The sequence below is a fragment of the Salvia miltiorrhiza genome, chromosome 2, assembly GCF_028751815.1.
Source record: "Salvia miltiorrhiza cultivar Shanhuang (shh) chromosome 2, IMPLAD_Smil_shh, whole genome shotgun sequence".
NCBI lineage: Eukaryota > Viridiplantae > Streptophyta > Magnoliopsida > Lamiales > Lamiaceae > Salvia > Salvia miltiorrhiza.
Genome location: NC_080388.1, coordinates 42147823 through 42292001, shown reverse-complemented (window position 1 = coordinate 42292001; position 144179 = coordinate 42147823). Strand labels below are relative to the sequence as shown.

Below are 144179 nucleotides of genomic sequence, written 5' to 3'. Positions count from 1 at the left end.
ATCGCGACAAGGAACAACTGCTCTGAAGAACTCGTAAGACATCTCTACTCCTGAAATCGTGGCGAAATCACGTCGGCGTCTTGAATCGCGGCTGCAGTCTGGAAGCGTGGCATCTGAAATTGCGGCCACATCTGCAATCGAAGCCCTAACCTTTCTGGTAGATTGTTATAGTTTTTTTTGAAATTGTTGCTTTATTTACAAAGAATGAGATTTTCAAACCTTGTACATTGATGATTTTAATCAATTCCACCTCATAATTTGTAACATTCAACAACAACTTGGGGGGTCTGAATTCACGTTTCCAGTATAATAAAATACTCCCAAATATTTTTTTTGCAGATATAATATCATGGATTCACTTATGATTAATCTTAGATCGTGACATGGAGGGTCTTTTATCAGTGATAGGGAGTATGTAGGGAAGAATTTTTTTGAAAAACGACGCCGTGCTATTTTTTGTCCAGATAGATTTATAATTACACGTCGATACACCATGACTCTGGCTATCCACGTCAATTTCCAATAGTCGAAAAATTTTAATAGAACACGGACGATATTTTTGTGATAGGTTGGGTATCGTTTTGATACTATCGTTAGGTTATGACATTTTTGAGAATTCGCTAAAACGATAGAATAGAAAGTGACCTTTACTCCTTTTTTTTCAATAAATTATATTTTATATAAAGAAATGTAAAGAATGTTAGTTGAGTGTGTTGCGGGCAAAAAATTGAACCTTTATGTATAGTATTGAATGGAGAAAGAGGTCCATAATTGATACTATTTATTATAAATAAATTGTGACATTGAGGCTAAAATTAAGATAAAGAATAGTGTCTAAAAATATAAATTGCACAATTTTGTAGAACAAATCAAAATAACAATGTGTATATTTTTGTGGGACGAAGGAGCATTAAATAATTTACTATAATATTTAATACGATAAAAATATATTTAATTATGAGAAAATTCAATCAGTAGAGTATAAAATCGTAACTCCCCACATATATTCTCCAAACCCACAAAATACATTATAGGATATTTTTTTATTATTTCTGAATTGATTCAAATTTATCAATCATGTTCAATTTATAAAGTAAGCTCTGGTAATGCCCGAGTTTCTTATGACCATTCTTCTTGGAAGTATTCAATGCAGTGGAATATTATCTGAAATATATTCTTTTGACGAGCATTATAGACTAGATATATTAATTAGTTTACCAAAGCAAAGTCAAATCAACTGAAAATAATAAATCACGTATAGGTGCTGTAAAAATAAAATAATACTACTAGAAAGGAATTACATGTATTCGAGAACAAAAACGAATTGTTATTTGTCAGAAAAATTCTTGAACAAAGACACGAATTTGATCAAATGTGATCGAACAAAACCTTCAATTAACCTCGACCTCGAGAGGCAGAAAAGTGAATGATTCTCTGCATTTCTAAAAGATATGTGAAATGATTGATGGAGAATATTGTGACATTTTTTTCCTCTAAATTTTGTTTCGTTAGAATAAAAAAACGATTGATACGCGCATAACAAAATTCAGGAAAGATTTTTCTAAAAAAAAAAAAAAAAAAAAATCAGGAAAGATGGAGCAAATTTCAGTCCTCATGACCAGGGCCAAAAATTTCAGCTCTCTAATGCATTGAGTTATACGCCTTCTCTCCCCTATTTATTGAATTTTGTGCTAAACGAGGGATTTCCTCGAATTGAAGGATTAGGATTGAGCTTACTAATGGCCTTTAATTCTACTAAGTTAGTCCAACTTAATTAAATTCATTAATATTAACTCAGTCCATTACATAATTAATATTACACAATGTTTAGGATATCGCATGTCCATTAATTAATTTAAGCTTGCCTATAACTTTAATTAATTAAGTTACTATCCAATTGTATAATTTCTCTATCATAATTAGTGCACTTGCGCTTAAAAATAAATCTTATGAGATTGAGCGCCTCAAGGGGACACCATTAAGTCGAGAGCATCGAGACACAATTTTATATAATAATGTAACACTATTTCTCAAGACTAATTATCTCTACCCAAGTTATCGTGAATATTGGATTATACTAATCTTCACCCATTCATAAATCAAAGCAATGCATAATAAGCCACATATGTACAATACTACTAATATAAATTAAGAAATAACAATTTTCTGAGATTTCGTTCTTAATGTTGTAGTCATAAAAAACTTATCTTACTGTAAATCCAATTCCAATGCAACAAATGCAAAAGTATCATTACTTAGTCAAGACAAGCTAACTTCACAAATAAATGCTTTAGTCATTTACCAATAGATGCACATATCTATTTAGACTGTGAACTTACTTATTCTACAACAGATAAAATTGTTATCTTTTATGATCATTGATCTATAATTTAGAATACTAGAGTATTTGCAATATAATTTAACGAATAAATTATTTAGCAAAATATGTGACGAAACAATAAGTCTCATGAAATAAGGTTTTATAATATACTAAGCATCTCTAAAACATGCTTTGCAATATACAAGCCCTAACAATCTCCTACTTATATTTAAAACATGCTTTGGAATATACCCTTAGTCTAACAAATTCTCCCATGTATACTCAAAGTAAGGCCCCAATGCATTTCACCTCATTTCTTCGACATAATGGCTTAACGTCGGGCCTGGTGAGGCTTTTGTAAAAGGATCTACTAGGATGTGCTCAAATGCAATCTTGGTTACCACTATGTCATTTCTTTTCATTATCTCTATGATGATATGATAGTTTCTTTTCTATGTGTTAGCCTTATGGGCTTGTGGTTGCTTCGAATTTACCATTGCACCAGAGTTATCACAATAGATTGTAATACTTTTTTTTTAATCAGAAAAATAGCAAATTGTATTAGTAAAACTGGTACCAGAGGTACCACAATCAAAGGTTACAGAAAGCGGCCAAAGGACCGGTGATGTACCAAGAAGAGAAATTGGTTTCCCACTCGCAGTAGTTAAAAAGCTTATTCCAACTCCACATTCTAGCAATGATCTCCAAGATTAAACTGAGTGAATCCCCCCCCTTACCTTCGAATCTGCTTGCGTTTCTTTGTCTCCAAAGGATCCAAATTGTGCACACCCAAAGGGACTTCAAAAACTTGCTACACTTCTTCCCATTGCCAAGCTGTGAGAACGAAAGAAAATGTGCTTCCAATCTTTGTGGGCGAACCGACTGAAAACCGATCCATCTCATGAGACCATCCCAAACAGCGGAGGCCTTGGGACAGCCTAAGAGTGTATGGTCGACAGTTTCAACTGGTGTAAAACATGCGTTGCAGTTCATTTCCACATCATCAATCGCAATGTTTCTCCTTCTCAAGTTATCACACGTGGGAAGTCTCTTCCGGAGCGCTCGCCAAGCTGTCACTCTAGCTTTTTGTAAGGCTGGGACATCCCACACCAGCGCCGCTGTCTTCAAGCTATCGTTTGCTTCCGTACCGTCTTTCCTTTCTGCCTGTAAGCAAGAGTAAGCAGATTTTGTTGTATAGATGCCATCTTTATTCTCCTTCCATGTCCATCCATCAGTTTCTCCTGCATGAAGTACACAACCAGAAATACAAAGCAGTAAAGAATTAGCGGCCACCTCCTCCCTCTCAAAAAGTTCCCGTCTCCACCGCAACTCCCATTCCCACTTCCCATTCTCCCACCTCCCCAAATCGCTAACCAGCGCCTCCTTGTTTTCACTAAGATGATACAATCTTGGAAACCTATGAGAGAGAGGTCTTTCCCCCACCCATTTATGTGACCAAAATCGTGTGTTCCCCCCATCCCCTACCCTTCGACATAAGTTTTTCTCAAACCAAGAACCCACCATCCCTTTCCCAGCTGCCACGATCTTCTCCCACCACCCTGTCCCTGCCCTCATCCTCCTTTCACACCTGAAACCATCCTCCCCCCACACCAACTCCCCATACAATTATTTAACAACTCTAACCCACAGACCTTCTTTTCCACTCAAAAACCTCCACATCCATTTCATAACCAACGCGAGATTAAACCATTCAACGTTCAAAAACCCCAGACCCCCTTCACTTTTATTCAGACACAAGTCGTTCCATTTAACCCATGGAATCGAGACAGAAGAAACACACCCCCCCCAAAGGAACCGACCAAAGATAGAATGAAGAGATTTTACCGTTGATTTCGGGATAAAGGTGAAGAAGAGTTGGTAAGTTGGAATAGCTTGGAGAACAGCCTTTACTAACGTGATCCGCCCGGCCAAGGACAGTTTTCTGTTCTTCCACCCCTCTACTTTCTTCTTCACTTTTTCCACTACATAATTCCAGTTCACCACGCTTTTACAATGCCCCCCCCACTTTGACACCGAGATAAGTAAAAGGAGTGCTTCCGGTTTTACATTTCAGAAATTCTGCCATGCTAGCCACACTTCTATCATCCACCCCAATACCCATCAAGCTGCTTTTAAAGAAATTCACCGCCAAACCCGACATCCACTGAAAGAGTCTCAAGATGTATTTAATCGCAGCCACATTCCGCTCCTCATTGTTCATGATAAAAATAGTGTCGTCTGCAAATTGAAGGTGGGAAAGCTTGACTTTTCCTCTACCGATCTCAGCCGGCTTAAAAAGTGAGTTTCCAACAGCCCTATCAATTAAGGATTGAAGTCCTTCAGCCACGATCAGGAATAAGAACGGGGATAAAGGATCTCCCTGTCTCAATCCTCTTTCCATCGAAAATTCTCCCGACGGTGCCCCGTTGACCAAGACATTTGCCGACCCCGAAGAAAGGCATCCTCTGATCCAATTCCTCCACTTATGATCAAAATTGAATCTTTCCATCATGGTGTCGAGAAAATCCCATTCCACGCAATCATAAGCTTTTGTGAAGTCAATTTTGAAGATGAGCCTCCATTTTCCACTTTTCTTTGCCTCACTGATTGCCTCGTTCAGAATCACCACCCCATCAAGAATATTCCGACCCCCAATAAAAGCACAATAGATTGTAATACTCTTAGATATATTCAACACCACATCAAGGTTCACTAAGAAGTTCCTGAGCCAAACAACTTCCTTAGCAGCCTTTGAAACGACCACATATTCAGCCTCCATGGTGGAGTCCGCTATGCATTTCTACTTCACACTCCTCCATGTCATAGCTAGCTCCACCTCCAATGGTAAACACATAGCAACAGAATGATTTTCTTGAGTCTCGGTCAGTGTGGAAATTAGAGTCTGTGTAACCTAACAGACAAAGGTTGTCTGATTGGTAAACTAATATGTACTCCTTTATCTTCTTAGGGTAGATGAGTATATTTTTACGGTAGTCAAATGTCCTTATCTAGGTTTAGTTTCATATATTGCTACCATGCCAATAACAAAGTAAATATCAGATTTTGTGCACAACATAGCATATATAAGACTTCCAACTGTTGATGCCTAAGGAATCCGTCTCATTTTCTCTATCACGTTTTATGTTTTGGGACACATATCCTCGGATGAAGTGATTCTATGTCTAAATGGAAGAAATCATTTTATTGGAATCATGGATGTTAAAACATTTAAGCATGATTTCAATGTAAGATTGTTGGGATAGGTAAAGCTTTCTCAACCGCGGTCTTCAATAACCTTTATCCCAAGTATCTGGCCAGCTTATCAAAAATCCTTTATCTCAAATTGTTTGGATAACCATACCTTAATGTCTGACAATACTCTCTTGTTTTGATCGAACTAGGGAATATCATTGACATACACTACCAAGAACACCACCCTATTCTTGTCAACTTTCTTGTACACACAACTTTCATTAAGAAATTGCACAAATTCATAAGACTTGACAGCTTGATCAAAATAAAGATTCCATGACCATTAGGCTTGCTTAAGTCCATAAATGGACTTCTTAAGCTTCCCACCATCTCTTCTTTTCCCTTAACAACATATCCTTCAGTTAATAATATTTTGGTAATTGGCGTAATTCATTAGGTCTGTTTAACTTAATTTGCACCAAAAATTCCTTTTCGAAGTTTCAAATTAGACCCAAACTATTAGTTTATGCAATAGTGACACAAAATTCTAATTTATGTAACATCTCCAATTCTTTTAGTGATCAAAATTTGACATCACAAATTTGTTAGTTTTGTGATGTTGAAATAATTGTACTGGATAATATCGCTTTAGAAAAAAAAATACTACTCCCTCCGTCCCAATAAAAGTGGCCACTTTTTTTTGGGCACGGAGATTAAGAAGGGGATTGTTATGTTTTAATTGAGTGTGACCCACCAAAATTAGTGAGTAATTTTTAGAAAGTGGCCTACAATTGTTGACCAAATTAGTGAGTAATTTTGACATTTTTAGAAAGTGGCCTACAATTGTTGACCAAATTAGTGAGTAATTGTTGACTTAATTAAAGTAAACTTTTGCCATTTTTAGAAAGTAGCCACTTTTAATGGGACACCCAAAAAGGAAATGTGGCCACTTTTATTGGGACGGAGGGAGTAATAGATAATACATAAACTGAAGCCACATCACAAATATATTGCTAAAATTTAAAACAAAACAAAAAAACACTAAAAGTAACTTTAATTTGTTCGCATATACTCTCTTTGTCCCAATAAAAGTGGCCCCTTTTCTTTTAGGCGCGGAGATTAAGAAATTAATTACTATGTTTTAATTGAGTGTGGCCTACCAAAATTTATGAATTAATTAACATTCTTCAACCTATCGTAACTTCAGTGGTCTGACGCAGCTACCTCACCTTTAATTTCCTTATCCTTCTTGAAAATACAGAACCAAGGGAAGAATTGGCAATGATGCCGGTAAATAATTTCACCTGCAGACTGAGGGACGAGCGGTGAGTGGAGCCGAAGAATGTTCGACGACGATGAGAGACAGCAGCGACGAAAAAAAAATTCACCACGCGAGGCGAGATGTAAGTCGAAGCATCGAAACTCTCTGCCAGTGATGAAGAGGCCACTCAGATCAAAACTCACCTTCTTCTCCGTCGACGGCGACGCCGTTGGTCGCCCCTCGCTCCTCGCGGCCCCATGCCTCGATTTCCAGCGACCATACGGGGAAGGCTTCTGCTGTTGATTCCAACCCTCAAATTTTGCTCAAAGAGGCGACGGACTCTGGATATGCCGTAGTGTCGGAGGTGAGGTCTTGCTTCATCATCGCGGACGATGGATCGATGGAGGCAGCAACGGTTTGCACAGACAGGGGGTTGCACCCCTCGTGAAACGGAGAACACAGAGGCTTCGCGTCGACAATGAGGCCCGCGAGAGAGAAATCGGAGGCCACAGATTCAAGAATCGACGGCGAAGAGCCGAAAGATTCTCGATCTCCCATGGTGTGGTGCAGCAGATAAAGATAGAGATTAAATGAAAATCCTTGAGTGCGACTAGGGTTAGGTGACATAGAGGAGGCATGTTTAAATTTGGAGATTAATTAAACTTAACCTAATGGGTTTAATTAATCCCAAATCTTTAGAATTTTGGGAATTGACCACTTTTGGTGGGACAAGCCAAAATAGAAAGGTGGCCAATATTATTGGGACGGAGGGAGTAATAATTAGACACGAAGTAAATATTTAGGAAAATAGTACTTCATCCGTCCACGAAATGAGTATCCATATTTCTTTTTTGACCCGTCCACTAAGCCCATGTTTGGTTGAGTGTTTTTGGAGGTTGGTAAGGGATTCAATTAATTGAATTCATTACTTGTTGTTTGATTTTGATAGTGAGTTAACCATTATCCTTACTTGAGGGTAATCCAATCACTCAAATTGTTACCCCTCAAAATAGAGTGAAAACAAAAGAAAGGGAATCTCTTACTAATGAATCATTTCCATTGTTAAACCTTACATTTAATAAAAGTAATTGTTATTGTTACCATTCCACTCATTTATTTGATTCCATTCAATTTTCATTCCTCTACTTGAACCAAACGAGCACTAAATGAGTATTTATTTCCTTTTATAGTAAGTGTACCTCACACATTCAACTCACAATAAAAGTGAGTCCCTTATTCCACTCACCCATATTGAATTAATTTGTTAAAACTCGTGTCAGTCGTAAATGGATACTTATTTATTTTGCGGACGGAGAGAGTATTATTTTTGTTCTAATTGGTCGGAATTGAAAAAAACTTTGTTGCTAAAATTGCACTGTGATGGTGAAAATCTACACCAATTTTTTTTTTATCAATTGGAGATGCCCTTACACCAAATTTAGTGCAATTTGTGCAAGATTCAGTGCATGCTTAGAGGGAAATTAATTATGGGACAATGGCACCAAATTTAATGTTTTAATGCAGCACCGCAGTTAACGATGTCTTATTCTTTGTACTTGCGAGGAAAATAATTATGAGGCACAACGTTGAGCTCAATCTAAATGCAAAGTTTCAAATGAAAAAATAGCGCGTTACATTTTTTATTCCAACTGTAACATAACATTGAGTTGGGTTTTCCAACAACAACAAAAGGCTGTTGTGTTCAATTAAAGTTGAAACCCAAAATAAATTGAAGATAAAAATACTACAGTACTCGACATTCTTATCAGATAAAAATGTTATGATCTAACCACAAATAGAAAAATTTAGAATTTCTAATCCAGGCATCCACTGAAGTTCCATTAATTGCTATTTGCTTCCCACTAGTATCTCACAAAACTAAGCCGGGTCCTTTGTCGCATCATGTTGCCATATATTATTATTCGTTTATCACACATATCAAGTTAATCTAAAACTATACCAAATGTTTCTTATGAAATTTAAAAAAACAATAAGTTTTTGTATGTATTGAAAATTTTCATATTAAAATTGTATATACTCTTTAGGGTGCGTTCTCTTTGGTTGTAAATTTATCATGGAAAAATAAGAGATAAACAAAATTTTACCATTTAAATCCTTCCTTTATTTTCCCTCATTTTCTATTTGATCCTTACTCATTCCTTCTTTTTATTACAAAGGAGGGCTATTAATATTATCCCTCCAAAAATAGTGTGATAATATTATTCCTCTTTTGTAGTGAAAATAATGAATGAGTAAAGGTCAAGTAGGAAATGAGAAAAAAGAAAGAAAGAATTTAAAGGGTGAAATTTTGATTATTCCTCATTTTTCTATGATAAATTTACAAAAAAAAAAAATGCAGCTTATACTTTTCTTCACATCATGATGAGCTGATCATGAGTAGATGTAATAGGAAATATATATAGCACAATGATGATCCGATTTTTCCAAAAACCGTTGTTTTATTATGAATATTAACCCTCCCTCTACAATTCTAAGTCACAATTTTTTTTTTAATCATTTCATCGTACAGATATAAGGTAAAGACAATTTGAAATTTCATTTTCAATAAAGAAAACAAATATAGCGTCGAAAGAGAACAAAAAGAAAAATGATGGAAGGTTTGACGAGATACATCTCTCATCCCTTTAATAATAGAATATATATTGAGACTTGAGAGAGAGGGAGGCATGCTTGAAAATGGCAGAAGCGTAGGGTACAAAACAGAAAAGCAGAGAAAATCAAATTGGAATTTAGTAGCTACACACAGGGGCGGAGCCAGGGGGGGGCAGTGGGGTCACTGGACCCCCCTGGAATTTCCAAAAATCCCAGGGGTATTTTAGTAATTTTACAAATATATTTAAAAAAAATAAAAAATATTAATTTGAGAGAGAGAAGAGAGTCCAAGGAGGCAGTGGTCGGTGGTTATTTTGGAAGAGAGAGAGAGTTGCTAAATGGGCTGCTGAGTGGGCTTATTCTTTTAATTAGAATGGAATTGTTTCCTTCTTTTAATATGCGAATTCAGAATGATATAGTTTCATATTTGAGATGAGAATTGGGATGAGAGTATATATAATAAATATATATTAATTATAATTTAATCGGTTAATTAATCGGTTATTCACATAAATTTATTCCAGTGTCCTTCCAAAAAATAAAACAATAAATTATCGTACTAGTTTAGTGATGCTAGACGATTAATGTGGTGGTTATCTCATCTGCTATAATAATAATTCAAATGCATTTACAGACAATATTTATGGTATGATGTATTATGTATATTGTGACAGAACAAAGGTAATGTTGCTAAATGGTAAGGTATGTCTTTTCTAAAGAAAATATATGCTATAATTTGAGACTTTTCTAGTTTTCTGCCCCGTTTCTGTAGAGCTTGCAAATGATGATTTTGGGTATTGACTTTACAATATAACTTGTGCTTGGTTATTAATATGCTTGCTAATTGTTATATTGGACTTTTTTTAAAAAAATAATTATGTTTATTTTTTTTAACTTGCTATATAATTTAAATAACATTATAATTATATTAATTATTATTATTTATTTTTTAATTTTTTTTATTTAATTATTATTTTTTTGAAAAAAAAAAATTTTGGACCCCCCTGAGTCGAAAGTCTGGCTCCGCCCCTGGCTACACACCTCCTTAAATCACTCTTTCAAGATTTTGGCCCCATTTTTTGAGGTGGGGTTTTAGTTCTGTCTACTCATTCTTCTCATATTTCAATGTTTTATGCTGCAACTCTCTCTCTCTCTCTCTGTGGGGTATTTTTATAGACAGCATGCTCAGTGTACAAATGGATTTGACTGTTGTCGTGTTTTGAGCATTTAACTTTAGATTAGTTATAACTTAAAAAGAATAGTTTAGATTATAGATATCTCTCAACATGCATGTTGATGATATGAGGTGATTGAAGGAACCACATTTTGACATATGATTCACGTGCCCGTGATCCATTTCGGATATCAAACGAATACATACAAAAACCATGTGCCTATAGCAAGAGGATGGAATCTTACTTGCAAATCCGGCAATGATCGACTCCAGTGTTGATCTTCCAACTTGTTCCCACGGCAAGACTTGACGTTGGGTGGCAACGATCTTCAAGTCCTCTCCTTTTCCTAGGGAAACGCGCCGCCTCACTTTTCTGTGTTCTCACAGATTTCTCTCTATTTTACCTCACGTAATGTCACAAGTGAAGTAGAATTAGGGCTGTACCTATTATTTATACTGGGTATTAAAACCCTAAATAATAAGCCCATAATCTAATTAAACTAAAACAAAGCCCAAAGGCTTAAGTGAGAAATAGATGGACGGACGCCCCATATGGAGTTAAGCCTTTATTGGGCCAAGCGGGGATCTACTAGCTTGAATAAAGTTTGGCCTCCCAGTGCTCGATTTTCCTATTCAGCCCAGAATAAAATCGAGACACAAGTATTAATTTATTCCACTAGAAAATTAATACTGAATTACCTCTTTATTCTTTAGGTGAGTCGGGGCTAGTATTAGACTTAATTAATCCCCGTGTTTAAGATATCCAATATCCATTAATTAATTAATTCATCTGACGATCAATTAATTAATTAATTAGTCGTTTAATTATAAACGACATCTCGAGTGCTACCACTTAAACTTATTATCGTATCGGAACTAATTCCACCTGCAGGGTTTAATACGATAAACTTATTAAGTTCCTCGAGAGGATATTATCATCCTGTTATTAGCAGGACACGGTTCCTTATTGCAATATAATCGCATGTCGAATAATAATTGCTATCACCCAAAATATCGAGTATATTGAGCTTCAAGAGAACTCTCACCCATGATAAATCAAAGCAATAGTCAATATATTATTTACACCGATTAATCCAACTAAGGTTAAGATTATTTAAGTCGCCGAGATCTTGATTCTTAATTAGTCAGAATATAAGAATTCATCTCACTGTGATCCTGTTCAATACACGAAGGTACTAGCATAAATAAATAGCCAAGACAAACTATTTATCCATTTATGCTACAATCTAAACCAGCAACTCGTCCATAGTTGCCTCGATTGTGAACTCAATTTATATCTCAACTTTTTTCGATTATATGATCTTCTGTGATCTACAACACACCATATAATCTATAGTATGAGATAAATTGGACTATAATAGGATTATGCAATAACAATATTTCAGATAGAAGAATCACAGTGAACTAAGGAATCAATGTATACAAGCATAAAGTCTTGCTTTCAGTATACAACCCTTCAATTCTCCCACTTATACTAAAGCAAACTTTTAGTATACAATGTGACTGAAAAACTGATAATATCCTCTAGCTATTACAAAATCTCCCACTTATACTAAAGTTTAATTTAGTATAGGGAGGCCACGAACTCCAAGGCCTTCAACATGCTTGTTGAACACCGCACCAGGAAGACTCTTCGTGAAGGGATCAGCCAGATTATCAACTCCCGCAATATGCATCAAAGCTACATCACCATGCTTGACCACAGACCGAATGTAATGATACTTGCCATCAATGTGTTTCATGGATTGATGACATCTTGAATCCTTGCTATTCGCAATAGCCGCCTCGTTATCACAATAAATTGTGATGCACTTCGGCAAACTAGGAATCACATCAATCTCAGTTAGGAAGTTCCTGAGCCATACAGCCTCTTTAGCAGCTTCACAAGCAGCTACATACTCGGCTTCCATGGTAGATAGTGAATTGCATTTCTGCTTTACACTTCTCCACACAATGGCTCCACCCCCAAACTTAAACACATAGCCAGTAGTAGACCGCCTCTTATCCTTATCACCTTGATAATCGGCGTCTACATACCCTACCGGTGTCAGATCATCAGACTGGTAAACTAGCGCATACTCCTTAGTCCGTTTAAGGTACTTGAGTATGTGCTTTACAGCAGTCCAATGAGCTTGACCTGGATTCGCCTGATATCTTGCTGCAATGCCTACGGCAAAACAAATATCAGGCCTGGTACACTGCATCGCATACATGAGACTTCCCACAGCCGAGGCATAGGGAATTATCTTCATGCTCGCTATCTCCTCAGGCGTTGTGGGACACATTGCCTTAGATAGTGGAACACCATGTCTGAAAGGTAGAAAACCTTTCTTGGCATTCTGCATGCTGAACCGCGCCAAAACAGTGTCAATGTAGGATGTTTGAGACAAACTCAACATTCTCTTAGATCGGTCACGACCAATCTTTATTCCGAGAATATATGCTGCCTCTCCCAAATCCTTCATTTGAAACTGTTGGGATAACCACTCCTTAATGCCAGACAATACATTCACATTATCGCTAATGAGAAGTATGTCGTCCACATAGAGTATAAGGAATACCAGACTCCCATCGATACAGACCCTATAAACGCAACTATCGTTGACACACTGCTCAAAACCATAAGTTTTGACCACGTCATCGAAACGTTTGTTCCAGGATCGTGAAGCTTGCTTAAGTCCATAAATGGACTTCTTGAGCTTCCACACTAGATGCTCCTCACCTTCCTTGATGAACCCCTCTGGTTGTAGCATATAGATGTCTCTATCTTCCTCAAGATACCCATTCAAGAATGCGGTCTTGACATCCATTTGCCACACCTCTAGGTTCATATGGGCAGCCATGGCCAAGAGAGCTCGAATAGACTTAAGCATGGCTACTGGCGAAAAAGTTTCCTCATAATCGATACCAGGTCGTTGAGTATAACCCTTCGCCACTAGTCTCGCTTTGAAGGCCGTAACCTTCCCGTCTGGTCCTCTCTTGCGTTTGTATACCCATTTGCAGCCAATGGCCTCACGACCAACAGGTAGCAAACATTTCTCGTATACATCCATGGCAGTTATGGATTCATATTCAGAAACCATACATGCTTCCCATTCAAGAGCATCTGGATCTGCTAGTGCTTCTGAGTAAGTCCAGGGATCTTCTTCGACAAGCCCATCATCAACTGAATCCGTAGATTCATTGACAAACGCATATCGATTGGGCAGTTTGCCCTTTGATGCCCTCTCACTGCGACGTGGCACTATTGCAGATTCAGTATCGACAGCTTGTGCATTTTCTGATGAGACTTGAGGTACTACATCTTGCACAATTGGCTGAGTTGGTTGACTTGTCGTGCCAATGTCTTTGACCTCACCGAGGATGATTTCGCTCCTACTTTTGTGGTTATTTACATAGTCCTCTTCCAAGAATCTTGCGTTAGTGCTAATAACGACTTTCTGATCCTTAGGACAATAAAAATAACCACCTTTCGTTCCTCTAGGATATCCTATGAACAGCTTTACTTCAGTTCTAGGGCTCAACTTATCGGCATCCTTGTTCAGCACGTGTGCTGGACTGCCCCAAACCCGGATGTGGTTAAGAGAAGGCTTGCGCCCTGACCACAGCTCGGACGGGGTCTTTGCAACCGACTTAGAAGGCACTAAGTTTAGAATGTAACCAGCTGTTTCTAAGGCATATCCCCAGAACGAAACAGGTAAAGTAGCGAAACTCATCATCGAACGAACCATTTCTAGAAGAGTCCTATTTCTTCTCTCTGCTACACCATTCTGTTGGGGTGTACCCGGTGTAGTCAACTGAGATGTAATCCCAGATTCTAACAAGTATGCTCTAAACTCGTTACTGAGGTATTCGCCACCGCGGTCAGATCGCAATGACTTGATACTTTTACCATGTCGCTTCTCTACTTCCGCCTTGAATGTTTGAAACTTGTCAAAACATTCAGACTTGTAGCGCAACAAGTAAATGTATCCGTACCTTGAGTAATCGTCAATGAAAGTGACAAAATACTCGTACCCTCCACGAGCTTGAGTGGACATAGGTCCGCACAAGTCAGAATGAACCAATTCCAACACTTCTTTGGCCCTATACCCCTTTGCCTTGAAAGGCCGAGTCGTCATCTTTCCCTCTATGCAGGATTCGCAGACTGGGATTGGTTCTACTTGGAGAGACTCCAAGATACCATCGGAAACCAGTCTTTGGATCCTCCTTAGATTGATGTGACCCAATCTTAGGTGCCAAAGAAGAGTTTGGTTCTCCAGAGAAGAAGCCTTTCTCTTCTTTTGGTTTGTAGTCAAAGTATAAGCAGATGAAGAATAATCGAATGGACATGAAAAAGTATAAAGAGAATCAGCCGCACTTCTAAATAAAACTTGACCATCTTTGATGAATACTGCACTGTCTTCTAAAAGAACAGAATATCCATACTTTCGTAATTGAATGGTAGAAATCAAGTTTTTCCGAAAACCCGGAACATAGAGTACATCTCTCAAAACTAAAACATGTCCATCAATAAATAAATTCACATCTCCAATTGAAACAACAGGTAAGCTTGCTTCATTTCCCATGGAGAGTGCCAGCTCGCCTCCACTAAGCTCCCTTGTCCGCAGGAACCCCTGCAAGGTGTAACAAACATGGTCAGTTGCACCCGAGTCAACAACCCATTGATGGGAAGATCTCGAAACTGAATATGTTTCTGTTACAAGAGCAGTAGAAATACCTTGAGCTTTCTTCATCATGGGACAGTCAGACTTCCAATGTCCTACTTGTTGACACTTGAAGCATTTCCCTTTCCCCTTTGGCTTGCCAACGCCTCCGGTCGGGCCTAGCTTCTTCTTGCTCCCACCTTTTGCTTGGCCTTTCTTGCCATTGGGCCCTTTCTTCTTCCTACCTTTCGGTGGAAAACTGGGTCCTGTGGCAGTGGCCAAAGCCTGTGGACTCTTTCCCATGACCCCCTCGGCCGCAACCAACTCATTAAGCAGTTCATTTAGAGTGAACTTTTTCTTGCCCATTACGGCATTGAGTCGGAAGTTTTCGTAGGATTTGGGCAGAGTGTGGAGAACCATGTCTACCTTAGTAGCATCCTCGATTCCTCCACCGAGCACGTCCAGCTCATTGAAATGATTAATCATTCCAAGCACGTGCTCGCGCACAGACGATCCTTCCGTCATCTTTGAAGACATGAGTTTCCTCATGAGTTCAAAACGGACTGATCGGTCCGATTCCCCAAAGAGCTCCTCGAGGTTCCTCATAATTGCAGTCGCAGTCTCCAACGACTGATGTTGCAGCTGCAACGCAGAAGACATAGTGGTCATAATATAAGCTTTCGCCATATTATTCGCCCTATGCCACCGCTTATGGGCCTCCCTTTGCTCTTCGGAAGACCGAGTATGAAGGTTCGCGGGAGCGGGAGTAGTAAGCACAAACTTATACTCCTCCGCGTCTAGGACAAATCCCAGATTGCGCTTCCATTCCAAAAAATTCGGACCAGTAAGCGGCTTAGCAGATAAAACATTCAAAAGCGGGGTAACAGTCATATCTGAAATATAAACAAACAAGCGCACATTAGAAAAAACACGTTATTGCATAAAGATTCGTAGCAATAATATTGTAACCTTTTGATAAAACAATATTATTGAAACCTCCGTTAGCCCAATCGAATTACACGCAAGCCACGTTCGTGTGGACGTTTACGTGCTCTTCGTTTGACCAGACACCCAGTCTTTAGTCTCATTCCATTGCCAACTTATCCTTATGACAAAATGGGACCAATAAACGGACCTTGACTAGACCACGCAATTTCAAGAAGGGACTCCGTTGGGGAGTTGTACTTGAAATAAACGCCTAAGCTATGACCACAGTTTAGTCAACTTTATGACTATCTTTTATTTTAACCCCTCCTAGAATAATCCATGAAAAACTAACCCGTGCAAGCCACGTTCGTGTGGACGTTTACACGAGAAGCTCCCACTATTCTCAAGGTTAAAATAATTAATTTTAATCCTTTCCAGAATAACACGCAGAAATTAATACATGCAAGTCACGATAGTGTGAACGTTTACATGCAAAACTCCCACTTATTCACAAGATTAAAATATTTTTAATTTAGAAGTTTAACCGACAAAAGCTGCAAATTAATAACGAGTGCAAGCCACGTTCGTGTGGACGTTTACACCAATTATTAATTTACTTTGTCTTAAACCAACTGTGGAGGTCTATATCAATTTTATTTAAAAAATTGAATTTTCCGCTTAGTCTTTTACTTCAAAAGGTTTACAGGTTAAATCACGTTGACACGGAAAACCTAAGCATGCATTTCTAGAACACATGTAATAAAACATGCTCGCTTGAAATTAAAACGTGCTTAGTGAAAACGTGATAGAACCTAGCATGATATTCTATGCGCATTTACATTCACATAAAGCAAATAAAATCATGCTCAAAACACCTTAACGGTGATAAAAACCCACGACATGCTAAGAATAAAAAAATTCTTCGCGGCCCATTCGTGGAATCCCATTTCTAATCTATTACATTAAAACAATAGAAAAGAAATAAAAAAAAAACTTAAACAGGCTGAAAAAAAAAACGTTCCAGCCCCTATTTTGGCCCAAAACGCGCGGCCCAGCCGCCCAGGCCCATTCAGCAGCCCAAACCCGGATCCGCTGACCCACTGACCCGCGTTTGACCCGGTCAAAAATAGGGTTTTTTAGCCCCAATTGACTTTTCTCGGGAAACGCGCCGCATACCAGCTTTTGCGCCTAGGGTTTCGCGCTGTGCAGAAACGCGGCGCCGCCGATAGCCTCGTCTCCGATCCGTTCGCCGGCGCCACTCCAGACCGCAGCCACCAGCCCCGACGCCTCCTGCCGCGACCTCCTCCGACGAGCTCCTACGCAGCATGCCGGAGCAACTGCTGCTGTAACACGCCGTTGCACTCCATCAAAACTCAATCCGCGCCGCCCGTCAAGCCAGTCGCCACCACCACCGCGATTCATGGCTCCTCCATCTGCCCTGCCATCTACCCTCGTTGCACGGTCGTCGAGCAGGTAGGAGTTGCCGGAGCAACCCCAACCCTCGACGCCGTAGAGCGGATCTGGCAGCGGCTGAAATTCAGCCAAAACAGAAGGAGATGCGATTCAGACGGCCTAGTGCGCGTCAGAAACGGCGACGCCCGCCAGAGGCGCGGCAGCGACAGCCTGATTCCGGCGCCGGGCTCCCGCTGGTCGCCCGGAAAGTTTGGATCAGCATCCGTTCTCCTTCGGGCAGAGGCTCGCCGGAATCTGGACAGATAGCTCCAGCAATCTTCGTTCTTCGTGCACAGTACCATTGTCCGTGTTGAATTTCCAGATTACAGATTACAACAGAAAACGAATACAATTCGAAAAACTAATCTAACCACGGATTTTCTCGTGGTGGAAAAACAATTACAACGTCAAATCGACGTATCCCACGAATCAACAAGCCACGAAGAACAACAGCAGGAAAAACAAAAAAAACTTAATGGTTTTACTATTCGTTTATCCGACAGAGCCGAAATTCTGGAACCACGGCTTTGATACCAATTGAAGGAACCACATTTTGACATATGATTCACGTGCCTGTGATCCATTTCGGATATCAAACGAATACATACAAAAACCATGTGCCTATAGCAAGAGGATGGAATCTTACTTGCAAATCCGGCAATGATCGACTCCAGTGTTGATCTTCCAACTTGTTCCCACGGCAAGACTTGACGTTGGGTGGCAACGATCTTCAAGTCCTCTCCTTTTCCTAGGGAAACGCGCCGCCTCACTTTTCTGTGTTCTCACAGATTTCTCTCTATTTTACCTCACGTAATGTCACAAGTGAAGTAGAATTAGGGCTGTACCTATTATTTATACTGGGTATTAAAACCCTAAATAATAAGCCCATAATCTAATTAAACTAAAACAAAGCCCAAAGGCTTAAGTGAGAAATAGATGGACGGACGCCCCATATGGAGTTAAGCCTTTATTGGGCCAAGCGGGGATCTACTAGCTTGAATAAAGTTTGGCCTCCCAGTGCTCGATTTTCCTATTCAGCCCAGAATAAAATCGAGACACAAGTATTAATTTATTCCACTAGAAAATTAATACTGAATTACCTCTTTATTCTTTAGGTGAGTCGGGGCTAGTATTAGACTTAATTAATCCCCGTGTTTAAGATATCCAATATCCATTAATTAATTAATTCCTCTGACGATCAATTAATTAATTAATTAGTCGTTTAATTATAAACGACATCTCGAGTGCTACCACTTAAACTTATTATCGTATCGGAACTAATTCCACCTGCAGGGTTTAATACGATAAACTTATTAAGTTCCTCGAGAGGATATTATCATCCTGTTATTAGCAGGACACGGTTCCTTATTGCAATATAATCGCATGTCGAATAATAATTGCTATCACCCAAAATATCGAGTATATTGAGCTTCAAGAGAACTCTCACCCATGATAAATCAAAGCAATAGTCAATATATTATTTACACCGATTAATCCAACTAAGGTTAAGATTATTTAAGTCGCCGAGATCTTGATTCTTAATTAGTCAGAATATAAGAATTCATCTCACTGTGATCCTGTTCAATACACGAAGGTACTAGCATAAATAAATAGCCAAGACAAACTATTTATCCATTTATGCTACAATCTAAACCAGCAACTCGTCCATAGTTGCCTCGATTGTGAACTCAATTTATATCTCAACTTTTTTCGATTATATGATCTTCTGTGATCTACAACACACCATATAATCTATAGTATGAGATAAATTGGACTATAATAGGATTATGCAATAACAATATTTCAGATAGAAGAATCACAGTGAACTAAGGAATCAATGTATACAAGCATAAAGTCTTGCTTTCAGTATACAACCCTTCAGTGATATGATAGTGATTGATTTCCTCCTTATGTAATAAGCCGAGTTAATTTATTTAATATTTTGAATGATCTTATTCCAGCTGAAAGTGTTAGTATTTATTTTTGTGTTCATGGAGAACCCGCAATAATTGTATTTGGTTAAATTTAGGTTCTTGTGTAATAGTCTGCGAATCATACATAAATTACATTCAAAAAATCAGGGTAATAATTTTGGGTTCAAGAGTAATTTTTGTTTCTTGGGTAATAATTTAAAATGAATTAAGATTAACAGACTGGGTTATTAAAGAATGGGCTCAGCATCATGTTGAATTAGAATTCGTATAACCAAAATTATTGGGCTTAATTACATCTTATAGTTAGCCCATCATCTTATTTTGACTCTTCAAATATGCAATTGGGTTACCTAAAAAAATGAACTTACTATTGGGTCTGACCATGGCTATATAAAAGAATCTAGAGAAACTTATATCTACTTTTTTTTTGAAAAAAAACTTATATCTACTTTAAACAAAGTACTAGTTTTTTATTTTTTTACTCGTCTTCTTTATTTATTTTTTCCTACCTTTTTACTTTATCCTGGTAGACAAACAGTTTATTCCTCAGAACTATCTGAGCATTAGAATATGCGAGAAATATCCAAGTAAATTGAGGGGAAAATGCTCATTTTTTCTGAATTCACCTATAAATAGACTCAACAACTGCACACTGCTGATCAAAAGCAGTTAAAAAATCACAAGCATGGATGAATTATAGGGTATTTACTCCTTTGGCAGTAGCATAGTAAATTGTGAATAAATTTATCCTTCTTCGCATAGCTCACTGCCAAAGGAGATTTGCCCGGTAATTCTGCCCTTGCTATTAAATTTTACAACTACCTGTGTCAGCTAAATTTAATCTTGTTTTATCTAGCTATCTCCCTTTTTATTTCATTATTATTCATTTCCTTTTTCATTCAACTCCTAGTCTTTTTAGGTTTTGATAGTTTTTCTATAATGTCATGTTTTTCAAGTTTTGGTATTATGATTCAATATTGTGGGCATCGGAAAATCGACGTGACATGTAAGATTTGGCGCCCAAGGGTTGGTGCTGCATCAGTTAGTGTGTGTTGTTGATTTTTTTGATGTCGGAAATTAAATCTGGTATCATTATTAAAAAAAAAAAATGAAATAATGTGTATCAATCGGACAAAAATTTAAAAACGCCATTTTTTTGAGTTCCACCACTTGGTGTCCCCTTGAGGACAAAAGCGCCAAATTATTGGAGGAAAAAAAGGCAAACATTGTCACAAGATATGGTACTTTAAGAAAAAAAAAAAAAAACGTAAATTCAAAAGGAATTGAAGAAACGGCATTCGTTAGATTACTTTAATCGTAACAAAAGTAACACCAATGTTCTTGAAATAACTGAATTAGTTTGTAAAGATTACATTCAACAGACTAAAAATCAAGCTCATGCAGATTAATTTTTCTATGTATTTTGTGCACTCAAATGCTGTACTTATTTTTCTCCATAATTTGAGAATACGCGCTAATTAATCTAGCTAGTTCTTCCACAATTATTGGTACATTATTCTTTTTTTTTTAATGTACGTAAAGTGAAGGGTAATTATCGTAAGAATCAACATCTTTAGTTAGGAAAAAAAGTTTGATAAGTTTTGATCATGATATTAAACAATATCCAGTTGAGATGACTACGAAATAGCTACGCATAATCTTTTGAGATGAATATAAAATAGTTACGACTATTTGAGATTAATTTTCCTATACTTTTGTTACATATTTTTTTTTTAATTTTTTTTTTTTTGAGAATTACAAGTAGAACTACTACTCATTATTAATTTTCCTATGATATAAATACAGAAAAAATAATCGCACGCAAGCGGAACCACCAGTGGCGGATCCGGGGGGTGGCTAGGGGGGGGGGGGGCTTCAGCCCCCTTCCAATTTTTGAGTTTTTTTAAAATATATATATATATATATATATATTATTTTGTTTTATATCTATATATATGTGTATATAAATAAAAAAAATACAAGAAAAAATATAGTAATACATTATTTATAGTATCCAAATATCCATATTAATTGCTCAACACATTGAGTTGTTACATTTATATTATTTTTATCATTTTTTCTTTCTTAGTTAATTTTTAATGTTAAATTTGAGTCAATTCTAAAGGTAAAAGTAAAATTACTAATTACTAACAATGAAAATTAGTTTATTTGTTTAGAAGATGAAACAATTTTTTTTAAGAAAAATGAATAAAAGTACGTCTTTATATGCTTTCAATCTACTTCATGTTGAATTAATTGAATTGTGAACAATTATCTAATTATATTAAGTGATTGATGAAAAAATGCATGAAAATGAAGTGTACGGAATGCTCAAAAAAAATTGCTTCGGGGGCTCCCGCCCCCAAACCCCCGTGTAAATATTTTCAAACACCGTAGTCCAATAAATTCAGCCCCCCCTAACATTGAATCTTGAAAATCCGCCCCTGGGAACCACTACTCACAAATGTGAGAAAATCAACCGCACACAAACGGAATTGAACCCAAGACCTCTCACAAATTAGAGTGTTTAGGTGCCCCAACTTTATCACTTGAGCTTAGGGCTGTAAACGAGGCAAGCTACTCGTGAGCTATTCGACTTTTGACTCGATAAAAGCTCGATCGGCAATTTAATGAGCAGCTCATTTAGCTAAACGAGTCGAGCTTGATCATGACAATACTCGGTTCGTTAGCTCGTGAGCAAGCTCGTTAAGTAATTTATCTTAAAAACATAAGATTATTAATTAAATGTCTTATATTTTATACTATAATTAGTAATATTTGGATTAAATATATAATTAACATTATTTATTTACAAGAAAATAGTAAATATATTACATTGTTGTGAATAAAATAACTTATATATATATTTGAAAATAACTTATGTATTAGAAAAATAACTAAAATTTTAAATAAAAATTTAAATTTAAAAAGCTCGATTAGGTTCGGCACTGTATTCAACTCGATTAAAGCTCGATTGATAATTAAACGAGCAGCTCGATTATCTAAACGAGTCAATCTTGAGGAAGACACTATTCGACTCGACTCGACTCGATTACACCCCTACTTGAGCTAAGCTCCATTGTCATTTTGTAACATTATTTTGGTTAGCTAAATGATAGAGGTGGCAAATTTTTTTGGAAACTATGTTTCTAAATGAATATATATATATATATATATATATATATATATATATATATATAGGAAGAGGTTCTAATAAAAACCTCTGTTAAAATGAGAACTAGGAACCTAATCTTGACCTTTTAAATATTAGATCTAATGGTTAGGATTTAGTCAACAAAAGAAACTGTGCATCTATTATATTTTACTGTGCACTTAAAAAATATGCAATTTATGCAATTGAAACCAACAATGTAAAATACTCAAGCAAATCGAAATTGTGCATCTATGCAATTGAAACTGTGCATCTATGCAATCGAAATTGTGCATCTGTAGTTTAATCTCAGCCCTATATTTTATTTAAATCAATGGCTTTAAATTGGTTCCTAGTTTTCATCTTAAGAGGGGTTTTTATATTAACCCTACCCTATATATATATATATATATATATATATATATATATATATTGAATGAATTATATACATGCATGGTCACCACTTGCTCATTATTAATTTTGAGTTGGTCACTAACTCACTGTGAGGTCATTTCCAAATAAATAAATATCACAATTTTAAGGGACATAATAAGGTCATAATTTTTAGGGTGAGAGTATTCGCTAGGAAAAAAAAGGTTATGAGATAATGAAGGCGTGATAATAATATTTTTTTTTAATTCTGAATTTGTGATAATGAAGGCGTGACCAACACTAATTATAAACCTAAAATAATCCGTATTAAATCGATTTATACTTTGATTGCTCAATCATCAAGTTTTTAGCTACTTAAGACGCCTAATTGAAGCTAGTATCTATCAAATCGTATTTAATCTGTTAATTCACGTATAATAATACGTTTTGGTTGCATTCATCTTTTGTTTCATCTAGAAGAAAAAAAAAATGAAAAAGAAGGAATAAACAACGAAAGAACAGAACGTAGAGAACATATTACTACTATCAAAAATACTACTATAAAAGAACATCATTCCGTTGCCGGGACTTGAACACGGGTCTCTCGGGTGAGAGCCGAGTATCCTAACCAACTAGACTACAACGGATGATATGCTATTATGTTTTAATATTATATATTATCTTTATCGCTTTGCTGTGTTAAATACCATTCTTGCTCTTGATTTTGTATTAAGATATCAGATAAGATGTGGTTAGGGGTGAAACGCCACTCGAACTGAGTTAGCTGGTTCTCCCCGAAATGTGTCGAGGTGCAATAGACAGTAGTTGGCTGGACATGTAGGGCGAGAGCGGTACCAAATCAAGGCAAACTCTGAATATTGGATATGACCTCAAAATAACAGGGGTCAAGGTCTGCTAGTAAGACGATGAGGGATAAGCTTCATCTTCGAGAGAGAAATAGCTAGGATCACGTGATAATTGTAGTTTATGGCCTGAACTTTGGAGTCATTTGTAAATATAATTCAAATACGATTTTATTAAAAAGAAAAATAAAAAACCAATAAACTCATAAAAGCAAGAAGACGCTAGCATGAGCCGAGCCTCGTTAAAACCTCTTCAGAGAAAACCCAATTAGAAAAACTCCGTAAGAAGAAAAAAGAGTGCTCGTCTATTACAACGAAAGAAAAGAAACCAAAAAGGAGCAAAAAATCATCAAGCAAAAACAACATGCTTAGAGACTAAACAATCATGAAAACTAAGAAAATCTATAATCTGATAATTTATTTGGTACGTGAAAGTTTAGTAGGATCGTCAAGAATTGGGTGCGGCATAACATGAAAATACACATGCACGTAAACATGAATAATGCTATGTAAGTTCGATTGTTTACTGTTTGAAAATTTTCTAAAGAGATTGAAAATTGAGCTTACGTAGCATTACAAAACTCAATTTTACACATATTTTTGTGTCAAATTTGGCATGATTCTACTTCGCTTTTAAGTGTCGAAAAATCTATCTGGGAATAGAAAATTTTTTGTAATTTGGGTACTAATCGATCAAAGTCAATAGTTTAAAATAAATATAGAAGAATAATGATACTCATTCTGTCCCATTACAAATGCCACATTACTTTTAGGCACGGAGATTAAGAAATGTGTAGAAAGAATATAAAGTGGGTTGGTGAAAATTATTTAAATATTAGATTTAGAGAGAGAATCTATATATTATATAAAAGAGCAGTATAACGGCTATATTTTCCCGCCATTTGCTCCCTCCAATTTTCAAAATTTTAAAATATGTTTTTAAATGCAATTATGGATACTTTCGTTGGCAACTGCTACTTTCCAAAAAACTTATGTCGATTTTGAAACCCACGATTTTAATCATTCTTTTACAGTTATTTTTAATAAATTTTCACCACCCACAATTTTGATAACTGCCAATTGAAATGTACTTTTAACACCAATTGTCATAGAATTAAATAATAAACAATATTTTTAACAGCCACGCGGCGCCCACGACTGTGTTTTATCACATGCTTCAATTAAATAAATATTTTATAACAAATTTCGCACCACACAACTTTTAATTCCACCGCTGCATCAATTTTTAATAATTATTTAAATTATATTTTTGCACACACAACTTTTGATTCCACCACTGCATCAATTTTAAAAATAAACTCCCACCCATGATTGCATCAATTAATGCACAATAAAATAAATCAAAATTAATAATTTGCAGTCTATAAATTCATCCTCATTTATTTATATTTTTTGTTGAGATGGCCATCAGTTCGATGTTATCGAGAAGATGCAGCTGAGTAGAAGAAAGATCCGAGTAGGAAAAAATCGCAATTGCAACTGATTTGAGAAGAAGCTATGATATCTTGAAGTCCAACAATAGAAATAACGCATTTTCTTATATTAAATAAACTAATTAAAGATGCAGTCCAAATTATTTATAAAAAAGAAAGAAAAAAGAAGTGCATAATAGTATACAAAGGCAATGCAATGTCGAAATAATTACAAAATTAGAAAAAGAGGTGACAATTAGTTTCAGAATTCTAAATTAACACGTCAGAACCTTATCCATGTATTATGCTATCGAACATGATGATTAACATGTTGGGATGATACATTAAAGGATCACAAAATACATAAATAAAAATAGAGGCACACAAATTCGAAATAGAATTTAACAAAATTATTTAATCATATTACAAAAGTAAATTATATGTCTAAAAAATAATTATCCATACATATTTTGCAATAAAAAAATAAGCAAACTTAAAATAGTCATCTATATCTATACTATATTAAAACAGCAGTTTTCAATTAGAAATTGATTTCAAATCAATTTGAAAATTGAATGGCGATTTTGTAGTTAAGACAAAATTGAAGATTTATTTATAAACTCTATTTATTCTTTTCATTTTCTTTTCTTTAACTTCTTATTTTTGTGTTTTATTTATTTCTAAAATTATGAAATTCGATTAATTATAAAATATTCAATATGCCTATCAAATTAAAGATCACGATAAGAGCTTTAATTTGATATAGTTTATGTAAATATAAGATTTAAAATGTAAAAATTATATTAGTTTAAATATTAAAATTTTAAAAATTTCTCTCTCCTCTCTCATCTTTTTTTTACTAAATCTATTCTTTAATTCATTTTTCATTATTTTTTAATTTTGTAAACTTTCTTTTTACGATTCATAATTTAAAATAAAATATTAAAATATTTAAGTCAACTAACTCACATTTCTAACAAACGTTTATTTACAGTTCTAGAATCTATAAAAAGGGTTTTATTTTCTTTTTCTTTATCTTTTTATTTCTTTGTTTGTTCCTTTCAAAAATTTTGAAATTCGTTTAATTATAAAATATTTAATATGCATATTAAATTAAAGATTGTGATAAGAACTTTAATTTGATATATTTTATTTATAATATAAAATTTATATTTATTTAAAAATTAAAATTTTTAAAAATTATCTCTCCTCTCATTTTTTTTTGAATAATTTTTTTAATTGTTTAAATTTTTAATTTTTTAACTTATTTTTTTTATTTACATAATATCAATTTTTTTTATTATTGTGGATTCTTTTTTTTTTCAATATTCAATAAAATATATTTAATTAGTTAAAGTTAATTTTTTTTATTATATGTATAAATGTGATATTGAGTTGTTATCAATTTTATATAAATTTAGAAATATAAAAATATTTCCCGTGCATTGCACGGGGTGCAAATGCTAGTAATATATAAAAGAGGAGTTTTGTCCTCCATTTTTCCCCTCTATTTTTTCTCTCTCTTCTTCCACCAAATTTTTCAATATTTTCTCTTTTTTTTATAATTTTAATTATTTTCTAAACATCACAAAATTTTATTTATGAAAAAAAAATATTCAATATGCATCTTAAATTTAATTTTGTGACAAGTTTTTTAATATGGTAAAAAACAATCATCAAAAATGAATTTAAAACGAATAAGTTATGAAAATTTTAAGATATTTTATTTTCTCTCTCTTCCCTAAAATTTTATAATTTGTTTTTATTGATGTTAGGCCATGAGAATATTTATTCACTTAATATGTCGTGTAATACTCTATAATAATAATGTGTAATGTTAATTTTTATTATAAAAAATTTGAAATTATTTAATAATTATGATTATCATTACACCTTATACAAAGTTAAAATTTGTAATTGATGAGGTTTATCTTTAATTTATTTTTAAAATATATTTTGTAATTTATCTAATATTTATATATTTTTATTTTAAATATGTGGTTGATTTCAATGTTTGTCGTGCATGGCACGAATGGTCATACTAGTATATTACCAAAAAATGAATGAGACATTTGTAATGAGACATTCCATTATGGAAAGTGAGATATTTGTAATGGGAGTTTGAGATATATTTGAATTCGGCCTAAACAAATCCATAATCAAGATGCAAAGAACAATCACGCCAAGAAGGCAAGAAATCCTTGAAGCTCACACAAATATGCAAAGTAAAAGGTTAACAGTAACAGAAATTCCTTTTTCCCTTGTTTTCCTTCTTTTTTTCCTCTTCTACACAGTTTATTCTTGCGCAGAATTCTCAAAATAAGAATATGCTACAAATATCCTTATACATCAAGGGGGGGAAAGGCTCATTTTTCGATTGAATTCAGCTATAAATAAGAGTAAGAATTGTGCACTATTCATCAGAAAATGTATGAAGGCTGAGTGTGGATGCATTATAGGGCGAATACTCTTTTGGCAGCAGAGCCGTATAATATTTGAAATTATTTACTGTTGTTACTGCCAAAGGAGATTTGCCCAGTAATTCTGCCCATACTTCATTCAGTCAATTACTTCCTACTTTTACCATTACGAGCGAGGTAAATATTAAAGTTATATACTCTATTCACTATTCTATACTTTCACTATATATGAGATTTTCTCTTGCATTGTTCGGTCAGATTGTATTTTATGTTCGACTATTATTATTGCACGTCGTGTTTGTTGTATGCTCACACACACACACACACACACACACACATATATATTATATATATATATATATATATATATTATAAAATAAGAAAGGCTATGTATATATATATTGATAATGTTAAATTTATGGAGAATTGAGAAATGTATTTTTATGCGAATAAGTTGCTTCTAATGCATCAATAATCATATTCATCAATTAATGTGGTGAAAGTTTTGCTCTTGCAGATTCAAACAAAAGTGAAATTTTCGCCCCTCCAAGTAAATATCAATCATATAATTTGAATATCTCGCGTTCCAAATTCATTCTTATTTCTCACCGCATTTAACGTTAACCATTTTAATTGAATCATATATATATATATATATATATATATATACTCCTTCCGTCAGGCTACTTATTTCTTTGTTTTTGGGTTAAGAAAATAATATTTTTTTGGGTTAAGAAACGAAGTTTCTTGTAGTACTAGAAAATAGAAATACATATATTTGGGTCGGTCTATTTGTGTGTGTGCAATTATTGATCACGCGCGAGCACAATTATTATAACAGTATTTTGTTAATTTTATTTAATGGCGTATGTCTTTTAAATTTTAATGGCTTTTTTCAGGAGAAACAAGCCTTACTGCGTGAGCAATATTGGTTGGGAGATAGACTTGAAATGCAGTGGATTTGTTTATCAGTAAATTAATAAGGCTACATGCTCTACAACAATAAAGTGTATAAGAAACACAATGATTTTCTCTGAGACAAGATTAAATGTTAATCAGATTATACTATTATTGTCGATTAAATAGTTCATCGTTATAAAAGACAAGAGTTTTCTAGTTCCTCATTATAACAAATATGCAGAAGAATTAATCACGCTAATCAAGAGTTTTCTATTAAACTTAAGGTCAATGAATTTATTTTAAATAGTGATGCTAAACAACCACATATATTGTGGCCACCCAAATTAGTTTAATAGGAAAAAATGATTTATTTAAATTATTTTTTAAAAATAAAAGTAAGATTTAGTTATTTTACTATATTGTCCACATTATGGTTATTTTTGGTAACTTTTTTATTTATTTAAAAAATAAAATAAAAATAAAAATAAAAAAATGCAATATTTTTTAAAAATGGTATAATATACACAATACAATAATTAAATTTTATTTTTATTTAAAAAATAAATTAAATAAATCAAACATATTAAACTAGTTTGTGGGTGGCTACAATATGAATGCATAAATTTATTGTTATTTAAAAGGAGTCAACATTCACTCATGCCGTACGTCAAGCGTCTTTGATCTTGTTCGTAAAAGTTGCAGTTTCAAACTTTCATGCCACCAAATAGAAGAGAAAAATAATTAATTAAAATATGATTTTTATTAAATTAAGAAAAGAAAAAATCTAAGGGAACCCTTGACAACACAAAGGAAGCGAATTAAGGGTCGAGCCTCATTAAAACTCCTTTAAAAAAAACCCAGCGAAAAAACCTTAAAGGAGAAAAAAAAAAGTACTCGTCTAAGACGAAAAAAATGCAACGAAAACCACAGCAGACAAAGACCATAAAGGCGTGGGGAAGATTTAGGAACTCCGGCTTAACCATTGGCTTCCTTATAAAGAAAGAAAAAGATGTTAAAAGTATCTTATAAAAAAAAATACAATAAGCAATGTACTTAAATTTTGACGAATTCATTAAATTAATATCTAAAAAGATGTTTGTTTACATATAATACATCGTTTGGTTTGCTTACAAATTTTGGTTTGTTAGTTATACTGTATTATATTTGTCTATTATATCCCTCTTAATTATTTTTTAAAATAAACATAATTATATATATACAATTTTCATATAAATTTATAATGTGAACGCTAGATTGCACGTGCAACACACTTGCTATTAATTTGTTAATTTGTAAAGTAAAAAACTCGAAGCCACCAAATAAGCGTTAACATAAAATAATTAATCATTAGTTAACGTTACATGAGATAACTCTTTTAATCTCAATTTATGGATATGCATGTATATCTTAATTAATTCAATCATAATAATTAATCCTTCAGTATGATGCATGTACGTACCAATATAAGTGCATCCATAGGGTGTGTTTAGTTTAAGGGGTAATTGTCCTTAAATACATCAACTTTCACAAATTTCTGGAATTGCATACCACCTTTAATTTCAGCTCCACAATACATAACCTTTGATATCTTTCTGATTTTTCCCATGGTATATGAAACCCCCAAATTGAGTGATGATGTGGACGCCGGATTATCTGCGTGGACTCGTCGGACGCTCACTTAAAACGACGTCGTCCCAATTTAATAGGAAACGACGTTGTTTTCAACTTAAACCCCAAATTGAAGCTTAATTTTTGTCTCCATCTCCAGCCCTAATTTTCGTCTGCCTTTGAAAGGAGATTCAAGAACCAGATTCACAAGCTTCTGAAATCATCTCCATCACCACATTCGCGAGCCCTAATTGCTCCCTTTGTGCTCGCGTCGACCAGGGAGCATTGTGTTGCGCGCGTCGAAGACCAAATTCGTGAGCTTCCGAAATCGTGTCTGTCTTTGAGCGTCACGAGCAGAACTTGAGAATAGAAGAGAGCGTCTGTCTTCGAGCGTCGCAGGTCTTCTTCAAGGTAGAAGGGAGCAGGAAACTATTTGAATGGAGCAGGAATCTAACTGATTTAATTGGTTTTGATTTCTAAGTGGGCTTTAATTGGTTTTGATTTCTAATATTTTTATGTTTGATGGATTGCTGCATCTAGTGGTTGTCTTGTTGAGTCATTTTGAGCAACTAATTGAGTGTACTGAGTCATCTAGTGGATTGCTGCAGAAACTGACCCGAAACTGGAAGGTAGTGCTACTTTTTTTGATCAAGAAAAAGGAACTTTCATTAATAAGGTACCATAGATACCTAAAAAACTTACACAAGAGCAGTGAGCAAGTTATTTTCACACCAGGAGGAAAGATTCAACTCCTTGTTTACAATCTCGAAAATCTTGTTCCAGCACCACAAACGTACCTTAATCTCTGAAACGGTACTCCGGGAATCCCAAACTTTTCCTTCGAATCTACTTTCATTCCTTCTTTTCCACATTGTCCAGATGGAGCAAACCCACAGGGACTTCATCAACTTATCCAACCTCTTCCCGGAACCAAGACCCACAAACGTACAGAAAAATTCACCAATCGAATTAGTTCTAGCTGTGCTGATTCCCATCCACAGCTGTATCTCATTCCAAACCTCCTCTGCCTTCGGACATCGCAGGAAAAAGTGGTTTGCCGATTCTGTATGTAGCTTGCATGCATTGCATTTGGAGTCCTCTTCTCCAGTGGCTACTTTCCTCTTTCTCAAGTTGTCACAGGTCGGTATCCTGTTCCTAATCACCCTCCACGCCGTCATAATTGCCTTGTGGGGCGCTTTGCTGTTCCATACCATTGCTAACTGCTTCAGATTTGATGGTGGCGCAAGAGTTGCATTTTTACTCTCTTTAAGAGTATCATAGGCAGATTTTGTAGTGTATTAGCCCGAAGCCGCTGCACTCCAACTCCATCTATCTTTGTTACCTGCACTTGGAGCGCAAACAACTAACATGGAAAGGAGATTAGTGACAGCCTCCCCCTCTCTCTCCCGAAGCTCCCTTCTCCATTTTAGGTCCCATTCCCAATTTCCATGAACCCAATTCCCCGACTCTCTTATACTAACTTCCTTATCCACACTGAGATGAAAGAGTCTTGGGAAGGCATCCTTGAGTGGTTTTCTCCCAACCCAAATATGAGACCATAATTTAGTCTCCTGGTGATGTGTGTATTTTAGCTACTTAGTTTGGTGTGTGTTTCGCCATGATTTTATATTGTTTTGTGACATTTTGGCACATGAATTAGATGGAATGGAGATGGATGCTAGTAGATATCAAGAGATAGTGGAAGTCGAGTCTTTGATGAAGAAAGCGTTGATTTATGAAGGAGTTTAGAGATTGAGCTTGGAAATAATTGTTCTAATTTTTATTAAGCTCAAAACTCATGTTTTAATTTATTTTGGGTTTTATTATGTGTAAGGGCCGAAGCCCATATTTTGGATTGGGGCGGCACCTTAGGGATTAATTCCCTCAACCTTTAGTTGGATCATACACATAGCCGCCATTTTTTGGGGAGTATAATTAGTTGATTAGGTTTGACTTTTAATTTTAACTCATTCCTTAGGCATTAGACGAAGGCAGATCTTTTTGGTTTTGAGAATTTGTTAGTTTGAATTTCTTTGTGCTTTGTTACTTTTGATGATTGGCGGCTATTATTGAATCAAGCAGACGGTTTATTTTAAATTCAAGTGGTGACTTTTATTTTACTTGCAATTTATTTTCCTGTTCTATGATTGCTTTAATTTATTTGCTTGTTCTTAGTTTAATTATGAGTAGCTAAATTTTTAATTCAGCGAGAATAAAGAAGCACTAATTTATCAATATGTGAGACCTAATTGGTTTTAAAATTGGTTCCTATTGATTTTGATTTATTCCTTGGGTTTAAAGATAATTCTGATTTTATTTAAGTCTGGCCAACTTAGGTTTAATTGGATTACAGTCAATTAGCATTTCCAATCCGTAATTGTTGGAATAGGGTTGATTAGTGATAAAACTACCGTGTTCGTAGTAGGAATAAATTGGTAGATTAATTATTACTAGCGTATCTAGGATAATTGGTCTAAATTGGGTTCCTTCATCTTAATGCTATTAGAATATTAAATCTATGACTGGCGTATCCAGCTAAGTTATATTTTAATAAGGGAAATAGGCAGGACTGGCGTATCCAGCCGTCTATCGACACAGTAAGTAGGAATTGGGGTATGTCAGTGCGTATCACGGTATCCTATAACTAGTTGGTTGATAGGGATTAATTAATCTTTGCGTCGATGATCAGAGCTTTGAATTAGTGTGGATATATTTGAGCTGAGTTACCTTTTTATTGATTTAATTCAAGAGTTATTTTATTTGATTTAAATTGCTTTCTTAGTTAATTAATATTTTCTCAAATTTAAGGCGTGGTGGCAACACCAATTTTATAGATTTTTTGGGAATTGAATGATTTTACCTGCTCTCTGTGGGATCGACCCCGCTTATCATTATACTAATTAGTTTTGATAATTCTGCAGGAATTATTTGGTGGAAAACGACGTCCACCAAATTGGCGCCGTTGCCGGGGAGCGGTGTTAATTTAATTCTTTTCCCTTTGATCTATTTTTCTTTTTATTTTCTTTTTGTTTATGAGCAGATCTTCTAACCCGAAACTCCTATACGATTGTAAGATCAAGAAAACTACAAAGAAATTGAGAAAGGAGGCGAAGGTACGAAAACTTCTGGAACTGCTGGATTCACAACTTGGACTGTCTGCCCAAACAGACCAGTTCATCAAGGCGGAACCCAGTGCTGCCGCTGCTGACGAGGTTGTGTTTGCCCAAACAAACACGGACTCGGAGGTAGAAACAGATTGTGAGGAGGAAATTGAGTCAATTTCTGACGAAAGCACCAGAGATGACATGGTTGACGATCCTAGACTGTGTGATCTCTCCAGCCACGAAGCTGATGACCCCCAACTCTGATCCGGATGCCGGCGGCTGCTACCGGTATTGAGATTAAGCTTGGACTGCTTAATGTTCTCCCTAAGTACTACAGCAAGAAGGGAGAGGATCCGTACAATTTCCTAAGCGAATTCATAAAAATTTGCAAAGTTCAGAAACGCCCCACTGGAGTTACAGAGGAACACTTTAGATTGGCGGCTTTCCCCTTCACCATGACAACAGAGGCGAACTCTTGGTTCGCGAGTCTTCCACCCAATTCTATCACTTCATGGGCAGAGATGAAAAAGCTATTCCTGGAACATTTTTTCCCTCCCACCAAGACAAATGCGCTGAAAAAGAAAATTAGTAGAGAGTGCTCTACTCTAATAAGCTCAATTCTCACTTATATGTGGCTTTTTTACTTATTGTTGCTCTTATTTGTCATTCCAAATTTCATCTAACAAAAACACAAAATTTTCAATCACCAAATCCTAATTCTCAAGTATCCAATCTCAAGTTCATCACACAAATCAATCCGGCAGCATGCTTATCACTAATATTTCAACAATCCCAAGGCTCAAAACACACAAAACATAACATAAAAAACGAACTCAACAGAACACAAACTCAAAGACGCCCCCCTCACACTTAGATTTTGCTTGCCCTCAAGCAAACAAAATAAAGCATAAGCAAAGGAGCAACCAAGACACACAACTAAACGAAAAACACAAAGACAACACAAAAAACATGCGAAACAAAACAAGAAAATGAGGGAAGTCACCGTGTGCGCTGCCGCCTCATCTCCTGTCGAATGGTGGCGCTCAAATTCGCGATGCTCGCTTGTACGGCTGTCACGATCTCGTCCATCCACATCAGGTGCTATGTAATCTCGGTCCGGAACTGCACAAACTCATCCCTCAATCCCTGTACATCCAATGCCAGAGCCTCTAGAGAGGTTGGACCTGTAGAGACACCAATGCTCGAGGGGTTCTCCCCCGGCTCATAAAAACGAGGCTCACCATCCGAGTTAAAGTAGAAAACTCGGGCGGCAGCCAAAATGTTAAGGTCGAACGGGGTGGGTCTCTTGCATAGGGTCATGCACGAATGAGCAGTAAAATCAAAGTTCCGTGCAATGAAGGCCCCGAGAAAATGGCAAAGTGTAATATGACGGGCTGGGTGTGTGCTAATGTGATGCATGCTAGACGCTATCCAATATCCCAAATTGACTTTTACTCCCTCATGCATACACCTTAGAAAGAACAAATCCACATTACTGACTTTAGAAAAATTTGTCGATCGACCAATCAAGTTATAGCAAAGATAAAGATGGCATATCCTCAACACTGGGTCCTTGGCCTCATACACAGATGACCGGGAAGCATCAAACTGCCTCGCTCCCGGTCGAGCAAGTAAAAACCATGACTGCCCAGCGTTTGCCAAATCCGACTCAATCGACCCCAATTTGACAGACCATTCAAGCAAGGACAGCTCATGATGCATATTAAAGAGACGAAAAGAAATGCATTTCACGTCAAAGTCACATGTATCAACAAACTTGAAAGTTGAGAAAAACTCTAGAGCTAATTCTTTATACACAGGATAAGATGACTCACACAGTAACCACGACTAGCCAATACGTTCAAAGCACTCTACAAAGCGATCTTTAATGCCCAAGCGCTCAATGGATGCAAGGTGCAAGGGTTTACCTGTGAGGAAATTTTTCTGTCGCCTTATTTTGACAGCTTTGCGCAGCGCGTCGTCTGCAAAATTTAGGAACTCCTTGACTTCGGTAGGATCAGATAATTCCACATGGATGTTGTGAGGAGCGACATCATCTCCCGGTTGGGCTGAGGAGGCGGCCGAGTTGGCGAACGATTCGGTGGCAGAATCGAAACTCGCCTCTAACTCATAATCAAGGTCGAGAGTTTCTAAGTCATCGGAGCTTTGTGGCTGAGCCTGAGCCGTGCTCGGGCCGGCAGCGGTCGGCGCCGACCGTGTCCTGGTTTTGCAGCTCTGGCGTGCAGCTCTGTCGTGCAGCTCTAATGTTCAGCTCTGGCATGCAGCTCTGACGTTCAGCTCTGTCGTGCAGCTCTGACGTTCCGCTATGGCGAGCAGCTCTACCGGGCAGCTCTGGCGGGCAGCTCTGGTGGCCAGCTCTGAAGCCTCCGCTCTGGGGGCTATTTTGCAGATAATAGAAGATTGGGATAAGGAGAAATGGGGGCCAAACTGCAATTTTCAAACATAGGGTTTTTTTACTCTAGTCAAGGCTTCCCCTACAAGCTTTCCCCCCATTTCCCAACACCACCTTTCGACTCCCACCTCTTTTCCAACCTCGACCCCTCTCCTTCCAACACCACACCTGCCACTGCACTACCCACCTCCGACCGCCATCCCTCCACTGGACCACCATCGATCTCTGCCACCTCCCAACGACATGGCACCTAGGAAGAAGGGCGGTTCAACAGCGAAGAAACGCCGCACTGAAGAGGCGACGAGCTCCACAGTCGCGGACATTCCGGCCACCACCGCCGCATCCATTCCGCACCAGAGCCCCAGACCCGCTACTCCACCAACTGAAACCCTAGCCACCACTCCACCGCCGCGCCGCAGCACCAGGACACAGCCGGCGCCAACCGCTGCCGGTCCGAGCACGGCTCAGGCTCAGCCACAAAGCTCCGATGACTCAGAAACTCCCAACCTTGATTATGAGTTGGAGGCGAGTTCCGATTCTGCCACCGAATTGTTCGCCAACTCGGCCGCCTCCTCAGCCCAATCGGAAGATGATGTCGCTCCTCACAACATTCCTGTGAAATTTTTTGATCCTACCGAAGTAGAGGAGCTCCTAAATTTTGCAGACGACGCGCTGCGCAAAGCTGTCAAAATAAGGCGACAGAAAAATTTCCTCACAGGTAAACCCTTGCACCTTGCATCCATTGAGCGCTTGGGCATTAAAAATCGCTTTGTAGAGTGCTTTGAATGTATTGGCTGGTCGTGGTTACTGTGTGAGTCATCTTATCCTGTTTATCAAGAATTAGCTCTAGAGTTTTTCTCAACTTTCAAGTTTGTTGATACATGTGACTTTGACATGAAATGCATTTCTTTTCGTCTCTTTAATATAGATCATGAGCTGTCCTTGCTTGAATGGTCTGTCAAATTGGGTATTTGTTCGTTGGAGGAGGCAGTTGAGCTTGAATTTCGGTCCGCTTTTTGTGGTTTGGGGTCGATTGAGTCGAATTTGGCAAACGCTGGGCAGTCGTGGTTTTTACTTGCTCGACCGGGAGCGAGGCAGTTTGATGCTTTTCGGTCATCTGTGTATGTGGTCAAGGACCCAGTGTTGAGGATATGCCATCTTTATCTTTGTTATAATTTGATTGGTCGATCGACAAATTTTTCATCCTCGATCCCAATTCCCATCAAACAACATTTATCATAATTAACTATAAGCCCCGAGATCAAATGGAACAGTTCCAAGATGCACTTTACCGCTCCTGCATTGCTTTCATGATCCGACAAAATAAATATTGTATCATCTGCATATTGAAGGTGTGAGATCGTAACTTTTTCACTCCCCACGACGGCTGGCTGTAGGATATTTTTATTGACTGCTCTTGTAACTAGTGACTGAAGGCCTTCCACCGCAATGAGAAACAAAAAAGGGGAAAGAGGGTCTCTCTGTCGCAGACCTCTCTCCAGATTGAACTCTCCAGAAGGGGAACCGTTTACCAGCACATTTGTTGTTGCTGACGAGAGGCATCCCCTCCATTTCCTCCATGTTTGGTCAAAATACATTCTTTCTAACATCAGGTCCATGTAGTCCCATTCAACCGAATCATAAGCTTTAGCGAAGTCAATCTTAAAGAATAATCTTTCCACCCCTCTTTTCTTAGCTTCGGCAATGACCTCGTTTAAAATAACGACTCCATCCAGAATAAATCTCCCTCCAACAAACGCACTCTGATTTTCTGAGATAATTGAGTCAATCACAGCACTAAGTCTGCCAGCCAAAACCTTTGCTATAACTTTATACAAACTGCCAACCAAAGAAATTGGCCGAAAATCCCCTAACGAACTGCATTCCTCCTTTTTTCGAATAAGAACGATAAAGGAGGAATTACACCCCTTGAGAATTATGCCGTTCACATGAAACTCCTTCATGACCTGGAGAAAATCTTCTTTAATCGTCTCCCAAGACAATTTCCAAAAGTTCAGATTGAACCCATCCGGACCCGGGCTCTTATTTCCATCGCAGCTCCATATCGCTTCTTTGATTTCTTCCTCCGAGAAGGGTCTTGAGATCCACGTTTTATCTTCGGGAGACAACCGACGTGCTACAAAGTCTGGAGGAATGACCGGTAGCACCCTCTTCCTCTTTCTGAAGAACTTCCCAAAGAAATGCAACACTTCAGCCTTGACTTCTAAAGGGTCTTCAGACCACTGATCTCCAATCATCAAACCGGCGATCTCATTCTTCTTCCTCCTCCCAACGATGGCTTTATGATAAAATTTCGAGTTCAAGTCCCCTTCTTTGATCCATCTAACTTTTGCTTTTTGTTGTAGGAGGCTATGCTTGTTCTTTGACTGAAGCATAATATTGGCTCTGATATCATTCCTCTTGGAGATTTCCTGCTCTTCAAGACCGAAAGCATCATCAAAGATGTCCAGCTTTTGAAGTTCCTCTTTTAGTGTTTTGATATTGTTCTCATTATTCCCAAACGAATTTTTTTTCCAATCCTTCAAAGCTAACTTCACCGCTTTGAGTTTTTCCTTGAACACATAGCAACCCCAACCTGAGACCTTCGTCTCCTTCCAAACCTTCTGTACCACTTGGTTAAAATCCGGGTGTGGAAGGTAGTGCTACTGCTGCTCCATGATCTTGAGCTTGTAAAGGGAAGAGGGAAATTAAAAATTAATTTGGGCTTTAAGTTGGAAACAACGTCGTTTCCTATTAAATTAGGATGACGTCGTTTCCATGTGTATTTTTCGGCGTTCATGTCATCTCTCAATTTGGGGGTTTCAGGTGCCATGGGAAAAATCAGAAAATTATCAAAGATTATGTATTGTGGGGTTGAATTTAAAGGTGGTGTGCAATTCCAGAAATTTGTGAAAATTTATGTATTTAGGGGCAATTACCCCTTAGTTTAATGGAAAAGGATAAAAAAAAAATATCTTCACATTTTTTCCACTACACATGTTTATTACTAGAAAAAAAAAAAATTCTTGACGGAGTGAAATATTATTTCGAGTAGCTCTTTTTCACGCATTTTCTTTCCAATGTTGAATAATATTATCTTTGGGTAATCGTGTGAAAATATTTTCTAACATTTTCTCATATTTTCATTTCTAGTAAACATATGATAAAAAAATAAAAATATTTATCTATCATTTTTCAATGAAAATTTTACAACCAAAGTAAATGCATCTGTAGGTTAATTGCATATAAACTATTATACTTTCAGTAAATACCCTTTTTGCATGTAAATTTTGAAATTTATATTAAAATTATTCAAGTATTATTTTTTCTCATTTTCATACTCATCAATTTTCCAGCTAAACTTTGTATCGGAAATAGCGTCGTTTACATCCAACTATATAGTACGTCGTTGGTTCTATTTTTTCACATGAGCATATTTATGTCAAACGAGCATATTTACATCATGTCATCATATCGAAAAATGGGGGAATATGAAAAATAAGAAAAACTAATAGTTGAGTACTTTTAATATAGGGTTTAAATTTGTGTGCAAAATGAGAATTTGTTGAAAATTCAGTATTTATATACAATTAATCCTCTATATATTATATGTATATAAAAGGAGATCCATTTTAAGAAATAGTAAATTATGTTTCCTGCCAATATCACCTCACTATTTGATACTCCCTCCGACCCGTCAGAGAGGAGTAATTTATTTCTTTTAATATATTTTATTGATTTTTTCTATTGTCCAACTAAAAAATATGTTATACTCCCTCCGACCCGTCGCAGATGAGGCGTTTCTTTTCGACATGGGATTTAAGGAGTTAGTGTTTAGTAGTTAAGTATGTTTTGTAGATTTGTGATTAAGTCTTTATCTATATAATTAATAACTTGCATTGTTTTTTAGTCGCCTCGTCCTCTCTGAAAGCTCGCTCTATCGCCCGCTCCGATTCAGTCGCCTTCTCGACCTCCTTCTCCACATCTTCATCACCCTCCTCCGCCCCTCATCTTTCTTCCTCTTTACCCAATTACTCGAATCGGAACCACCATCACTCCGCCTCTCCTCTTCCTTCCTCTTCCACCAATTACTCGAATCGCCAGCCCTAGAACGCCCTGATCCCCGATTGAAGCTCCCCTGACAGCGCGGCTGCTCGTCTTTGGAACCGCCGTCGTAAGATCTAAACTACCGCCGAGCTTATTCCGGTGGAGCTCACGAATTCGCCGATCAAATATCAGATCAGAGAGAATTATGGTTCCCTTAAGCCGCTCCTCCAATCGCCGCGGCTTCTTCAACCCCTTGACTAACAATCACCACCGCCTGACCCTCCCCGAAGCCTCCCACAACCGACGCTGCGCCGGATCGTCGCTCGGCTGGCTGGTTCTCACTCGTCAAGAAGAAAGAGAGTGGAGAGAGAGATGAGAGAGAGAAGAGAATGAGAAAGCAGAGAGAGAGAATGCACAGACCTAGAGAGAGAAAAAGGGGAGAGAGAGAGAGAATTGGAGAAAAAATGGCTAATTTTTATGTTTTTAATATTAGGGGTATTTTTTATATTTTGCACAAAAATTGGCCATTTTTTAGTGTTTTTATTTCATAGGCCAAATTTTAATTTTACTATATGAAAATGACCATATCTATATATTAACTCAATAATTTAATTAATTAATCTGATTTTTTTTTATTCTTTTAATTTTTTGGATACGGAATTAGATTCAAGAGCATGCCCTATAATCCAGAACATGCACTATAATTTGGGAACGGAATCCATCGCCTGCATCAAATAGGGGTGTAAATGAGCCGAGTCGAGTCGAGTATTGCCATGCTCAGACTCGAGCTCGACTATTTTGATGAAGCTCGAGCTCGAGCTCGACTCGGCCGAGCTTGATTTTTTTGAGCTCGAGCTCGGCTCGATGTCATATTTGTGAGCTCGAGCTCGACTCGGTTAAGCTCGATTGTGGAGTCTTGCTCGAGTTTGAGCTCGAGCTCGAGCTCATTTAAGCTCGTTGAGCTCGAGCTCGTTCAAACTCGATGAACTCGAGCTCGTTTGGGCCATTTTGTAGGTTTTAAATAAAATTAATTTTGGGCTAATATATAATATATTATATACTAATTACTTGAGCTCGATTAGGCTCGCGAGCCTAACGAGTCGAGTATCACGAAACTCGAACTCGGGCTCGGTACCAACTCGAGTAGCTCGAGCTCGAGCTCGACTCGACTAACATCGAGTCGATTTCGAGTAATCTTCGAGTCGATCCCGAGTAGCTCGCGAGCTAGCTCGACTCACTTACACCCCTAGCATCAAACGATCCAAACAAGAAGACAAGTTTAAAACAAAAAGAAGATTGAGCTAGAAATCGGCATTGGGTTCACACAGAATTAAACAAAAATGAATCGAATTGAGAGATAATCTGACGCGTTCCCCCTGGTGGGCTTTCTGGAAATCACCGCTGCCGGTCTTCCTGGAAATCGCCGCGGCCGACGTGGCTTTGATCGGAGGAGCCGAAGAAGAGGACCTCTCGTCTCTGTCAAGCAACCTGAAGGCCAAATTTTCAGAAAAGCTTCAAACCCCCCAAATCTAGGAAAACTTAAAAGAAAAACCATTAAAATCCCTCGATTCACATCTCAATCCACCTTGATTACGACCCCATATTTCTGCCATGGAGCTCAAGCGCAAGAAATTGAGAAAAATCGGGGATCCCTCATCCCTCAAATCGACATATCTCTGGCCTCTCTCTGCGCTTCCCTCAAGCAACAGTCGTTGCTCTCTTCCCTCCGTCAAACAACTGGCGAAGAATCGATGAAGAAGACGAAGAGAGGTGAAGAAGACAAAGAGAGAATGGGTTGAGGGAGAAGACGAAGATACATGGATTGGGTGAAAGTTTCACTTTTAAGAAGAAATAGGGAGAAAACGATTAATTAATTAAGGAAAATAAGGGGTGCAATTAGTTTTTTAGTTAGCGCTTAAAATTATCTAATTTTTGACAAAAAAAATAAAATAAACGTATCAACTTCGTTGGAACGGAGGGAGTAGGTGTTAGTACGGATATATATAATATTCAATAAACGTAAATAAAAATTATTAGAATATTAATATTGATAAGATTTATGATTATACATGAACTTTTAACATATTTATTTATTCTTTTATAAACATTTAGTTAGCAAGTGTAAGAGAAATTTTGAACAATTATGATTAATTAAAAGCTAAAATTGTGTATCAATTATAATCCGATCCCATCAAATTGATTATAACATAATCATAACACTATAATTTATTGTATTAGTTAAATTTTTTTATCACTTAAATATTTTTGTCTAAAGTGATCACATGTGTTTAGTAAATATAAACAAAATATTCAGTAAACGTAAACAAATTACTAAAATATCGATATCGATAAAATTTTATGATTATACATGGACTTATTGTATATTTTCTTTATTTATTCTTTCTTGAACATTTAGTCAACATATTTATGGCTCAATTGCACAGTGTTGCGGTTGACTAAGAACATGAAACTTCAAAATATGAGTTCGATGATCATCAATTTTTTATATTAATCGATATTTCATTCAAAATATGAGTTCGATGAGTTGTAGGAATTTTCATGTTGGATTGTAAGATAAAAATAATTATGCATCTATCGATCCCTTTCAAAATGCATTGTTTAAATCATTTGAAGATCTAATAAAAGATATTCCCTCCATCCGAGTAAGTATGACTCCTTACTTTTGAACACGATTATTATGAATAAAAGTAATTAAAGGATAAAAATGATCTATATAATGGTGGAGCCCATAACTTTTTGTGGGAGTGAATGGTTCCCTTTTTTGAAATGAGCATTATTAATGTGACAGACAAAATAAGGAAAGTGACTCATTGTTAATGTGACGAAGATAATATTATTTTAGAGTAGTGCTATTTGGGCAAAATTTGTTCGGACAAGAAAAGGTTAAATATTTTAAAAAATCAATTGATTTAAAAGTTTTGGTTCAAATTTAAAAAGAATTTAGTTAATTTTATTGTTTTATCCACATTGTAAAAAAAAAAATTAAAAATTAACAATTTTTTAAAATTTACTCCCTCTGTCCCTCAAATAACTTCCTATCTTTTCTTTTTGGGTTGTCCCCTAAATAACTTTCTATCAATTTTGAGACACTGCCCCACCACTAATATCATCTCATCTACTCTTACGTTTCACAATTTCATCATTCTCATTACTAATTATAACACTTTTTCATTACTTTCAATACTGATTATAAAACCTTTTCACCACTTCTAATACACTCAACAAACTTTTTCCTAGGAGGTTATTTAGGGGAAGGAGGGAATATTATTTTTTTGTAGTTTTTGTACTTTGAAAATAATAAAAATTAAAAGATTATTAAAAAAATTACAAAAAAAAAACTACCATATGGAGAAAATAATAAAACTAACTAAATTCCTTTTTACTTTGAACCAAAAATTTTAAATATAATTATTTTGTAAAGTATTTAACCATATTTTGTCCGGACATATTTTGTCCAAATAACATTATTGACTATTTTAAGTACATACTCATCCTATTCCAACAATGTCTATGATAATTTTTATTTCACACGATGAACAATCGTTGCTCTAATTCATATATTGTACAATCTAAATTTTTTATACTCATATATTATTTATAAATAATTAAATTTTAAATATAAAACTTATTTTATTTAATAATCTTTTTAAAATAATATTTTATAATCGTGCATTGCAGGAGCACAAAACTAGTTAATAATAATACCATACTATCCTAATCAGTAATCACTAGTCCCCCCATACTTTTTGCTTTGATTTTCAATGTTCAATTTAATTTGGACAATTATGTTCGAGTTGCCACATATATGAACAGCACTTTATTGAAAAATATTGGCACCAAATTTCGGGATATGCCTTAGGAATTTGAAGATTGTGCCGTATATCCTGAGACTATTCTTGCAGATAAATTGTCACTATAAACTTAATTAGGAGGTTGGAATTGATACAGTATATATGTAGAAGATGGTTATAAATTTATAATAGAAATTTTATTGTTGTAGAAATTGTGAATCGTGTTTTTTCATACATACTGTACATCATGAATATTTATGTATTAATGTTTTTTTGCTGATGCATTTTATATATTTCAATAATTAATGGTTCAAATTGAATTTTCTTATTATCTGATCATCTCCTAATAGATGTATTGTATATGGATGGTCAACATTGAATGTCAGCATTGTTTGTTCTTATTGACGTCCCTAAGTCCCTTTGAGTGAGAAAAATGATGATATAATCCAGGATTTATGACAAACATATATGCCAAAATATGACATTACAAGATTCCGTTCACAGGATTTAAACCCGGGTCTCTCGGGTGAGAGCCGAGTATTCTAAGTTCCTATCCACAGACCGGTGCTTTAAGCACCGGATGGGGGGGGACACGGGCGAGGTCGACACCGTGTCTTCCTAGCGCCTCGGGTCAAAGGGCGATGGTGTGAGGCACGTCCGACGGACGGACGCGCCATTAAACAAAAAACAAAATGAAAAATCAGATTTTAATTCGAATTCTGACCGTTTGCAATTTTTTTTTTTTTAAATCCGACCGTTTGCAAACAAACGGCTAGTTTTGGTGTTTTTTGCTTTTCTTTTCTTTTTTCTTTCTTTCTCTTCTTCTATAAATATCATACTCCCCTTGCAATTTATTCACTCATCTTCTTCTCTCAACTACCATTTTCTTGTTCTTAAAATTTTCTTGCAATGGATTGCGAGTTCGACAAATATCTTGAGCAACACGCCGGAGGTTCGAGCGTCCTTCCTAATATCTCGATGATGGGGTTTGCTCCGTTCTCGCAAGCCTCAAATATCTTGGTCACGAAAAATCTTCCAACGCCGGCGGCGCTCCCAAACGTCCAAGAAGATCCAGAGGAGAAGCCAAAATCGAAGGTGACCTGTGCCCAATACTCCAGCGAAGAGACCGAGCTTGTAGCAATATTGTGGGCGGAGGGTACCCACAATCCTATTTTGGGAACGTCCCAAAGGTTGCTCCAATATTGGGGATCAATCACCAAGAAGTACAACAACCTCAAACCAGAGGGAGCGCCGACGCGTAAGCCTGATCATCTCAAATCCCACTTCGCACGCGTCCAAAAGGACACGAAAATTTGGGAGGGCTTCTACAACACTTGCAAGGACAGTTGGGGCAGCGGTATGAGCGACAACCAAATCATTGAACAAGCCCTGCCCAGACGATGTATGAGGCCAATTACAGGAAGAGATTCGGCTACATCAAAGCTTGGATAGTCCTGCGCGAGTGTGAAAGGTTCTCGTCGCAAGCCACGGATGTTCACTCCGTGAAGAAGTCGAAGGGCTTCGATGGCCAGGCAACCACCACTTCTTCGGAGCCGAGTATCACGACGAGGCCCCAAGGTCAAAAAGCGGCGAAGCGAGACAAGGGCAATGGGAAGAAGGGGAAAGAATCTTTGGGAAAGTCGTCGTACTCCGAAGCCCTTGAGAAGGTCGCCGAAAGCATGAAGGAGCATGCCCTCCAAACGAGCCACATCACCGAAGCTAAAAAAATGCAAGTCGAGTTGAAAAGGGAGGAGCTCGATTTGAAGCTCCTCAACACCGATACTCCGAACATGACGAATGCACAATTGACATTGCACAACCACATGGTGCTAGAAGTGCTCAAGCGTCTAGGAGTTATTTAGATTAGGATTTTAATTTATGTAATTTTTTTTCTTAAGTTTAAATTATGTAATTTTTTTTAGTTTAAATTATGTAATTTTTATTTTTATTGCAATGTTTGAATTTTAATTTTATAGAAATTTGGAATTTTAAAATAGAAGTGTAGAATTGGGGATTTTGTGGAAATGAGAACCTAAGACACAAGGGTTGTAGAGGGTTGGTGCTTAGGTGAGGACCACCATCTAAGCCCCTCTAAGCACCAAGGGTTGTGGATGCTCTAACCAATAAGACTACAACGGACTTGTTGACTTACTAATTCCAGTAGCAACAATCACATTCAGATCCAATACTAGGGATGAGAACGGGTCGGATCTGGACCGAATCTAATCAATACCAAATCTAGATCCATTTTAATTTATGGGATCCAGATCCGCCCCAAATCCAACGGATCTGAAAATTTGGGATTCAGATCCAGATTCGTCAGATCCGCGGGACCATGGATCCAGATCCATAGATCTACTGTTTTTAATGCTCATCTCCCAATTCCTCCCTGCCTCTCCTGACCGCCCCCCTCCGACCAGCCTTTCCCAGCGCCGGCGTCCCTCTCTGACCACAGCGTCGTCGTCGTCACCCAAACAAATTCTAAAATCAGCAAACAAATTAAGATGGATTTGTTTGTTGAGCTCGCAAATCAACAAACCAAATTTATGAATCAACAAATGCTAAAGCGGAATCCCCTCTCCCAATCGATGCACCCCCATCCCAAAAAAATTCAAAAATCAGCAAATAAATTTGGATTTAAGCAACTGCCGACGCCCCCCACCCCATGGACGCCTTCCACTGAAACACCCCCTCCCCCGCTGCACCGATGCCCCTCCGACGCTAAACTCACGAACGCCGGACGGTGGAGTTGGCGTCTGGCGGTGGCGGCGAAGTTGGCTAAAGAAGATATGGGATTTATCGGAGATGGTCAGATGGGATTTGGCGTTGAAGTTGGCTGAAGAAGAGATGTGAGATGGTCAAAAGAGATGGCTGGAGTCCGGAGTTGGCGCCGGACGGTGGCGCCGCACGATGGATATGGAGAATCGGAGATGGTTCATGGTGGCGCCAGATGGGATTTGGGAGGGAGACGGCTCACTGTAGCCTGTAGGAAAAACTACGGTTTCTTAGTTCTAAATGAATTTTTCAAGACATAGTCTATTGTTTTTAATTTTTAATATTATTAATAAAATAAATATAAAATATAAAAAAGATATACTCCATCCGTCCCAGTCAAGATGATACATTTATTTTCTGCACATGATTTAAGTAGTTGTAGATTAGTGTTTTAAGTGTGTAGTATAAAAATGATAAAGTAGGATAGAGAATATAATAAAATGATAAAGTAGGAGAGAGAAGGCAATAAGAGAGTGATTAATTAGCTGTAATTATGCAATTAAAATCCCTTTATTTTTTTCATATTTGGAAATGTAGCATCTTCGTTGGGACGACCTAAAAAGGAATACGTAACATCTTCGTTGAGACGGAGGGAGTATTAAATAAAACGGATCCACGGGTCGGATCCGGATCTAAAATTTCAAAATCCAGATCCATATCCGTTTTAAAAATTAAGATCCAAATCCGTCGGATCCAAAGAATTGAGATCCAGACCCTGAAAAACGGATCTGGATTCACGGATTTGGGCCGGGTCCAAGATGCACTGCCATCCCTATCCAATACTTGCACATTTTTTTCGACATTCATATACTCCCTCCGTCCACGAAATTTATGTCACTTTACCTTTGACACATATTTTAATAAAATGTAAGTGAAGTAGATAGTGGAGTAAGGCTTCCACTTTAAATGTGAGTGGAGTGGTGTGAACTCTACTACTAAAAATGGATGTAACATATTTTTTATGAACGGACGAAAAAGAAAATTAATTGTGGCATAAATTTCGTGGACGAATGGAGTACTTTATTTGGTTAAAGTAAATTGTTCCGAGGTGCAATTGAATTGGTGTATAGGGGGGTGAATACACCAGTAGGCTTTTTAAAACGTTTTCAACTGAAGGAGTCAAAGAACAGACTGAAATAGAAGATCAGATGCTAAAAGAGATTTCAGTCAAGTAAAGATGAACACAGAGTATGGTGAGAATTTTTTTTTGATAGTCTGAAGAATTATCAGTTGGAATTCTCACGCAGGTGCGGAAGCAAAATGAACAAAAAATAGCCTTTAGTGCGACAAGTTACGGATTTTAAAGTTTCTCTTTTTAAGTTACCAGTTTCAGTATAGAATGATTGAAAATAGAAATCAAAAGAAAATATTGAAAGCTGTAAACGACACAAGATTTTTACGTAGTTCGGAAACATGTTCCCACATCCCCGGTCAGTCGATCAGGCTGATGAGTACTCACTTGTGCTTACGGGCGCACAGCAAACCTTACGACTGAAACAACCGTTTCAGTGCCAACTCATTGGGTTGGACTTCTCGTCTCTTTTCTCAATCTCACAGAAACGCTAAAACTTCACTCGTCTTGCTTGCGGGGGCTAAGAACTCTTCGAGTTTAGACAACTGTCAATAACTTTATCACTCAAACTCTCTTTTCGCTCGGTTGAAAAGGGTTTGATCTTCCAACTAAATTACAAAGAACAGGCTCTTTGTAATATGAGCTTAGGCTACAGATTTACAATGGATTGCCTAAGTATTCTAAGAGAATGTAGGTAATCAGGAATTTGATTTGAGCTTTGTATATTCTCTTCTTTAATTCAAACTTTGGGTGGTTGTGAGTAGGTTAAGTTGCAAATTCGGCAGAGGTTCAGCTTGTGTGTTTGAATCGGTGAAGAATGAATTTGAATGTTGAGTCTATTTATAGGCAAAGTCTTGAATAGATCCATTGGAGGAGATGTTCTTCAGAAATTACCATTGTGAGACAAACTTGAATTTGGGCTCAAGTCTTCAATCTTCTGATCTCCAAAGGCTAAAAGAGGTAACATCTTCTTTCTCTTGGAGAGGGGTTGCAGGCCGATGTGACACGGTGAGAGAAGCCTTGTGTCAGGAAGGACGATCTCCTATCTTCGGCATTTAATGCTTCTGTCATTTGCATTAATTGGACCATGTACGATGGTTGACTACTTCAGCTTCTTGAGGAATGGACTGATGCATTCTTAAGTATTAGTCTGAGTATTGTCAACTAGTCTTCAGTGTCATTTCTTCAATCGGATCTGCTGATCAAGTATCTTCAATCTTATGCTTCAGTCAACGGTCTTCATTCTTCAGTCTGGTGTCTTCAGACACAGGTCTTCAGTCTTTGCTGCTTCAGTCTAAACTAATGAGGACTAAAACACTTAAGTCCAAAAAGAGTATTAGTCTAGAGAGACTTTCTATTAGTTTTGGTATCATCAAAACCAGGAGGTTGGATATATCTTTTTGTGTCTCAACAATTTCTCTCTTTTTGATGATGCCAAAACCTTACAAAGGAGTAACTAAGGCAAGAAGAAAACGACTAGGATTTTGGATTGCAAAACAAAACAGAGGAAACGCATGTTCCCCCTAAATTAGTCACCTTGTTAGATTCTTAGATGGTACAACGTTATTTTATCTAGTGAAGCGGAAAAAAATAATCTAATCTAAAAATCTAATGAGATATCTTATATTCATATCAAATTTTGTATAGTGAGATAATTTTTTAATAAATTGTTGAAATTTAGAGTTTTCCTCAATACTATTAAATAATGATTTCCCTTTATTAATGTGTCTAATAATTTTATAATATTATAAAATAATAAATTTCTACGATTTTCAACGAACTAAAAAACTAGTATATTAGTATTAAACAATCAACACTAATTCAAGGGCTGGCAAATCGTGCGGGTCGGGTTGTTATCGGGTCGACCTGATATCGATCCGACCTGATAAGGCCAAACCCGAACCCGACCTGATAAGGGAATGCTCGAACCCAACCCGAACCCGACCTGATACACTTAAATCCGAACCCGACACGAACTCGATATCAACACGATTTGAACCGGGTTGACACAACACGATAGCGACACGACCTGATAACGACCTGATAACAACACGATTTGAATCGGGTTGACACGATCCGATTACGACCTGATAACAACACGAATTTGATTTGATTCATTCACAACAACAACAACAACAACAACAATAATAATAATAATAATAATAATAATAATAATAATAATAATAATAATAATAATAATAATAATAATAATAATAATAATAATACAAGATTCGTCACATATGCTCAACATATCCAATCGACATAGGAGGAATTTAGAATGAAGCATAAAAGTATAATAAAAGAAACAATAGTTAAAAAATGGAAGATACTGAAACCCTAAACTAAACTAGAGTGAAGATAAACTTGGGTGTGCGGCGAAAGTTGGAAGAATGGAAGATATTGAAACCCTAAACTGAAGTGAAGATAAAAAATTAGAAATCAAAAATTAAAAAATTAAAATAAATATTTAATAAAAATAATAATATCACTATCGGGTTACCTGAATCCAACCCGAACCCAACCCAACCCAATCCGACCCGAAATTATCAGGTCCTTATCATGTCGACCCAATAAGGACCCAAACCTTATCGTGCGTGTTAGTAACCCATTAATTTCGTGCGATTTCGTGTCGTGTCGAAAATTGACAGCCCTAACTAATTCATCTAGCCAAATCTAAAAGTAGTTAAATTCACTTGATGACAAAAGTTGTTAAATTCACGAGTTTATATAAACTTGTCCAAAATAAACAAAGACAAAAATCTAAATGTTCCGGAAATCACAAATTAAGATCTTGACAAAAAAAACATTTATCAATAAAATCTGAATAAAAATAAAATATTCCGTTGCCGGGACTTGAACCCGGGTCTCTCGGGTGAGAGCCGAGTATCCTAACCAACTAGACTACAACGGATTTATGTTTCGTTTCCTTTGTGTCATGCTTAAATATATACTTTTATATCATTTGCTTTTTCCTAAAAATATAATATTCCTAAACTGCCACTTTTGAGTTGTTTAAAAGAACAAAACAAAGTACAATATATATATGTAAACAGAAGATTAAATTAACTCGTGAAACTATTTTCATTTTGGTAAGGTTCTTATCTGGATATTGACATTCTAAATATTTACTTAAGAAATGGCAATTAATATGTGAAAAGAAACTTAAACTAATCACCAGCCTCGTTGAAAAAATAGGTCGTCACAATATTCTAGTCTAGTCGTCTAGAGATGTTTTACTCAAAAAATTATGCTCACCTAGCATCATTGAACGTGATGCATATAAAATGGAGTAGTCATTATATTTAGTAGTAGTTGGTGAACAAAAATCCGAAATTGAAAAATACCTAAATAAGGGCTTACAACATGATCCGATTTTTGTACATCAAAGGTGTGTAAGATTAAAATTCTTGGGTCCACTTGAAGAGAGATATCAAATAATGTCATCATTGTTTTAAGATATTGTTTGTTCTTGGTCGAGCAAGAGGCGATAGGCACAAGTGTTCCACAAAAAAGAAAAGAATGTCATCCGCGTCTATACGTATGACACCATGAAACACTCGTTCTTGAAAATAAATTACAAAAAACTACTCAAAACAATTAAGAGAAGACTATGCAAACCACGCGAAAGAACTTAATTTGTATAACAGAGTGGGAAAATGGTGGCCTATAACTCCAAAAACAGTCGGAAAAAACGACCAAGAAGCAGAGCTACGTTCAATTTTCGCGTTCAATGGGTCTCGTCTATAACATATTTACACGGAAAAACCATGGGAGGACGAATGCTATTACCAGACACGCCATCAAGAAGTTACATAACGGCTGCCCACTCAAGCATCTTCTGGTTTCGCCTGATGGGCTAGAACCCGTTTCCCCGGTTTGAGACTCGCTCCATTCTTCCATGAATCGGATGTCCCCCACACCAGTAATGTTCTTTGCAGTCTCACTGCATATCTCACACATTCTGCAACCAAGAGTCGAAGGTTATATTTTTTATATATTTTAGGTTGAGGGTTCGTACATAACAGGATGAACCACCGTAAGTTAAGCAACGAACTATCAAAGAAATATAAGCATGGACAAAATCTACCTCAGAGCACAATGATGAAAAAACAATGTGCATGAAACTAAGCATTACGACTTCCAAATGCGTGCATATAGACATATAGTAACATGATACCGACACCCTACATCATCAGTTATCAGGAGTGAGAAGTTTAGATCTCGAATTCGCAAATCTTCTGCAGTGATTATTTTGGAATTTAATTGAGAAACTAAGGCGACATAAGTAACTATCATGTAATACTAGTCATGATATAATGAAAGGCAGCAGAATTTTAGCCAAGATGAAAATAAAACCCATGAACTATGCAGAAGATCTTTTTCAAGGCAGAGCCATGCTTATGATGTATTATAGGCTTCTCCTCTGATAAACAATTAGGGCCTCGTAGATTCAATGCACATAGACATTATAATGGGGAGATCACAATGTCGGCTGACTTAAGTACTCAGAAGGCCAGAACAAAGAAAACTAGCATACCAGTAGAGTACCACAAATCAACTGAAACGAATACATTATCGAGAATTACGAGCCTCATACCCCCTATAGTCAAGAATAAGCTTTTATACTCTCATAGAAAGTTCACATAAGAGATTGTATACTCAAGGATCAAATGGTAAGACTTTTAAGATCAAGAAACTTACTTGATCAACTCACGGTCAATCCCATGTAAAGATTTCAAATTTACACAATCCAAACCAAAAGTTTCATGACTGCAAAATGTTTTGCATTCCACCTCTCATTTCAAACAAGGGAAACCTCTATCCATTCCAAGCAAACAACACTTCCTCTCTCTCTCTCTCTCTCTCTCTAAGCTCAATCATAATTCACAAACTGCAGAACTTTTGAGTTTATACAAACTAATTCGAATTTCACAAGAAATTTGCATTGCACCTCTCTTTCCAATCAAGTCAAACCTCTATCAGTTCCATCCAAACCTCTCTCTCTCTCTCTCTCACACACACACACACACATACATATTATAAGTTCAACCACAAAGTGCATAACTTTTTGAGTTTAAACAGCCATGGATCAACACGATTCAAGAAAACAGAACACTTCCCCAACAGTTAATCAATCAAATAACTTAATAGTACTATATAGCATCAAGTATATGAAAAAATTTCAATAAACTCAGACTTACCTATTTCCTCTGACTCTAAACCAGGCCTCGGCGCAATGCAAATGAGCAACTCCCAGCTCCCCTTTGCATCCACAGCCAAGCTCAATCAACTCCATCGAATTCTTGCCACATTCCTTCGCATTCAAATGGCATATTCTACACACCCTCTGATTTTCGCCCACAAATCCATCACATTTCACGTCGATTACATGCGACGGACATTTGTTTTCCCCCTCTATTTTTGACTTCACATTTGAATCAGCAATTTCATCAGTCTCGGAATTGCTTGAATTTGATTTGTCATCGGATCCAAATTGCTGAGGTCTCTGATTGATCTCTCGCAGCTCTTCCATCAAACACAATTGTCTACTTTTACTCAAAAATCACGATATATCTACGAAAATAGAGAGCTAATGAGTGCAGGAAGTGATTTCATTGAAGCGATATAATAGCAGCCGTGATAAAAGGGATGGAAAAACATATGCGTCCGGTTAGGGGTCTCGGAATTTCTGTGACGAAATCGCCAGCATTTACAGCTCCATCAACACCTTCAGTTGACAGTTGACTCAACCCGTTACTCTCTCTCTCTAGACAAAGTGTTTGATAGTTAATTATAGTAAAGGCGTGTGTAGAAATCAAAGAGTGCGTTTGCAAATACAAAGGAGGATTCTGGCTTTTTCATCAACGGTACGGCCACGGCTTGTCTGCTTGTGGAAGAAATTATCTCTCTCTCTCCCTCCAAAATCCCGCCTGCAAGGGCCTGCTCCTCTCTTCCTCTCTCTCTCTTCTCTACTGGCATGTGTTGTCCGGCTTTACTACCGTTAAAATAATGTATAGTATGATCATTGATTACACTATTAACCTTTTTTTTTTAGGAATAGACAAACTTTTGTTCCGCAAATTATAATCTTAAAATTAGAATTTAGGGTAATATTGAATTTAAGAGATTTTCTTTTATTTTTCTTTATTCCGACGGACGAATAAATTCTTGCTTATTACTCATTTCGTCCCACGAATCTTGACATATTTCCAAATAAGATAATAATTAGTCCAAAAATAAGGGGTCTTAATTACATTTTCTCTCCTACTTTATCACTTTATTACCTTATCTCCGACTTTATGACTTTTATACTTTATTACCTACACACTTAAAATATTAATCTACAACTCCTTAATTCTCGTGTCGAAACCAGACATGTCAAGATTCGTGGGTCGGATGGATGGAGTATATGGATAAACTTGAATAATTAATAGGTGTATAATCTCATTTTAATAGTTTCATTGTATAAACATTTTTAATGAATTGTTATGACAAATGCATTTGTAATATTATTTGGGATTTTTAAGTTTCTCTTTTTTTTTTTTATTAGGAATGCGTGATCTCCTATATGATATGCAAGTGGGAGTAACTCAATATTTTTTTTTTACGAGAATGTAAAGATATGGTATTTATTCAATAAGATCATCTCTTACAAGTTATAATATCCTTCAATCAACTAGAAAAATATGGAAAAGTCGGGTAATCATACCTTATTGCATACTGAGCCAAACTATGAACCACTCAATTCGTTGAACGATATATAAAAAATATAAACAACCACTTGTCCTTTAATATAAAAATATAAAAAATATAAGCAACCACTCAACTAAAAGCTCATCTCCAATTTCTTCCTCGCAATGTCATCTATTGTTCCAAACTAAGCATAGTACCACCGCATAATATCACCGATAAGTGGCGGAGCCAAGAATTAATTTGGGATAGGGCTGAATTCTTTGAGAATTTTTTTTTGGACATTCCGTATATTTAAGGTATTTTTTTTATTAAAAGACGAGCATAATAGTAATAATAAAGAACAATATTTTCATAGATTATATAATTTTAATATATAACAAATTAGTTTTAATACATTACAAATTTTTGGGGGGCATTCTGTATTTTTAAAGCATTTTTTATTAAAAGACGAGCACAATAGTAAGTAATAAATAACAACATTTTCATAGATTATATAGTTTCAATATATTACAAATTAATTTCAATACATTACAAACTTTTTTTTTGTCATTTCGTACATTTTTGGTATTTTTTTATTAAAAGACAATAATAATAGCAATAATGTATAATATTTTTATAGATTATATAGTTTAAAATAACATAATTATCTTTAAATTAATTATATATGGAAGAATATAACAAGCAAATCAACTTTTGTAAAACAAATTTCTTTTATAATATAGACCTATATATATATATATATATATATATATATATATATATATATATAGGGTGCGGTTATAATGAGAACCACACTTATCGTGAGAACATAAGAACCATTAAAATCAATGCATCTACTATATAAATTAATGCATTCGCTATTAAATTTAATGCATTTGAAAATAATAAATTTTTTGCTCCCTTCAGGATTCGAACCCAGGATCTGCATTCATCCACCAAGATGATGCATCCACCGTAGATCTTGATGATCGAATGGCTTAAAATGGTTCTCTGTTCTAATTTTATTTAGTGGTTCTTATTTGAACCTCTCCATATATATATATATATATATATATATATATATATATATATATATATATGAATGGGATCATGTAGATCCCAATGCTTATAATAGATCCGTAGATCCAAATCTAGACCACACATTTATGACATGTGGTGCATCAAGATGCATAAAGACATTTCAAGGCAAAATCTGGAGAGGGGTAAAATTGGAATGTAATTTTTGAAATTAAAAAAAAATTAGATTTTCTCAAAATAGGTATATTTTAGATGCATAAAGTTTCATACGAGAATGCATGAACTTTCATATAAAAATGCATAAAGTTTCATATAAAAATGCATAAGATTTCACCCCACCCCCCACACCCCTGAACCCCACCCCACCCCACCCCACCCAGAACCCAACCCCCACCCACCCCCTACCCCCACCCCCCCACCCACCCCCCACCCCCCCTCCCAAAATTTTTTTTTTTTTTAAAAACTGATTTTCTGACCACTGACCCACCCCTACCCCCACCCCCCACCAAAAAAACAATTTTTTTTTATTTTTTTATTTCCTCAAAAACTGATTTTCTGACCACTGAACCCCCCACCCCATCCCCAAAAAAAAAATTTTTTTTTTTTTGGAAAAATTGATTTTTACATGCATAAAAAAATTACACGTTTTACATGCATATACTTTCGCACAGAAATGCATATACTTTCACACAAAAATGCATATATTTTCACATAAAAATGCATTACATTTTTTGAAAAAATATAATTTTTTTTGGGCTGGAGGGTGGGTGGGGGGTTAGCGGTCAGAAAATCAGTTTTTTTTTTTTTTTTTAATTTGGGGGGGGGGGGGGTGGGTGGGTCAGCGACTCAACAATCAAAAAATCAATTTTGAAAAAAAAAATTGGGGGGGGGGGTGGGGAAAATACCAGATTTATTAAAATGAAATGCATTTTTTGTATAATTTAATGCATTTTTATGTAAAATCTTTATGCACTTTTGTTTGATTTTATATGCATGTGAAACATGACTATTTTGGGGGGTGGTAATGGGGAGGGTTGGGGGGTGGTGTGGGGTGGGTTGGGGGGTGGTGCGGGGTGGGGTGGTGAAAATACCAAAACTGTAAAAATCAAATGCATTTTTCTGTTCAAAGTTATGCATTAATTTCATGTGAAAACTTTATGCATATTCGTGTGAAACTATATGCATCTAAAATATATCTATTTTGAAAAAATCTAAAAAAAATATATATTTTTTTAATTATTAAATCCAAAAATTACATTCCAATTTTACCCCTCTCCAGATTTTGCCTTGAAATACCTTGCCACGTGTCACCATCTTGATGCGCCACATGTCATAAATGTGTGGTCTAGATTTGGATCTACGGATCTATTATAAGCATAGGGATCCACATGAACCCAACCCTATATATATATATATTTAAAAATCTTAAAATTTGCTCTTCAAAAAAAAAATCTTAAAGTTTGGGAGGGGGTTTCAGCACCCCCCCCGCTCCAATCACAACCATTATCACAGTAACAAGAAAGGAGAATGTGGAACGACAGAATTTGAAACCTAATTAAATCTCTTTATTAACAAAAAGGATTTTATCAAGATATTCAAAAGATGATAAATTAAAAAACATACTGAATTTAAAATTTCAATAAATCTTTTAGAGGTTGTCAACTTTTTAGCCTTCATCAGGACATAGGTAAAATGGTGGACCTTCTATCCTTTCTACTTAAAACATCCAAAAAATGATTTCAATAATTAATTATTCTTTGTCCCTTAATTTAGTATTCATTTGAGAATGAAACGAGTTTTAATAAAGTGATTGAGTGTATTATGAGTGATTTCACTTTTATAAGAATATTTTAATAAGAGTCTCATAAGGAATCTTTATGGGAGTGTTAAAATGATTAAAGTTGAGTAAGAGATCCACATTTTATAAAATTATGTAGAGTATTTTTATTAGAAATAGAAAATAATATTAAATTATGGGACAGACTACAATAAAAACATGTATATAACTATTACCAATTTATTAACCAGGGGGCTTAGCCCACTGGCCACCGGGTCCTCACTTAAGTGAAGTGACCCGGGTTCGATTCCTCTTGGGAGCGAATTGGAGATTGGAGATATAAGGTGGATTTTGGTGAATGGACAGATAAGGGGTTCTTGGAGTGGATGGGGAACTAATTACTAACATCTAACATGACTTTGCCCGATCAAAAAAAAAAAAAAAAACTATTACCAATTTATTAAGTTGAATTAAAATTGAGTGACTTAGTAAACTCTACTCATAAGGATTTGCTTTATTATAGGAATAGTCTAATTTAGCTAAAATTGGATTAAATTAATATAATAATGGCTAAAATAACTTTGACGAGTCAAATAATCTAAACCTGTATTTAGTAAATAAAATTTTGGCTAAAGAAATATACTTTTTAAGGAAATAATCAAAATATAGTAAATTCATTTTGAATTCTTTTTACTATTAGACCATGAATGTTCAAATAATAAATTCTTTCTTTATGATCAACGTCTAAGTTTTTTCCTCGACCTTGTATATAAATGGAACTTGACCGAGAAATTCCCAAGGTCAACGAACATATGAAATAATTATAATGTTCTAAATTCTATGTGTATAAATAAATAAGGTGAAATTGTAGTTAAAGAATCTTATCCTCGAAACACGGAATTCATTATGGAAAGCTCAAATAAACAAACAGTACGTAAATAAAAACAAAGCCTAGTACAAAAAAGAAGCTACGCTATGTAATCATCTTCCTTTATTTTTTCATGTTGTAGTCAACTAGTCATACATCTAACTTTTCAACACATGCACACAGTAATAATTTGCGTTCACTTATATTATATATGAATAAGTATATAGAATCAAATAAGACATAAATTAGGTCGAACGAATTACAAAAACTTATCGAATACGAGAATCATCTTTCAAATTATAATTGCTAATAAACACAAAGAAAATTAATATGTACTCCTAAGTATATACGAGTAAGGATGTGACATAACTATCGTGAAAACAACATAATTTCTGTTTTCTTGCTTAATTTGTTCATTTATTGGTAAAACAAATTTTGATGCAAGGGGAAAAACAAAAAGGGTGAAGTTGAATTTGAAATGAGGTCGGTCATCATCATCACACATGTCTTGCTCAATGCTCAATTTCATATGGTAAAGTGATAAAGTCAAGATTAGTTTGTCTACTTCACAAAATAGCTTTTTAAAATAATTACTCATTCCGTTCCGAATAAGCATTCCGGACTCCCAGCCATTGAAATTCGAGTATTGGAAAAGTGTATATTTTTTTACTATATTTATTTTTAGTTATTACGTGAAAAATGAAAAAGTTAAACTTTTGCATTGAGGACAACGCAAATGAAAATTTAAAATTATATCTTTATAAAATATGCAATGCACGAGAAATATTTTTATATCATTAAATTTATATAAATTAGTATCAACTTAATTATCATATTTATAAATATAATAAAAAATAATTTAAACTGAATATATCTGAGTTGAATATTGAAAAAAAATTAAAAAGATAAAGGAGAAATCACAATAAAAAAATTGATATTAAGGCAAAAAATAGTTAAAAAATTGAAAATTAATAAAGATAAAAATAAAAAAGAATTGAAAAACAGATTTATTCAAAAAAAATATGAGAGAGGAGAGAATTTTTTTTTTTAATTTTAATCTTTAAATAAATATAACTTTTAAGTTTTGAGTGAATCCGAATCCGAAGTAACATGTTCAATTAGACTCACGTGATGCACTCGAAATACCAATATATGCTTTCTTATTTTTTCTTTTTTCTTCTTATTTTTTCTGTTGATAGGCGCCTTAAATATATAAATGCAACTAGTAATATTATTATGGGCAAATTGCATAAAAATACCTCACTTTATACAAATTCCGGTTTTTTGACAAACTTTTTAATTGTAACAATAATTTGAACGACCTTTCAATTTATTAAAATTGGCATCCCCGGTGTTTTTCCGGCCAAATTAAATCCGAGTTGGCAGCCGGACCACCAACGTGAAAGCCGGAATGCCAACGTGGCATAAAAATGTCAAATCACACCCACCCACCCACTCTTCACTCCCTCTCTTTCACACACACACACTCTCTCTTAACTCCATTCTCTCTCTCATCAAAAATCCCACCTCACCCCTCCGCCGACCTCCCCCTTCGTCGCCCTCCCCCACCAACAGAATTGACACACCAATAGCCTCAAACACAACTCTTGAGTCCTAAAAATTTCAGATACGAAATTGTAGCGGCGGTTGTGGCGGCGGATCTTCCGGGAGGTATCCAGGCGATTGTGACTGGGGACGAACCCGAAGCCCGACGGCGAATCGAGAAACCACCCAGGCGTGTCGACTCTTGCTGGGCTCCCAAAGGCGGCAGCAATGGATCTGTTGAGATTGAGGAAGAGAGGAAATTTAGGGCTCAACCGGGGTTCGACTTTTCTCCCCCAATTGTGTGTTTCCATTGAGATTGAGGAAGAGAGGAAATTTAGGGCTCAACCGCAAATTGTGAAGTAAGAGGACATTTAGGGCTTATGAAATTGAGGCAGAGGAAGTCGGCGTTCGCCGGATTTGCAGAGCCGCAGCGGCTGTGGAAAAACTTGGCAGAGAGATTGGGCCTTCCCTTCGTTCCTTTGCAATTTCCTTCGTTCGTTCCTTTCATTCCTCGAGCATATGAAATTGAGGCAGATGAAGGAAGCGGTTAATTGGGCTGAAATCAGCCGCTTACGGAAGGAGCAGGAAGATTGGGCCTCCCCTTCGTTCCTTTGCAATTTCCTGCTTGAATCTGTTGGGAATCGAGTGGAAGAGAGAGAGAAAGAGAGAGAGAGAGAGAGAGGGGGGGGGAGGAAGTGGCGGCAGTGGAGAAAGGGGGACAACCGACGGGGAGAAGGGGAGGGGGAAGAGGGAAGAGTGACGTGGGAGGAGGATAGGGAGGGTGACGTGGTAGGGAGAGGGTGACATACCAGATACTAATGATACGCAAGCAAAACCCCTAATTTAATTTGGCTGGAAAAACACCGGGGATGCCAATTGCAATAAATTGAAAGGTCGTTCAATTTCTTGCTACAATTAAAAAGTTTGTCGAATTTGGTATAAAGTGAGGTATTTTCATGCAATTTGCCCTATTATTATTAAAGTTATTGACTCTTAAAATACAGGAATTTTAAGCTTATTTTAAATTTTTTTCACAAAATTTTGAAAATTATCAGACATATACAAATTTTATGACTCTAACAATTTTACAATTATTTCAAGTTACACCCAAATTGAAACTGACAACTCATTTAATTTTTGCCACTCAGAATACCATGCCAGTATCAATGTGAGCATAATTATAAAATTGCTAGAGTAATAAAGTTTGTGTTTTTTTTATAGCTTTTAAAGTTTGTAGGAAAAATGAAAATAAGGTTGAAATTTGTGTATTTAAACGCCAATAACTCTTATTATTATTATTTTAAAAAATGATAACTAATTAGTTATTTTCATTATTAACAATTGTAATTTTTGAACTGGGCTTGAATTTCACTCCATTTGTCCCATTTATAATGACACATTTTTTTGTAGTTTGTCTCATTTATAATGACACTTTCTAAAAATAGTACACCTACCCACCATACACAAAAAATAATTGGTTCCTACCCATATCACACCCACCCTATTCTTAATCTCCGTGTCCATTTCTATTATGCCATTATAAATTGAATGGAAGGAGTATAATTTGTCTTGTATAAATGATACTTCCTCTGTCTCACAAAAATTAAGTTCATATTGCCATTTTAGATCGTCTCATAAAAATACGTACTTTTCATTTTTGCACACTACCCTACCACAATTCATTTACTTTTTATCCTTATTTTTCATAAAATAACACTTATTTTTCACTCATAGTCATAATACATTTTCATCTAATATTTATTAAAACACATGCCACCCGCACCTCATTGTGAGCCGAAGGGAGTATCACATATATTTTGTTACATACATAAAGATATTATATATATTTTGAATATCTTGTACAAATAATTTTTAATAAGGGAAATCTTGTGAGACACATAGTTCTGTGGGTCAGTATCTGCAAGATGATACTCATAGTTGGACCCCAAATATAAGTAAACGCCCCAAAAAAATTACAAATATATCAATTGATATCATATGAGTACGAATTCAAATATTAGCCGACAAATTCTAAGAGCATCCGCAATGGGGTTACATGATAGCTTACATGATAGCCTACTTTATGATGGGGGACCACATGGTGTAAAGATGCTGCAGTGGGGTTACACGATAGCTTACACGATAACTTACATGATAATGACGCGTGTGAAACACGCAATGAACAAATGGGCTACACGATAGAACGTGTAGCCCTCGTGTAAACCTCTCCCGCAACGGTTACACGATAGCTCATTTACACGATAGCCCTATCGTGTAATGGCTATCGTGTAACCATTGTGGATGCTCTAATTAGTGAGAAAGTCTTGTTCGAGAGTTTATAATTAAATAAGAAAGGTCTTCCATGAAAATCAAGAGGATATTTCCACGATTTCAAGTGGGGTGGGACATGACGTCTGGTTGAATCAAATGTTCATTTGAAAAAAAGAAAAAGAAAAACATCGAAACAAGATTAATAAATATAATTGTCTCACTGTCGTGCCTAAAACGCGAACATAGTTCATTGGATGAAGCATGAAACTTCACATGATCCAAACTCAACTGAAAAAAAAAGTCTACTATATCCAACCCCACGAAGCAATACAATTTATGAACAATAAATCCAAAATAAATAAATCAAATTTTAAAAAATAGGGCACTTGTTGAAATGTCCAATCTATTAAATAGTGGATTATTGTTCAAGTAGGCCACCGCCATGGAGGCATGTGAGTAGGTGAAATCCACTTGTCTAAGATATACTCATAATTATCACAAAATTATTTGTTACGAAATAAAGTTGAGGCCAAGTCAAGTCAATCCCTCGTCGGCATACCTATAACTTGGTCTTCCTTAACAATATATTTATCCAAACTCCGACTTTTCTATTTTATTTATATAAAGAGAGATATATGAATGTTTATGGGAGCTAATTTTACTCCTATGTTCCACGAAGCATGAGTAGTTTTTTTTATTTAATTTATACCGCAAAACTTTAGCACTTTTTTTATAGGGTTAATTGCATGAAAATACACGAACTTTAGTCGCAATTTCATTTTGCACATGACTTTTGAAACTTACATTTTTAATCATGAACTTTGCATTTGTTCCAAATTTTTCTTAAACTTGAGCTCCGGCAGCCGGAAAGATGACGTGTCTTCAAACATGCCATGCGTATGTGACACGTCATTAATTCAAACGACGTGGCACAAAACGACGTCGTTTTAATACCGCATTTCTCAATCCCCAAATCGAAAACCCTAGCTCCTTCAATCTCAGCCATTAGCGGCAGCGCTCTCCGCCGTCCGCCGTCAAAGGAGGAGAAAAGGGAAATCGACGGCGTGAACTGTGCGTCATATTAGTGTGGGCGTGTGAGTTTAATTTCGAAGAGAAGTATTGCCGATTTTGATTCCGAAAATTAGTGGAGAAAATGGGGGATTGGCTGCGTGAAGCCTTGCCGAAAATTAGAAGGAATAGGCAACGGCTCTTCTCCGACAGTGTAGGCTTTCCCCTTCTCCTCCTTAATCTGGAATTCGCCGCCGCCGTTGTAGAACCGGTGAGTGGATTCCGCTCCACTATTTCTTCAATTCGTGTTTCTCTCCCTCTTTGAAATCCCTCTGTTTCTTTCTCACTTCTAAAATTTCTCCTCAAATTTTAGGAAGCTAAACCCCTAGCTCCATTTCGGCGTCTTTCCTCTCTTTCTAGATGCAAAGCCGAAGCCGCTGCCTATCTTTCCCTTTTTCAAAAGTTGCAGTTCCAGCGTCGACGAGGCCGCCGTTTGAGGTTTGAGAAGAGAAAAACTTCCGGCTGTTTAAATGGTGTCGTTTTACAAAATGACGTCGTTTCCATGTCTGCAAACTTCCGGCTGTTTAAATGGCACATGCCCGGCTGCCACATAGGCGCCACATCAGCACTCCGGTGACTGGAGCTCAATTTTAAGGAAAATTTGGAACAAATGTAAAGTTCATGATTTAAAATGTAAGTTTCAAAAGTCATGTGCAAAATGAAATTGTGACTAAAGTTCGTGTATTTTCATGCAATTAACCCTTTTTTATATTTTAATTTGTTTTCTATATTCACCTTTTATTTTTTTCACCTACCATATTTAACACACAAAATACTAACTTCTTAAAATCCGTGCCGAGAAAAAATTACTCAAACTTCGCAGGACGGAGGAGTAAAAGTTATTTTTAACCCTGATTATATTTAATTTAGTTTTGCCTTCTTCATTCAAATGTAAGTAATTATATCTTTCTTATATACTAAGTACTTTTATATTTTTCTGTCTATAAATATTTTTTTCATAATTTTTTTTTCGGTCCGTCCACAAAAAATTTAACACTTTCATTTATAATAGTAGAGTCTACATAACTTCACTCACATTAAAAAGTGAGACCCCAACTCCACAATGTGATAATTTTTATTAAAATTCGTGTCATCCACAATGTGATATTTTTTTTGTAGACGGAGGAAGTATAACATATACTCTCTTTGTCCCTGAAACATCTTCCTTTATTTTTATTTCCTTTTCGTCCGTCCTCAAAATATCTTCCTAATCTATTTTTGGAACAACTCCACTAACTATTACTATTATAATTCCACTAACTTGTGGGACTCATATTCTCCACTCATCAAATACACAACTAAGTTTTATTAAAACTCGTATCATTTACCATCAAGAAGATATTTTAGGAACAAAGGGAATAGTACAAATTGGATAGGAGCATTAGATCATGTACAGTAAGGCTCGACCAAGAGGCTCGAGCGCGCCCTCGATGAGCCCCTTCGCATTGTCGCACCACCGAGCTTGAATGACAAAAAAATATTAAAAAATATATAATTTAAATTTTAATTAAATGCAGCTTCTCTTTCTATAGTGCACTCTACATTTTAGAGAAGCATACACTCTTTGATGTGGAACTCAATACAAAATCAAATTAATGTAGCTTCTCTTTTTAAAGTGCACTACACATTGTAGAGAAGTCTATCATCTTCGACGTGGGACTCAGAGTGTATGTTTCTAATTGTTTTAATTGAAATTTTCATTTCTAATACTTTTCTATTTTTATTATTGTAAGTTTTAATTTTTTTTCTATTTTAATTATTGTAATTTTCAATTTCTAATTTAATTAAATTTTCGTTTTTAAAATTTGATATTTATTTTATTTAGAATTCGATTTTTAAAAAACATTAAAATCTATAAACCCCTTATAACGGTGACTCTAAGAAGAGCCCCACCTCTATAGAGCTCCAAATGAGCTCTCTATTATAGATGCTCTTACAAATTCGTGTGATCAAGTCAAGTAGGAAGTTGTTGTGAACTTTCTTCAAGTTTGGGCAGTCTTTGGGCTCAAGTTAAAAAAAGGCATAACTTCCTCAGCTGAAGCAGTCTTGCCACATTCAAATTAACCCACTTTATTTTCGGATTAGTCTTATTAAATTTAGGCTATTTTCAGGTTAATTTTATCGAGATGTTGGGCTATATACTTGATTACCTTAGCCCTATTTTTTGTTCGATTTATTTGGGTTAATTCATGAGTTTTAAATTGAATTGGCATCCCTATACATAAGTTGCCATAAATTGAATATCGATTATACTTAATGATTAATTAATAAATTTCAAAGAATCTAAATAGTAAAATCACTTAAAATAGATAGTCTTTTTTTTTTTTTTTACCTACTTGGCTTTATAAGTACTCCCAAAATCTATCTATTCAAATCAAGAGACCGTCCAAATTTGCACATGAATATACCGACACAATATTTGTCATATTATCCTCTTGGACAAGTTCCACTCATCGTTTAAAACAAAATTTCTACCCGTACTTTCTAAGATCATTTCTATCAATGTCTGCCCAACCTTTTTTTTTTAATCAAACAAGGAAAAAAAATTCACTCATACTCTAATTCCTGAGGTGACTTCAACCCCCAACCTATTGGTTAGAGGAAAAGCGTCTTACCAACAGACTGCGCTTCATCGTCTCTGCCCAACTACTATTAATAAATATTACATGAAACAATAAAGTAAAACATTGTAGGGCATAAACAAGTTGTTTATTTGCTTAAAACCGTATTAAATGGATAATATTTCTGAAAATAATAGAGGAAATGTATTCATAAACGACGGATAACCCCAAGGTATTATGATACATTCACATTGTACTCCCTCCGTCCCACGAAGCAAGACCAAGTTTTCTTTTTAGTCTGTCCCACGAAGCAAGATCAGTTTCTAAAAGTAGCAAAAAATTTACTCTTTATTCACGAAGCAAGATCAGTTTCTAAAAGTAGCAAAAAATTTACTCTTTATTCACCTTTTCACTTTTTCACCTACCACACTTAACACACAAAATACCAATTTTTTAATTCTCGTGCCGAAAAAAACTTGGTCTTGCTTCATGGGACGGAGGGAGTAATATTCAATGGTTTTTTCTTTATATTCATGTGAGTACGGGAAATAATTATTTATAAATAAATACACACACACACACACACACATATATATATATATAGGAGGGCTAGAATAAAAACATATTTTTTTTGTATAAAATATGAACAATTTTCAGCCCTTAGATCATCAAGATCTACGATTGATTCATTACTTTGTTGGATGAATTCATGTCCTGAGTTCGAATCCCAAAGGTAGCGAAAAATTTATTTTTCGCAATTCATATAGTTACACAGTCAATTTATACGTGTTCTACATAGAATTCATACATTTTAATTTATTTTTAGTTTATACAAAATAATGTGTTTTTATTCTAACTCACCCATATAAAAATGTGTGTATATATATATATATATATATATATATATATATATATATAGGGTGTGGTTCTAGAGAGAACTACATTATTTGTGAGAACGGGAGAACCATCAAGTCTAATGCATCCACTGTAAAAATTAATGCATTCGCTGTTAAAATTAATGCACTAAAATTTTTTTAAAAAAATGCTCCCTTCAGGATTCGAACCCAGGATCTGCATTCATCCAACAAGATGATGCATCCACCGTAGATCTTGATGATTGAATGTCTGAAAATGGTTCTCCGGTCTTCTTTTATTTATGGTTCTTTCTTGAACCTCTCCCTATATATATATATATGGGCGTGCTCCAGTGAGACCCCCTATTTTTCGTGTAACATGAGGACAATGAATAATACATATAATACTAATGAACAAGACGTATATTTAACGAACTATATGTATATACTGATGAAAAATAAAATTTTAAAAATTGGTAATGAATAAGACATATATACTGATGAACAAGGCAGTATATACTGATGAATAACAAAATTTAAAATATTCTGCTCTCTCTAGGATTCGAACCCGCGAAAAAAAAATCTCCCTCTAGATACAATATCAGCCATAGGATTGATAAAATAAACGCACTAGATCGTGCCCTAGATCTCACTAAAATTAGGGGGTCTCATTGGAGCGGCATCCTATATATATATATATATATATATATATATATATATAGGGTTAGCTTCCATGGCAACCACTTACTTAGATGGAGAATAGAGACCACATCATATCCGTTGGATGAATCTGTATCAAGGGATCATAAAATTCCATGATATTAAATTAATTTGGTATGTTTATGAAATCCCGTGAAATACTCCATTCATTTTCTGATGTGATACCATTCGTCAATGAACGTAATAGCTGAACATTAGTATGTTCATTTATTTTCCTACGAACATATCGCTGTTCATTTGTTTTTCTACGCATATATCATCGAACATTAGTATGTTCATTCATTTTTCTACGAACATAGCAACGAACATTAGTACGTTCATTAGTATTTTCTATGTGAACATTAGTATGTTCGTTTGTTTTTCTACGAACATATCAACGAACATTAGTATGTTCATTAGTAATAAATTTTATTTTTATAAAAAAATAATTTTTAAATAATAGATATAAGTATGAGGCACAATGGTACGCATAAAATTGTGGGACACTGGATCTCATCCCAACATTTAGGGTTGAAAATTTTAACTCGGAATTTTTTAACTCGATTAGCCCATATTCAAATAATCCAACAAGGCTGACCCAAAACTCGATAAGTTAACCCGATTGATGGAATAAACCTTAGTTAATAATCACAAAACTAAATTAAAGCATATAAAGTTTTTTTTGCTGAAGTGAAATTTTATTGAAAATTGAAAAACGAAAAAAAAACAAGACAAAAGACGAAGAAAAACCAGTTGAAGGCACATTAGCGCAAACTAACATGCTTCGAAAAATAAAACAGAAAATCAACAGTCTAGAGCATAATCTTCAGAAAGATCATAATCCATGATGTCCCCCCAACATTGAGAAGAGACCGCCGTCATCGCAAGACCGACAGCATCCCCGGGAATGGAGATTGTAAAATCATGGAGAAGAAGACTTTTGGCTGTGGCGTCTTGGATCTTACTCTGGAAAATCGATATATTCAAAGGCAAACTAACAGAGGAGCTCTGAATAGTAGGGTATCGTAGCCGTGCTTTATAGAGGTAACAGAAACTCCTCCCTTCTTTTTGGTAGTGCCCTTAGGACGCCCTCGGCCGTGCATGACATCAGTCGAAGTAATCGGCGTATCAAACACAGTAGATGCCGAATCCGAAGCTAGACGAGCCTGATCAATCTCCGAAGTATGAGGCGTCCCATCCGATGACTCTTGCTGCCCAATGATAGAATGCGTATCAATCCCGGATTCAAGAACGATCACCCCATCAATCGGAGACTGACGGAAAGAGACATATCGCAGACGATCAGCCTTTTTCCTGTCTCCGACAATCGAATCGAAGGCGGAGGGCAGAACATCAAGCGGCTTTACTACCAGAGGTTGGCCCGCAACATCCACGGAAAGGGCGAAAGCAGAGCCGCTAGAACTTGCGAGAGCAGACGGAGCTGAAGGCTGGGCTGGCCGGGCTGCCATGAAAGCCACGGCCTTGCCAGAGGAGGCCACCAAAGCACGAGAGTCATCAGCAGCAAGGGGAGGAGATTTAGGATAAGCCTTTTCATGTATAATCTCCACATCTCTAGCACCAAAACTCATCTCCTCATCAACATCAATTTGATCGAGAGTAGCCAAGGCAGAGAAAGAATTGTGAGTATCCATACCCGCCTCTATGGAACGAGAGGCAGTAGCAATCGTAGGTGTGCTGGATTCGGGATCATGTTTTCCTGGGGGATGAACAATTTCATCAGCCGCTTTGGGAGGGACTTTCCGCCAAACAATCGAATGGCCCCTTGGCTTCCTCCCCTTTCTGTTTTCCCAGTTATTTTGTTTACCCTTAAGCTGATCGGCAGTCGAAGAATAAGGTTCCGCCTCAGAATGATTCGTTCTGCAATCATCAGTAGAATGGCCAACAACAGAGCAAATCCAACAGAAACATGGAAGATTCTCATAGCCAAATTCAATCTAAAAAATATCATCGCCATATTTCACATCCAAAAACTCAGGAATATCGACAGCAACATTCATTTCAACAAGAACTCTAGCAAAATAACCAACAGAGGCTCTAGGAGAACATCCATCAATAATAATAGGAGTGCCAACGTGTCTGGCAATGCAAGTAAGAACTTCAGGATGCCAAAAATCATGCAGAAGATTGAAAATATGAAGCCAAACCTGAGCCATAGAAGACACGGCTTTGTTGAGATTAAACTTGGGAACCCAAGCTTGAAGATGAAGAATTCCGGTACTCAGGCGCCATGAAGCTTTAGAAAAAGCAATCGCATAGTCAGCTTGAGAATAGAACTTCAAGGTGAAATAACATTTGCCAAGAGGAATGACCTCCCAGAGAAGCGATGGTTTCCATAACCCGGTGAGTTCGGAGTAGAGATCGGCAGCAAATCTCGGAGTATCGCCCCTGCGCAGAAAGAGACGGCCATGAATGGCATGTTGGAAGAAGCGGACCTGTCGCTGATGAAAGAAAGTAGAGAGAGTAAGACACGGTCTCTCGTCCTCTATCGTCGGTTTGAGGACGACAAAATCATAGGCTGGAATATCAGTCGGCCGGTTGATCTTGTTCCTAAGAGTGTCCGCGAAAGTGATAGGACGACGGACCTTCGAAGTACCTTTAACGGACAGCCCCGACACCAGCTGGGTCACCGTCTCGGGAAGAGGATCCCCACGTGTTAAACAGTGGCAGCAAGGGTCCAGGGGTTCCCATCAACCCTACCCTCATTAGGGTTTCCATGAGGCGGATGTAGAATCGATCACGGCGAGGCAGCAGCCTGAAGGGCAGACTGTCTAACGGCCGCCGCAGCGGATTGCTGCGGAATAACAGCATGAACCGGAGTACTCCCCGCGACCCTATCTGCATGCTGCTGGATAGCGGCGGCTTGCAGATCAGAATTGGAAAGCCCTCCACCGTTGGGTCGGCCACAAGTAGAGAACGACGTCGTGACATCTGGAACAGACGATGAAGAGATTGCACCAGCCGAAAGGGGTAGCGGTTGCGAAACCCTAGGCTTGCGATTAAATTTCTGCGGACCCCTAATCTCAGGGAAGAGCAGGTCGGTTATCTCCATAGCAGAGGCGACGAATCTGTGAAGGTCCTGCGACTCAACGGGAAAAGGACGTGGTACGGTAGCCTGAGAGATCGTCGACATAATGGACGATGAAGGAGAGACAGTCGTGAATGGAGGATTCGACGAGAGGGGCGGAAAATCCACAAGAGAGACGGAAGTCATGGAGCCGGCTCGGTGAGGTCATAATCGGCCGACGATGTGGAGGAGGGAGAAGCCCTATGGCAGCCGGATCCACATAAAGAGAGTCACGCTCTTAAGGGATTTTCATCAAAAATACTTGTGAGAACATTTCTCATATAACGTAGCAACCTTTAAAGCATACAAAGTTGAAATTGAAGAAAAAATATATAAAAAATTAAATAAAATTGAAAGTGGGACATAAAGTGTGGTACACTGAATCACATTCCCTAAATGTTTGGGTTTCGAATTAGCCCATTGGGCTCGAAAATTTATTAAAAAAATTAATATATACTCCCTCCGTCCCGCCCAAGATGCTACATATTCCTTTTTGGGTCGTCCCAACGAAGATGCTACATTTCTATATTTGGCAAAAATAAGGAATTTAAACACTTAATTAACACTAATTAAGTATTTCTTTATTACATTCTCTCTCCTACTTTATCACTTTATTACCTTCTCTTTCTTACTTTATATTACTTTCTCTCTCATACTTTATCACTTTATTACTACACACTTAAAACATTAATCTACAACTCCTTAAATCCCGTACCGAAGAGCAAATGTAGCGTCTTGGCCGGGACGGAGGGAGTATTTTTTATAATATTATATTTGTATCGAACAAATACACATAAATAAGTGATATTTTAACACCGATCACTTACATGAAACTCTTTGAGATATAAAAACGCACACATTTTTGTTAAATGGTAGTATCATTTTTTAATTTTTACATCTAAATGTTTTATGTTAAGTATTGGATTAAAAACACAAAGAATTGAAATGATGAGTATAACTTTTTAATATTGAATCAAAATACATTTCACAAAATTTTGAAAAAAAAATTATTATACTAATTTTCAAAAGCAAAAAAAATGAAGATGAAAATCAAATAATAAAAAAAATTCATATAATTAGGCGAACAGTTCAATAGGGTCCAGGCTATTTTCGAGCCAACCATATCTGGTGTTGAGCTATTCGATTATGAGTTTTTCGGGCTATAATTTTATCGAGTTAAAAATTTTCAGGCCTAGCCCTCTCGGCTTGTTAGTCTGATCGGACCAGTCCACGAATTTTGGGCTAGATTGACATTCCTAATTGTAGCAAATGTAACTTGAATTAATGTGTATAAAATTGAATCATCAAATCCCTGACAATTCTACTCAAAATTTCCTGGTACCGTAATCTTTTTTTCATTTATGTTTTCAGTGATCTTTCATGTCATTAACTCATCTATTAAGTGGCTAACTTTCCTAGTACCCTTCTTAATGTTTATACTCACCTTCTCCCTCACTTTCTCATTCACTTTATGTCTAATTGTCTCAACCACTTTCTCATTGCCCTTACCCTTGTCAGTTACCTTCTCCTCGCTCTTAGCTTTCTTCTTAGCCCGCTGCTCTTCATGAATTCCATTATAATATGCACCCAAGTAATCACCACAAGGATTCTCAGCTATTTGCACAACATCATCCATATTACCTCTTGTATTAGTTACCACCCCAGTTGTCGTACAACCCTCAACATATATTCTAACATGTCTACAGTGATTGTTAAGTTGATTCTGTAAAGAAATTAGATTTTGAATCTATAAATTATATTTTATCCCATGAATCGTAACCTAACTTTTTAATTTCATAAACCGAATAAATCAGGATCTAGTCCATTACAACACTCAACAATACCCCCATAAAATGCTTCTCTTCCATTAATTTAATGGAACCTCCCACCATGTCTAAATGAACTACAAAAACAACAATACAAGAAGCACCTCAACTAATTCACACACTAAATCAATAAAATTTATCTAAGTAACTGTAAAATCATCAAATTCGTAAACTGCCACAAGGAAACCCATTTTTCAGAGGGGCGTTCCTAGAGCCATTTTTCGTCCGCTGAAGCAATAACCTAATTTTTTTCGTCTACAATCGCAATAGAAGCAAGAACTCAATTATCCTCTTTCAACTCTCAAGCGTAATGGAAGAAGGAGTACCTTAATTTCCTCTTTTCTCTAGCTTAATCGCGAGACCTCTTTCAACTCTCAAGCTCACTCTTTTAGAACCCTAATTTCATAATGTTGAGTTGAAATGCCCATTTGACATGTAGACGACAAAGTTTCTGTGTTAAAGCAAACAAGCGACGTTGTTTTTCTATTAATAAAGCCATTTCATTTAAAAAATTCACACGTCAGACAAGCATCGCCACATAACTAGTCGGAGGATTTCGCCGTGCCAAAAAACAAAAACTTAGTAAAGGTTGTGTATTGATAGGCGAATGTTTAAGGTCATATCTAAATTCAAAATTTGAAAAAATTGGTGTTTAGATGACAAATTGAAAAGAGAAACCAAGCTGAAAGTCGCAAATTTTAGAATTTACAAAATATGAACAAGGTATTATTTTGTTTCCTATTTTTCGATTGAATTAATGCAAAGCAAAAGGGTCTTATAGCAATTTAATGATACCGTGAAGAGTGCCTAGATAGTTATCCCCAGAGATCAATCAAGACCATACACCAATACATACTCGTGTTTCTGTATTTTTGCGTATTGAATGGTTCAATTATTCGTTGTGCAAATTATAACATGCACAAATAATCAATCAATGTCAGCCACTTGCAACTCTCTCTCTCTCTCTACAATAGAATACAGACCAAGAAATAAAGATGAACACATGCTCTGTCTGCAAAGGTAGTAAGATAAACACGTCCCAATAGAATGAGAGACAGAAATAACAACAGTAATTATGAACCCTTTCATTGTATCAGTCTATATCACACACATTATGATAATAACGTTACACAAACCTTGTACTGGTTTTCTACGAAACACCACATAAACTTCGAAATTCTACACCATTGTTCAGACAGGCAGAAAGAAAATGAAATTAAACGCAACTCATTCAGACCATTACAAGCCACTCAAGAGGGATAAACCAACCTAGAAAGTCCAAAAAATTGCGTATTTACATGTAGAACTACCTTGCTTGAAGCCATCAAAATACGTCGTCTTGGCTCTCATGATTCAACCATCTTCGCTCTCTGTAAGATGATAGAAAGGATTTTACAAAAAGTGTTTGTTGTATTGTTCGTTCGTAAAGAGACCCATACCTTGTATAGTTTCCATGTTGTCTTCCTTGAAGACACCGAGGGGCGAGCCATGTATGGATAGAAGCATCTCACCACACTTTGGAAGCCTTTTGGTTTTGGGGGTTATCCCAACAGACAATCTATTGTTGCTAACCTGGAGTTACATTATCAACGAGAAACTAGATTAAGATGCAGAAATTTGAGATAGCATATAATGACTTATTTTACATCAATATGCAGAAAAACAAGATTTGTCACAAGGTAACAATCACAACTTATCCAACATAATCTATGCCTCTGCATGTAGGGAACAATCACAACAAATGATATATGATGCAGATTTACCAGCAGTGTCGTGTTCTTTCTTGACAATCAAAATAATGAATGAAAAACTTGATACAGCACATTCTATATCTTAATCATGAACATTGTAAAAATACTTACATTTGGAGTCTGCAGGTCATCTCTCGGCTCTAACATTTGTGAATCAGATGGCTCGTCAAAAACCTGAAAATTTGAATTGAGGGCAGTGGGATGAGAATCAAAAGATGAATATCTAACAGCTAACATAAACAAATAACTAAGAAACTTCGATGAAAGGTTGATAAACATTCAGCCATTCAGGGGCATCTTTAGAAGCTAGATAAATAAAAATGGATAATGTACAAAGTCATCAACAAAACATTATTTGAACAAGGACGTACGAGACTCCTGATCTGTAGTTTATCAGCAGCAAAAAGGCTTGTTTTCACTGCCACATAATGAAAACACATCATTAGCTTTACATGCAGAGAAAGGTCGGAATATCAGTTCATGTACTTTGAAGAGAAGATTTCTCGATACCAGATTGATTTGAAAATTCAAAGCCGCCTAAAGAAGGAATTCCTGCAGAGAAATCAGGATAAGCTAATGACAGCCGACGTAGAAGAGCAGCATGTAATGTTCTTTCATCAGCATGGTCCAGAGTTGCATCCACATCTTTCTGTTTCCATTTCACTTCATATTGCCCATCTTTTTCAGCCTTTTCAAGGGATAGGTTCGGAAGGTTTTCCCTAAAAAACTGCAAAACAGGAACCTGCAACTGGTCTTCGCTGAAATACGAACGAAGTAACCGCAACATAGTGCCAAACTGTTCGATTTCAACATCCCGGAGAGCTCTGATTGCAGCACATTGGCGTTCAACTGAAGAAGAAATTATGCAAGTGAATACAAATGGATGACAAATACATACTTCACACAAAGAAAAGGTATAGTAATAAGGTTGTTTTTTATGTTTGTTATAACTCAGAAGAAAAGGATCATTTCATAATTTTGTTAACATAATCATCTGAATGTGCGTGAGTTACAACTCGAGCAAATAAATTTCTTTGAAACAAGCACTTCAAAATATATATTTCACCCCTAATCTGGTATAGGTTATGACAAAGAAGATCTCACATTTGAGGAGAAAAACAATTCAACAATTCATGCTACCATTCATTGTCAACTCATGTATGATGACATAATTTAAACTCAAAACTTTTAGGATCACAAAAGTTAGGGAGCTTTTTTCACCCATCATTTAAAGACCAAATCCTACATTGCTTCTTAAAAAACGTGTAGATGAACTGCAAAAAGGGATAGCCAAATTCACATAATGTGTTAATGCAGAGCCTATCAAAAGTTTGGCAGTCAGCTTAAGTTGAAACTATTAGCTCAAAGAGAAATGCAGAATTTTAGATATCACGATGATAGTATGTATTGAGACCATGTCCAAACTTATTGTGGTAGCTTGTAGGTGTGAATTTCATAGAAATGCTGATCTCCCACTCTACTCTTCCGACTATTTTAATATATTTAGGACATATAACGATAAAGTTGGCACACTCACGGATAAGTAATATTTCGCGGAGGTGGAGAGTATACCTTCACTATTGTCAAATGCTTCGTCTTTCTTTTCCAGTGGATCGCCTTCTTCATTACAATTCTGTTCCTCAATGACCGGTTGCTTTTTCGCTCTACCTCTCTTTTTTGCCATTAAAGCCTTCTACGCTATCTGGAAGTAAAATTACAGAAAGAAAGTAACCAAAAAGGGTAAGCAATATGTATTAAATCCAAAAACCTATAACACAATAAATTCAATCATCAAATCTGCAGTGTAATTGCATGTGATTACATAAAAGTACACAAAATCAGGCGCAATATAATCTATTGACAAGAAACGCGGTTCCAATCCCAAAGGCAACATTCAGATTACAATGAGCTTTCATTTGAAGCATCCCAAAAGAAAAGCAAAAATTCAGAAAGAGGAGAGAACTTTCCCCCGCTGGTGGTAATCACTACTCATCAACATCGAAAATCACAGTGAAATTCTTTCTTCCACTCAAATCACAAAAGCAGCATTTCTGAGTTGAAGAATAAATCTTTAATTTCAAAAAATAAATCGTAAATCTTGCTGCGAAAATAATTAACTAATAAACTTGATGAATTGGAAAAATGAGGATATCAGAGCTTGGGAGGAACAGATGGCAACGTTGTGAAAATCGCTGGAGGCGGACGCCTTGAGGCGCGCCTCAAGGCAAGGCGACGCCGAAGCGCACCAATATGTGAGCCTCTGTGAGATTTTTGTGTATGCCTGCCTCGTCCGCGAAATGCGGCCGCCTCGACACGCGGAGGCGCTGAAGCGATGCGAGAATGTACGAATCGGGAGATGCAGGCATATTTAAATAAACGTGGTTTCGGCAACAATGTCAAAATTTCAGACGTGATTCAGCAATTTTACGCATAAACATGCATTTCAATAAATACACCAACAAAATTCATTCAATACCTTCGCCATAAAAAGAAATGTAAGTTGAAATCATCTTCCATAAATACCTTTACTTGAATCTGCCGCTGTGTCTCCAAACTCTGGAATTGAAGATGCAGGCGAAGGAGAAGGGGAATTAGGGCTTGGGAGGAACAGATGGTATAATAGAACTGTATGACAAAGGGTTCCAAAATCACAGAAGAATAAAAATGGGGAAAAACAGAGCTCTATAACAATTCAAATAACAGCATAACTCGAGGTGAAAACTTCTTGAATCGAAAAATTAGGGAGAAATGAGAGAAAAGATACCTTACTTACTCGAACGAGCAACTGAATGATGCATTTCACTGGAAGTAAAAAATGGGTGGAGAGGGACGAGGGAAAATTCAAAGAGAATTCAGATTTCAAATATACCCAATACAGCTGTCTCGTCGATGTGAGTCGAACAATCTATCTATACTAAGCCCTATTTACCATCTATAAATAGATTATCATTATCTGCTAATTTTTCATCTTTCCATTGTGCAATTTTAGATTTGTAATTCTTATGTCCTATATTTTCGAAAAATCTTCTCTTTTTTTGTTGCAGAAAACTTGTGTTGGTTCGATGGCGTTGGCAGCAAATCGGCCGAGATGATGAAGTGAAGAGGAATAAACGCTGAAAAGGAAGAAGCTACTGTGAAGAAGAAACAACGTTTTTTTTTTTATTTTTAGCTACATATATTATTACCTGTTGCAGACGCAGGCGCCAAGAATTGAGAAGGGGGAACGAATCGGGGCCACAGGGGCTGAGCGAAGGCGGCGACACGTGATGAGGGAGATTGGGAGACGAGGGCCGACGACGACGGCAACACAGAGTGGCCGGAGACGTGAGAGAGAGACAGAGAGCTGCGTTAATGCTAGAGTGAGAAGGGAGAAACCAGAAATAAGCGGTGCAAAGGATTAAGTTTTACATTTGTTTGGATTTTAGTTTGTTTGTTAGTAGTATAATTTTAGTTTGGGCTCTTTGTTTATTTAGTTTTATTAGTGGCCCAAATTGTTATAATTTGTTAGTTGGAATTGTTGGTAGTTGGGCTGCCATAGTTTTTATTGTTCGTTTGAATTTTATATGAATTATTATTTTTATATAATTGTTTATGAATAATTTAATTTTATAATTTTAACGATGTAATATTGTAATTGAGTGAAATTTATTTGTATCATTGAATTTTTAATTTAAATATTTGAGAATTGAGATGAATATCACACAATTAATCAAAATATGATATGTCAATTAATATTCTAAATTAAATTTTTGATGTGAACATATATATTTTTTTCTTTTGATTACAAATGAATATACTATCATACTACTTAACAACTTATACATTTTCAATCTATAAACACAACTATACAACGATCTAATAATAATATGTGTTTTGAGAAATTAGTTTTTTTTTTAGAAGGTTTTGAGAATGTAGCAATGTAAATCAAAATTCATTTAGTTAATCAATATGTGAATTATATTATTTTTATAGAAGATACCAAATGATTCATCTTCACTTATTTATAATAATATTAGTAAAATAAGTAATTACAAAGATATAAACCATAGAAATGAAAAATAAAATGGTTTGATTCAAAAAAGCAAACTATAAAATTTGAATTAAATAAAAGGGTGCACGAATGGTATTTTTTTATAATTTTACGATTTAATTATTTATTAGTTAAAAATGATTGGATTCCAACTTTAGAAATAAACAAATAATTCATGAGTTAACTAAATAATTTAATGAAAAAAATAATTTATGGATCCATATATTTAGAGAAACATGAGAGATGAGTATAGAAAATTTAAGGTGTTTAATAATGTGCTAGGTGTCGCTGCACAAAAATATGATTTTCTTCTAAAAATGAAGAATTTTGTATTTATTGTGTATAACTATTAGAGCATAATTCCTGTCAATCCTCCATCACTATGTGAACCGTGGCTTCGGGCATCGCCTTGATTTGACCCGTCATTTCCTTGCCCCGCTCCGTCCAGTTCATTTATATAACATAAATCACATTTAAACTAACAAAAAATGATACTTTCATCAACAATTTAACAAATCAATTTTATACCTCATTAACACTCCACATTTATAAAAAAAAAATCCAATCGTTTAACACATCAATTTTGATGGATCCTTTATCCGCTCAATTATCAATTATTAAAACCCATACTCTTAGATCGCATTGTAATTTTCGTGGATATAGAGACTATTTTATATATATATTTATATATATATATATATATAATATTATTTTTATATCATTATATTTATTTATTTTACATATGTTTATATATTGATTATTCGTGTATACAAGCAAAGATTTTTCCTCCAAAGCAACATCCAAAAATCTATTGGGTAATACCTGTTTTGTTGTTTAATACATTGTAATTGTTAATTTTTAACACCCATTAATTATTTTATGATTAAATTGTATATGAATTTCATATTGACGATTTTTTTGTTATTTTGATTGTAAATTTATTTTTATAACTAAAGTAATTCACGCTGCTCAATTTAAATTAATACAAAATGTTCACTTTAAAAAAAATTACATAAAAAATACTTATTCAATGAATTGTATTATGAGATATCTCAATGAGCTAAATAACTTATTCATTTATAAAAATGTACGAATTATTTTTGTAATCAATTGATCTTGATTTTTATAATTAATAATCAGTAGCTCTTATATTTTAATTTGTATAAGCGTACATTATAATTTAACTAAAATATATAAATATCCTTTAGAAGTATAAATTCATTTTTTATAATTGAATAGACATTAATATTAGAGTTAAGGAAATATTCGTCAATATTTATTATTTAAAAATGGTTAAATATTTATTTTTAAATAAATATCACTATATGACTCCTCTAGGAAAGTATGATCCGTCAAGTGACCATGTAACACCCCGATAATTTAGATTTATTTTATAAGTTTAATTAATAGTATTTTCTTGTATAGCTTATTTTTTTAAATAATTACATGATACATATAGATATGCACCATTAATTTTATCTAGATTATTATTATTATTATTATTATTATTATTATTATTATTATTATTATTATTATTATTATTATTATTATTATTATTATTATTATTAGTATTATTTTTGTTTCCTATTAGAACTAGAACTCTTTAAAAACTAGTATAAATATGGGATCTATTTTCAAACCCTAAAACAGACGGACACACTAATTAATTAGGGTTTTAGAGAGAGCAGAGAGGGCCAGAAACGTGTAGGCAGAAGATCTGAGCTGGAGTCAGATTTTCGCAGGAAATCATGTTCTGGCAGTTTCGGTAGAACGGCCATAACTTCCTCCACAGAACTCCGCTCTCTCAAAGACGAAGAAGTCGTATTTCTGGGAAAAATACGATTTGAGGACGTTTGAGGCTTCAAACGAAGGATTGAAGCTGACTGGTCTGTTCAGCTGCATTTTGACGAATTCTTCTGGTGCGGCGCTATTAAGACCTTCATTCCGGATTTTAGTTAATTGCCTTCGACTTTAAGGTGAGGGATTATATGCTTGTTGTTATATTCATGTATGTTTGAATGTGCTTTTAGTTCATGTTTGTTTATACTTGCTCAGATACATGTCTAGATACATGTTCAGAATATCATGTTCGAGTACATGATCAGAAACGCAGAATATCATGTTCAAGTACATGATCAGAAACGCAGAATATCATGTTCAAGTACATGATCAGAAATTCAGAATATCATGTTCAAGTACATGATGAGAAACACTTAGAATTCAGAATATGTGTATGACAATGTGAATTATTTGCATGTTTATGCGTACGTGAATATTTGCATGGTTTCTCACTGAGTATATTTTCAATATGCTCACCCCTTATCTTTTCAGTTTTGCATTTCTGGAGTCGAGGTGGCCATGGAAGTGGAGAATGACTAGGGATAAGGATTTTTACATTGAACATTTTAGTTGAACTTGTTAAGTTTTAGTTTATCGCTTTTATTTCATGTTACTGCTTTAGTTTTGGCAAGTTGAATTTAAATTGGTTTTAAACTTTTATAATTCAAGAAATTTTATTTTATCTATTAGTTTTTCAAAGATTTTATATTGAAAAGTTTATGAAAATTGGGGTGTTACATACCAGCTACGATAGTCACTTGATGGTGTCACTTAGTACTGCATATAGTTGAGAAAGAATATGCATAAATGTAAACATAAATAGGGATGTCAATCGTGACAATCCATGGGGTTTCGGGTTAGCCCTATCGGGTTACGGGTTATTCGAGTGGGGGCTAATCGTGTTGAAGTTTATTTTGAATTAGAAATTTCTAATCCTAACCCTAAATGTTCTGGTTTCGGGCTATAGCCCATTGGGCTAATCGGGCTCAAAAATTACATAATAACTTATGCATATCTTAGAGATATGAAGATGCAACATTTTAATGTTAAGTATTGAATTAATAATACAAATAAGTAAAATGATGAGTAACATTGAATTTCTAATATTGAAACAAAATATATTTTGCAAACTTTTGAAAAAAATATTTTATTATACTAATTTTCATAATCAAAGTAATGAAATTGAAAATCAAATACGAATAAAATTTTCATATAATCAAGTGAGTATATTATTTTCGGGTCAGTCTAGGGTTGGTTTCGGATCGACCCTATCGGGTGTCGGGCTATTCAAATTATAATTTTTATTGGGTTGAAATTTCCAGCCCTAACCCTTTCGGATTAGCGGGTTAATCGAACCAGCTCACGGGTTTATGGCTGGATTAACATCCCTAAACATAAATATGCATAACGTTACACACAAATATGTATAGTAATATTCGACTACATGCATAACTATGGTGGCAATGAGCAGCAGCGAGAGGCATTTGAGGGTCGCATAGTGATAATTTTTCAAGCATATTTCTATCCAACGTTATACATATTTGTGTTTATGTTTATGTATATTTGTGTTCAATTATAAGCATAATTTTGATGGCAGTCGTGGGAAAAAAATAAATTTTTATTAAAAAAATTAAAAAATTATTACTATTATTTTTTTTTTTAATTTCAAAATTGTTATTCCTATTTACCCCTGTGTGTATTTTGCCATGGAAGCCCTTAGAAGGCATTTGCAACGTGTCACACTCCTAGCGCGCCACATATACATATTGCATGGTCCATATTTTAGATCTATTTTGAATTTTTAACAAAAACTTTGAGAGGTCGAAATAATGCCATCAACCTTCAATTTGTTATAAAAATAAAATCTCCATTCTTTTTGTTATTGAAAGTTCACATATCAAGCGTATTACTATCTGAATCCAAAATATCGAAATCGTGCAACAACAATATGACAACACTAACTTTATTCAAGCAGGTTACGTAAACTTTTCGACGTTTGAAAATATTTGAAAATGTTAAGAGTTCAACCACTTAAAAAATGATGACATGACTGCAATATTTTACGAACAATACTAAAATCGAAAACTAAAATTAATACTCCTAAGATAATTAGATAATTATGAACACTTATAGGTCCACTTAAATTATTTTATTATTAATTATATTTTTAGAAAATAAACCATTATACATATATATATATATATATATATATATATATATATATATATATATATATATACTCGCTTACATACACAAAATTAAATATTTGTGTTTAATTTTTTTGTCATAATATAATATATTAGATTTATTAAATATTACTCCCTCCGTCCCAATAAAAGTGGCCACTTTTTTTTGGGCACGGAGATTAAGAAGGGGATTGTTATGTTTTAATTGAGTGTGACCCACCAAAATTAGTGAATAATTTTTTGAAAGTGGCCTACAATTGTTGACCAAATTAGTGAGTAATTTTGGTATTTTTAGAAAGTGGCCTACAATTGTTGACCAAATTAGTGAATAATTGTTGACTTAATTAAAGTAATCTTTTGCCATTTTTAGAAAGTAGCCACTTTTAATGGGACACCCAAAAAGGAAATGTGGCCACTTTTATTGGGACGGAGGGAGTATATTATTAATGTTAGTTTACATCTACATTTTTTATGTTAGATATTGTATTAAAAATACAAAGAAGTAAAATTATGAGTAACATTAATTTTCTTTTTTTGTCTAATATTGATATTCCTTGAAATGTTCTTTTTTTTTTTACTTTCTAAAAAATGTTTACATTTTACTGTCTTATGATATGAAACGTTTTTCTTTTACTAAATCCTATTTTTTGTATTATGTAATGTAAATTTTCAATTTCATTTCATTACTCTGTATTTTTATTTGTAACACTTAAATATATTTATAGAATTATATAATACATCTATTATGTATTACAAATACATATGAATAATCAGACCGTGCGAAGCACGGGTATAATACTAGTTTCATAGTCTTTGTGTAAAATGGGTACCGGTCGGGTATCCTATCCGATTTTATTGGGTACCTTAGCGGATGTGTATTACACTATTATTCCCTTCATTTCATTACAAATGTCTCACTTTCTATAATTGGAATGTTTTATTACAAATATTTGATTTCTTTGTTGGCAACATATTTTTTTTTGAGTGGATTTTGAAAATAGCCACTTTTATATAGCAAAAATAAATTTTACCCACTAATATAAAAACTTTAAAAAATACCAAATTTACCATTTTACCCTTACATATAAAATTTTTACAAATATCCACTGTTCACTGGTTGTGAATTCACAACTGAATTCAAGTATTGGTTGTGAATAACAAGTGTTGGTTGTGAATTCGCATGAATTCACGACCAACACTATTTCAAGTTGTGAATTCACAACCGATAAAACTTGAATTCACAACCAACACTATTTGAAGTTGTGAATTCACAACCAATAAAACTTGAATTCACAATCAACACTATTTCAATTGTGAATTCACAACCAACGCCGATAATTCAGTTGTGAATTCATAAACCTGGTTGTGAATTCAAGAACATTTGTACAAAATTGCGCGATTTTCATCAATTTATTCGTTACTTATATTTTTTTCGATTAAATTCAAATTGAATTCAACTTTTCCTCAAATTTCTCTTCTAAATGGCATACTTTCTTAAAGTAATTGAATAAGAACAATCCTCAAAATCTAGAATCCCTAAATCATTCTCGATCCCCAAAATCTAGCTGGAGCGAGGCGGCGATGCAGATCTGGGGCGGCGCGGCGCTGAGGCGGCAGCGTGGTGAAGGACGGGGCGGCACGGCCGAGGCCAGGCTCCGTTGGACGCGATTGAAAGCAAAAATCGAGAGAGATCGATTTACCCCCTTTGCTACCGTGGAAATCGTTAGCGAGTCGGCAGCTGTCGAAAACCTAGAGAGAGCGAGATTGAGTCCCTTTGGATCGGCGATGGCGAAAACCTAGAGAGAGCGAGATTGAGTCCTGTATGATCATGAGTCTCAAGGAAGCATACTCTATTAATGAGAAGATTTGTGGTAATTCTGCTATGATTTTACAGCAGTTTGAAGCTATTGTCTCGTTGAGTTTTCATGAGCAAATGACTTTGAAATTTTAGTATGTTTAGCTATGGTGTATCTGATATGTCTCTGCATAATTTCAGGGCTATTGGACGAGTTTTGTCATTTCTAAGGTATTTATGAAAATAAAATTGCCAGAAACTGTCCAGTTTTGACAGCCTTCACCAAATGTATAATATCTCCTAAACCTTTAATCTTTTTGGTTAACTACCACTTTTGGAGTAAACTGAAGTTGGGGTTTTTGAAATAGCATGGTATGCCATTTTATGATAATTGAGTCAATTGCTATGAATTTTTGAAAATGGCATTAAAATAGTAAGTTTTCTAATTAACAACTTAATCCTATTACACACATTTTGACTAAGTATTTGGAAAGTGGAATGTTTGTCAAGACATGAATGTGTGTTAGCTTTATTAATATTAGAGAAAATGATTTTGCATATGTATGATTTTCTAAGTCTTAAACTTAGTAGATGATAAAATATGGTTGATTGCTTATATGACAATGTGGCGTGAGTTGTGAGAGTTATGATTAACGCACATACGTGTTGATATTTGATGCTCGGACAAATGATTTCGAGTCTAAATGGTAGTGATGTGATAGAGAGTCATGCGAGTGGTTGATCCATTGAGTTAAACTTGGAAACGAATCTATGTAGTGTTATATACGCGTTGAGACCTCGTTAGACGACCCTATTTAAAAAAAATCATGCTGAAAGTTTAGTTGACAATTTTGACACATCGCCAAACAACTGTTATAAATTTTTATGTAGTAGTCTATTTCGAGCATCGTTTAATTTCTACTGAACCCTGACTCAACTACCTTTGAAATGGTACATTTCCCATTACCTAATTCAAATCTAGTGCAAACCGATCCTCTAAGAAAGCGGACTATTTTGCTTAAGTTGGACTTCTTTGATTTCAAATTTTAGATGGAATTATTAATTATAAATTAAGGTTGATATAATTGATTAGTTCTATTAAGAAGATGAGTCTTAGTAAGCTAATAATTTTGTTAATAATGAGTTAGTAAATGAGATAAGATGATTGCTAAGGTCATAAATTGTTTAAAAGAGATTAATTTATTAAGAATCAATCTCTCCTTTCTTAATTGACCTTTTTTTCTTAGCTCATCAATTCTTCATTTAATGATGGTCAATTCGGGACTTAACGGTCAAAGGGAAGGAGGAGACACGTGCCTGTTAACTTAAGGACGCAACGAGGTGGGGTTTTCTATGTTAAAATGAATGTTAAATGCATTGATGTTGAATTTTCTTTTCAAAGATTAAACTAAAAATATATTTTGAAGTTATTGCATAGCAAAAAAATTGAGGTTTTAGTATGTTATATATCTGCTTGTGATGAAGACTTCGGTCTTATGCTAGCGGAGATGTTACTAAGGATTTGTGTACACTAGTGTGACCGTAAGTCATCTAGCAGGTTGGCCAATCACAGAGCTGCAAAGGGAGACCTCCCTCTCAGTATTTGACGTTATAATAGATATGATACTTACTTGATGAGAAATAATGCCAGACAACTTTGAGGAAATGAAAATGAGGTTAGCTAATACATGGGTTTTATACAAATTCCTTGTGTTATGCATTTGAAATGGCGATGACAATATATATAGCTTTATAAGCATGAGGTATGTTTTAGCATGTGAATACTAAGTGTTTTTGTACTTAACCCTGCATATATTTCTAAATATACGGGTTGAGCCGATGAGGTGATGGAGCTGTGCTGAGTGGAATATCTCTGGGTTCTTAATAAATAATAAGTTATGTCGTCACATATAGCTAGCTATTTTTTCGTTGCAAAACTTTCGATGTTTCCTTATGTAATAAAACAATAAGTCTTTGAGATGTCAGGTCAACTTGAGAACTTGTATAACTTATATTTTGACGGTTAAATTATCTATGTACCTTTGTTGGCTTATATTGGCTAACATTGCTTGCATCGTTGGTTTTTAAGTTAAAATGAGATTTAAGTGTCTATGACGCCCCTTTTCTTTCCTTGTTTTCTTAATCCCCATCCCTAGTCGTGGTTGCCCCGGTTTAGCTATCCTTAGTTAAGTAGGGCTGCAATAGAGTGGTATTAGAGCCTAATTCTTTTACTCTGAACGTCTAGTATGACTCACCAAACTAATAAAGTATTAACAACAGAGAGTTGATCACACCATCACATCATGCTCAATCAGGAATGAAATTTTCATAGTTTATGCATTATTAAATTTTAATGAGCATGAGATGAGTGTTTCATAGCATGAAAATGATACTCTCTTCGTCCACGAAAAGTACGACACTTTTGCCATTTTGAGTGTCCACCAAAAGTATGGCACTTTCCTTTTTTGAACATGGACTCACATCTTTTCCTTATCTTTTATCCTTACAAATACCCTTTATTTACAAAAAAAACCATCATCAATTCAATCTCAACTACTCATTTCAAAAAACGACGGGACCCTTTCTCTACTACATAAAAATCACCATCAATTTTATTAAAACCTATACCCACCAAAAGTGTTATACTTTTGGTGGACGGATGGAGTAGTATATTACGCTATCAATGAGGATTTTTATTGTTGTGAGTTTGAACTTGAGAATGACCGCATAATCAATTCTAATTTATTATGGTGCTACGAATGAAACATTATATGATGTGATTGAGATGTTTTGTGATGATATTGTGTTGAGCACATAACATGAATGTTACTTGAGAAAGTACCATGAGTCGTAGTATCTTTAAACAACTTTGAGCGAGAAATATTTTAACTGATTTAGTGAGACACGAAGATTTAGATTAAGGAGTCTAATTTTATTAGAAAAAATAGAGGTTGCATACTAAGTAGATGGATGAGGTGAGATTTAAATATCTTGAAGTTTGAGTTGTTGAAATAATCATTATTGCTTATTATGTGTTTTCCTTAAGTTATATTTTGTTTATCAAGTTAAGATATGTTAGTTCCTCGAGTCACCCTTTAAGTTCTCCTTATAGGATGGCTCATACAGTGTGTTCCCCGAGGAGGAAGAGGGCCATTGCGAGGCCCACTCCTGCTAGTACACGCTATGAGTTTAAGTTATACGCTATGTGCTATCGTGATACTGTGGGCCAGTTTCTGGCAAATATTCATATTCTTTGGTTGGAAACCAATCTTGTTGGCTCTAATGGTTTAGACGGCATGATGCACCTGATTCGCCTACTGCCATTGGCGGGGATGGGCCCATACACTTTCTAGATCGGGGTGGACCTTGGCTTATATGGGGACTTTGATGGCTATGTGGCCGCTTTGAGCTATCAGTACTATCCATGGAAGTGCTCACCTATGGGGCCTTATCATTTGCCTCTTGAGTATGTACGGGTTGGAGCATTTGATGCGCTTCAGCCTGGAGCATATAAGGATGTGTTGGGTCCCGGTGGGGTACTGAACTGGTGTATGGGGGGAGGAATACACTAGTAGGCTATTTTTAGCTTTAAAACTGACATTGAAACTGATTGTGAATAGTGAATGATAGAATCAGTTTAAGGAAAGGGTTCAAGGCTGTGACTGATAATGAGTCAGTCAGTTTAACTTCAGTGTGAGGAACTGGTCGAAAAATTGAAGTTCAGTTAAGGGTTCAACCTTTTCACTTTTGAAATCAGAGTAGTGTTAGAAATCTTACTGGATGTTAGAAGACTTCTCAGTTAAACTGATGACACTTTTGGCAAAAGCGATTTAGGAAATAACCTTTAGTGAAAAAAGTATCAGTTTTAGGGTTTATCCTTTAGGTTATCAATATTCAGTATATGTCAGAATGAGTGCGCAGATAAGAACTGAAAAACTGAAAGCAATAAAGAACACAAGGATTTTTAGCTAGTCCACGGTCAGTAGATCACACTGACAATCGATTAAGCTCGTGCTTACGGGTGCATAACAAACCTTACAACTGAAAAACTCTTTTTTAGTGCCAACACACTAGGTTGGACTTCTATTCCTTAGCTTACTGGTGCTAAGTAAATCACACGTCTAACTTCCGGGTGCTAAACAACCTAGTGTTCAGACGGCTGTCTCGAACACTCTCTCAAACACTCTTTTCTCACTCTTGAAAAGGGGTTCGAATTTCCAACAAGGATTACTGAGAACGGGATCTCAGTAATCAGTTTCTAGGCTAAGGATAGGAGTGTATATGCCTAGAAAAACTAAGAGAATTTATGTTATCAGTTAGACTGATAGTTACAACTTTGGATATTCTCTTCTTCGATTCAAACTTGATTGCCGTGAGTTAGATGGCTCTTGACTTCGACAGAGTTTCAGCTTTGTGCGTTGAATAGGTGAAGAATGAGGTTGATCATTGAGCTCTATTTATAGATAGCATCTTGAGAATAGATCCGTTGGAGGAGGTCCATCTTCATTTTTCCTGCCATTGTGACTCAGATTCAAATCTGGCTAAGGTCCTCAGTCTTCGTCCTCTCTAAACTGAAAGAATGTACAGTCATTTCTTTCGTGGGAGAGGGTGTTGCAGATTAAAGCAGCATGTAAAGGAAAACTCCGCACTCTAAAGGACGATTCGGTAGATCTTCGCATTAAATGCAGCTGTCCTTGCATGCTTTCCATGTGGCTTCATTTGAAATGAATAAGACAACCTTAAACTGAGAATCATTTGGGACAAAGAATCAGTCCGAGGTTTCAATCTGATATTTTACTTCAGTATTAGTCTTGTTTTATCCAACGTAGCATGTATCAGTTGTTTACCTCATTTTTGGTTGATATTTGCGGGTCTTGGGATGCACGTTTGAGCATGCTCTGCGCATATTTGTGTTATTTTATACTTGCTCAATGGTTTTGTGTGCATTCCTGTTGTTTTGTAGGGTATCGTGGTGGTTTTGGTGTTTCGCGAAGCTTTTTGTTGATACGGCTTGGATCTCCCGCTTCGCAGAGTTGTACGGGGGTCTTGGACGCATTTTGGAGAAAAGTTGCAGCCACCGCCGCCTCCGCGCCGCCTGCCGCCCAGGCGCTCGCTGCCTCAATGCGGTCGTAGTGCCTTTTCTGCGGCCGGCGCCCGCGTTTTTTTTCTGGCAATTATGAAATTCGAGTTTAAAACCCAATTTTAGGGTTTCATTCTATACTCTCGCCCCAGCTAGTCCTCAACTGCGTTTTTACTATGTTTTCTGAGATTTTTGATAGAGAGAAACACATTAGGAACTATTGGATTACGCTCGATAGTCGTTTACTTGATTTGATTGTAAGTACTATCTTTTGGATTTACTAGTTTCTATAAGCTTTCTTGGTTGTTTATTTGCCTAGATAAATGAGCATATTAGATAATGGTATTTGATGTTTATTTATGCTTTTAACAATTCCATCGCCTAGTTAACGTAGTTAGATCGTTGTTTAATCCATTCTTGAATTCTCCGTTGGTAGTGCAGTAGATTTCATCAACACGTTCTTTAGGATTAATGGTGATTAGTGTTCTTATGAATTTGGATGCTTGTTCTTCTATCTTGCCTAGATAGTTGTTGATTTAATTACTGCTTTCTAGAGTGCTAGATTAGAACCCTAACTCTTATACTTTCTTATTATTTTCTTTGACTGCTTCCTATCTCTTGCCTAGGTAAATTTGTATGCTTTATTTTAATTACGCATTAGTTAATCGGAGAGAGAGTATCAGACCCAAACTTTTAATTAGAGTGTTTAGGTTTATTTCCTGTTTTCTGTGCGTAGCATGATCATAGCCCTGTTTAGCCTTCCTTGAGAGACGACTTGGGTTAGCTTATCACACTAGGACGACCTCGTACGATTGCGAGTCAATCCCTTAGGTGTTTTGGGTTGAGTCATCAGTGTTTTCCTAAAACTTGATACTTCAGTATGCGTGTCCTTCAGTATGAGTCAACAGTCTTGAGTCTCTTGGTCTTTAGTTTTGATTGGAACTTCAGTCTTCAGTCTTTAGATCTTTAGTCTTCAGACTTCAGTTCTTCAGTCTTCAGTCTTCAGACTTCGATACTTCAGTCTTTAGTACTTCAGTCTTCAGTCTTCAAACTTCAGTTCTTCGGCTCTTCAGTCTAGCTAAAACATGGACTCTAACACTTGAGTCCATAAACACCCTAGTCTAGTAAAGATCAACTAAATGTTTTAGGATCATCAAAATAAGGATATGATATTTCTATTATTTTTCCAACAAGATGCACATGCTCTGCTAGAGGCAGTTGGATCTCTTACACCTATGGAGATACCGATGTCTCCTGTCTTACCTCTAGTTCATCTTCGGATTGTCTCTCCCACACCATTTGTTCTCGGAGTTTGTAGACGAGGTTAGTTTGAGGCTGGTGGTTCCCGACCAGTCGAGAAAGAGAGAGAAAGCCTGAGGATGATCCTGAGCTCCAGTAGTCAATTGGGACGGTTCGTCTAGAGCCATTGGATCCATGTGGGTTGGGTTTTCTTGCAGATATGCACGATCTATACGAAAACCCATTTGTTGGATGCTCCACATCCGGCTACTTGCTCGAGAGTGATGCGGCCATCGAGCCAGATCCTGGTATGGCTGAGGAGAGTGAACCCATGGAGAATGAGGAGGGCTCGAAGCACGAGTTAGAGGTCAGCATGGGCAGCACACCATGGGCCTAGATTTTGGCCTTTTATTATTATGATGATTGTGTATATATGTTGGTGATACTATCACTATGACTTATTGAGATTTTGTATGATGCATATATATGTTATGCTACTTATGTGAATGATGTATATATTTCTAGCGATCTATGGGTAACAACTAGATGAGCGGACGGTAACAGTGATCCTAGTAGGGCCGTACCGAGACATAGTATTGTTAGTGATGTTAGCTAGGAGAATGCATCATGACAAGTACTATGCTTTTTGTAGGGTTATATGCCCCTTTGGCCTAAGTCCTCTAAGAGGCAACTTTCCTAGTGTATATATATAAGAGTAAAGTGGTTTTTTGCAGTAAATGTTGAGTAGTTATCGCTTTATGAGTTTGATATTGAGTTGAACATGAGTTTTCCTCGGAGTTGGAGATAGAATTTCGAGTGAGAATTTTTAAATGTTGTCTTGAGCATCATTTGAGTATTTGAAAATTTTCTTTTCGTTTCACGCAGAATGCCACCAAGGAGGTGTAATGATGTTGAGAGAGAAAAATGGCATGAGAATACTCCACCACTACCACTTCCACATGGTAGAAGAGTCGAGGAACTTTTTCTTTGACAAAATCCACCTTGATTCAATGGAATGGGGAACCCATCGAGGATTGGGTTTGAGCATTGGAGAGAATTTTGAAATTTTTTTAGGCGCAATGATCAAGAAAGATTGTTGTGCATGTCTTTCCAATTGACAGCATCAGCTGATTATTGGTGGGAAGCACGTCAAAAGACTTTGACACCTGAACATATTGAGAATTTTACTTGGGAGTAGTTCAAAGGGACACTGTTTGAAAAGTATATACCGATAAGTTATTGCAAACAGAATGAGGCTGAGTTTACCAATAGGAAGACCGTTGCAGAATACAATAGGAATCTTTGTGACTTGTCGCAATTTGCACCACAAAAGGTAGACATTAACGAGAAGATGTCTGAGTTATTATGTATGAGGCAGTATATTCGAGTGGTGCTGGCAAGTCAGACTACATTACTCTATGCCGAGGCTTTGAACCGAGTCTTGGATATGGAGTTAGCAATGTAGTCGGAGAAACAGTTACATGCACCAAATATAACTTGATCAAAGATAGGATTCCTACAAATGATAACTTGATCAAAAGAAACATTATGTCTGATGCCGAAGATTCATTATGCGTTCTCTGCTTATGAAGCCTTGAAACTGCCCTCCATTTGATGCTTGAAAGTGCTGATTTGCGACTCAAGTCTGATCATTGGTGTGTACATGGCTGAACTGTGCTCTCACCATATATCTGGATTTGTGCAACCATTTTAATTAGACATGCATTGTTTGGAGGATATGGAAGGTGAAAAACAAGCTTATTTTCAAGGACATTAATCCAAATATCAATAAGGTTGTGGAACATGTGAAGATTAATTCTTGGAGATGGTTTCGTGCAAAGTTTTAGTGTTCTTTTTGCTATTCAGTAACGGACCGGTGCATATATTCGAAAGTTTGTATCTCTCTTGTATGTATCCTCTTGCTTTTTGTAAGACCATCTTTATCAGCAACCATCCAACCACCCAACCATCCAACCATCTTTAATATTTAATTAATTTCTCTCTTTTCCACATCACTAATATTCATCCCAACCCAACCACCTCTATTTTTGTTCATTTATCAATGACCACCCCAACCATCCAACCACCCAACCACAACATAATTTTATAATTATTTTATTATTATTTTTATTCGTAATAATTTTAAGGGTTAATTGCATCAAAATACCTGACATTTTCCCAAAATTTGGTTTTTTGACAAACTTTTTAATTGTAGCAAAAATTTTAGCTACGTTTCAATTTATTGCAATGTCCGTCCCGCGTATATTTTCAGCCAAATCCATACTGAGGTGGACCTCCGTAAAGCTTAGGTGGCATGTCGTGCCGGGTAATGAAACATTGTCGTCTCAAATCCATTGCAATAAATTGAAACGTAGCTAAAATAAATTGGTCGGAAATGAATGGATTTGGCCGGAAATATACGCGGGACGGACATTGCAATAAATTGAAACGTAGCTAAAATTTTTGCTACAATTAAAAAGTTTGTCAAAAAACCAAATTTTGGAAAAAGGTCAGGTATTTTGATGCAATTAACCCTAATTTTAATAATATTAAATATAAATTAAAATATTATAAAAAAATAAAATACAAAAAATAACAAACTAATAAAAATTTAAATTACGACAAACTAAAAATATAAATTGCAACAATCCAAACTCGAAATAGAAAAAAAAAATAATACATACTACGCATTTAATTATCATCTCCAAACTTTTGCCATATATGCTCAATCAAGTCATGTAATAGAGAGCTGTGATCTTCTCTATTGCGAAGTTGGGACCTAGTTCTCATATAGCTCGCTAGGCTTGCAATCCTATTCGTAGAGTATATGAAATCATTAGTTTCCACTCCATCTTCACTTCGACGAGTATTCTGTCTTAGTCGATCTTCGATGAATTCTGTAGGATCATGATAGTTAAGGTAATTGCTTCTTTCATCTTCCACTATCGTATTATGCATGATGATGCAAGCAATCATTATTTTTCCCATAATATCACGATCCCAAATAAGACATGGCCGCTTGATAAAAGCAAAACGCGCTTGTAAAACTCCAAATGCTCGCTCAACATCTTTTCGTGCAGCCTCTTGATGTTGAGCAAACAACTGATGCTTTCGAAGTTGTGGAGCAGGAATAGATTTGATAAATGCCGCCTATTGAGGATATATACCATCAATGAGATAATATCCCATATTCCTTTCGCGACCATTAACGATATAATTGACCTTAAGTGCTCGACCTTCCAAGATATCATCAAAAACAGGCGATTGATCAAGTACATTGATATCATTTCTTGAACCTGGGGTTCCAAAAAATGCATGCCAGATCCATAGAACTTGTGATGCAACTGCTTCCAGAATAATTGTTGGCGTACCGCTTCGTCCTGCATATTGCCCTGCCCATGCAGTAGGGCAATTTTTCAATTCACAATGCATACAGTCAATACTGCCCATCATGCCTGGGAACCCTCGCCGTTCTCCGATATGAAGAAAAGCTGCCATATCTTCTTCAGTTGGCTTTCTGAGGTACTCAGCTCCGAAATTGGAAATAACACCTTCAACAAATTTGATGACTGATTTACGAATGACTTGGGCACTCATTCGTAAGTATTCGTCATGCAAATTGGCTGAGATGTCATATGCCAACACCCTCATAGCAGCAGTACATTTTTAAATTGGAGACATACCAAGACGGCCAGCTGCATCAGGGTGTTGTTGAAAAAATCTATCGGTGGCGATGAGCTTGTTCATTATACGTTCGAACAAAGGCTTTCGCATGCGAAACCTTGTTCGAAAATATTCTGGGGGATAGATTGGATCTTCTGAAAAGTACTGCTCGAACACACCTTCATGGCCTATCTCACGTCTTCTTTCAATATACCGCCTCCTTCCTCTAACGGCATGATTGGTAGGTTGTACAGATAGACTTGCGGCCTGGATGACCACATCCTCAATGATGCGATCAAGTTGGCGATTATGTTCGGCAACGCTTTGTTCCCATGCTTCATCATCGCTGGAATTTGAAGCATCAATATTAGAACTAGAGGCCATTTTTTGAAGATGAGTTTTTTTATATAGAGTATAGAAGAGATAATTGTTCTGTTATTTGAGAGAGTACATGGATAAATATATAAGCAAGAGCATGATAAGTGTCAGATGCTATCTTACACAATAATTCAGAAATCACATGGGTGGTGCCACTGAAAGTAAAGGCTTTTGGAAATATCGTGACAATAATTCATAAATCACATGGGTGGTGCCACTGAAAGTAAAGGCTTTTTGAAATATCGTGACAATAATTCAGAAGTCACATGGGTTGCCATTGAAAGTAAAAGCTTTTGGAAATGTCGTGACAAAATGAAATTACATTGAAATTACACAAAATGAAATTACATTGAAATTACACAAAGCGAAATTACATTGAAATTGCACAAAGCGAAATTACATTGAAATTACACAAAATGAAATTACATTGAAATTGCATAAATTGAAATTACGTAAATAAAACATACAACAATAATTTAAAGAACACAATAATTAAAAATAAGCATTATAAGTTCGATTACATTTCATAAAGTGCTGCCATTAGCCGACGTTTGAGAGCTTCCTCATCTGGAGATAACTGGTTTTTTTTCATCAACGTATTCAACGTAGATGTTTTCATTTCTTTTTCGCGTGTGATTCTCATTTCACGTAGTTCAGCAGTGAAAGCATCTGAAACTATCGAAGATTGTGATTCTGTTTGTTTTTCTTTTCTTTTAGCCTTAGCTTTAGCTTTATCCCTACCACTAGGACGATGAAATTTTGAAGCATCACTACCTGGAGTTTTTGGAGTGGAGTCGGTTGGAGGATCCACATCTTCATTGTCCTCGATTTTTTTGAGCTGCTACGACTTTCGTCAACACTGTCTTCATCGTCTGGGTGAGAACGTCGTACGTAACCAGTACTATCCAATTTCAGTTCCCAGTTCGGATAGCTGCTCATAACTTTTTCAAACACCTCATGGTGGGTAAACTTAGGTTTACCGTAAATTGCTTGAGCTGCTTTCTCGATATCCTCTTTGGACTGACCGCTTGTTCGTCGCTCATATGCTTTCTTGTATGCAGCAACCCACAGAGTTACATTTTTGTTGAGGCGTTTGTAACGGTTCCTCAATGATTCCACGCTCCTTCGACCTCCAATTTCTGGATTATCTGCTCGACTTTGCTCATACATATCTGCAACAGTTTTCCAAAACGACTTACTATTTCAGTTAGTGCCAACAATTGGATTGTTACTGACAAAGCACCAAGCAGACATTAGTGATATATCTTCTATATCAGTCCAACTTTGCGCATTGTTGGAAGGGTTTGCAGAAATTTTTTCAAAGGTTTGGTGATATTCAGAAATAGGAGAATCAGTAGGATTCTGCGAGAATTCTGAATTCATAGCATAATCAAACTCTGGGAATTCATTGGAGCTTGGAATATCAGCAAGATTTGGATAATAGTCTTGGGAGGGGTTGAAATTTTGAGAGTTGAAGAAAGAATTATTGCCTCGATCCATTGAAAAATAGAGAAAGAAACACTAGATGTTATATGTAGAGAATGGAAATAGAAGAATTTGAAGGTGTGTTGAAACATAGCAAGAGTGGTCTCTATTTAAAGAGAACGAAAAAATATAAATTTTGGTATAATTATTATTATTTTTTAATATTTTATATAAAAGATATAATAGTTTTTATCAATTATCTAAATAAAATCTACTGAACCAATTATATGTTGACAAGTGTCACCACCTCAATGGATGAGATAAGGGGATAGAGAGAGACCAAGGGAGGTCGATTTTTTGCCCAAGTCAACCACTTCCAATTCATTCACTTTTAATTGTTATTTTCCTTTTCCCCATATTAATGACGTGGCAGCGACCAGGTCTCATAAATTGAGACCGATAAACATGGTCTAAAGGTTGAGTACCTCTTGTACTTTTCATTTATATAATCTTCTAACTTGATCTTTCAGGGGGGAAAAAAAGAAAAAAAAATATTTCACCCGTTTATAAAAAATAAAATATAATTACTATTTTTAGCGTCCACAAAAAGTGAATCACTTTCTTTTTTAATATATGACCTCATATCTTTTTCTTATCTTTTATCCTTACAAATACTCATATTTATAATAAAATCAATCATTACATACAATGATGATACATTTTCTTCACTACATAAAATCACCAACAATTTTATTAAAATCTATACCCAAAAGATATGTCAGCACTTTTCTTGAGTAGAAGAAAATCAAACACATTGTTGCAACTTGCAAGCTGCAAAAACTGGTGTGTACAGTTGAACAGTCTTGGAATTAAGAAAAATACAAGTACGCTTCAAAACCTGTCTGAATCCAGCATGACTGGCAAAGGGTCACATAGCCTACTAAACGAATTACTCCATAACAACGCAAAATGTGAGACAGTCAAGATCTACATCTAAACTCATATTTCAGTGACATTTTGTTGATATTTATAATTACAAATATGCCAACGAATATGAGAATGACTCTATATTTTGACAAGTCTCACACAATACTCTCCCTAACAACAAACGTTATCTGGGGCCTGAAAGCTCAATGGCCTCAATAACAAACGACGATTCATCGCAAGTTTCATTAAAATTCAACGAGAAGCTAAACGTTCGACCTTGACAAAGGTCGACGCCACCCTGCGCCTCCGGCTGCTCCGACTGCCCGTTTACCCCTTCCAAGATCTTCAAGACCTGCGACATTTTAGGCCTGAGATCTGGATGCGACTGAGTACACTGCAGGGCGAGTTCCACGGCCTTCTCCAGCTCGTCTGAGTCGAAACATCCCTTTAAATTCTTGTCTATGAGCTCTTCGAGTTTCTTCTCTGCATACAAAGTTCTAACCTAGATGATCCCAACAAATCAGCTCAAGTTAGAGCATGTTTAGAATATGGTAAGGAGACGTGCGAAGATGAAGTCTCGTCTGCTTACCCAGTCGAGGATCATTCCACGCTGAACCTGCCCGTTGGATGCATTGGCAGCATCCAACGCTTTCTGCCCCGTTATCAGCTCGAGCAGCAGTATCCCAAACCCGAAAACATCAGTCTTGTCCGATGATTGGCCGGTCGAGAGATACTCTGGAGCGATATGCCCTACAGTGCCACGGACCGCAGTGGTCACGTGCGAATCTCTAGGATCTAAAAGCTTAGCTAGACCGAAATCTCCAACAACCGCTTCAAAACTCTCATCGAGCAAGATGTTTGCAGCTTTGACATCTCTGTGGATGATTTTCGGATTGCATTGCTCGTGTAGGTATAGAAGGCCACGAGAGGCTCCAAGAGCAACGTGCATGCGCTTGCCCCAATCGAGAGACGGCTTCTCCTGCGCAGGATCTGTTGATTTGATGTACAATTGTACACACACAAGTTAAGACCACCAATCACAGATGAAAATTGCAGAAGGTGAAATCTAGTCATGTAACAAACCTCGTAGACGGTCTGCAACACTGCCATTAGGCATATAGGGATAGACGAGTAGTTTTTCCTCAGTGGTCATGCAGAAGCCATATAAACGGAGAAGGTTTCGATGCAGAGCCAACCCTATCATCTCAACTTCCGTCTGAAACTGCACTTCCCCAGTGAAGCTAGGGTCTTTCAGTCTTTTCACTGCTACCACCGTCTTATTTGGAAGAATGCCTCTGTATACAACTCCAAATCCTCCTTGCCCGAGTACGTTTTTAGGGTTGAAGTTGCTCGTTGCTGTTTGCAACTCACGCAGTGAGAAACGCTTCAACTGTCCAATATTGAACTCGTAGTCTTGCTGCACTGCACATTCAGATGATCAAGATGGTTCTGTTATCATCTTTTTAGGTAAAAACTTGTGCACATTTGGATAAACGGAGCATCCACCCCAATTAGGGTTCACCTATCCCCAATGAGGATTTACTTTTAACAATTAGGATTTAATTAGAGTGGATGCACAAGAGTGTGCCTCTCTTTTTATGGTAGCTGACGAAGAAGAAAGAGATACGAGAGCAATTAGGAGGTACCGTATGATGTGTAGAGAATGCGAGACCTGTACAAGTGCACCCAACATAAGAGGAGTAAGATAGAAACAAGAAATGCGCAACTGACTCCAGCTACGACGGCTGCAACTAGATGATGATGATGATGATGTTGGTGGTGGCGGATAAAGTTTGGATACGAAGTTGTTTCTGAGAGAAAGAGATACGTGAGCACAAATCAAGATAAGGTAAAGTGTATTATATGATAAGAAACTATATGGTACCGTACCATTAAGTGGTTTCGGAGCAGCCATACAAATTTGTGAGTTTGAAGAGCATAGAAAGACGTTTCCTGCAACACTGCAACAACAGATCGAAAGCATTCCCTTCAGAGGCCAGAACAACAGACACTCAAATCAAGATCATAGAGGCAAATATCATTCTTCAATCTTTTTTTTCCATTTATAACACAATTTTGTGTTCATTGACAACATAGAAGTGTAAAAAAAATGAAATTGTAGTGGTTCAGTTTCAACCATAGCCACAGAGAGTAACTCGGCACCTATCAAACACAATGTATAAATAAGCATTGAATTTACAGAATTGCAGAGCATTGACAAAGGGGAAACAAGAGGGCACATTTGATTTTTCATCATCTAGCATAGAGGCTTGTGCTTATGTATTGAGTTATGGCTTGTGCTTATGTGTTGAGTTATGGCTTGGCAGCGGTCCCAGACGTAGTCATGTAGTGACAAATTGGGCAACCAATTTTCGTGTGCTTTTTCTTGCTTTTGTATGCAGCATAAAACGAAAGATGATTCGCTTTCAAGCAAGATGGAGTGTGTTGTAGTGAATAATACATAAACATACAAATGCAAGCAGAAAGAAAGATCACATAAAATTAAGTGCTATAACAGTTTCACCTGTAGTCTTTAGCAAGTATCTTAGGTATAGGACCGCTTAAGTTATTAAACGATAAGTCCCTGCAAAATTTGTATTACCATTTTAATTAGCATCAATTTGGTAATCTCATAATCACAAATTTTGAATGGTTCTGGTAAGAAAACATACAAGACAGAAAGACCTGTAAGGTTGGCTACATCTCGAGGGATTTGTCCAGATAACTTGTTTTTGCTAAGTTTCCTGAAAATTCATAGGGCTCAATGATTAAGCAATCCAAACCAGCTACCAAATAGAGTCTAAATCAGCAATAGCAACACATCCTTACAAGTAGCTGAGTCGAGCTAGAAGACCCAGAGAGCCTGGAATTCCACCATCGAACTTATTACCAGAAAGATCAAGAGTTTGTAATTCGGAAAGCTTTCCAATCTCGGAGGGAATGTTCCCTGATAACTGATTATTCTGTAATAACCTGTTTGTAGGCAGCTTATTTTCTGGAAAGTGATCTTGATAAATAACTATGAAGAGAAACTAACAGTAGAAGAAACATAGCTGCATTCATTCAGGGATTCAATAGGCTAGAAATTTTAATTAGATAAGCAAACAAATTCAACAAAAATGAGGACAAGTTCATATAGAGACTCTAATTACTGGTCTTGGGCATATTAACAACCCTCACAGCACATAATGCATCTCAGATATTATAATAATTTAAGTTATTAGTTATCTAAAGCAGCATTGAACCAGAAAGCATGAAATGAATCAAAATATTCAGTTGAAACAATAACTTACATTGTGCGAAGATGAGTTAAGTTCCCAATACTTGGTGAAAGTGTTCCAGATAATCCCATGCTAGGCATTTCTCTAACAGTCACCAAGAAACAAGACAAAAATGACAAGAATGAGAAAACACAAAAAGGGAGGAGGGATGGTGAATAACGCAAGTGTAAGAAATACCCACAAAGAAATGACAAAGCTTTCTGCAGAGCAGCCAACCATGTACCAAGTGCAAGGGTCCACAGAGTTGATATCCCATCCATCAAGAACATGGTTTTCATCTCTCATCTCTCTCTTCATACCCATCAGAGCAGCAACTGCTTGCAACATTCCAGAAAATCCACATTATTCACACACACACACAACGCGCGCACACACACAGGAATGGAGCAAAGCTCACCTTCAAAGTTGACACCTTTAGGTGAAAGAAGACTGGAAGAGCAAACAACACTATTAGCCCAGAAAATAGTTAGCAACAATGCTAACCCTATTTCTCTCATTATCTCTCTAGGAAAGAAAGGGAAAATAGAAAAACTCGGAAGCTCAAAATGATATTCTTGGCTTCTTACACCTCTGACAATAAAATATTGTCAGATGCAATCACGAGGTTGAAACAAAACAATATAGTTGGCTGAGGAAGACAGGGGAAGAAACCACAGAAGTCTTTCTTCCCATTTCCCCTTTTTGCAGGTCTCTAACAAATAACAAGACATGCAATTACTGTTCACATATAGTAAAACAGAGTTAGAAATTTCCAAACTTTTAATCCAACTAATTTTGTTTCTTTTCACCCACTTTTGGTTTTGTCTTTGCTATTTCTAAGTCTTCAGCTGCAGTGATACATTTCTCAAGACATCAGAGTCAAATTATAAAACATTTTATTTTCAATTAATTATGTTTTTTAGAGCATTAGCTGCAGTCTGCAGATTATCCCTTTCTTTTAGAGGGATGCAGATGTTATCCTTGAACGTATGGATTCTACGAGATTTAAGGCGATAGTCTTCGCTCTTTCTCTTTTGCAATTTCTCCCTCTTTGTCTGGCTTATGATTTGCATTGTCGATGTATTAGAATTTATAGGACAAAGCATCTTTAGACATTGTGGGTCAACAACAAAGTGGTGTTTTGATACAAGTTCCAATCTTGACTCACTCCATCCCAATATCAGTAACATGAAATCATCATTGCACTCAATAATTACTCCCTCTGTTTTTTTTTTTTATTAGATATCATATTTTAGTATTTTTACTTGTTCTTTAATAATCATTGATTCATTTCTAAATTTAAGAGTATAATTTTGATATTTTTTCTATTTTATTTTTATTTAATATTTATTAGAATACTAGTAATTAATTATATATCTATACTATATTAAAAAGAGAGTTTCCAATTTGAAATCAATTTTAAATTAATTTCAAAATTGAGTGACAATTTTGTACTTATAATAAAATTGAAGGTTTATGTTTAAACTAATTTTTTTCATTTTTCTTTAACTTCTTATTTGTTGTTACATTTCTTTCCAAAATTGTGAAATTTGTTTAATTATAAAATATTTAATATTCATATCAAATTAAAGATTACGATAAGAGCTTTAATATGATACTATATTTTATGAAAATATTTGATTTAAAATGTAAAATTTAAATTTATTTAAATATTAAAGTTTTATAAATTTCTCTCTCCTCTCTCATCTTTTTTGAATAAATCTATTTTTAATTTTTTTTAATTAGTATTTTATTTTTAATTTTTTAAACTTATTTTATTTGTTTTTCAATATCAAATTTTATAATTGTGAATTCTTTTTTATTTTGTCAATATTCAATTCAAATATATTTAATTAAAATTAATTTTTGATTATATTTATAAGTATAATAATTGAATTAGTATTAATTTTATATAAACATAAAAATTAAAAATATTTTCCCGTGCATTGCACGGGATGCAAATACTAGTATACGTTTATTATGATAATTGATAAGATTATAAATATAACTTTTTTATTTGTTTATGGTATGTGTAATTTGAGGGCCGAAAACAATTAATAAAAATGGACTGAGTATATCACTCGATTCACCCACAAATTTGATTTATCAAATGGCGTGTGATCACAAAAATAGAGGTTCACGGATCAAATTATGGGCGATTACCAAGTAATGCACAAATTTTAATTCATTTTACAAATTTAACACAACTCTTAAAATGATGTAATAATATCACTATTTATAATTTGGGTAATTTTATTCACAGCCTCCATTTTACTCAATATAGCCTTTAATTTAAAATAATAATAAAAATAAATATAAATGTACTATTATATCCTTATAAGTTATAACCCCTAATTTCTTATAATGAATTAAACTCAAAAAATATGAAAGATATGTATAGCCCCTCCGCTAATCACTAAATTTGCAAAATATATATATTTGATGTGAGAAGGATCTTCATCTTCAAGAACCTTCATCTTCTTCACTCGTCACCGGACATGAAAATGCTTCACCCATCCCCCAAATTCCAACCATTTCTATCAAATATTAATTTAACTCAACATCCAAAATTATCTATAAAACTTACGAGAATCGCATCAATGGCTCTGAAACTGTCGACTGCCTCATACAACAACGCGTAGGTGAGAAGAACATTTAAGATCATTTTCTGTGCTATTCGTATGCCTCAGCAACACCAGCCAAAGCCAAGCAGGTGAAAGCATTATCCGGCAACTTGTTAAGAAAAAGAGCTTCGTATTCCATCTTCTTCACACTTCAAATTAAAAAAAAAAAAAAAAGAATTGCAGATATCAATAGTTTCGATTCAAAGTGGCTATCATATTCCATCTTCTTCACACTTCAAATTAAAAAAAAATGCAAATAATAGTGGTTAACAGAGGGGCTATATAGATCAATCATTTTTTTAGAGTTTAATTTATTATAAAAAAAATTAGGGATTTATTAATATAATGGTACATTCTTATTTATTTATTTATATTATTACAAATTTAAAATAGAAGCTATAAGGGTATAATAGTACAATCATAATTATTTTTATTATTTTTTTAAATAAGGGGTTATAGTGAGAAAATTGGGGGCTATGTTTAAAATTACCCTTATAATTTAGTGAAATTAATTGTGGACATCGAAAAGCTTGTATGACATATCAACTCCGTGGTCATTGAAAAAAAAAATAGAACTTAGGATTATTGAAATCTAAATACACGAACTTTGGGCTCATTTTAATTTTTTTCACGAAAAATTATCAAAAAATTACACAAATTTTGATTCATTTTATTTTTTCCCACAAACTTTAAGAACAATTAAAAAATATACAAACTTTGGCTCATTTTATATTTTCTCCCATCAAATATATTGTTATAAAAATGATCAAAATAAGTTTTTTTTAAATAATGTCGTTTTGATTATGAAATATATTTTAAAATAAAAAAAATCATGTCATCTATGAATAATTGTCATCTATCATTAATTAAATTAATTAAGTTAGCTAGTTAGTTATAAAAGAATTATTTGAATCATTTTTTTATAACAACATATTTCAAAGAAGAAAATAAAATTAGTCAATGTTCGTATATTTTTCAACAATTCTCAATTCGTGTATTTTTTTGACAACTTTCAAAGTACATGAGAAAAATCAAATAGGCCCAAAGTTCATGTATTTTAGGCGCTAATAACCTTAATTTTATAACAAATTAAAGGTGGTAACACTAATCTTAAATACCATATTAAATTGCAAAATAAGTGAAAATTCGTATATTGATTAACAATTAACCCATCAAATTACCATGCAAAAGACAAAAGAAAAAAAAAAATCGATATTTGAAACTCTATCAAGAAACCTTTCATCTATGATCTAACACATGCCTAACTATTTGGGACTCGACCCATGCTTACTGACAATGAGATTCGAACAGAAAACATTTTGTAAATTTAAGTAACAATTGAAACACGGTTGGATCACAGTCCATTCGTTCAAACGGTTGAAGCACACCAAAAAAAAAACAATTCGTTAGTACAGAAGCCTAGGGCGTTAATGGAGGCAAAATTCTCGAGTCACTCAAAATTCATGGGGCGGGACGCGAAAAAGAAATTAAAGAAATCACAGAAATTGAATAAAAAATGAAATAGGAAGCGAAGAAAGGCGTAGAGACTGTCCCCTTGTCTTGCGAGGCAGGACAAGTGGAATATTATTCAATGCAGTAGGCCACACCACCACTCAATACCGTCCGATCAAATTTTCCAAATCATCGGAAAATAATCAAATCCCAATTTTGGAGTGCGTGCTTCTCTTTGCTGGCGCAATAATTGCTACTGCTGCTTGCTGTCGTGTTTTTTGACCATTCGAACAAGGCCATTAGCTATTGGCTGCCCCACCGTAACGCTGGTGCCGCACATGATTTGTAAAAGCTTTCTAAGTCTACCATTTTTCTTTTTTAAGAGAACTCGATACTATATATGTAATGTACACTGATTTTTCAATGCATGATTGAATCTTTATGTATAATTTGCAATATATTGCGGAGAAATGTAAATATACCCAATACACGAACTAAACCACCAAAACTGATAAAATTCAGACTCATAAAATTCCAGTAAAAGATTTGCCACGAATTAAACCACCCATCATGATGCTACACTGCATAATACATGCTCACCCGAAAAAAAAATATTTATATTTAATAAAGTGTAATACTCATTACTCACTATCCATTTTATATACTATATGGTAAAACACTTGTGGGAATATTGACGAAATCAAGGGGCAAAATAAACAGAAATAGAAAACTTGGCATAAATAAGCAACATATTTTCTTTCACAACATGTAAGGGCAACTGTAACAAGAAGAAACAGAAACAGAAGAGAAGCAGAAGAAAAATAGAAAAGTAAATCGAACCCACCATTTTTTGGTTCAGGCTGGCTTCTATAGGACAACATCTATTCATACACTCTGATGATATCTTTTGCCTTTTATGCATCGCTTTCTTCTGGGTAACCAAACATATACACAAAAAGGATCTTCCCTCTTCCAGGAACGCTGCTGCTCGGAGGTGGGAGACAAACGGGCAGCTTTGTAGGAAAAGGGAAAAAACAGCATGTATGGAAGACACAATCCAGATCAGCCTGCAGTGGGATTGGCCCCCCTTCGGTTCTGGTCCTCATAGCTCAACAGATTCCGTTGGTTCGGCTAACCCCTCTCAGTTAGAGGTGTTATCGAACCGTTTTAAGAGTTCTTCAACCCATTAACTACCATTACTCGAGGATAATCTATTTTACGTCATTCCCTCATAGGATGCAAAGAATTGGAGGCCCATTTGTCTTTTCACGTGGTCAGGTATCAGCTTGTTGATGAGATCTGGAGAGGCACCAGACAACTATATCGAGGAAAGAAGAAACTTTAGTTAAAAGGACAAATTGTAACTGGGAATAATCGAGAAATTATAGCACTGTTCTATCTAGTAGCTCTATTACCATTAGTGACTTAGTCCAGATAAAATGATAGTGAGTATGTATAGTGTAAGGTTGCAACAGGTCAACAAGTTCAAATATGGCCCTAATGCAGATATCGGAACAGTTAGGCAACCTATAGACTTGCACAGAAAAGTTGGACAGACCAAGATAACGTGAATGTGTAAAAGCACCAAAAAACAAACAATGAAAAAAAAACCCAACCAAATAGAAGAGACAGCTGGAAATTTGCTTCATTATATGTAGATTACTAATTAGCTTTCAGATTATCACTAGTAGTGTGCAGACATAGGTCTGTCTAAGGCGTGCAAGTCAAGCACTACCCTCAAAATTACCATCAAGAAAAGCATCCAGTTTGGTCCATTTAGTTTGCTTTATATGTAATATCAGACAAGCTTCCTCTAAAAAGAAATTAACAACTGATAATATGATCAGGTTCATTAAAAGACACAGTTCAAATCAGTTCTTTACTGTAAATGCAAAATGATAGAATATTCACACACCTCCTGTTTAAAGTTGAACAGAGGCGGCAATGGGCGACCATTTGGTAACCGGGCATTAGGTTCTCGTAGCTCATCAAAAAAAGGATGTGCACATGCTTCAAGCTACAAGAAGAAGCATAATGTTAAAGGACGTGTATACAATGGCATATATTAGGGATTCGGGAATGCACTTAGGCAAACCAAGACCACGTCTTTTTCTCCAAACAGACTGCAAAAAAACATAGAAGAAACTAACCGCAGTGCAACGAAGATTTGGGGAGTATTGCAGCAACCTGGAAGTAAGATCTATTGCTTCTGGAGGCATCCTTTTGTGAAACACCTGAAAGTACACATGGGTACAGGGCAGGTCAAAATACAGAAACATATGATATGAAACATGTGCAAATTTTGCATCACCATCCTCACAAGGATACTTTTAAAAGTAGAACAAAATACAGTACATAGGCCAAGTAAAATACATATTCCACACACCAGCATCTGCACTATGCCACAATACGACAGACAAGACTACTACTCGCATAACTTATACTCGTTTAACAAGTGTTTTTTCTTTTCTCATTCTTCGCCTTTCTTTTATATACCATCATCACAAGTCTTTTTACTCTGTAATGGGCTTGGAGAATGTGCATCATTATGCACATTTAAGCTTAACTATGGGGATCTCAAGTCAAAAAAAAAAAGCTCAACTCTGGGGATCTCAAATTCTCAGGACAACAAGATTGCAACAAGGAGCCTTAGCATAGAAATCCTTAAGCTAGAGGTCGTACCTTGTGCCAAGGATGTGCCTTAATTTGGGGAAATCTAAAATCATTGTAGTTTGGATTCATACAACGGATTTCCTCCCGTGTTGGAGTTCCAAGTACCTAAAAGAGAAAATAATAATTTAGGAGACAAGTCAATGACTCAATATATAACATCACCTCTGAAACAATGACTAAATTATACCTTAATGACTTCCACAAGCTGGCCAACAGCATTTTCTCCAGGAAACAAAGGCTACACATTGCACAATATGCATTATTAGGTCAGAAGAACATACTAATAGCCAATGAAGGTAACAAGCATGTACTTTACGGAGAGCAAAATTAGCAAGGCTACTCACTTGACCCAGAAGAAGTTCAGCAAGGACACAACCGGCTGACCAGATATCAATGGATGTAGTGTATTCAGTTGCACCAAAAATGAGCTCAGGAGCTCGATAAAATCGAGAACAGATGTACGATATGTTTGCTTCACCTCTCACCTATTAAAAACGAAAGTCAAGCAATTATAAGTACAAAAGATAAAAATGAGTTGCAGCATAACTTCAGTAAAAAAAGTTCAATATGGAAGCTACGGAGCTAACATCTTCCACTTTATTCCAAATCATAGGAAGCTAAAAAAGGATCACTTACTAATACTTTGGCACTTCCAAAATCGCAAATCTTGACCTGATGGGTGGAAGGATCGACCTACAAAGATAAAGCACTATCAATATCAAACCACTCATCTTATGCTAATTGCGAGTGCAAAATCTATTTATCCCTACCAAAACATTTTGGGGCTTCAAGTCTCTGTGGCAGACACCAGCAACAGAATGCATGTAAGCCAACCCACGGAAAATCTGCAGATCATATCCAAATTATCATATTGAAAACAAAGAAACATAAAGTTGAAAGCACTTTATAAGGAGTTATTTTACTTACTTGGTAAGTATAAAGTTTCACATAGATGAGTGGCATTTTCTGGTTTGCATCACTATAATGCTTCAGAACCCGAAACATACTTTCTGGAACATACTCCATAACTAAATTGAGAAAAAGCTCATTTTGGCTTGTAGTTGAGAAGAAACAATGCTTCAAGGAAACAATGTTTGGGTGATCCATAGTCCGCATTAACTGCAGTTCACGATTTTTATATCTTCTGTCTTGCAAAACCTTTTTTATAGCCACAGTCTCTCCAGTTTCAATGCATTTTGCCTGAGTAGAATAATATATAGCAAATAAGTTTCTTGAGAACTGACACCACGAAATTGGAAACTAGCACTAATGGCACAAAAATGTAAATACCTGAAAAACAATTCCAAATGAACCAGTCCCTACAACTCGCTCCGCCATGTAACTAACTGTCTGCATAGTACCAAAAAAAATGAAATTAGACATAAACCAAGGTTTTCCTTCTTAGGTCTTTTCTCCTTGCAGAGAAAATGAGGTAGAACAACCATTTTTAACCCCTTCACCCTTGTCTCCGCCAGTTCCTCTCAAACTTCTATTTGACATACTGATAGGCCGCTGAAGATAGGCTTAATTTCAAGAACTAGACTTAACAGCTCAAGATTGTTCACTATAGTCTACATCAAGCCTAACAAGCTTCATACAACCTAAATCATCCAAACTTAAGCAAAATAAAGTTGCAGTTATTAGCTCAGTCAATCAAGCCCAGCAATTGGTCAATAGGTTTACCTGCTTAGGTTCCCCATTCTTTCCCCCAATGGTAGTCGAAATTATGTGACCAGTGACTGTGCCATTCCCATCCATCACAGGAGCAGACATCTCCTGTATAATGATAAATTATGCTCATATAAGAAACCACATTACTCCACCGCTACTAAAGATCAGCTATGAAAGCTCTTCCTATGGATATGCACATTTGGCAAGAATACACACTCTAGCAGAGCACGTAGCAAAGTAGTAGTGCAAATATATAATTCAACGAAGAACAAAAGCATAATCCAGGACATAAAGCTAAATCCATAATTTACGACACCTTCACTAACCAAAAAATTCCAATTATAGAAAAATAGTAACCTCACTAAAACATTGTGGCTTAAGGCATCGATCTACTCCAAGGCCATAGAAACTTCTAAAATCGAGGTAGACAGAAGTAAATAACTTTCCATAAACTTGAGAATAAAGAAAAGCTTGACACCACAAATCTAACCGCCAATTCAGATGAAATAAAATTTCTCTTAGCTCGTCTATAATTGAAGGTAAAACCTAGGCAAATTATAGAATTAATGATTTCTACACACACCAGAACAGAATCTACGACTCCTACATAACGGTTACAAGCAACAATAGCCTCAAGCACCAAAACTATAAAATCTGCTAAATTCAACGCCAGAATTTCATTGATTCAGAAAAAATAAAACAAATAAAAAATGCAGATCTGCCATTTCCGTAGTTATGACGAAAGAAAATAGAAGATTTAACATAGTGTGATATTTGGAAATCAATCTCACAAAATGAGAACAATCTTCGGCCAAAAACGAAAAAGTAAAATAAAAATTACCTTATCGTCGGCCATAACAGTAGAATTCCCAGAGGAAAATCGAAAGGCGAAAACCTGAAAAAACGGAGAACACAAAACGATATTTCAACTCTGCGATCTGCGCAACATTTTGGCGTTGATGATTGTCGGTAGAGAAAAGGGAAAGAAGAACACAATTAGGGAGAGAGAGAAAGAGAAAAAGAGGAGAGAGGCGTGGTTAGAGGAGGGTGGTGGTGGTGGTGGTGGGGGTGGGGTAGGGATGCTGGGACCCACAAACCAAACAGCATCCCATGTGATTACAGCTCTCTGACTCTCCCTCTCTCTTTCTCTCTCCTCTTTTTTCTTTCTCCTTTTTCTTATGTTTGAGGAAATAGTTGGGCGGAGAACCACCTTGGTTTCCACTTTATTTACGATGCCTTGCCTCATTTAGATCACAAATAAAAACCGTCAATTAATTAGTATTCGTTTTATAAAGCGACTTTGATTGGTGCTGCACATATTGGGCTTGTAGAGCAATAGATGGGCTTCTCGAACTGTGTTATAATTTTCAGCCCATACTTTTCTATGAGTAAAATGTTTTTCAATCTGGGTGATTCTATTCACAACCCCATTTTGCTTCTTATAGCTCATTTTTTAAAATAATAATTAATTAAAAATTTATTATTTTATCCTATAGTTTATAGTCCCCAATTTATCTATCACCTGGGCAAATCTTAACATTGACTCGTGCAGTTCCTCGGAAATATTGGATTTAAATTTGCGATTTTCTAATTTCATCGCAATTTTTTTAATAGACGTTTCAATTCATGACCACTGACTATATATAATCAAATCTACTACATCTGTAGTATGGACAGGAAATAAAAAAAGGACGACAAGCAGCACCTTTTAAAGACAGATGGATTTACGAGAACATCTAATCTATCTACTAGAATTTTTTGAGCATGTAATTTCATGGTTCACCCAAAGAAACAACGTGATGTTGGTAGAGACAAATATTTTTCTCAAACCCGTTTGTTTGGCACGGATTCTGTCCTGAGAATGTAATCTGATTCCAAAATATTAAATTTCTGTGTTTGATTAAATTTTTATCGGTCAGGAAAAGTAATAAAAATCCTGAAAATCAGGAAAGTAGTGCAACTTTCTAGGATTTTTATTCCCTAACTTTTCTTAGGTATTCTTTTTCCTGATTCTCAGGAATCTTACTTATTTGTATTATTTTATAATAAAACTTAAATTATAATTTTTATTTAGTAGGTATTTAATGTTTTGTATTATTATTATTATTATTATTATTATTATTATTATTATTATTAGTCCATAATTTATTTTAAGCAAATTATAATTTAATTTTCAGAACTATGAATCAACTTTATATTGTTATTATTATTATTATTATTATTATTATTATTATTATTATTATTATTACTATTTAATTGATTAATTAGTTCATAATTTATTTTAAGCAAATTATAATTTAATTCTTAGAACTATGAATCATACTTTATTAAGAAACTTAATTTAATTGGCACCCTACTCTGCGTTCTTGTGCTTTCAAGGGCATTTTTCTTTCTTTTTTTTATAAACCTTCAATTTGATTAAGAAACTTAATTTAATTTTTTAAAACTATAAATCATACTTTATTTCATACATCATCATCATCATCATCATCATCATCATCATCATCATCATCATCATTATTATTATTATTATTATTATTATTATTATTATTATTATTATGTAAGAAAATTTGAATTTAATTTTAGAATTATAAATCTTATAATTAACCTGAATAATGTACTTTGTTGTTATTAAAAAAATTAATTAGAGAAATATATTATAAAGTTTAAATTACAATTTAATTACTATATATATATTGATTAATTATATTTATTTAATGATACAAATCCGGAATCCTAACAATTATTTTTGATATTTCCAAACATTGGAGAATGAATCTATTAGGATTTATTTTCTAATAAATCCCGATTCAGATTACTTTCCTGGCAAACAAACATGCCCAAAGGGTCTTGTGATCATAAGTAAAAAAAATCACATCACATTATACATTAAATGTGAGTAAGATGGCTTATGTTACAAAATAGAATGGTGTTTTCTCTTGTTTGAGGAGATTTATACGCAGCAGATAATCAAAAGTATCTATTGCTGGAAATTTAGTAGTAGGATCAGGCTGAAGTCTGACCAAGGCGTCGACTCCAACAACAATCTCCAAAATCTCTCCGGTGATCTTGGCCTGACGCTTCCTGTTGTAGACTCTGTTCAAACACTTACTTTTAGTTATAGATATAATGGATTAGCAGTAGAGTGATTAATGTGTGAAGTTAATGTTCGAGGAGGTGGGCAAAGTACTAATTCTCATATACTATAGTCAAATGAAATAGATATATATTTAACATGTAAATTTTTGTCATGGAAGCCCGTCTAGCTCAGTTGGTAGAGCGCAAGGCTCTTAACCTTGTGGTCGTGGGTTCGAGCCCCACGGTGGGCGGTTTTAAAACCATTGTTTATTTATTTCATTTTTTGGCTCCTGCTTTTGCTAATTTTGATTTTGTACTACTTGAATTCAGATGGAGACATTACAGTTGAACTGGAACCACCGGAGCAGGAAGAAAAGGAGAAAAAGAGGTGAAGTAAAAAATCTTAATCTGGAATCAGCCAACCTGCATATTGAAGAGAGTTGATGGATGTAGCCACAGAAAATCCATCAACTGGAAAAAATAATTAACAGCATGAAATCATTTGTAAAATCCATATGGTGCTTAGAATTGTTATCCCATTCGTTCACTTATATATTGCTACAATCTTTGCTATTCTTTAACATATACTGGAATTAGAAGACGTTCTCGTAGCTTTCTATTCATTGAGCTATTTATAATTTTGAGTATATGAAAGATTAGGATGTCTATATTATTTATCACCCAAATCTTAGACCACCAGCTGTTTGGTGAAATGTCTGAACGAAAATTGACTTGTTTTATTCTTTTCCTTAGGTGTATTCTTACTGCCCTTTTTTAACCTTAAGCATCGGCTAATAGCGTTTAAGATTCGGACAAGAAACCCACTTTACACACAATGATACAACGCAATACTAGTATTCGACTTCGACTTAAAGTATTATCCCGACATCAACAAAATACATTTCTCTAAGATTCATGAACCGTTAGTTCTCCATCAGCTTCATTAAATTCCAAGATTTCAATTTGTAGTGTCATCTTCTTTCTTGGCAATTCCTTCAACAACCAAACATCGGCGTTTGATTTTCTGCAGCTCCGCTAGAGCTTCTTTCATGTTGATCCTGTCATAAGGGGATTCTGCAGAACACTTGAAAGCCAACTCAAATATGGATGATGTGAATTCAATAATTTTGTCGCCGTGTTCTTCATCAAGATCCATTAGTAAGTTCACATCTATAACTCGATCTGCTGACTGTGGAACTGAGCTTTCAATCCAGACCTTCAAGGTTAGATCTCCATCAAACATATTGTCACTTGGTTTCTTTCTCGCAAAGGTTTCCATCAACATTATACCAAAGCTGTAGACATCACATCTTGTAGAGACTATCCCTTCAAAACCATACTCTAGAACGACAAACAAGTATCTTTAGTCATAAAAATGTTTAGTTAGAAGACACCATTTATTTAAAATCAAAGACTAAGAATTTACCTGGAGCAATGTAACCAAGTGTTGCTAGAGTTTTCGTTATCACAATGCTCTCCTCCTCGTCCAATAATAGTTTTGATATACCAAAATCACTCACATGAGCTACCATTTCTTCATCTAACAAGACATTGCTAGGCTTCAAGTCACAATGAACAATTGGAGTAGAGTAGCCATGGTGAAGATATTCCAATGCCAATGCCACATCAATCATTATGTTCAACCTTTTCATGAAATCCAAGCAATAGTTGTGTGAATACAACCATTGTTCCAGGTTTCCCTTTGGCATGTATTCAAGTACCAAAGCCTTGAATTCTTCATTGGAGCAACTGCTTATGACTTTCGTCAAATTTCTATGACGAATATTACGTAAAACTTCACATTCAATATCAAAGCTCCTGAAAGCAACTTCAGATTGTAGTTTAAACACCTTTACCGCAATAACCTTCCCATTTCCAAGAATTCCTCTATAAACAGAACCAAAACTTCCCATGCCTAGTAAGTTGCTCTCACTGAACTGTTGAGTTGCATGTGAGAGTTCATAGTAGGAAATTCTTTCAGTTATAGCACCCAAAATTCCAGCAGTTTCACTAGTTGCTTTATCTTTCCTTTTGTATCTGAGAAAAATAAAGCCCAAACATAGAATTGTGGTGAAAGCCACAACCCCAACAAGAATGAACAAAGCAAGTTCTACCTTCTTCCTCTTTGATCTGTGCTTCTTGACAACATGACAAGGCGGGACTTGGAACCTTGGAATTCCACATAGTGCTTCATTACCTTTAAAAGACTCCATTGTGAAGTTCACAAAAGGACCACCACTGGGAATTTCTCCACTTAGAGCGTTGAAAGAGACATTAAAGTTATCGAGGTGTTGAAGCGCCTGCAAAGATTTTGGCACTGAACCAGAGAGGTTATTATTAGAGAAATCTAGAGTTTCCAAACCCGTAATGCTCCCAATGGACACTGGGATTGAACCTTCTAGTCTATTTTGTGCCAAAGAAAGATCAACCAAATTTTGCAAATTACCAATCATGCTTGGTATAGAATTTGACAATTGATTCATTGATAGATTTATGGAAATTGCTGCTACTAAATTACCAACATATGGAGGTAAGAATCCGGTCAATGAGTTAGCGGATAAGTCTAGCACCAGCAAATTTTTTAGGCGCCACAAGCCTGATGGTATGGTTGAAGTCAACATGTTAGAATCTAGATAAAGTTGGCTTAAGGATGTGATATTTCCTAAGCACTTTGGTATTGGACCAGACAAATGATTCCCACTCAAACTTAATTCAGAAAAGCTGTATATATCACAAAGATCCTCTGGAATAGAACCATTGATGTTGTTGTTGTGTATATATAAGCCTTGGAGCTTGCGCAGGTGCTTCACAGTAAGCGGAATATTACCAGACATGTGATTGCCATCTAAACGAAGTTGAAACAAGTTGGTTAAGTTACCGATCTCAGCAGGAATTCTGCCCTTTAATCTGGCCTCGAATGCAGAGAATATTTGGAGGTGGGAAGATAAGTTTCCAATGGAAGATGGAAGAGTCCCATCAAGAGGATTAGCACTAATGCCCAAAAAGGTCAACGATCTGCAATTCGTCAATGAAGTAATGAAGCTCACTTCTGAAGATGATGACGATCCAATCGTTAGATTGTTTTCATACAGATTCAATATCTCAAGAAATGTTAGGCTTCCCAGAGAGTGAGGTACAAAGCCAGTGAATTTGTTATTACTGAGATCAAGATTTCTGAGTCGGGAACAATTGGAAATGGATTCGGGTATTCGTCCGCTCAAGTTATTTAAACCAAGGTAAAGTTCCTCAAGAAAAGGATACCCACTGCACAAATTGATTGGAAGATCACCGGACACGCCACTCTGTGTAAGTGAAAGTTCTCTAAGAGTTGAGATGTTAAAAATCTCATGTGGCATTGAACCACTCAACGTGTTCATTCCTAATCTAAGTATTTCCAGCTGGTCAAGACGTTGGCCAATTTCTCTGGGTATAACACCTGCCAAAAATACATAAGATCGAATTTGAAAATTTAATAACGATACAATATAATGGACTCAATTAACATTGTTAAAAAGATATAAGTTGTTGACTTGTTGTACACACCTGTGAAATTGTTGTACGAGAGATTCAAGTTTATCAGCATAGTAAGATTCCCGATATCCCTTGAAAGGTTTCCCGTGAAATTGTTGCGCCACAGATATAAGGTTTGCAGAGAAGACATATTCATGAAAATATTAAAATCAACTGAGCCCCCAATCTGATTGTTTTCAACACCAAAACCAACCAAGCTCTGAAGATTGCCAATCTCATATGGTAGTCTACCTGCCAAAAAAGTTATAAACTTTCCTCAAACAAAATTCTCAATCTAATATCGATAGAAAATCAAACGTCATTTTGCACATGTTTATGTCAATCTAATGCGATAAGAATGTAAACCATACCGTTCAAATTGTTACCACCAAGAGCTAAAGCCACAAGAGATGTTAAGTAGCCGATTTCTGAAGGTATCTGCCCCCTAAAAGAGTTATAAGAGAGCCCCAATCTCTCAAGTCGTGAACATTGGGATAGATTTGTCGGAATGGAGCCGCTCAGCTGATTGAAAGAGAGAAGAATCCATGCAAGAAATGGAAGGTTACTGCACATGTCTGTTGGAAGACTTCCACTCAATTCATTATATGTCAAACCTATTTTCATCAGGCTCGATATATTGAAAATGGCAGATGGTATAGCGCCCGATAAATGATTTGATTCAATCCACAGATTTTGTAGACTTTGAAGCCTCCCTAACTCTTGTGGAATTTCTCCACTTAAAGAATTGGAAGATAAGTCAAGAAATTGTAGGTTTGTCAGGTTTGAGAGGGATTTTGGGATGTAACCTGTGAAACTGTTATTGCGTAAATTCAAGTACTCTAATTTTGGTAACTGACCAAACAATGGAGGGATGTCTCCTGTGAAGTTGTTGAGTCGGAGAGATATGAACTTCAACCGGCGAAGGAGAGACAGCTGGTGAGGCAGAGCTCCACTGAAGAGGCAGCTGGTGAGGTCGAGGGAGACGAGGAAGGAGAGGTTTCCGAGTTGCGGTGGAATGGTGCCGGAGGGACTCATGTAAGAGAGATTCAAGGCAGCTACTCTTTGGTGGCGCAAGCTGCAGGTGACACCAATCCAGCTGCAGACGGAGCTTGAATTGCTCCAATTTGTTTCGAGTATACGAGAAGGGTCGGAGGTAATATGTTGTTTGAGTGAAAGAAGCACACTTTGATCAGTCGAAAGACTCGTAGATAAACAAGGATGCATTTGAAAGGTTATGGTAAGAACTGCATATGCAAAAATGCAATAATAGTATTTCTTCATGGCTTCAAACTGGAGGGTGTGAGTGATTATTCTACTCCCTAATAGTTGCAACTACTAATAGATTTTCTCCATATATGGCTGCAAATTGTTTCTAGTATGAATGCAATAATCTTTTATGAGCCAGTTTTGATGTATTTTTTTTGACTTTGAGTAGGCTCTTTGTCAAGTACTCTTAGAAAAAGATAGAAAACAACAATAAAAGTTGTCTGTGTAGGAATACAGAAAGGAATGGAGTCTGTTTCAATCATATATTCCCTTTTAGGTTATCAATCATGAGGCGGTTTATTGTGACTTGTGAGGTCGAGAACTTACATAGGATCGGTCAATACATTAATAAATCATAATCGGAGAATAATATATGCTAGTACTATTTTAAATTAATAAATTTTAATTAAAGTTCATAAATCCTAACTCGAATTAAAAAGTCGATCCCACGGTCAGGTCAATCTCATAGGAGATTTATCGATCCACCAATTATGACTCCATTTTTCATTTAGTGTTACTAGTGTGTAAACTATCAGAGAAATTCGATAGGGAATTAATTTATATTCTAATTTATACTTAGAAATTATAAAAATAACTTCATGCCTATATATAAGTCTAGTCATCTGGAATCGTTAGTTGTTATAGAATATGATAATAAACCAAAATGATGAGGTTAGTATGGCTCAATTACCCAAACCATCTAACATATATACAACGGTATCCGTCTTAAATACAATTAAAAAATAATTGCATCATTAAAAAAAATTATATTATCTCCCCATCTCTTTCTCTCTTTATTTTCTTAAACCTATTGTTTCACTCTTTCTCAAAATATATTACTCCTCCGTCCCTCAAATGAGTACCGATTTGAATAACACAAATTATAAGAAATTGATTGTTTGTGTATGAGTGAAATAATAGTTTTATTTTTGTTGTAAATGAGTTGTGTGGAGGTGGTACACATAGTCACATATCAAAAAGGGAAATGAATGGAGTACTTATTTTAGGAACGTATCAAAAAGAAAATATGAGTACTAATTTGAGGGAAGAATGAAGTAATTCATTCACAAAAATATGTATAATATGCATTTTGAATTAAAGATCGTAATAAAAGCCATAATTTGATATATAATATATAAAAGTTAGATTTAAAATGAACCCTATTATGATCATTCAAAGTTTCTAAAATGAATTATATAATTTTAATATGTAATAGATTATTTAATTTTTAGCCATTACAAAGCATAATTTAAATATAAAAAATTTTATTAATTTATTTTGAAATTAATTTTAATTTGAAATTATCTTTTTAATACTATATATATTATAGGATTATAGATTATGAATGGCTGGTGTCCCAATTCAAGTTTTGGCCACTTTCAGTTTACAAAGAAAATAAGAGATGATACTATATGATATCTCATAACGGACATTTGACATTGGACTATTTGTAGTCTGAAATCAATTCTTTATAATATATAGATTATGGATGGCCGACGTCCCAATTCAAGTTTTGGCCATTTTCAGTTTACAAAGAAAATAAAATATGATATCTCATAAAGGACATTTGACATTGGACTATTGTAGCATGAAATCAACTCCATCCCACAACCCAAATAATTAAAATGAATGGTCAAGAAAAGAGGAGATCGAAATTCGAAACCAAAGAAGAATTGTCTGTGCATGGAACATGGTGGGTGGGACCATGGGAATAGAGAAAGTAATGAAAGGTGGAGGGTTAACTTCTTTGGTATCTAAGTTTTTTTCTTTCCATTTAATTTTACATTATCCAAGTTTTTTTTTCCAATAAATTGTGACCCAATAGAGGCAGCAGTATTTTTTCTAAAAAATACAGTACTTGCATTTGAGAGGAGATTGAGTCTTTTTATAAATAGTAAGAGGAAAGTTTGTGAGATTATTTTTAAATAAAAAAAATATCATAATTTGTAGGGACGTACTGATATAGATCACAATTTTCAAGAATGGAAGAAGTATATTTTATTGATATATATAGATATTTAAATTTTACAATTGATCCTAGTGGGTCTTGTGAGTCTGCCCTTTTTTAGGTCCGTTAAATTGTCTTCCCTCAATTATGTCTCGTACTATTTTTTTTTACTTGAATGACTTTATTTACCCCCTCCAAAGAAGAAGATTTAGTTAAAGGTTAATCTTAATCTAACTTTCCTATATAATTTCATTATAATACTTCATTAAAATCTCTGAATCCATCTAATTAAAGATAAAATCAGGTCATTATGCTTTTTTTAGGCAGAAGAAGGAAACTTTATACACTGAACATCTTGTTCTACAATATCCAGCAGCCTCGGTCCAACTCTTCAATTAGGAACAATTCTTAACAAACTGAGCTAAGCAATGAACGGAGATTGAAAGAAATGAAGGAGCTTATTCTTTAAGAATGTCTGTCTCTGTCACATCGTCAAGCAGCAAGAAAAAATGTGATTGAATGGCAATGATTGAAAGGTTCTTAGTTTGAGCTGGGGCCCGAACGGGAAATGGCTCAGGGAGAATATGGAAATTCAAGTTGGAGACGGGGCAGGCTTTATCTTTTGGAACCACCTGTGGATTGGAGAAAGTAGACTCTCCGATCAATTCCCAAGACTCTATCGTCTTAGCAGCAACCAGAATGGATCAATCTCGAGCATGGGGGAGTGGAAGGAGGGAGAGTGGGTGTGGAGTTTCAGTTGGAACCGGGAGCTTTTAGAAAGAGAGAAGGAGCAGGTGCAGCGTCTAGTCAATATTATCAAACACGTCCGAATTTGTGAGGGGAAAGCTGATAAATGGAGATGGAAGGCCTCAAAAGATGACTCATTTACAGTCAAATCCGCCTACAAAACTATAAGTGCAGCGGATGGCCGAAATTCTATCAGGGGGAGTGATCTGGAACTTGCTATCATCTGGAAAGCCCCGGCACCACCAAAAGTGATCACTACAGCGTGGAAAGCTCTTAGAGGACGAATGGCTACGTGTGAAAATCTTTTGAAAAGGAAGGTGAACATCCAACATCAGGAGGCTTTATGTGTTTTCTGCAAGGCGACGATCGAGACGGCAGACCACCTGTTTTTGAGCTGTGATAAGGTATATCAACTGTGGAGCGAGGTCGTGGCTTGGCTTGGCAAGCAAACGGTTCTGCCGTGCAAGGTAAAAAACCACTTTAACGCCTTCATCAATCTTGGTTGTAAGAAAGAAAAACGTTTCCTACTTAGTGTGTGGTCTGGAGTTATTTGGAGTATCTGGAAAGTGAGAAATGAGTGTAAATTCCAACTTGGCGAGTGGAATTCGTACAAGATGATTGTTGAGCTTAAGTCGAGATTGTGGAGTTGGATGACGATCCATAATGTGCAGAAATCAACAGAGGAGTTCAGGAGTTGGTACACCGCAGCTTTGCCTGGAGAGTCTTGAGCGGATGTTTTTGTTTGTCTTCTGTTCTCCCTTTCTCATCTTTTTCTCTCCCCTTTGTATTTCTTTGGTACTGCTGGTACCGGATCAATAAAGTTGCTCCATTTTCTGCTCAAAAAAAAAAAAAAAAATGGGATAAGCTTCAGTTGGTGCTATTCCTCAGCGATAAGAATGAGATCATTATCCCGATCAAAAAAAAAAAAAAGAATGAGATCATTATCAAAGTCAACGTGGCGATAAGAATGCATGGCGTCGTCGGATCAAGTATATGATTCATACAAATATATGTAATTTGTATTTTCAATTAATTAAAGATCGTAATTCGTAATTATGCTTCTTTAATTAATTAATTACATTTTACACATATTTGTGTATTTCAACAATGATGCTTTAAATCAGTATAACTTAATTCCATAAGTTTAGGAAAAAGACAAGTAAATGACATCGACCACTAGTGAATTGATCACAAACACATATATAAGATCCAAGAGTTCAAAGGGGAAAGCATCGGTAAAAATAAGACTACTCATCTAAGAAATACATAATCTTTCACCTACCCACTTAGACAAGTATAACATGCCCACCACTAATGTGGTAATACCATATAGAAAAAGTATAATCCTTTCATATATACATAAGATTATTTAAGAAATTATTTTTCCGTAATGCCACAAGTGTACAATGCAGTTGTAATTAATGGAAGTAAAGGTAATTTGATTTTACTAATTTAAAGCAATTAAATTTTAACATGATTTATAATTAAATTCAAGCACTCAATAAGGGGATATTCAAGAGAGAAAGTTATCTTATGGATTAGAACTTAGAAGTAGGTGGACAAGGTATTAGATTTCATTGCACTTAAACACAAGCTATCACGACTTAAATTATCTAGGACATCACTAATTTAGTTAGAGTACTCTCGAGTATTAGTACTATTGTAACTGAGACATTTATAAAAATTAGTATGCTCTCTCGTGCGATGCATTCATCACCATCTTATTTAATTTTTTTAAAAATAAATTACATAAAAATGTCAAAATAATATTATCATCTATGAGTTAGATTAATCGATGACAAAAAAAATTCTATTAGTTCAAATATTAGTATTTGATAATATTATATAATATTAAATATAATGAGTATTGTATAATAATTATTAAACTTATAGATTATAAAATAAATAATTTAAGTTAATCTCATTTTGAACAAATTACTAAACCATCAATATAACAAAAATAATAGCCCACAATTTATATAACATTTTGGACTCTTAAAAGTCCAAACTATTTTTAATTAAAAGTTCATATTTAAATATCTCAAAATTAATAAAAAAATAACTAAAAAAATACTAACAATATAAAAATAAAATGATAACAATAAATGAATAATTCATATAGAAAACATAACAAAAAATTAAATAAATCTAGATAATCTGCTACTTTAATTGCATTAAAAATTATTTTTATAAAAAATCATGTAAATAAATAACACAAAAAATAAACATGAAAACAAAGAAAATAAAGCAAAATTAAATGTGGATGTGGGGAGAAGAAAACCCGTTCTTTTTTTTATTATTTATTATTAGGGTAAATATTAGTGTTTGACCAATTGTTTGAACGTTTTCTAAAAAATATGTCATATTAATTTTCTTATTTGGACGATCCAATTCAACAGGCCACTAACTAAAATAATAAATCGTACATAAAAAACACTCACAAAAAACTCATTATTTGCATCAAATGTGCCCACACAAAATTCTTGATTGAAGGGATCAAGAATCTGCAGCTCAAACTCAACCTCTCACACAACTTGTTGAAAGGATCAATCCCAGATGAACTAGGCATGCTAGAAATGCTCCAACCAATCCACAAATTGAAGGCGAAGCATAGTGTGGGATATCAAAAATAGGATAGAGGATCTCATGTGCAAATTCAAGCCCAAAAATTATGATAATTACTTACTTTATTTGGTCATATTGTATTTTGTTTTTTGAGTGGCTAAAATTTCTCCACAGCAGAGGGCTAAAAGAACTTTACAAATGCTTTATTGTTTTTCAGATTTAATCAAAAGAATTAAAAAAATATTAAATGACTATTCCACACTAACTTTGAGCATAACTGTATGAGCCCATCGATTTCCAGTACACTGAATCTCATTCGTTCTAGTAAAGCCACTATGCAATTAAAAATACGAAAGCGGTTACAATCGTTGAAAACAAAATAAAGTTGATTGAATTCAATGGACCAAACGCCACCCACGGCTGACTAACATATGGTGATACACTTTATTTAGACTTCACCAAGAATGAACAACTATACATTAGTATAGTGGCATTACTATCATATTTACATTTGCAGCCATGGACAAAACTTTCGCTCATCTTTTTGCATTTGCTGTTTTTTTACTATCCTATTCCTCCCCAAAGTCTTTCACAACTGCCAACCTCGCCACTGATCAGTCTTCCCTTCTTTCCCTAAAAACTCACATAATTTCCGACACTTATCTCACAAATTGGAGCAATTCAAGCTCCGTTTGCAGTTGGATTGGTGTCACATGCAGCACGCGCCACCGCAGAGTCGCCGCGTTAAATATTTCCGACATGGGCCTCTCCGGCAACATTCCACCACAGCTAGGAAACCTCTCCTTCCTCGTTTCACTCGACCTCGCCAGCAACAATTTCAGTGGCACTTTGCCGCAAGAGTTGTCTCGCTTGCGCCGCTTGAAAATTATGTCTCTCTCCGTCAACAATTTCGTGGGAGAGATCCCATCATGGTTGCCTCTCTTACCAAAACTTGAGTTCATATCTCTGAGAGGGAACAGTTTCACAGGTTCTATTCCAAAATCTATCTCCAACTTAACAAATCTATATCATCTTGATTTTTCTTCCAATTCTCTCGATGGAAAAATCCCACAAGAGTTGGGTGAACTTCAAAGGCTGCAACATCTGGTCATTCAATCTAATCATCTCTCAGGCATTATACCATCTGCCTTATTCAACATGTCTTCTTTACGAAGATTAGCTTTCAGATCAAATGAATTGAGTGGAAATCTTCCAAACGATTTGTGCGCCAATCTTCCGGTGATTCAAGAGATCTACCTTGGTATCAATCAATTGAGCGGCCAAATTCCATCAAATCTGTCGCGATGTTCACAACTTGGACTTCTATCGTTGGCTTCGAATTCTTTTAGTGGACAGATACCAGCAGCCGTTGGCGACTTAAAATCTATACGAATTCTACAGCTTTCGCGAAACCATTTAAGTGGTATACTTCACTACTTTCTCTACAAATTTGTTTAATTAGGATTTTATTAATTCCAAGTCTTGTACATGTTTCTACAGGCACTGTGCCACTTAATATCTTCAATATCTCTTCTTTGCGAAGTTTATACCTATCGAGCAATAAACTCTACGGGAACCTTTCAAGGGACATCGGAAATCTTACAATGCTAACAGACTTGTTTCTCTCCGAGAACAACTTCACAGGTATAAACACTATTCCTACTCACTGCAATTTACATTAAGGGTGTGTTTGCTATGAGGTGTAACCGTATAAGGAATTGATATAAGTTTCATTTATCACCATATACCTCGTTTATTTTTACGTAATAAAAAAATCAGATAGATGGTATAGATTTTCGAGAAGTAATAAATTTATACTTCATTATATTATAGGTTGATTGTAGGTTTTACCCATTCTCAACTACGTACAAAAACAAAAAAACACCCACACAAACTAAAACATATAAATAAAGCTATTTTTTTGTTACACTTGACATTTATACCCTTAATGAAATCATATTTTAAAATAATTTAAAATAAAAAGCAAGCCCCCATCTAGGGGTGAGCATCGGTTCGGTTCGGTGCAAAACCGAACCAAAAATCCAAAATCGAAAACCAAACCGATGGTTAAAATTGGAACCGAACCGCACCAATTGGGGGTGCCAAACCGAACCGGTAAAACCGTCGGTTTCGGTTCGGTTTACCGAACCAATGCAAAAAAAAAAATCTTTTTTTTCGGAATAAAATAATTAAAAACCTGTAAAATAATGTAAAAATATAAATATATAATTTATGAAAAAACCAATTAATATATTATAAAATATAAAAAATATAAATATATAATAAAACATTATAAAATATAAATATATAAACCAATTAAAAATTAGAAAATTGAATATATATTATAAAATATAAATATATAATAAAATATTAATTTTATCGGTTCGGTTCGGTTTAAAACCGAACCAAAAAATGAAAACCGAAATCGAACCGAAACTTATCGATTTTTAATTTTCGGAACCGAACCAAAAACCGAACCAATAGATTCGGGACCGAACCGCACCAAAATGGTTCGGTTCGGTTCTGCATTTCGGTTCGGTTTCTGCTCACCCCTACCCCCATCAGATCAAATCGTCTTCTCCCTCTCCCCTCATCTCTCTCTCTCTCTCTCTCTCCATACATGTTGCCTTCCCCCTCCACCTAGTCGCGCTACGCCTTTGCCACACTTCACCGCGCCGTGCATTGTCACGCCTTAGAATCTCTGCCCCTCTATTTCTCTCCAGATTTGCCACCTCCCCCCTCCGCCTCACTGCGGTGCGCCTCTGTCTCGTCGCGCCTCCACTTCTCCACCTATCTCTCTCTCTCCAGATCTGTCGCCTCCCTCATCTTCCTCGCCATGCCTCGCCTATACCTCGTTGCGTCTCCGCCTCTGCCTTGCCTCAAATTTGAATTAAGGTCAGTGCTCGCGCTTGGTTGAATGTCGAGCAATAGTTCAAATTGACTTATTGCTCGACGCTCAACACGCGATGCTCGACGCTTTAGTGTCGAACAATGTGCAACTGCTCAATGCTCGACAATAGTCGAGCATGTAGGGTGGTGTTGGTGGATCTTTGAATTGGTGGCGGCGGCGGTGGCGGTGTATCTGTCAATTGATGGCGGCGGTGGTGGATTGGATTTGAGAAACGTGGTTGCAGCGAAAATGCGGCGGGTGGCAGAAGCGTAGCGGTGGTCGTCGGCCGGCGGTGGTACGGTAGATGGGGATTTTTTTTTTCCTTCTTATTTTAAGTATTTTTATAATTTTCACAAAATAAATGCCATATGGGTAAAAATGTCTTAAATGACTATAATTTATTGTTTTATAAATGGTGAATATTTTTTAGATTTTGTCTTTCAAAAATGATACTCCCTGCGTCTCATTACAAATGTTCCACTTTTCATAATGGGATGTTCCATTACAATGTCTCGTTACTTTTTTGGTAATATATGCTCTCTTTATACTTAATATTTAAACAATGTTCACCAACTCACTTTATCTACTTTCTACACATTTCTTAATCTTCGTGTCCAAAAATAATGAGACATTTGTAATGGGACAAAGGAAGTACTATAAATCATTTTGCCCCTTATATTACCCCTCTGTTTAGAGTGATAAAAAGCAAAGCACTCTAACAATTATTTATATATCTATGTTAGTTATAAGTTATATTGGGTATGATTAGGGTAGAAACCCATTTTAAAATAGAAACTACCAACTATAAAAACATGATGAATATAATGTGAAAAATAATGTATTCAAAAAAATGAATTTTCCCTTCTTAAAGGAGGCAATTTTTTTATACTAGCCAAAGAAAGAAGTGGAAATTAATAGTTGTCCACCCAACATTATTTTAATAAATTATAATCAAATTTAAGTGTTATGCACAAAGTGAAATTTATCTTTCCCATTATTAACATGGCTTAACAAAGAATTTCAACAATAAAACAATGATATTATTCAATCATGAATATCATTCTCGTAATACTCCCTCCGTCCCATGAAGCAAGACCAAGTTCTTTTCGGCACGAAAATTAAGAAATTGGTATTTTGTGTGTTAAGTATGATAGCTGAAAAGTGAAAAAGTGAATAAAGAATAATTTTTTTGCTATTTTTAGAAATTGATTTTGCTCTGTGGAACAGACCAAAAAGAAAACTTGGTCTTGCTTCATAGGTAATAGAAGTTTAGAATTTGAGTTGAACTTGTTAATCAATTAAAATCACCAGCCCATTCCTTCTCATTAAAGCCCGACCACCCACAAATGAAATCAAACCTAATCAGTAATCACATGCTTTCAATTTATTTGGCTTTACCAGTAATCATCTGATTCATCTCTCTCTCATAGGTTGTATTCCACACTCTTAATTAAAGTATGGAACAACAACGAATCGTACACAAACTTACACTACCAAAGCCAAAGAAATGCCATCATCTCTTCCTCGAGCCCCTCTCTCTCTCTCTCTCCATTTTAGGCTAGGAGGAGAAACTAGACAAGAATTATTAGAAATGGATATTGGGCCCATTCCTCCCTTAAAAGGCCTTATAAGGGAGAGGGTTGCATCACCATATAAAGTGGCTCATGCCACTATCTCCAACCAATGTGGGACACTTTTAACACCCCCCCTCACGCGCAGCGTAGACTATCCCAAACGCCATCTGTTGACAACGATATTGGGGGGCCCATCATTGGATTGGGTTGACTCTGATACCATATTAGAAATGGATATTGAGTCCATTCGTCCCTTAAAAGGCCTTATAAGGGAGATGGTTGCCTCACCATATAAAGTGGCGCATGCCACTATCTCCAACCAATGTGGGACACTTTTAACAAGAATGACCTGCATTTTTCTTACTTTCCATTCTGTTGCAGAAGAGAACCAAAACAAAGCATCATCCTTTTTTCTTCACTCTTCATAGGTTTTTTCGTTTTCCCCTCTTTTGTTCTATTTCTGGGTGAAAACACGTCTCCTTTTACACCAAGACTCCACCTTTAACTCTATTTTCGTCCTTGTCATCTCTCTCTCTCTTTCTTCGCTTTATAAAAGTTGTTCCTCTGTTTTGGCTGTTGTTGTTGGTCGACAACACCGACGGCGGCTCGACTCGCCGGAAGCCGAGGGAGATGGCGGTGGCAGATTTGGGGATCTAAGGTTTTATAGAGAGATGAGGGACGTGAGTCAAAGAACAAGAGGTGAGGAGGCTCTGGGCGACGGAGCAACCGTGCCACTGCTGTTTGCCGAGAATCTGAAAGGGGCAGTGGCGGTGGATTTAGGAAGAAGGGTGAGGTGGTGTCTCTTTGGGTGTGTGCGTGACTGGGTCGCGAGAAAGAGTGGAAGGAGAGAAGGAGAGGCGCCGGTGGTGGTGGTCGAAGCGGCGACAATCTTCACCGGAAAAGGAGGAGGCGTTTGTGGTTGATTTAGGAAGAAGATGAGGGGGGGCATTTTGAATGGGGGCTATACGCCATTTTTTTTTCTTGAAGGGTAAGGGCTATACACGATTTAATTTAGCTGAAAAAAGGAATTATATTTAATTTAGAGGCTATAGTTTGTAGTGATGTCAATCTAACTCGAAACCCGTGGGCTGACTCGATTAACCCGCCATCCGAGAGGGTTATGGTTGAATATTTTCAACCCGATAAAAGTTACAACCCGATTAGTCCGTAACCGAATAGCCCGTCACCCGATAGGGTCGGCCCGACTAACCCGATGGGCTAGCCCGAAACCCGAATACTTAATATTGAATATTTAGATATAAAAATAAAAAAATGACAAAATATTATAAAGTCTCATCATTTCACTTTTCTGTATTTTTGAATGCTTTGATTCTATGAATTCAAACTATTATTGGATATTTTATTGTTTTTTCGTTAGCAAAGTTGAATATTTTATTGTCACCAACTTATTTTATATGTTATGTATCTTGAGGTTTTTTTCAATATCTTATATTTTTGCATTTCATGCTTGCTATATAATTTATATCTTTGATTTCTATGTATATTTTATACATTATACATTAGATCATTAAAAATAACAAAATATAAATGATTATTTTATTTTTACACATTTAAATCGACTAGCCCGATGGGCTAGCCCGAAACCCGAACTTTTAGGGTTAGGGTTGAAAATTTATAACCCGACAAAATCCCCAGCCCGATTAGCCCGCACCCGATTAACCCGAAACCCGATAGGGCTGGCCCGATTGATATCCCTAGTTTGTAGGATAACATTATAAATTTATAATTATTTTTTCATTATTATTTTATATAAGAGGCTATAAAGAGTAAAATAGGAGCTGTGATTAGAATCACCCTAATCTTTATTGTCAAACGAAACTCCAAAAGCAACCCACTTAAAATAATCAGGACCCTATATTATAGCCCAACTATAATCCAATACCACACAGAAAAAGCCCAACAAATGAAACAAAATGAATAAGAGTGATTCTATTCATAACCCCCGTTTTACTCAGTATAGCCCCCCACATAAAATAATAATAATAAATAAATATGAATTTATTATTTTACCCTAAAGCTCATAGCCCGCAAATTAAATACCCTACATCTTATAGCCCCCAAACAATATAATTTTATGCTTTCATATGCAAAATCTCTTCTCCATATTCAAATCCTCGTCGATCAGTATAATTCTTGCTTTAATGTTTCGATGAACAACTTTGGGCTCAATCGCATCGTACAGATGTGCAGTACTGCAATAATCACTAGTAATTAATTGTAAAATCTAAACAAAATTAATTAAGCTTGCTTTCATTATTCACCCTTTAGCTGTGCCCACATAATCTTCATTCATCCCTCCTAATCTCCTATGTAAGGTGGGCAACTGGCCATGAGGGGCATAGCTCCATAAAGCCATTGCTCAAGGTTCGCGTTGTTCACGTACTCATATACCTGCAATCTGATCATTATCACTAACAAATTTATATCTAACAAACTCTACATAGTGGGACATTAAAATGTGAAAAGGGGGGGGCTAATCTCAATCTGGAAAACGAAGATTGAGCGTCAATCCTTTGTCTGCTATTGAAGGATGTTCGTTCGTCAGTCAAAAAGCTTTGCTTTTTCATGTGATGAAGAACAGGAAAACAAATGAAGAAGATTTTCTTGGGAATATAAGTCTTGCTGTACAAAAAAAAATTGTAGGGGAAGAGGCGAAATGTTGATTTTGAAAATGTGATGATTGATTTTAATTTAATTATTGGGGGCTATAGATTAGAGGGTAAAATAATAAATTTATACTCTCTCCGTCCACGATTTAATGCCCCACTTTGTTGTGGGCACGGAGACTAAGAAAGCTGAAAAAGGTGATGTGGATGAAATATAATGGTAGTTAACTAAAATGATAACGATAGTTGACTAAAGTGATAAAAGTGTTGTGAGTGGGTCCACTAGTCATAAAGTGTAGTAAATATAAAATATAAAAATGATAAATGTGTTTTAAGGTAGGTCCATTAGTGGCAAATGATAGTGAATATAGGAAAAAAAGAAGAGTAAAAGGGTACAAAAAACAGAATAGGGCATTAAATTGTGGACAAATTTTTAAAGGCAAGTAGGGCATTAAATTGTGGACGGATGGAGTAATTATTTATTATTAATATTTTATATAAGGGGCTCTAAAGAGTAAAATGAGGGTTACGAATAGAATCTCCCAATGAATAAACATCTCCTCTCCCATCATTTTCAATTCACGCAGCAACAACAGTAATACGATGAATCCTAAACTATTTCTTCTACAGCAGACGAACCCTCACTTAGGGGGGTGTATTGGTTGTAGAGTCTGTAGGATTAACTTTGAAAGTTTGGGGATATTCAATTCAAACTTTTAAAACTCTTTAAAAATCTGGAGGTATTCAATGTGGATCACTTAGGGGGGTGTATTGGTTGTAGAGTCTGTAGAATTTTTTTGAACTTTGAAAGTTTGGGGGTATTCAATTCAATTTTTTAAAACTCTTTAAAAATCTAGAGGTATTCAATGTGGATTTTAAAAATTCTTAAAAAAATCCTTAGGTATTCAAAAGTTCGTGAATTTTAAAACTCTATGGATTTTGATGGATTCTCCTTCAAAAATACAAAGATAGAAATCTCATCTCATCACACGAAATTTTTGTGGATTCTTTCACATCTCTTTTGTCCAGCGCATTAAAAAGAAAAAAAGTTGGGGTTGCTACTTTTTATCACCACTGATTCACTCATGACATCAAATAAGTGTTACAACCTTCAAGAATCATTGTTTATTGTATTTGTTAATTGCCAAAAGGAACGTGAAGTTATATTTTTATTTTTTTTATCCTTCTATAAAATGTTTTCTATTTTTTTATATAATAATTTCATTAACTATCATCAGAAAATTTATCATATAACTATTACCATTGTTTCTACACTGTAGGACCTCTTCTTCACTTATTATATAATTAAATTTTCTTTAAATAATGTGCACCATAGCTATGATATACGAGAACTTCTTTATAATTTACAATTTTTTTCTTCAAAATACTAGCTTCCAAAAATTGAAAATCTAAAAAAAAATGTTAATTAGTACAAAAAGAAAAGAGGACAAATTCTATTCTCAACAAAAAAAAAAAAAATCTGAGTGTTTGAGATTATAAATTAGCTGGAATCAGCCTGATCTTGAAAAACATCCCCATTGAAACTTCAGCAATTGTCTATATTGAGATAATAAAAAAATAATTTATCCAAGTCTCGAATCATGTGACACATGTGACATAACCAAAAAAACATCAAGCATCTCAGCGGTTGGTGAGCTCCAGCTCCAGTTCTAGCGGTCCCTGGGCACCGATCGACGCTGGGTTGCTCCGATTTCAGCAGTAGCTGGACTCCCAGCCTGCACTGAGTTGTTGCCTTTCTAATTCCTATCAAGTCCATGAAAATCAATAAAAAAAAGTCAGCCAAACTCTGAATAGAGTCTATGAATTTTCTAAATCTACGAAAATCAATGGACTTTTTAAAGTCCAAAAAAATCCAACAAAATCCATGGACTTTTTAAATTGATGTTTGCCTTTTAATAACATGATGAATCTTTCGTGCTTTCTTATACTAATATGGATGCTTCTTGTTTTGATCAAAAGGTGATTTGTTATAATTATGGCATGCATTCTTCAACGCTACAATCTTTTCTATCTTTGGCATGGCAGGTCTTATACCCCCAGAAATTGGACATCGTCTTTACCACCTCGAAACACTTGCATTAGGGGTGAATATGTTCATCGGTTCAATTCCACCTGAAATTTTTAACATCTCAACTCTTAGAGTTGTTGAACTTACAAGGAATGATCTCTCCGGTGCTCTTCCAACCAATTTGTGCAGTGGGTTTCCCTTTCTTCAAGAACTTTACCTTGGTGATAATCACTTCAGCGGACCAATACCCGAATCCATTTCCAACTGTTCTCAACTCACGCACCTTGATCTCGGTGCTAACAAATTCACTGGCCTTCTACCTCACTCTCTTGGAACCCTAACCTTCCTTCAAAAGTTAAGTCTTATAGACAACAATCTAACATCATCATCTTCACATTTGAGCTTCATTACTTCATTGACAAATTGCAGATCATTGTCTTTCTTGGCAATTGATGATAATCCTCTCGGTGCCACTCTCCCATCTTCCATTGCCAACTTATCTTCCCACCTCCAAACATTCTCGGCATTCAACTGTAGATTAAAGGGTGGAATTCCTGCTGAGATAGGAAATTTGACCAGCTTGGTTGAACTCTCTTTACACAGCAATGATTTGTCCGGTAATATTCCACTTACTGTGAAACATTTGCTCAACCTCCAAAGCTTAAATGTACGTAATAACAGCATCACAGGCATCATTCCACATGATCTGTGTGATTTACACAGCTTGTCTGAATTGAGATTAAGTGGGAATCAATTGTCAGGGGAAATTCCAAATTGTTTAGGAAATGTCACATCCTTGCGCTATCTTTTGCTATCCTCCAACAAGCTGACTTCAACCATACCATCTGGCTTGTGGAGTCTAAAGGATCTGCTAAGGCTAAACTTATCTTCGAACTCATTGATCGGATCCCTACCTATGGAGGTTGGTAATTTAGCTGCATCGATTTACATAGATCTATCAATGAACCAATTGTCAAAGTCCATCCCAAGCACGGTTGGTAATCTGCAAAATTTGGTTAGTCTTTCTTTGGAACATAATCGACTTGAAGGTTCAATCCCAGTGTCAATTGGGAGTATGATCAGTTTGGAAACTCTAGATTTATCCTATAATAACCTCTCTGGTTCAGTGCCGAAATCTTTGCAGGCACTTACGCACCTCAACAACTTTAATGTCTCTTTCAATGCTCTAAGTGGAGAAATTCCCAGTGGTGGTCCGTTTATGAACTTCACAATGGAGTCCTTCAAAGGTAATGAAGCACTATGTGGAATTCCAAGGTTCGATGTCCCAACTTGTAATGTTGTCAACAAACACAAATCAAAAAAGGTAGAATTTGCTTTATTCATTCTTGTTGGGGTCGTCGCTTTTACCACAATTCTATGTTTGGGCTTCATTTTTATCAGATTCAAAATGAAAGATAGAGCAAAAAGTGAAACTATTGAAATTTTGTCTGTTGTACCTGGAAGAATTTCATATTATGAACTTTCACAAGCAACTCAACAGTTCAATGAGAGCAACTTACTAGGCACAGGAAGTTTTGGTTCTGTTTATAAAGGGATTCTTGGAAATGGGAATGGCATCGCTGTAAAGGTGTTTAACTTGCAATCCGAAGCTGCTTTCAGGAGCTTTGATGTTGAATGTGAAGTTCTACGTAATATTCGTCATAGAAATCTGACAAAAGTCATAAGCACTTGCTCTAATGAAGAATTCAAGGCTTTGGTACTTGAATACATGCCAAAGGGTAACCTCGAGAAATGGTTGTACTCACACAACTATATCTTAGATTTCATACAGAGGTTGAACATAATGATTGATGTGGCAATGGCATTGGAATATCTCCACCATGGATATTTCACCCCAATTGTTCATTGTGACTTGAAGCCCAGTAATGTCTTGTTAGACGAAGAAATGATTGCTCATGTGAGCGATTTTGGTGTATCAAAACTATTGGGTGAAGGGGAAAGTGTCGTGTTAACAAAAACATTGGCAACACTAGGTTACATTGCTCCAGGTGATTTCTTATTCTACATTGATATATACACTTTTAAATAATTGTCTTCTAACTGAATATTTTTATGATTGATTTTTTTTAAAAAATTCCAGAGTATGGTTTCGAAGGACTGGTCTCCACAAAATGTGATGTCTATAGCTATGGTGTGATGTTGATGGAAATCTTTACGAGAAAGAAACCAAGCGATGATATGTTTGCTGGAGATCTAAGTTTGAAGATTTGGATTGAAAGCTCAGTTCTACAATCAACATATCGAGTTATAGATGACAACTTACTAATGAATGTTGACGAAGAACACGGTGACAAAATTGTGGAATTCACATCATCCATATTGGAGTTGGCTTTAAAGTGCTCTACAGATTCCCCAAAGGAAAGGATTAACATGAAAGAAGCTCTAGCAGAGATGTTGAAAATCAAACGCCAGTTCTTGGAATGAAGCTTAAATCTCAGTGGTAAGGTAAGTTACTTTTTCTATGATTGGGATTCATTGATAGAAGATGGGACGATATTAAAAATTAATCTTGGAATCTAATGAAAATGATGAAATAATTGGAATGATATTTGGTATGATGAATGGATGAGGGAATGAAAATTATATGATTTCAATCCAACTCGACCTCAAGGTGTTATCTTTTTTAGGCATTTCATCAAACAGATGAAGTTACAATATATATACATGCTTGGTATTATGGAATGGATGAGAGAATGAAATGGTGATTTCTATTTCCATTCATTTATTTGGTATAATGTTCTCTTAGAAATCAGCATTTCATTTGGAATTACCATTCCAACTAGATTAGGCTTAACCATTCCCCAACTCATGGGAATAGTCATTCCATTAATTCCTACCTCAATCCATTTATCATACCAAACATGTCCTAAATGAATTGAGAATGAAATATTTACAAGCACTATATGTAGCTTGACCCAAATGAACAAATGATTTTGAGTTGGTTTTTGTTTCAATAGATGGAATTCTTCAGCTACATCCATCCAAACTCTTCCAAATGCAAGTTGGTCGATTCCACTAAGGGCTTTTCTTTTCTCTTTTTCACCAGTTTCTTGAATTAAATCAGGTGGGAATTGTTTCTTTAATGTTAAGCGATTTGTAACCCAACTGTATAGTACGGTGAAATGTTTGAATGAGAATGATGTTTATGATTTGCTTTTACCCGCCATTTCTATTGATAGATTATATAATTTAGTACTTATCCATAATTTATATACCAATTAATGATTAACTTTAATTGGCAACCAATGGCTTCTTTTAGTTTCTTTGGGTATAATTTTGATGTTTCTATATTTTTCAATATCTTTTCTTGTTGGATTTTTTGTTTTTGTTTTTTGTTCACGCGATTGGTATGTTTAATTGTCAACGCGATTATATCATGTCAAAGGAGTTCTTTTGAAAAAAAAATGTTTAAGCTGTGGAAATTAAATTATTTTTCAATTAATTGTCAAGACCTCCATAATAAGTCTGTTGGTTAAGTGGATTTCTTTGTATGTAAACGTCCACGCTAACATAGCTTAAATAAATTAATTTTTATAAGTTAAACGGATGAAATTTTTATTAGAAATATTGAAATCTTGAGAAGAGTGATACTTATTGTATGTAAATATCCACACTAACGCGGCTTGCTTGCTTGCATGAACTTGTATGAGTTTTTTCGGAAAGAATTTTAGTAAGATAACATTAATTAAAATTTATTTAATGTGTAATTGTGGTCACAACTAACGTAATAAATTTAATACCACTCCCCAACAAAATCACTTTTTAATTTGATATATACGATCTTGTAAAGTTGGATTATTTATTTGTATGTCAAAATGAGAGATGGACAGGATGACAAAGATTAAAATAACTTAAGTCTGGTCAAGGCGCATACACACTAACGTGGCTTATATGTAAATTATTGGTTTATTTGAGGTTTCCTTAATGTTATTTTATATTGATTCAATTTTTTCCCCCGCAATTATGTGATTACGTTGTTCTTCTACGAGTTTTATTTCAGACGTGAATGATTTACCAAATCTAGATATTCTCGCTGAATAGCCTTTCACTTGAAGAAATTTATGTTAAATGGAAAGACAGAATGAAATCTTTTCTTGTTTAATTAAGAAAAATTGATGCGTCTTATTTCTTCTCAATTCTTACCTACTCGTGATGTTAAGTCTACTCAGAGGACGTTTACTTTGCATGCATGATTGATAAAATGGATGATTGAGTATTTTTATGCTCAAGAGTATGATTACTCCAATCCCACCCTTTTAATGGATAAAAATTGCAAAACTAACTTGGAGGATAAAAATAATCAAGGGCCTTGGGATATCTCAAAGTTGCAATCCATCAAAGTAAACAAGGGATTAACCTTACTATTTTTATCAATCAAGGCCTTGCAAGAGGTTATATGATGAAAAGGTAGCAGACGTCTGGTTCAGTTTGCAAGAGACTTAGACATTGCTATCTACTTGCATTTCATAAAAACTGGAAAGATGAAAAATGAAATAATGACATGTCCATATTGCTTTGATACCTTATCTTCTTGCGGGTTATTATCTTCATGAGAGAGAATTAAGGCTCATAGTCTTATGGATTGGAGTTATTTTGGTGATCTTATGATAGCTGAAAATATTAGGCGAAGATATGCACATAATTTACCTATTCTTGAATTTATAGCCTCTTCATCGAATGATGGAAGGAAATGGAACACCAGCAAGATCAAGAGAAGCAAAATGATAAGAGATTGTCGGGTCGGGTGCATTCCACAAAGAAGCTAATTAGCTTAAAGTAAGAAAAACATGCATAATTACTAATACATCCTCTGTGGATAGTATATAATCATGTTTGTTGCACCTCGCTAGATTACCTGCTGACAAAGAGCTAAGTAATGACAGTCTTACAATCTCCACAATTAAGCAACGTGACGAAAATAAAAGCTGTTGTCGTTGGAGGTTTATCTTTTACTTTTTTTGTTTAGTTTTAGTATTGAGCTGGGTCTTACAGGTGATATTTCACTCCTTATGATTTTCTTTTTTTGGATAAGATATTCAGTTGTTTTTATTTTATAAGAAACAAGTTATCTTTTCAGATGTATATATGTATGCTATTGCTTGCTTATTTGTTATCTCTTAGTATGTTGCTTCTACACTGTAAATCAAAAGGAAGTTATTTCATTATGTTACATATCAACTTCATTCTATATATTGCCTTTGATGATAGCTAGCCTTATACAATCCTGTCAACTTGACATGACACAACAACATTTTTGATATTTTCATGCATCCTTTCTTTGTATGCAAGATTCCTTTTGTATTTGGTTAATCCTTCCCCTATATATGTAAATCAAATAACAAAATGCAAAGCAATAATCATAGGGCAGAAAAGTTGAAGTGCACTTGAGATTTTCTATTCCATCATCACGTGTGTTTCAATTTCCCAACGAAACGATATGGTACGTAATTCTTAAATATTGAAACAGGAGATGAAATTAATACCATTTTGGATCTAACAAGAAAGTCGTCTGAATTTTTGTCCAACGGGATCGATCCCGTTCGACTCTAGTGATGTTGAGGGTCCGGGCCGTCGGGCGCCTCTCTAGTTATGTCAATCATAACCCTCCTACCATTTGGCTCTATCATCTTAGACATTTCACTTAATATTTTCATGCTGTCTATCCCATTCTGTAAGCTTCGCCCATCTATAATGCAAGCATTTGAAAAAATTAGCAGCACCATGAAAAATATTGTAGAATTTGAAGCTGCCATATATATATATATATATATATATATTTTTATGTTTTTAAGAGAGATTGTGAAAACTTTCGAATCTGGAGAGATGTCAAGGAAAATTCGGCTCATTATATAACAAAAATTTGGGCGTTGTAATTTAAAATATTGATCATGCTAGACAAAAACATGCATTATGTTTTGGGTTAAGGATTCAGAAAGTCCAAGAGATTTTTTGTCTGTGTTTATAAATGGGGTTACTTTATAAGATCCCACTCCATTTGGTGCCGATATATCTTGTTTCTTTCTGTTTTTGCCGGATCTTTACATATTAGTATAAACCGAATCATAGTTGCGATCTAGTCATCGACCTTACCGGTTAGTTGCAATAATTAAGACTATGATCTTTATCCTAATTTTTATTAAATTTGTTTGACGTCTACTGCTAAAATGATGCTATTTACTAATGAAATGATTATAGTTATGTTATCATTGCCAAAAAAAAAAAAAAAATCAAAAAGTATATATATTCGAAAAATGTTCTCTTATTAATTAATGACTATTAATCCAATAGTGTTGTCTCTACTTAGACTATATGTTACAATCTCGGTTGGATTAATTTGGTGCAAGTTCGATTCACCATGATACTCGAGATACATAAAAATTAATATAAAATATATTTGGACTTGAATTGTCATTTCTGCATTAGGATTCTGTTTAAGATTGATTCTGGACGATGCTCGAGATACACATAAAAAATTATACAACACTAGTTTAAGATTGATTCTTTATGCGATGCATAAAAAGAATTCTATCACTACAAAAAAACGCACGATTACCGACGGCATTTTGCCGTCGGTAATAAGACACGGCCGCCGGTGATAAAGGCTACCGGCGGCGTTACCGGCGGCAACTCGCCGTCGCTAACCGGCTCGTCGGTAACGCCATTACCGACGGCGATCGACTGCCGCCGGCATTTCCGCCGTTGAATGGTGGAGAGTTGCCGGAAAATTATCGACAGCAAATGCCGTCGGTAATTAGCGGCGGCGAGATCACCGTCGGTAATTTTCACCGGACGGTGGTGGCGCACACGCCGGAGTTGTTCAAGGTATTACCGAGGGCAAAATGCCGTCGGTAATTACCGACGGCATTACCGACGGCATTTGCCCTCGGTAATATTTTTTAATTTATTTTTTTTTATTTTATTTTTTTATTTATTTTATTTATTTATTTATTTATTTTATTGTATATCCACAATTTATTTCAGTATTTATACAGTATTGCATAATTTAGACGAACTTCCCAGTCGGTCACCCATCTTAGTTGTGCTCTAAGTCAAGCACGCTTAACCTTGAAGTTCTTTTCGAATGGTCACCAGTACAGAACACTCGTATTATTGATATATATAGTATCTATTAATTCATTTAAAATCTACTTCAATATACAATATCATATATATTCATAACCTTAGAATATGTCGAGATGATATACAAAAAATATTGTTAATTACGGATTGGGCTCGTTTCCGTTCTTATTTTTATGTCGGAAAAATATTTATTAATTAATTTATTATTAATTTTCGATTTTTTTTAATCAATCTAGTTTATACACCATTCATAACCTTAGTGTTGATTGATGAGTGAATCACTAATCAAATTAACATTATTAAGTTATAATTATAAGTTTCTCACTAACAATTTTGAATGCTTAGCAATAATATTAGAGTAGTGATGATTGATGAGTGAATCACTAATCAAATTAACATTCTTAAGTTATAATTATAAGATTCTTACTAAGAATCTTGAATTCTTAGTAATAATCTTGGATTAGTGATGATTGATGAGTGAATCACTAATCAAATTAACATTCTTAAGTTATAATTATAAGATTCTTACTAAGAATCTTGAATTCTTAGTAATAATCTTGGATTAGTGATGATTGATGAGTGAATCACTAATCAAATTAACATTCTTAAGTTATAATTATAAGATTCTTACTAAGAATCTTGAATTCTTAGTAATAATCTTGGATTAGTGATGATTGATGAGTGAATCACTAATCAAATTAACATTCTTAAGTTATAATTATAAGATTCTTACTAAGAATCTTGAATTCTTAGTAATAATCTTGGATTAGTGATGATTGATGAGTGAATCACTAATCAAATTAACATTCTTAAGTTATAATTATAAGATTCTTACTAAGAATCTTGAATTCTTCGTAATAATCTTGGATTAGTGATGATTGATGAGTGAATCACTAATCAAATTAACATTCTTAAGTTATAATTATAAGATTCTTACTAAGAATCTTGAATTCTTCGTAATAATCTTGGATTAGTGATGATTGATGAGTGAATCACTAATCAAATTAACATTCTTAAGTTATAATTATAAGATTCTTACTAAGAATCTTGAATTCTTAGTCATAATCTTGGATTAGTGATGATTGATGAGTGAATCACTAATCAAATTAACATTCTTAAGTTATAATTATAAGATTCTTACTAAGAATCTTGAATTCTTCGTAATAATCTTGGATTAGTGATGATTGATGAGTGAATCACTAATCAAATTAACATTCTTAAGTTATAATTATAAGATTCTTACTAAGAATCTTGAATTCTTCGTAATAATCTTGGATTAGTGATGATTGATGAGTGAATCACTAATCAAATTAACATTCTTAAGTTATAATTATAAGATTCTTACTAAGAATCTTGAATTCTTAGTAATAATCTTGGATTAGTGATGATTGATGAGTGAATCACTAATCAAATTAACATTATTAAGTTATAATTATAAGTTTCTCACTAACAATTTTGAATGCTTAGCAATAATATTAGAATAGTGATGATTGATGAGTGAATCACTAATCAAATTAACATTCTTAAGTTATAATTATAAAATTCTTACTAAGAATCTTGAATTCTTAGTAATAATCTTGGATTAGTGATGATTGATGAGTGAATCACTAATCAAATTAACATTCTTAAGTTATAATTATAAGATTCTTACTAAGAATCTTGAATTCTTAGTAATAATCTTGGATTAGTGATGATTGATGAGTGAATCACTAATCAAATTAACATTCTTATGTTATAATTATAAGATTCTTACTAAGAATCTTGAATTCTTAGTAATAATCTTGTATTAGTAATGATTGATGAGTGAATCACTAATCAAATTAACATTCTTAAGTTATAATTATAAGATTCTTACTAAGAATCTTGAATTCTTAGTAATAATCTTAGATTAGTAATAATCAATGTTTAAATTTTCACTTGTATTTCAATATATATTTGATTTTAATGTTTTTGTATTTTTATCTTTGATCAATTTATTAGATGATAAATGAAAAAAAAATGAAAAAAAATAAAATAATAAAAATAAATAAAAAAAATAAAATTAATTACCGATGATACAATTTATTTGGTGCAAGTTCGCTTCATTTATTTGGTGCAAGTTCGATTCACCATGATACTCGAGATACATAAAAATTAATATAAAATATATTTGGACTTGAATTGTCATTTCTGCATTAGGATTCTGTTTAAGATTGATTCTGGACGATGCTCGAGATACACATAAAAAATTATACAACACTAGTTTAAGATTGATTCTTTATGCGATGCATAAAAAGAATTCTATGTAAAAAACATAATTGGAGGTAGCAATTGCTGCCACTAATTTTGTTTTATACAAACATGTTGGGATTACTTAAATAAAATAAGTTGAGTTTGTGCAGGTATATGCATGAATTCATTTTAATCTTTTGACTAACTTTGACCATTTTTTTATTTTTTTTGTTGAATCATGGAGTCAAGAGAGTTGATATTTGGTCAGCACGTTAAATTTAATAAAGGCTGAAATAGAAATTTATAATTACATCCGCATTTCCCATTATTGTTCTTTCTATTCTCTCCCGGCCTTTTTGGCAGCGAACTCTTAGAATACGTTTACTTTGATAAATGAATTTATCATGGGAAAAGGTGGGATAACAAAAATTTATACTTTTAAATGCCTCATTTCATTTCCCACATTTTATACAAAAGAGAAGTTCACTATTTTTCATAAAAATTTATACCTTTAAATGTCTTACTTGAAGTGAAAATAAGGAATGATGGTGAACTTCTCTTTTGTATAAAATGTGAAAAAAGAAAAAAGGCATTTAAAGGTATAAATTTTTGTTATTCCTCATTTTCTCAAGATAAATTTATTCATTAAAGGGCTAAGGTGCAGATTGGTCCCTGAACTCGACCCCCCTAGAGTGTTGAGCCCCCCATACTCGGTCAAGGCGCGTTGATCTCCCTGAACTCCCGAAAGAAGGGTGCATTTAAGTCCACTCATTTAACGGCTGTTAAACGCCGTTTAACTTTAATCTTTTCTCTATTTATTTTGCGGTGGGTCCCACTCCTCTCTCTCTCTCTCTCCAATGGATTCCCTCACTGTACACGACTGGGACGCGAAAGCGCCGGAAGGTTTCAACGCCGACGACGGCAAAACAAGGTGGCACAAGACAGGCAAACCCCGATCGATCTCCAGCGGCAAAAGCGTGAAAGGGTACAAGAAAATCCTGGTGCTGTACACCGACTACGAGCGGCAGCGGAAGCCGGAGAAGACGAATTGTTGTACACCCACCATAACGATGTGCCCACCATCTCCCCCTGCAACTTTCACGGCGTCTCTTGCAACTCCTCCGCATCTCCTCTTCTCCCTCCAAACCCTCACTCACCAAAACTCAAACATCTCCGGCTCCATCTCCGCCGCCGCCAAACTTCCCTGCGCCGCCGCCCTCACCTCACTAGATATGTCCTAAAACTTCCTCTCCGACCTTCCCGCCCTCGCCGCCTGCCCGCCCTCACCTTGCTCAACCTCTCCTCAAACTCCATCGACCCACTCCCCCGCTCCCCACCACGCGCCGCTGCAATACCCTTCCTAAAAATCGAGGACCCTCGATCTCTCCCACAACAACATCTCTTGCGACACCTCCGCCGCATGGCTCCTCTCCGGCACCGAATTCCCCTCCCTGCAGCATCTCTCACCCCAATTCAACAACCTCGTCGGAATCCTCCCCTCCAAGAACCTCGCGAATTTGGACATCGCTCGAAACAGCATCTCCCGCAATTTCCCCAAATTCAGCAACTGCTCCAGCTTGCAGGACCTCGACTACTTTAGTTCCATACCAAAATGTTAACAGAGACGGCGGAGTCGAGCACGCAGACGAACCAGTAGAGGCCACCGGCGAGGACGATGGCGACGGTGGAGAAGAGAGTGAGGGAATCCATTGGAGAGAGAGAGAGGAGTGGGGCCCACCGCAAAATAAAAAGAGAAAATATTAAAGTTAAACGACAGAGTTGGGGAAGGATAAAGTCCCGGTTTCTCATCTGCAATATGCAGATGATACAATCTTTCTTTTGACAGCTGAAGAACGGAATGTGGTTGGTATTAAAAGGATTCTCCGGTTTTTTCAGTTCGTGTCAGGATTGAAAATTAACTTTGACAAGAGCAATCTAATGGGGGTTGGAGTTGAAAACGCCTTACTTAGAAGATGGGCAGAAGCACTTAACTGTAAAGTGGGCACTTTCCCCTTCAATTACCTCGGGATTAAGGTTGGGGGAAGAATTAACTGTTGTGTGGATTGGAAATTCATGGTGGACAAAGTTTTGAAGAAAATTAGGGGATGGAAGAAGAATTCTTTGTCTCTAGCAGGTCGCATCGTCCTTGTGAAGTCGGTTCTGCAAGCCATCCCTGTGTTCCAGCTTTCCTTCACCGTCATCCCTAAGTCAGTTTTGAACGAGCTCAAGTCGATCTTTGGGAGATTTTTGTGGGGGGGGGGGAGCGGGGTGTCTAAATCTATTGCGTGGTTTAAATGGGATACTCTTTGCCAGGATAAAAATAAGGGGGGTTTGGGGTTCAGAAATCTCGAATGGTTTAATAAGGTTCTTGTCTTTAAATGGCTGTGGAGGTTCTTGGTGGAGGAGAAGACGTTGTGGGTGAGAGTGATCCAATCCTTGTACGGGGAACTGTCAAGAGGAGAGAGGGGGGGAATGGAGGCTGGATTCGAGGGGAGGGATGAAGGGGTGGTGGTCTAAAATTGTGGGGAAGACGGGAGAGGGAAGAGAAGAGTGGTTTGCTGGTAACATTCAGAGGGTGTTGGGGAATGGGAGAGATGTCAATTTCTGGAGTGAGGTGTGGGTCGGGAGAAGTCCCCTCAAGGTTTTATTTCCTAGACTTTTTCAGTTGAGCGTTGATAAAAAAGTCAGTGTGGAGGGAATGGGGAAGTGGGAGGGGGAAGGTTGGGAGTGGGACCTCAAATGGCGAAGGGATTTGCGCGAGAGGGAGAAGGAGATGGTGAATGAACTGATGTCTGTGATTGGTGGTTTTTCTCCTTGCTTTGATTACAGGGACGGCTGGAAATGGTGTGGCACAACAGATGGTGTGTTCTCAACAAAAGCAGCTTACGAGGAATGTGCTAAAGCTAAAGGTGTCCAATCGACGGAGTACGCAGAGGAGATTGCTCAAATTTGGTCGGCTTTGGTACCACATAAGGCAAGAGTGACGGCATGGAGAGTTGTCTGCAACAGATTACCAACTTGTCATAATTTGATCAAAAGAAGAGTCCCGATCGGAGAGGAAGAGAAAGGATGTAATGCGTGTATGACGAGGGAGGAAACTAATGATCACATTTTTCTCCATTGTCCGAAGACCGATCTGGTTTGGGATCAGATTCAACACTGGATCAAAACCGAGACGGCAAAGACAAAAAGTATTGTTGATCATTTCAAGTCGTTCATCGGAGTGGGTAAAGGTAAGAATAACAGAAAGTTTCTTCTTGCTCTTTGGATTGGAACTATTTGGTTGATGTGGAAATATAGGAATGATAGTAGATGGGAGAACAAACATTGGGGAGTGCTCTCTCTGGTTAATGATATCAAAAGTAGGATGTGGAGTTGGAATAGGTTGTATCACATTGTGGAGGCAAACGTTCCTTTTTCCATGTGGTGCTCTAATGAGTATTCACCTCTGGCTTGATGTTGTATGGTACTTCTGGTACCGGTTTTTTTCTTGAATAAAACTTTGATTGATCAAAAAAAAAAAAAAAAACAGCCGTTTAACGAGTGGACTTAAATGCACCCTTCTTTCGGGAGTTCAGGAAGGTCAACGCGCCTTGACCGAGTATGGGGGGCTCAACGCTCTAGGGGGGTCGAGTTCAAGGACCAATCTGCACCTTTGCCCTTCATTAAAATAAACGCACACTAAAATTGTTATTCATGGCATCCTGAACCAATTAATAATATTTATTGGCATTATCTAACATTGTCCGAACTAGCAAAGATGAGAAAGCACAAAACCGGCCACCAATTAGCGCACACAATTAAGATTAATCGAAACTTATTAATTAGCTGCCATGCATAGGGACAATGACGTTGAGACAAGGCGGGTCTACTGTTGGAATTTGAAATATAGGTATTTATTTATTCGAGCGATGCACAAGGGTCGATTTGCCACGAGCATTAAAATCAAGGATCACTAAGTCTGACCATTAGATAACGTACGTGGCCAGCTGATTTTGTCCAAAAGACTCTTTGCTTTTATAAACAAGGTGTTTGTATTTTATTGCGTTTGCAAAGTGCATTTCCAGCTGCACCTTTTCAGTTATTCGTTTCATCTAAATCCGTTTATCCTCTTTACCAAAGATCTAAAGTGCTACGTGACAATTGTTCCTTTTTTTTTTATTAAAAAAAAGAAAGAGAGGCTATTAGCTAGGCTAGCTAGTGTGCTTATAGTGGAGATGGAGGCCTAATTAGTAATTACCGCACTATTTTATAACTTTTTATAATAATTACCATGTGCTAGTAATTAATCCTAGTACTTAGGAGTGAATGAATTATCCAAATTTTGAATGATACTTTTCCTTTTTAATCACAAGAGGCATCTATATATTATATAATCAAAATAAGTCATTACGTCGCACATAGATAGAACCTCTACACCACACAAATATAAGAAAATAATCACACACAAGCGGGAACCATTACACCATATAAAGTGGAAAAACTACATTGCACGCATGTGAGATTGAACGCAAGATCTCTCACAAATGAGAGTGTTTGAGTGCCTCTCAATTTGCCACTTGAGCTAAGTCTGATTGGCAATTTGAATAATTAAACTTAGAAACGAATCAAATTGAAATATCGAATTATGTTCGAGCTTTTTTAGTTTTTTCAGTTCAATTTTTTTACCTTCAAAATTGGAATTATTTGATTCGATTCGACTTGAAATTTTTAGGGTTAATTGCCTGTAAATCCAACGTTTTCACGGAATTGGTTTTTGCTCCTAAATTAAAAAATCTGCTTCTAAATACATAACTTTTCATTTTTGTCTCGTTTTTGTCTGGTGACCGATTAATGAAAATAACACGGTGGCAGCCGGAATTGACA

At 35.6% G+C, this 144179-nt stretch overlaps 9 protein-coding genes, 1 long non-coding RNA gene and 3 other non-coding genes across 23 annotated transcripts; 4 read left to right on the top strand and 9 right to left on the bottom strand.

The window, feature by feature from the left end:
* Nucleotides 1–23637: 23637 nt before the first annotated feature.
* On the bottom strand, nucleotides 23638–23710 carry TRNAE-CUC (transfer RNA glutamic acid (anticodon CUC)). The gene has a single exon. It is a non-coding gene; the product is annotated as a tRNA-Glu (tRNA).
* A 17417-nt stretch (nucleotides 23711–41127) lies between these two features.
* LOC131013527 (uncharacterized) lies at nucleotides 41128–41784 on the bottom strand. The gene is made up of 2 exons (XR_009097720.1): nucleotides 41437–41784; nucleotides 41128–41339 (listed from the first exon to the last, which is right to left on the bottom strand). It is a non-coding gene; the product is annotated as an uncharacterized LOC131013527 (long non-coding RNA).
* Nucleotides 41785–50348: 8564 nt separating this feature from the next.
* Nucleotides 50349–50421, bottom strand: TRNAE-CUC (transfer RNA glutamic acid (anticodon CUC)). The gene has a single exon. It is a non-coding gene; the product is annotated as a tRNA-Glu (tRNA).
* A 519-nt stretch (nucleotides 50422–50940) lies between these two features.
* Nucleotides 50941–53601, bottom strand: LOC131013526 (uncharacterized). The gene is made up of 2 exons (XM_057941645.1): nucleotides 52712–53601; nucleotides 50941–51471 (listed from the first exon to the last, which is right to left on the bottom strand). The coding sequence occupies exons 1-2, from the start codon at nucleotides 53041–53043 to the stop codon at nucleotides 51252–51254; spliced, it is 552 nt and encodes a 183-aa protein (XP_057797628.1). The 5' UTR covers nucleotides 53044–53601; the 3' UTR covers nucleotides 50941–51251.
* Nucleotides 53602–72835: 19234 nt separating this feature from the next.
* On the bottom strand, nucleotides 72836–76958 carry LOC131013525 (uncharacterized). 8 transcript variants are annotated; one of them, XM_057941639.1, is made up of 9 exons: nucleotides 76711–76934; nucleotides 76290–76638; nucleotides 76049–76150; nucleotides 75098–75227; nucleotides 74036–74374; nucleotides 73897–73943; nucleotides 73637–73699; nucleotides 73214–73346; nucleotides 72836–73144 (listed from the first exon to the last, which is right to left on the bottom strand). In XM_057941639.1, exons 4-9 carry the CDS (start codon nucleotides 75207–75209, stop codon nucleotides 73128–73130), a joined length of 711 nt encoding a protein of 236 aa, XP_057797622.1. In that variant the 5' UTR covers nucleotides 75210–75227; nucleotides 76049–76150; nucleotides 76290–76638; nucleotides 76711–76934; the 3' UTR covers nucleotides 72836–73127. The 8 variants fall into 8 exon arrangements, with proteins under 8 accessions (XP_057797622.1, XP_057797625.1, XP_057797623.1 ...); XM_057941642.1 differs by having other exon boundaries at nucleotides 76049–76081; nucleotides 76711–76929; XM_057941640.1 differs by lacking the exon at nucleotides 76290–76638 and having other exon boundaries at nucleotides 76711–76958.
* A 15427-nt stretch (nucleotides 76959–92385) lies between these two features.
* LOC131008492 (uncharacterized) lies at nucleotides 92386–93741 on the bottom strand. The gene is made up of 4 exons (XM_057935366.1): nucleotides 93378–93741; nucleotides 93129–93317; nucleotides 92917–93086; nucleotides 92386–92844 (listed from the first exon to the last, which is right to left on the bottom strand). The coding sequence occupies exons 1-4, from the start codon at nucleotides 93739–93741 to the stop codon at nucleotides 92386–92388; spliced, it is 1182 nt and encodes a 393-aa protein (XP_057791349.1).
* Nucleotides 93742–95945: 2204 nt separating this feature from the next.
* Nucleotides 95946–100411, bottom strand: LOC131013523 (probable LRR receptor-like serine/threonine-protein kinase At5g45780). The gene is made up of 11 exons (XM_057941634.1): nucleotides 99766–100411; nucleotides 99550–99682; nucleotides 99381–99452; nucleotides 98917–99060; nucleotides 98760–98831; nucleotides 98612–98671; nucleotides 97978–98048; nucleotides 97734–97898; nucleotides 97171–97509; nucleotides 96677–97077; nucleotides 95946–96589 (listed from the first exon to the last, which is right to left on the bottom strand). Exons 1-11 carry the CDS (start codon nucleotides 99863–99865, stop codon nucleotides 96272–96274), a joined length of 1875 nt encoding a protein of 624 aa, XP_057797617.1. The 5' UTR covers nucleotides 99866–100411; the 3' UTR covers nucleotides 95946–96271.
* A 3725-nt stretch (nucleotides 100412–104136) lies between these two features.
* On the bottom strand, nucleotides 104137–109010 carry LOC131013524 (shaggy-related protein kinase eta). Its single transcript, XM_057941635.1, has 12 exons — nucleotides 108609–109010; nucleotides 107780–107872; nucleotides 107387–107446; nucleotides 107024–107296; nucleotides 106867–106941; nucleotides 106733–106789; nucleotides 106441–106581; nucleotides 106284–106334; nucleotides 106106–106201; nucleotides 105574–105657; nucleotides 105339–105440; nucleotides 104137–104741 (listed from the first exon to the last, which is right to left on the bottom strand). Exons 1-12 carry the CDS (start codon nucleotides 108621–108623, stop codon nucleotides 104640–104642), a joined length of 1149 nt encoding a protein of 382 aa, XP_057797618.1. The 5' UTR covers nucleotides 108624–109010; the 3' UTR covers nucleotides 104137–104639.
* A 2013-nt stretch (nucleotides 109011–111023) lies between these two features.
* On the top strand, nucleotides 111024–111096 carry TRNAK-CUU (transfer RNA lysine (anticodon CUU)). Its single transcript has one exon. It is a non-coding gene; the product is annotated as a tRNA-Lys (tRNA).
* A 585-nt stretch (nucleotides 111097–111681) lies between these two features.
* Nucleotides 111682–115851, bottom strand: LOC131013522 (probable LRR receptor-like serine/threonine-protein kinase At3g47570). The gene is made up of 4 exons (XM_057941633.1): nucleotides 114727–115851; nucleotides 114389–114607; nucleotides 112272–114281; nucleotides 111682–112186 (listed from the first exon to the last, which is right to left on the bottom strand). The coding sequence occupies exons 1-4, from the start codon at nucleotides 115634–115636 to the stop codon at nucleotides 111804–111806; spliced, it is 3522 nt and encodes a 1173-aa protein (XP_057797616.1). The 5' UTR covers nucleotides 115637–115851; the 3' UTR covers nucleotides 111682–111803.
* A 2302-nt stretch (nucleotides 115852–118153) lies between these two features.
* On the top strand, nucleotides 118154–119044 carry LOC131008491 (uncharacterized). Its single transcript, XM_057935365.1, has one exon. The coding sequence runs from the start codon at nucleotides 118154–118156 to the stop codon at nucleotides 119042–119044; it is 891 nt and encodes a 296-aa protein (XP_057791348.1).
* Nucleotides 119045–121306: 2262 nt separating this feature from the next.
* Nucleotides 121307–133181, top strand: LOC131013521 (putative receptor-like protein kinase At3g47110). 4 transcript variants are annotated; one of them, XM_057941630.1, is made up of 5 exons: nucleotides 121307–122304; nucleotides 122382–122525; nucleotides 130019–132010; nucleotides 132103–132462; nucleotides 132980–133181. In XM_057941630.1, the coding sequence occupies exons 1-4, from the start codon at nucleotides 121401–121403 to the stop codon at nucleotides 132444–132446; spliced, it is 3384 nt and encodes a 1127-aa protein (XP_057797613.1). In that variant the 5' UTR covers nucleotides 121307–121400; the 3' UTR covers nucleotides 132447–132462; nucleotides 132980–133181. The 4 variants fall into 4 exon arrangements, with proteins under 4 accessions (XP_057797613.1, XP_057797612.1, XP_057797615.1 ...); XM_057941629.1 differs by having other exon boundaries at nucleotides 132103–132467; XM_057941632.1 differs by having other exon boundaries at nucleotides 121343–122304; nucleotides 131129–132010.
* An 8830-nt stretch (nucleotides 133182–142011) lies between these two features.
* LOC131008490 (uncharacterized) lies at nucleotides 142012–142770 on the top strand. Its single transcript, XM_057935364.1, has one exon. It carries the CDS (start codon nucleotides 142012–142014, stop codon nucleotides 142768–142770), a length of 759 nt encoding a protein of 252 aa, XP_057791347.1.
* The last annotated feature ends 1409 nt before the right edge of the window (nucleotides 142771–144179 follow it).

What these genes read in the sequence shown, in the direction of transcription:
- LOC131013526 (XM_057941645.1), bottom strand. Translation starts at nt 53,043, where the DNA reads ATGGAAGAGCTGCGAGAGATCAATCAGAGACCTCAGCAATTTGGATCC. An exon ending in TTTAGAGTCAGAGGAAATAG is followed by an intron (nt 51,472 to 52,711) that starts GTAAGTCTGAGT and finishes TCTTGGTTGCAG; the next exon opens with AATGTGTGAGATATGCAGTG.
- LOC131013525 (XM_057941637.1), bottom strand. Translation starts at nt 75,209, where the DNA reads ATGGCAAAAAAGAGAGGTAGAGCGAAAAAGCAACCGGTCATTGAGGAA. An exon ending in AGCATTTGACAATAGTGAAG is followed by an intron (nt 74,375 to 75,097) that starts GTATACTCTCCA and finishes TTTCTTCTTCAG; the next exon opens with TTGAACGCCAATGTGCTGCA. An exon ending in ATGACCTGCAGACTCCAAAT is followed by an intron (nt 73,347 to 73,636) that starts GTAAGTATTTTT and finishes ATGTAACTCCAG; the next exon opens with GTTAGCAACAATAGATTGTC.
- LOC131008492 (XM_057935366.1), bottom strand. Translation starts at nt 93,741, where the DNA reads ATGGCCTCTAGTTCTAATATTGATGCTTCAAATTCCAGCGATGATGAA. An exon ending in TGATGCAGCTGGCCGTCTTG is followed by an intron (nt 93,318 to 93,377) that starts GTATGTCTCCAA and finishes ATGACATCTCAG; the next exon opens with CCAATTTGCATGACGAATAC. An exon ending in CATGATGGGCAGTATTGACT is followed by an intron (nt 93,087 to 93,128) that starts GTATGCATTGTG and finishes CTGCATGGGCAG; the next exon opens with GGCAATATGCAGGACGAAGC.
- LOC131013523 (XM_057941634.1), bottom strand. Translation starts at nt 99,865, where the DNA reads ATGAGAGAAATAGGGTTAGCATTGTTGCTAACTATTTTCTGGGCTAAT. An exon ending in GAAAGCTTTGTCATTTCTTT is followed by an intron (nt 99,453 to 99,549) that starts GTGGGTATTTCT and finishes GGTGACTGTTAG; the next exon opens with AGAAATGCCTAGCATGGGAT. An exon ending in TTAACTCATCTTCGCACAAT is followed by an intron (nt 99,061 to 99,380) that starts GTAAGTTATTGT and finishes GCCTACAAACAG; the next exon opens with GTTATTACAGAATAATCAGT.
- LOC131013524 (XM_057941635.1), bottom strand. An exon ending in CATTTGGAATTGTTTTTCAG is followed by an intron (nt 107,297 to 107,386) that starts GTATTTACATTT and finishes TATTCTACTCAG; the next exon opens with GCAAAATGCATTGAAACTGG. An exon ending in TGAAACTTTATACTTACCAA is followed by an intron (nt 106,942 to 107,023) that starts GTAAGTAAAATA and finishes TATGATCTGCAG; the next exon opens with ATTTTCCGTGGGTTGGCTTA.
- LOC131013522 (XM_057941633.1), bottom strand. Translation starts at nt 115,636, where the DNA reads ATGAAGAAATACTATTATTGCATTTTTGCATATGCAGTTCTTACCATA. An exon ending in CTCGTACAACAATTTCACAG is followed by an intron (nt 114,282 to 114,388) that starts GTGTGTACAACA and finishes TATTTTTGGCAG; the next exon opens with GTGTTATACCCAGAGAAATT. An exon ending in ACTTGGTTACATTGCTCCAG is followed by an intron (nt 112,187 to 112,271) that starts GTAAATTCTTAG and finishes TTGTCGTTCTAG; the next exon opens with AGTATGGTTTTGAAGGGATA.
- LOC131008491 (XM_057935365.1), top strand. Translation starts at nt 118,154, where the DNA reads ATGGAAATTCAAGTTGGAGACGGGGCAGGCTTTATCTTTTGGAACCAC.
- LOC131013521 (XM_057941630.1), top strand. Translation starts at nt 121,401, where the DNA reads ATGGACAAAACTTTCGCTCATCTTTTTGCATTTGCTGTTTTTTTACTA. An exon ending in TTCGCGAAACCATTTAAGTG is followed by an intron (nt 122,305 to 122,381) that starts GTATACTTCACT and finishes ATGTTTCTACAG; the next exon opens with GCACTGTGCCACTTAATATC. An exon ending in CTCCGAGAACAACTTCACAG is followed by an intron (nt 122,526 to 130,018) that starts GTATAAACACTA and finishes TTGGCATGGCAG; the next exon opens with GTCTTATACCCCCAGAAATT.
- LOC131008490 (XM_057935364.1), top strand. Translation starts at nt 142,012, where the DNA reads ATGGGGAAGTGGGAGGGGGAAGGTTGGGAGTGGGACCTCAAATGGCGA.